General features: G+C 50.5%; 2 protein-coding genes across 8 annotated transcripts; one reads left to right on the forward strand and one right to left on the reverse strand.

Moving 5' to 3' along the window:
• Positions 1-278: 278 nt before the first annotated feature.
• On the reverse strand, positions 279-113,979 carry Lhpp (phospholysine phosphohistidine inorganic pyrophosphate phosphatase). Of its 7 annotated transcripts, none has more exons than XM_020157862.2 (7): positions 113,815-113,978; positions 95,236-95,423; positions 91,268-91,421; positions 84,893-84,956; positions 83,997-84,089; positions 68,661-68,752; positions 279-1,070 (listed from the first exon to the last, which is right to left on the reverse strand). In XM_020157862.2, exons 1-7 carry the CDS (start codon positions 113,937-113,939, stop codon positions 974-976), a joined length of 813 nt encoding a protein of 270 aa, XP_020013451.1. In that variant the 5' UTR covers positions 113,940-113,978; the 3' UTR covers positions 279-973. The 7 variants fall into 7 exon arrangements, with proteins under 7 accessions (XP_020013451.1, XP_073934223.1, XP_073934222.1 ...); XM_074078118.1 differs by lacking the exon at positions 279-1,070 and adding an exon at positions 15,786-15,807; XM_020157863.2 differs by lacking the exon at positions 279-1,070 and adding an exon at positions 42,628-67,582 and having other exon boundaries at positions 113,815-113,979.
• Positions 113,980-122,748: 8,769 nt separating this feature from the next.
• On the forward strand, positions 122,749-128,222 carry Nkx1-2 (NK1 homeobox 2). The gene is made up of 2 exons (XM_020157861.2): positions 122,749-123,523; positions 125,110-128,222. Exons 1-2 carry the CDS (start codon positions 123,310-123,312, stop codon positions 125,817-125,819), a joined length of 924 nt encoding a protein of 307 aa, XP_020013450.1. The 5' UTR covers positions 122,749-123,309; the 3' UTR covers positions 125,820-128,222.
• The last annotated feature ends 14,845 nt before the right edge of the window (positions 128,223-143,067 follow it).

Here is a 143,067-nt window from a genome sequence, read left to right on the forward strand (position 1 = left end):
CTCTTTTCTTTATAAACATAGCCTGCCACTTGTATTTTGTGGTAGTGATGAATTATTTGTCCTGGTCTGTCTGCTCTGAAGTAAGGTCCAGGGCAGCTCATTGCCTACTCTCGGCCTTAGTTTCCTCATCTGTTAGAAAGCTCAGAGCAGGTGCCCACTCTGCTGTTAGTAGCCCTACCTCATGGCAGGGCTAGAGACAGTGCCTGAGACCCTGTTCAGGGCTTCCACTCCCACCCACACCATAGGGCCCTCCAGGTAGTCAAAGCCAGAGTCAAGGCTGCTGTTCTAGGCAAAGTTTATTGGGTCATTTGTTTCTCCCGCATACACTGGGCATGCACTCAAGTCTCTCTGGTTCTGACTCCAGAGTTCCTTCTGTGCCTGCCACCTCGATTGCAGAGGTAAACTCCTGCTGTATAGGTAGGGCAGTCTTCAAAGGGCGCCTGGTAGCTGTACCGGTTTGTGTCTGCAACAGGATTGGCGGGGCTAGGAAAAGCGGTGGGCCGGCACTGTTTTGGGGTGGGAGAGTCAAGTGCTAATCAGCCACTCTGATGATGGGCAGGGTGGGGTGTCTGAGTGGAGGGTGGGGTTGCCGGGCAGTCCTAGGGAAGCTGGCTCAGCTTGGGCTGCAGGAGATGTGCACAGCAGGACCCTGGGTTTTCTCCAGGCTCCTCCCTTCAATGCAAAGGTTAAGTTAAGGGCGGTATGCCCTGCATCCCGTTAGGTGAGCACATGGTGAGGGAGTGAATTCAGGAATTACAGGGGTCCCTTCCAGCACATGCCCAGGGGTTTGTTCTTGAGGCCAAGGGAACAAACCTCTTGCTCAGGAGGGGGGAGGGGCTGAGGAACGGGTGGACTCTGGCCCAGGGGCAAGGCAGCCCAGAACTGCAGAAGGCCCACAGAAGGTGGGGCTGCCAGGGCCTGGTGGGGGGAGGAGGGCAGCAGTAGGAGGAGGCTGGGTCTTCGCTGAAGGCGGTCACTTGTCCGCGTGCTGCAGCAGCAGGTCCACAGCCTCTGCGAGGTTGTCCACGTACCCATCAGCCTTCACTTCGGGATGGTGCTCGTCACTGGGCCTAGAAAGCAGGGCTGCAGGTTGGTCTAACTTTTTACAGAAGAGAGGTTTATTCTGTTTTGGAGGCTGAAAGTCCAAGGTCGGGTCATTGTTTCGGCTTCCATCGATGGATGGCATCATGGTAAAAGCGTGGAACGCGGTTCAGGAGTAGGGTCAGGCTTGCATCACAGCTCACTGACAGAACTCAGGGCCCTCCCACTAGGTCCCACCACCTCTCAAATCACCACACTGGGGTCCAGGCCTCCAACAACAAATTCTGAGGGGACATACCACATTCAAACCTCAGCAGTCAGAGACCCCAGCTTCACTGAAGCCACACTCAGGTGACTACAAGGAAGCTGCTTTCCAGCATCCATCCATTCCCTCTCCCTGGTCAGGCAGACTGGCCTGTGGCCACTGCTGTCCCCTCCTCCTCACCCCCGACTCAGACAGACACCTGCCTCCATCTGGACATCTCCCCAAACCTGCCTCCCTGTGGGAGGTGCCTGCTCAGCCCTGTGGTGGGTGATCACTGGCCTTAGCTTCAGCAGACGTGTCACTCTACTGAGCTCTGGGGGACTTCCCTCATAGCCCCGTCTGGCCTAGTGCTAGTGGGAGAAACTCAGCACATGTGTGCTGTGGAGACACCTGGAGTGTGGGTACCCTGAGCGCCTGCCTGCTCAAACACTGGGGACCAGTGTGCCGTGAGAGCCACAGGCCATGTGGTCACTCCTTTGAGGCCACTCTTGCCTGAATGGGGAGGCACCTATATTCCTGGGGAGGCTGCTCCCCAGCTAGCTCCGAAGACTTCACCATTCAGTAGACACAGGCTGCAGCCTGGCTGGATGCTGAGATGGTGCAGAAACCTGCAGGGCCTGTCGGGAGCTTGGTGGCTGAGGGCTGTGGGATGAATCCTGAAGTCAGGAAGGGGCTCCAGGTAGATGCGTGGGTGGGAGACGGGAGTCTTGCCAAAGAAGGGGTCAGGGTGGGCTTTTCCTGCCTGTCATTTGAGAACATGGGATCCCATCCCAAAGACCATGGGGCAGCCCTGGCAGGGCTGTGCGCTAGTAGGGTCCTGGCCACTGAAAGGCCCCTCCCCACTGCTCCTGGGCTCAGCCATGGCCTCACACCCAGAGGTCAGGTGGAGCTTGGCAGAAGGGGTGGCTCCTCTGCAAACCTCCCACTGCCGCGGGGTGTGCTATTGGGATCACCCCGGCCAACCAACACCACTGTACCTCAGCCACACAGCACCTCCGAAATTTCCACCCTGGCTTGGAGGCAAGTGGTTTGACATCCAAAAGCCATGCTGTTCCTTTCCAAGGGCTTGGTTTCTGCACAGGGCTTTACCCTAGAGTGACTGTCACGGCAAGGGCACTTTGTTTTAAAGGGTTTTAGCCCAGGGGCCTGGAGGCCACCCCTGGCAGGGCCCCCATGGACTGGGTGGGAACCAGAGGGGTAGGAGGCCACATGGATACCGCTTGTGACTGAGGAGGGTGCAACCTTGGGCTCTGCCCAGGTCTCATGAGACTGAGCCCTGTCCATGCACCCCCTCCAGGACCCTCACTGGCTTGGTCCCTACCACTTCACTCCTTCGGTCAGTCCCCAGCACAGCATAGCATTCAATTGGAAAACATCCGATTTCCCATGCATTCTCTAGGGAAAAGGCGATTTCTCCCATCTTACAGGTGAGAAAAGTCTCAGAGCAGCTCTGAGACTTGCTCAACGTGCACACACAACAAAAATATTTCTACATGTTCACCAACAGACTTGTGCCAGGATGCTCTGAGCAGCTTTAGTGCTAACAGAAAACAGTAAATGCACAAGGCATTCCTCAGTGGGAGTGGGAAAAGGAAATTTGCATGTTAGAATCCTATACCTCATTTCATCCAGGATGCGTCACCAGCCGCAAAGGACCATTCTCAGACACTGTGACAAGCCACAGAAGCTGGGCTGGAGCAATGCACACTGGTGACTCTGTAAGGGTGCCAGAACGTTCTAGATTCTGACCTGAGTGGGAAGCCAGAAGTGGGCACATGCATAAGAAGGCACATCTGATGCTCGTAACACAAGGAATCTCCCCCCACCGGTTGCTGTGTGGCCTGGGGGCTGGCAAATTGATGGTGCTGGAGCTTCTTTTTATATTTTTAAAGGGCTGTGAAAAGAAAATGCCACAAAGACTCAATGTAGTCTCCAAACCTAAAATAATTACCATTTGGCCCCTTCCTGCAGGAGAGCTTGGACTCATGGTCCTGACATCTCCACCATCCTGAATCTGGGAACACCTCCTCTTGGGAGTGGGCTCTTTGTCCTGGGGTCAGGCTGCACCTCCTGGGGGTGGGCTCCACCTCTGGGGCAGGCTGCTCCACTTCTTGGCGGAAGGCTTCTCCCTGCTTCAGCCCTCCAAGCTGCTGGGGAAAGAGAAGTGGGCAGTTCCCTCCCTGTGCTGCTGCTCAGTGGGTGCTGTGGTCATGGCTGGCCTCAGGCTGTGCAGAGACAGCTGTGCCCTGGGGCAGATGCTGCAGATGCTCCTCTTACTAGAGTCCCTGTCAGGGCAGGACAGGCGTCCAGCATTCATGGAGGAAGGGATTGTCTTCTGGGCAACTCCTCCTCCAAGATGGTGCTTGCAAGGCAGCCTGGTGGGAGGGGAGGGGCCTTCTGGAAAAGGCAGACAGAGAAGATGACATCAACAGCTACTGGGTCAGTAAGGTGCCCCTGGAAGCCACCTCTCTGCTCAATTTCCTCATTAGTGCCAGCTTCCCTGCTGGCCGTGTGGCCATGGCAAACCCCTTAAGCCTCTGTGCTGGGGTGTCCCCAGCTCTAAACTAAGGTAGTCACAGTGGGCACACAGCTCCCAGGAAGAGCAGATGAGCTGGCACCCTACGCTAGAAGGACTGGCTGGCCAGTGTGGCTGTTGTTACCTCGCCTCAGCAGTTGCCTGGGGAGTGTACTGCAGGCCAGGCTGGGGCTGGCCAGGGAGGTGGAGCAGTGGTCAGGCCCTAGCCCTTCCCTGGGCACTCAGGTCTGTGTGACATACGAGGTAGAAAAAGATGGTGGAGTGGGGAGTGGGGGCTGCCTGACCCCACAATAGGCATTGAATAGGAGAGGTAGGAAGGCTTGAAGCAGGCCCCAGGGGGATGTCCCAATGGCCTGGAGCCCAGCAGGCCTTGCAACAGGGATGGTGTGCCAAGAGTGCTTGCAGGAAGAGGCTACAGGTGCTCCACTGCTGTGCTCCAGCCTCTTGCTGCCTTAAGCATGCTGGGTGTCACTCTTCCCTGCCCCAGCCCTGCTCTTGCCTCTGCTTGGCCTTGGTGCATAAGGTTACATCCTGCATGGCCCTCAATGTGCCCTTTTGGGTTCCCTTTGCTGTCCCAGGGGGCCAGAGGGCAGCTCTGAAGCTCTGCTGATATGTGTGGGGTGCTGCAACCCCCAACTCATGAAGGAGTTGTCAGGGTGTGATAACCCCTGCTCCCCTGCCCGTTCTCCTCTGGTTCCCTCTTCCCTCCCCATAACAGGAAGGCCAGTGCACTTGCTCAAAGAAGAACAAAAATTGTCCCAGCAAACACAGTCCCCCTAATTGATCACCCAAGTCCCCCAGGGTTCCCCTCCTTGGACACCTTCACCAAGTGCTCACAGGCCAGGCTTCCTGTCCAGTCAAATGCAGTCAACCCTGTGAGGGAGACACAATTTCCTCAAACACGATGCTGTATCGAGACTCCCACCAGTTCCAGTCTGTGCCCGGCACTGAGTGAACGGCACCCATGACTTGTTACATCTAATTACTTATTTAAATTCAAGAACCGGCTAACAGAACACTGCATTAGCAGCAGGTCCCTGTTTGTCCATACACAGCAGCAGCTTTCAGGAAGCCAGGTGGGTGGCAGGGGACTTGCTCCAGGCTACCTGTCCTGAAGCAGCTCTACCCTGTCCAGGAGAGGACCCAGGTCAGTGGTGCACTGGGCCTAAAAGATGTCACTTTACAAAAAGCTGGATTAAGAAGCTCAGCAAAGGTGCCTCGTGGCAGTGAGGACAGAGAAGTGAAGCAAGAAGGACTAAGAGACCTCCCTGCCGTGAACCGGCCCTGCCAGGACAGAGCAGGACACATATGACCTAGCAGGCTGTGGGCAGGGGAAGGGCAGAAGATAGCACAGCTGGCTTGGAGGAGAGACACAATGACACACTCAGGATGGGGGTGGGGTTGGGGAACAGAGTGAAAACAGAGGACTACAGACAGCCTGAAGGGCTGAGTCTTTGGTATGTTCAGGCCATGGGGCCCCTGGCCACCCCGTAGCCCTGCTGTGACTTGGGGTGCCCCTCTCTCTGGACGCTGTGGGCCCAGTGAGGCTTGGCAGGAGTTCTCTGTGGGGGTCACCACACTGTCCCCGCCTGCCCCCATGCACTGTGTGACCGGGCAGGTCTCTCCACCTGCCTAACCCTTGGCTTATTCATCTCTGGGGGGTCGGGGGGTGACCACTCTACATGCCTGAAGACGAGTCTGGTGTTTGGCCTGTGCCTGGTGGACCATCGAGCCTATGCCAGTGTCTACTTCGTCTTTCTCCCCTCTGCCCTTGAGGGGGCTCATGGTCCAGTTCCACATAAAACCAGTGCTGGAAGGAAAGCAAAGGACCAGGGGTCTGAGGGCACTGATGGTTGACCAGGGGTCGGGGAAGCTTCCAGAAGAAGGGCCACGGAGTCCAGAGTCTGGCTCACATTATCCTATGGAAGGAGTAGGATGCCTTGCTCAAGTGGCCTGAAGCTGTGGCCCTAAGGTTGTGGCCAAAGTGGGGCAGAGGCGGGGTTACCAGGCACCCTGCCAGATGGTCAGCCGGTTCCCTACTCCTCTGGGTCCAACCTCCTGCAGGCAGCGAGGGCACATCCTTCCCCACATGCAGCTGCAGGACCAGGTTGGCCTGGAGTCAGCATGGCTGCCATCCTGCCCTGCCAGCTGACTGCCCCTCACGGGGGGTGTGGAGGAATCTTCTGCTCAGGTCTGTCCCCTTCTACTTGCCCCTGCCCCTCCACTGGATCCTCCCTCTAGTCCAACCCCCTCCCCTCACTTTCTACAGCCAGAGAAATTCTCCCAAAATGCTCACCTTCTCCAGCCTCTCCCACATACAAACTGCTGTGGCTCCCTACTGCTCATGTCATAGCCCAGCTCCTCACAGAGCACACAAGTCTATCCTGCCTCCATCTGCCAGTCACCCAGCATTTGGCATTCCCAACTCTCCCGGCTATTGTCCATGCTCCCCAGAAACCTGATCTACCTGAAAACTCCCATCTGCCCCTGGCAAATGGGAGACCCCATTCACTTGTTCTCATCTCTGATGCTCTGCTCCATCCCATGGAGTGAACTGCTCTGAGTATGCAGAATTTTTCCCCATGCCAGAGCAGGCACCCAGGAAGTGTCCATCCAATGAATGAACAAAGACCCTCTGCAAGACAGGGGGGCCGCCTGTCATTAGCTATTCCTCCCCCTCATGCCCTGGGAACCAAATTCAGGCAGGGACAAGGCAGTTCTGTGAGTGTTGCCTGGACATCTTCACAGGGATGGTCTTTGTACTAGCGGAGGGAAAATGGTGCAGACACCCTTGCAAAAGAGCACAGCAAGAGCTTCCTCCCATCTTCTCCAGGGTACACGAGGGCCTCCCCAGACACTGATGGAGGACTGGCCTCTCCTGGAGGAGCTCCTGTGGGTTGTGCTAGCTGGTCTCCTCCTGCCACCCTGTCACTCCCCACAGGCAGGACAGGACAGAGATTCCCATCAAAAAGGAACATGCATCCTCATCCAGTGTTTTGGATGGGCTGGCTGTCCCCAAGAAGCTTAGAGGCCAGGTCCTGGGGCTGCCCAAGGACAATGAGCTCAATGAACTGGGAACTGGCTTTGGGAGGTGACGCCATCTCTAGGCTGTGCTGATGGAGCTGGAGGAGATGGACAGAGGGCAGCAATTTGTGAGGTTGAGGTGGCGAGGCTGGGTAAAGGGCATCTTTGCATCTGAGCCTGGGTAGTCTGAGACCCTGGGGGCCTGAGCACCAGAACTCAGCTTTTGCAAACGCCAGGAAGCTGTGGCTGGGAACCTGCCCCCTCCTGACAACAAATCCAAGCTGTTCTGAGGGCCAACTGGAGACACCCAAAACTAGGCATGTGCCCTGGGGCTTCCTGCCCACCTGTGGTCCAGAACATACACTGTCAAAACAGTAGGGCAGGTGGGAGACCCCAGATGTCACATGTCCAATCAGCGACCCCCTATCTTGAGCTGGGCTGCTGGCAGGTGCCAAGAGTAAGTGACCTCATGGGGAGAGGGGATGGACACAGATCTCACGTGACTGTTCCCATCCCTCAGTCCCCCGGGCCAAGTAGGGACCTGTGTTCTAGAAGTGGGCAGGGGAAGGGTATGCCCAGACTTGGGTGGACACCCTCAGGTGCCTCTGGGCAAGTGCCATATCCTGCTGCTTTCAAAGGTACGTAGGTGGGAGCCCCTGCCCACGCAGCCCAAGCTGAGAGCCACACCGAGGGACTGCTGTGTCCTGGTAGCAAGTCACCTGGAAACAGCAGCCCCAGTGCTCAAGCCAGGTCCTGCCTCGGTATCTTAGTTGGAGACCTGTTGGTCGTGGGCTTCAGCCTCAATTGCCTGTTCTCACTTAGGGATCCCTCAGCTCTAGAACTGTATCCCCAATCCCATCCTTGCTGTGGCAGGAGGGTGGGGCCATGGGGAGGGTAGATAAAGTTTGCTTGGACTTCTTCAATGGCTTGGAGGGACCTCAGGATTGGTACCTGTCGGGCACCAGAGCCATGTCCTCAGCTCAGGGCTTGGGGGAGCACAGCTAGTGGCCTGTAGGCCTGACCTCTCTTTCCAGCCAGCTCACACACAGGCCTTTGTGGCTACTTTAAAACTGCTTGGGAGGAAAAATAGCTAAAACCCCTCAGGTCTAAAAGAGTCCTCACAAGGTTCCCTGTGCAACCCTGGCTCCCTAGCCTGGAAAGGGAATGGGGACACAGTTCTGTGGCTGAGACCATTCTTGAAGTCAGAGCTTCAACCAGGGCAAGTGGCCACCTCAAAATTCCCTTTCCTGATAGCCCAGCAGGGCAGAAGCATGGCAGGGGTCAAGCCAGTGCCTACCAGTTGGGCTCCTGGTAATAGAGGCAAGGGGAGAGCTCCTCCCCAAGAGCCCCTGTGGAGTCTCAGTGCTGTGTGCCTGGGGGGAACCTGACTACCTGCACCTGCCCTCCTCCCACTCAGAATGGGCCAGGCATCACAGGGAGGAGGCACGCAGGTGCCCAGTGGGTGTGGCCCACAGGCAGCACTGTGTCAAAGTTAGCCAGGCTCGGATCTCACAACACTATCCTACTCTGGCTCAGTGCCTTCCAGCTGGCCACCTTCCCTGCCCTCCCGCCTGTTCAGCAGGCTTGTTAAGCAGTCAGCAGGGTAAGAATGGGGTCCTGAGCCCCTAGCTGAGACACACTCTTCCCTGAATGTGGGCTGCAGGCGTTGGGGGTGGGGCAGGCAGCCCCTTGGCTCCCGAAGGTCCTCTGGTGGTCTGAGCAGCGTCCACACTTGGAGAACAGGGCTCAGGGCAGGGCTGGGCAAATTGAACTTCCTTTAGGTGGGTAGTGCCTCAGGCCCGGGACCCCTCCTCCAGCAAGGAGGGACCAGGAGTCTCCCAGCAGGACGTACTTGCAGAGCCCGCCCCAGGGGTTCTGAGCCCTGGTTGGGTAAACTGAGGCAGGGAAGACCTTGCCCAAGGTCTCACACATCCCCAGGGGACACAGATGCAAAGACATCAGGCCTGCCTGCTGCCCCAACTCAGAGCTGCCCACCAGCCAGCAAGGCAGGCACTGGGTGAGGCAAAGCCTGTCAGCCAGTGACAAATGAGCAACACCCTGTACCACAGGTCATAGTGACCACGCATCTTGGGGAGCATCTCTGTGAGCTCTGCACAGTGCCCCATGCAGTGCAGCCATGACCGTCCTCTGTGAAGACAAGGCACAGAAGGGAGCAGCCCAAGGTCGCAGCTGGCAACGGCAAAGCTGGGAACTGCCTCACTTTCATGCTAAGCTAGATCTGGGCTCCTTTAGTGATTCTGCTCTGGGCACACTGGCAACGTCTACACCTGGGAGTCGCTGGTGGGCTCAGTGACCTCTGGCCTGACCAAGAGGTTGGTAGCAGCTCCTTTCCCATCCCACCACTCCAGGACAGAGACAGGGAACTGAGAAGCATTTGCCAGCTTGGACCATGCACTGAGGGGAGCACAGTGCACATGGAAAGTGACAAGGAAAATGAGAGAAAGGCATGGGTCCCAAGAGCTGCACCTGGCTTCCCCCACAGCTGGGTATTCCAGGAAGGGCTATTGAGATACCTCAACATCTTATCTGCAGCCTGGGGTCACCCTGCCTGGCCTCAGCAAGGGCAGGGTTCCCAGGTCTGGGCCAGAGGTAGAGGGACTTTGCAGTAGACACTGTTCCCACTGTCTGGGGCCACCCTGTCCCCAAGGAGGAAATAGGCCAATTAACGACTTGGTTCAGTCAGGTGTTACCTTGTCAACGGCAACCACCCCCAGGATGCCAGCTGCTTCCTGTAGGTTCTCACTGCCTGTGGACACAGCACAGCAGGAGTGTGGGGGACACACCGACACTGGGAGATGATGCAGCCACCCTCGAATGGGCAGGTGTGCTGAAGGTCTCTGGAGAGCCCTCCAGCTGGCAAACAAGGCCCTTGAATTCTCTGACCCCAGCCGGAGCGTGGCAGGGTCCCTGCCCAGCCCCCTCAGCTCTTTACCCAACTCACACGCACAGTGAGGCCTCTGGGAGTGTCCCGTCTGCCCACTTAGAGCTTTTAAAAAGTAGAAGCAGGAATCTGCTTCTTTGAAAAAAATTTAAGACCCAGTAATAATGGCTTGGCATCCCACAGGCAATGATGGGCTGATAACATGAGGCCTGCTCCCTGCAACAGGGCAAGCAGCTCCAGTTTGCCACACTCCCTGCCCTTCTCTATTGTTTTCCTATTCTTACACCAGACATGTTTCACTCCAGCCCATTTCCCACCTGCCCTCATAGGTACCTGAATTTGCAGCCCTTCCATAGAGCTTTGGCTGTTTGGTATTCATTCCTCAAGAAACAGAGGTCGCCTTTCTCTCCCCAGCCCTGGCTATCCTTGGGTGCCCATTCTGTGCTCCATGGCACCTGTGTTGGCCTCATCAGAGCACCCACCACTCTACCCCAACTGGGTGGCATCTGAGTCAGGGCTTCTGTGCCACATCCCCCTAATTCCCTCCCCTCCCCACCCCCCCAGGTTCCAGCACAAGTGTTCTGAATTCCTCAACTTCCTCAGAGGACTGGCCTTGACCTCCGTGTAGCCTTGGGCAAACAGAAGTTCAGAAACTTGTTCTCTGTCTATAACATGGTGCTGTGCAGAGCCCCTCCCAGTGCTGCAGCAGAAAGTCAAGGAGATGGCAGGAGGTGGCCAGCCTGGGTGCACAAGCCCAGTGGAGGGACCAGATGGCTGTGGTGGGAGCTTGATGCAAGGTGATGGAGATGTGGCAGGCTCTGGATTAGGTGGAAGAACAAAAGACTGGCTGGCCAGGCCCTGCTGCTGCTCTGGCCAGAGGGAGGGAGAGAGGCACCAGCCCACTCTCTGAGCCATATCCCCATTGAGGATGGCGGGCAGGGCCTAAGGCCCAGACATCTTGGACAGAATTTTCCCCAAGGGGCTCTCAACAGAACCTAGAGGCTGCACACACAGCCAGACCGCCAGGAACAGGATGTGACACACCTGTACCACAGGCTTGCTGAGCAAGCCTGGGTGGCTGAAAAAGCCTGTGTGGCTGTGCCAGGGGACAAGTGACAAGAGACTGGACTCCCCGGAGAGGAAGGAGCAGCCACTGGCAATGCTGATCCTGTTTGTGTCCCCAAGATGCCTGCCTGCCCACTTCCCCAAGCCTACAGCATATACTGTTCATATTATTTGTGACAGCAATGGCCCTACATCCCCACTCTGGGACCTGGCATGAGAACTTAGTCCTAGTGCTCCTTTGTTTTCACAGCAGACAAGGAAGGACATGCTACCACCCTATCTTACAGCTGACAGAGGTCAGAGAGGGAAAGTGGCCAGCCCAGGGTCACAGAGCCAGTGCTGAGAGGTCTATCTGCCTTTCCACCTGGGCTCAGATGCACTTGAAGCCTTGTCCACACCCCCGCAGGAGCCAGGGCCTGGGCTAGCAGCTGGTGGGCAGGGGTCACCTAAAAGGCATGCTTTGGCAGAGGGGGCCTGTGGGAGCTAGACATCTGGCCTCGAGCAGGTGCACCTCTGACAGCTGTTCATAATGTTTTGATAAAAACATGGTGAGCACCTGCTGTGTGTTTGGTTAAAACGAACTTTCCAGACCTTGCAGTGTGCACGCTATCAGCTAAATCCCCCGAGAGGTCGGCATAGGCCTCCACCCAGGGCACAGGGCAGGGTCCACTTCAGGCCTCCCCAGAGAAGCCACCCACTCCCTCTCTTTCCCAGGCTGGATGTCATGGGGCAGGAGGCTCCAGCTGATGGGGACTGACACCCAAGCTCTCAGTTCTCGTGAGGTGCCCAGGACAGTGAGGCCTTGGGGCACAGGCTCCTTCCTGGTGCTCAGCAGCCCTTGCTGTCCTGTGGGTGGCTGGAGTCACTGAGTCCCACTATTAGAAGGACTAGTGCCATCTCCACTGCCCCTGGCAGAGCTGGGTAATGGGCCGGGATCCTGCTGGCAGGTGGCCATAGGTGCTGCCCAGGGCTGGCTACCCTGGGAGGTGGCGCCAGTACTCCTCTAAACAAGAAACTGAAGCTCAACGGCAGGTAAGGAACTTTTCCCGAGCTCCAATTGGCAGAGAGGTGCTGGTACCAGAACCTCCATCCTGGTCTGTCTGCTGGGGACGGTCTCCCAACGTGAGCCCCCCCCTCCGCCGCTCCACAGTGCCCTCTGCTGGCGAGCAAGGCTTGCCTCCCTGGCGTTGTGCCAGGCCCATGGGGTGGCACTCTCAGTCCTGCAAAGTGCAGCCTGCGCTCTGCAGAGTTTCGTGGGACTTCTGCCTCCTTGGCACGTGCTCCCCTGGGGAAGGGCTAAGCAGGCTCTTCAACAAAGGGGGAGCTCCAAAGAGCCAGTACCCGAGGAGGGGCCACCAGTGAGATGAGGATTAAAGTGGCCCCACGGCGCACGCACCTGAGTGGCCAGGGTGGAAGAGGCTGGTGGCACTGAGGATTGGCAAGGATGCAGAGCACTGGGAACTCACACCACAGGCACTCAAGAAACTCCTTGGTGACAGCATCTCCCACAGGCAGGCCATGGACACAGGGGTCCCAGCAGTGCCGCCTGTGGCACCTCCATGACCAAGAGAAATGAGGCTGACATCCCCCACGAGACCTGAGACTGGAAACAACCGAGCGTCCACCAACGGTACAATGGACAGACTGTGGTTCAGTCATTCGATGAGACACCACCTGTCAATGACAGGACAGGCTCCAGCCACACAGAGCAATGTAAGGGACAGCACACGTGTACAGCCCAACACACCCCCCGTGGCTTCTCACTCGTGGCACTTGGGGAGGATGTCATACCACATGTCCCAAAGAGGAGGGTGAATTCATGGGGTGAATCCTGGTGCGACACCAATGCCAGAAACAACCAGAGGGAAAGAGAAATGTGCCTCCAACCTGACAAGGTCTTTAGGGTACAACCTCTCAAGTTCCAATGAGGAGATCGAGGCCCAGGGAGGACAGATGGTATGTGAGGCCACCAGAGGAGGTCATCCCTGAGAGTGGCTCAGAGCTCGGCCCCCAGGCAGATGGCCTCCTGTGCTGCCAACAGGCAGCAGGGCCTGAGCAGAAATGGGACTCTCAGCGCCTTCCCCGACTCTCTCTTGCCTGTATTTACATAAGGTGCCGGTTGGGGCAATGAGCAGCTTCCTCTGTACAGATGGAGAAACTGAGGCAACCCCAGAGGGAGCCAGTGACAAGTCAGCATCCTCCCCCTGTATTTACTTAGCACCTTCCCCCTCTGGGTTCCCTGAAAATCTGTTCAAGCCACCTCATTAATCCCAGGCCAGACGAGTCACCTCGTAAATCGTCAGTGCAGCTCAGTGAGGGGCCATTCATCCCAGCCTGGGGACGCCAGCTTGCCCGGGGCGGGTGCCCTACACTGGACCGATTGTGCCCACAGGGACCCCTTCCAAGCTGCCCTGTTCCTGGCAGCTGCCACACCCTGGACGGTTCCTAGACGGAATCTTGTTTTCTCCTTGGGGCCAGGGAGTGATTTACTCAACACCTCTTTGACTCTGGCAGGTCCTGGTCTGTCCACTGTGGCTGGGAAACCATAAACTGCCCCCAAACCAGCTGCCTGGATGTTGCTCTAGCAGCCCCACTGCCCTCTGCCTGCTGTGGGGGATGATAGTAGTCAGGGCCTATGACCTTCAGGAGGGAGCCAGAGAGAGAGGTAAACTGAGGCCACAAGAGCATACCTAGCAGTTGGCAGCAACTGAGGCTCAGGATTTTCTGGGCCCAGGCTTTTCCCAAGTTTGGGGAGCACCCCAGTGACTCACTCTCACTTTCTCCTTATCATTCTTCTCCCAGGCATTTGGGTCTCATCAGGAAAGTTCAAACTCCAGCCATGGGCTCAGTGGGTGGAGATTTGAGTAAGCAGGTGTCTGGGTGACCGAGGAGCACAACCTCCCTCTTCTGAGAGGGCTGACGGTCACTGTGGAGGAGGCCTGGACATATCTGCTGTGCCTTTCCTTCCTGGGCAAGTGACACAGTGGCCATCCCTCACTGGGCCCTTGGTGTGCCTAAGGCTTTGTACTGTGGGTTAACATCCTGGAGGGCTTGTCTCCTTCCTTGTTCCCCCTCACTTGAGGTTTGATTTTCTAACTAATTTTATTTGCTTATTTCCCCATAGAAACTGGAGCGTTAGCTTGTCCAGGGTACAAGGTAGAGAGAAGGAGGGTGGGGAGGTATCCTAAGTTGTCCCTAAACAAAGTTCTTCAGCAGCAAAGTCTAATTTCCTCCTGGAACCCCTGGGAAATGTCAGCTCCCTGTTTAGAGGCCCAAGAGCACAAAGCTTTGCTTAAACTTGGCTGCTAGTGGACTCGCGTGGGGAACCCAGATCAAAACTCATGCCAGTATCAGCGTGGAATGCAGCTAAAGCAGGACTAAGAGGGAAATGCATAGCACTGAATGTTCACTAGAAAAAGGAAAGGTCTCAAATCAGTCATTGATGCTCCCACCTTCAGAAGCTAGGAGAACAGAATGATCCCAGAGCAAGAAGAGGAAGGGAATCAGAAAGGCGCTGATTGCTGTGTGGTCTTGAGAAAATCTCTTCCCCTCTCTGGACTTCAACACCCACACTGACTTTATCTTAGACCTGATGCCTCCTCCTGTGCTCCTTGGAGACTGGGGCTTTCTGAAGAACCTAGAGGCAGCCAGGATGGGATGGGAAACCAGGGGTAGAAGTCATGCTGCCTAGTCCTCGGGGGTCCTGACCCCTGGGTCTTTCCACAGGGGGTGGTATGGACTCCCCAAGTTCCTGAGTAGGATCCCCCACCACTGTAGCCCAGCTCTACTCTATCTTCAGGGGTATCTCCCACCCCCGTGCTGGGCTGGGTTTTGTCTTTTCTCCTGGTTCTCCCCTTTCTTCTCAAGACACACCTGCTGGTCCCACCAGCACCATGTACACCAACACTCAGACGCTCCCTCGGACCCCACTGCTCCTGTAACTTACTGGGGCCCTTCACACCCCCACCGCACCCTCCCCGCAGTTCATCCTCTGCAAACTCAGTCACCTGCTTGGAAAGACTGCTGTGGACCCCTGTGACAGAGGCCAGGGGACAGGAATTCCTCATGCTTGAGGCTGGTGGAAACTCCACAAAAGAAGATGATCTCAGGCCTCATGATGGGCAAGACCTTTTCTCTCTGAGACAGGGAGCCTATTGACCGCCACAGAGGCTGGTGACTATTTCCTAATGGCCAGTCTCTGCCCTTCTGCTGTGGGGCACAGCCAGTGCTGGGAACCCACTCTGCCCTCACTGCGTGTACTGTGTGATCTACTCTTTCCTTATGGACCAGGAAGCAGGCTCAGGAAGGGGCCCTAAGCTCCGTTGGGTACAGAGCTGTCAGTACAGTGCTAGGCCTCTGGCTGTGGTCCTGTTCCTGCAGGGAACTATGGAGCCCAGAGGCCTCTGTGGACCTGGAACACAGTAGGGTTAGGGGATCTCTGGGTAGACAGGACAGATGCTTTCCTGACCTCCTGGAGCTCTTGCCTAGAAGTCTAGTCCCAGCATGGGGCCAGGTGCTGCAGTGGTGGGGGCCATGGGATGGGTTTCTTGGTGCAGCCTGGAGGTGCTAACTATTACCAGTGCCAGAATTAGACCTTGACTCACAATTCTGGGTCAAGCAAAGGGCTCTGCTGGGAGAAAGGCTCCTTGACTGTGCGCTTCCTTCCCTCACCTCCAGGATATGGAAGGCCAAGTCTAGAGGTGACATGGCACCAACCATGGGGACAGGTGGGCATAGAAATACACAGAGGGGTTAGTCATTGAGCCAGGCTTTTAGAACTTCTCTAGCATAAAGAGCAACGTGGGCAAGAGACATCCAGCTCAGCACAGCGTGTGCAGAAAGTTCCAGTGTGTCCCTGTGGACACATGTGGGGACCACTCCCTGACAGCCAGGTTGCTTCCCTTCACTGCCTCGGCCACAGCCACCGCTCCTGGTCCCCAAAGTGCTCTGCACTCTCCAACTTCATTTCATGTGCTGGTGGAAGGAAGGAGAGAGAGACAGAGAAGAGAAGAGTAGGAGAGAGAAGGAGAGAGAGAGGGAAGAGGCAGAGAGCAAGAAGAGAGAGAGAGAGAGAGAGAGAGAGAGAGAGAGAGAGAGAGAGAGAGAGAGAATGTCGTGTGAATGAATGAACGAGCTATTCACATTATTCTTTGGAAAGAATGATGGATTAAAAACCTGCAAAGCCAGTCAATCATACATCTGTTTTTCTGACGATGGTGGGGTGGGGTGGAGAGAACTTTCCTGAAAGGACTTGGCCTTGAAGCATGAAGTCAAACAAGTGGACTTGGCAGGCGGACAGCTCCTGAGCGCAGCCTGCAGAACGCAGGCCTGGAGGCACTTCAGGCTGAGGAATAATGGACACATTGACAGGCTGCTGGGGGGGTGGCTCCTGCACGCAGGGAACCTTCCAGGCAGAAGGGCTGTGGTACCGGAGATCCCATGGGCCCCAGCCCAGAGCCCAACCACAGCTCTCTCCACAGATGCAGGGAGACCACAGGCCAGTCCCATGACGGACAGGAAAAGATCCTGCTCTCAGCTGTTCACACAGCAAGGAAGTACCAAGAACAGGAACTCAAGAGGCCAACCCCCAGCCGGCAATTAAAGCTGAGGTGGGCTCCCTCCAGCACCTTGATCTTCCCACCGAGCTTGGCCTGTGATCTTACACAAATGCGTGCGGCAGCTTCACCCCTCTTCTCCTGTGGACCCTGCTGTGGGCTGGGATTGTCAAGTGTGTCTAGCTAACGCTATCAACACCATGTCATCTTGTTATAGTCAAGGTGATTTTGCCTTCCGAGGTGGCTTCACTTGGGAATAGTTGACATAGTCTGATTCCACGGTAGACAGCTCTGTGCCCGGAACAGATAAGAAATTAGGACCTCTGATGTATGCTGTGGGGAGACGAGGTTCCATCCATCAGGCAGTGAACACTGCTGCCACCAGGCAGGTGCCATCTTTAAGCTCTGAGTTACTGAATGCAGAAGGGCCTGACTTATGCATGGAGTGTCTGTCCCCAGTGCTGTTTGTAAACCTCACAGTGGCAGGAACAAGGTTTGGCAAGGCTCCGGGCAAGGCTGGCCAACGCATTGGTCCCTGAGTGTGATGGCGACAGACCTGCTTTCTCTCACATGGTTTGAAAGGGCACCGTGAGCTCACTGCACAGTCCTTGTCAGCTGCACCACTGGGGGAAAAGCTGATTCACAGATGCTCCACCGCACTTATGAATAACGGGACTTTGCTGGCAACCCAGCTGGTCAAGAAAATGACGCCTGGCTTTCCCTGGCCTTTGCTCTTCCTTCCTTGGCTCCCAGGATAGGCTTGTTCCTCTGTGGAAGGCAGCCTGGGGAAGCTGTGTCCTCTGTGAGCTGCTGCCACTGCAGGTACTGAGGCGCTAAGATATATCCACAGTAGCAAGGACAATGTAGAAACTGGTCTTTTTTGTCAAAGCGTAGATGACTTCTCTAGAGCGCAATGCTTATTGTTTTGGGGTTCTCATGGACAATACCAATGTGCTAAGGGGAGCCACTCTTGGGTTCTTTGAGCCCAGGCTGGAGGAGTGACAGCCACATGGGCACTTTCTGGTGCCAGCTCTGATGCTGTCTGGTCTAGGGCTGTTCTGCTGGTGGCTTGCAGACATCCAGTCCTCAGGCTGGGTGGGACCAGAGTCCAGAGATGCCTGGCCTGGGGTAAATCTCCTGACTCTACAACCTTGTGAGTTCCCTGGGCTGTTCTCCAGATACCTGGCTTCCCCTCCAGAGGGAAGTGGATGGGACCTCAGACATTGCCCTCAGACTTAGTGCTGAGATCATGTCCCAGACAGATCTGCGGCTGCATTTCTCATAGGATCAGGACTTCTCTGCACTTTCTTCCTCTTCCTTTCTCTGCCACGCACCCAGGAATCCCTTTCTTCATCCACTGCAAACTCTGTCCCTTCTCTGAGTTACATGCCCACCTCCAACCCAGGGCCACACCAGGATGAAACTAGCTAATGTCTACATTCTTTTTGTTTGTTTTTGTGGAACTGGAGTTCAAACTCAGGGCTTCGCACTTGCAAATCAGGCACTCTACTGTTTGAACTAAACCTCCAGTCGTTTTTTTAAAAAGCAGTACTGGGATTTGAACTCAGGGTCTTGCACTTGCTAGGCAGGTACTCTACAACTTAAGCCATGCCTCCAGCCCTTTTTGCACTGGTTTATTTTGGTTGTTTTTGACATAGAGTCTTGTTTTATGCCTGGGCCGGCCTGGACTGAGATCATTCTACTTGTGCTTCCCGGGTAGCTAGGATGACAGGTGCATGCCACTAATGTCCAGCCATTGGTTGAGATGGGGGCGTCTCACAAACTTTTTGCCCAGGCTGGCTTTGAACTCTGATCCTCCCAATCTCCACCTCCAGAGTAGACAGGATTATAGGCTTGAGTCACAATGTCTGGCCTAATGTCTACATTCTTGAAACCAGTTTCACCCCCAGAAAGATCCATGAGACCACAGTTCCTTATTAGAGTGTACATTTAGAGGGTGGCACACAGTGGTATGCTGGAGCTGGCTGGCACCACTTGGCAAGAGCCAACTGCAATTCTCTTCCCCAACTCCACGTTCAGTGGCAGAGTGACAGAACACCATAGCTCAAAACCAGCCATGTTGGGAACATTTACACCACAGAAAGCGGCAAGTGCTACAGATTAGGATCCCACCCACCAAGAACACTTGAACTCGATAATCCCCAAATTTGCTTAGTGGTCATCAACAATTCCACGTGACAGTGATATATAGCTTCATATATAAATACGCCTATATTCGCAGATGCATAGCAAGGCAATGTCCAAGATAAAAATAACAAAACTTAATTATTATTAATTTGGGGAAGGTGTGCTTAAATGAGCAAGCCTTTAATTGGTAAGATTTTTGAGTTATTAAAATGAATGCTAGCAAGGCAGAGGGCCACAGGAGCGCTGTGGCCCCTTTCCTGCCTATGGGCCTCTGCACGCCAGTTCCTTCCCCACAGGGAAGGCTTCTCTGTCTACTGGGGAGTCTGCCTCTCCTCCGAGACTCAACTCAAATCTTATCCCTGTGAAGGCTCCCGGGGTCCTCACAGGCACTGTGGCACCCTCCCTTTACCAGGAAAACTCCATCCTTGGCATGGCACTATGCATCTAGGCCAGCCAGATCACTCTGGGCTCTCTTCCCTACAAATCTGGGATACCCTTCAAGATGGGGTCCATCTCACTCATATTGGTAACTGACTGCCATCCACACTAACTTTGGGGCAGGGGATGTTTACCCCAACCTCTGCCTCTCTGCCAGGAAGGAGGAACAACACTAGAGGATCATTCAGGTTTCTCTGTCCACTGCCACCCTGGCGGGGAGGGATGGACTCGCCTCATTGATCTTCCTTCTCCTCTCCCCCATCTGTCACCTAGACAGAAAGGGAACAGAGCAGATCCCATCTACAACTCTGGAATAGCTGTGGGACAGGAGAAGAGGGCAGGCCCTTCAGGGCTCACTTGCTGTACTACGTGGGACCTACAGCACCTTGGCCTTGCCTGAGAAAAGTTCACTCAAAAAAACAGAAACCAAATTCTTTTTTTCAACAGCATCAAAAGTAATAAAATACTCAGTAATAAATTTAACAACAGAAATGCAAAGCTTATACTCTGTGAGGACACAGCAAGAGGCGCCATCTTGGAAACACAGAGGGCAGCTTCAGCAGATACTGAGGTCCCTGCTCATACTTGCTCTTGGTCTTCCCAGCCTCCAGAACTGTGAGAAAATAACTTTCTGTTCTTTGTGGACTATTCAGTCCCAGGTATTTTATTGTAGCATCACAAACAGACTAACACACTCCCCAACTTGAACTAAGCTTCAATAAAAACCCTATGAGAATCTCAGCTGACTTCTTCACAGAAATTGACAAGTGGAGTGTAAACTTCATACGAAATTGCAAAGGACCCAAACCAGACAAAACAATTTAGGAAAAGAACAAAGTAGGAGATTCATACTTGCCAATTTCAAAACTTACCAGAAAGCAATAGTATTCATGAAAGCATAGTACTGACCCATAGATCAATGGAGCAGAACCAAGAGTCTAGAAATAAAATCATGTGTGGGGTTGGGATGTAGCTCAGTGGTAGAGCGTCTGCCTAGTGTGCGTGAGGTCCAGGGTTCAATCCCCAGCACCAAAAAAGAAAAGACAAAAAATAATAATAAAACCATGTGTGTAAGCTCAGCTTATTTTGACAAGGAGGCGACCACTATTTAAAGGGGAAAGTGCAGGGACACTGGCTAGCCACAAGCAATAAGATAAGGCCATACATTAACTCACACCATTTGCAAAACTGAATGAAAACTGGATTAAAAGCGGGTGTTTGCAGCTCACACCTGTAATCCTAGCTACTCAGGAGGCAGAGATCAGGAGGATCATGGTTTGAAGCCAGACCCGGCAAAAAGTTCCTGAGACCCTATCTCAAAAAACCCTTCACAAAAAAAGGGCTGGTGGAGTGGCTTAGGTGTAGGCCCTAAGTTCAAACTCCAGTACTGAAAATAAATGGATTAAAGATCTAATTATACAAAATTCTTAGGAGAAAACACAGGAGTAAATCCTTATGGCCTCAGGTAGTCAAAGTTTGCTTAGATATGACACCAAAGTATGAACACAGAAGAAAAAATAAAACTTTTGTGCTTCAAAATACATCAACAAGAAAATGAAAAGACAACCCTGAGAATGAGAGAAAAACATTGTAATCATTTATCTGATGCAAGTCTTATATCTAGAATATATAAGGAATGCTTACAACGCACCTAATTTAAAAGTGGGCAAGAGATCTGAATAGATATTTAGTCAAGGAAGATAGAAAAATGCCCATTAGCACAAGAAAAAGCTGCTTGGTCCATTTGTCACCAGTGAACCGCAAACCAAAACCCAAGTGAGATCCCTCAGCTGGCTAGAAGAAAAAGATGGACAATAGTAAGTGTTGGTGAGGGCATGCAGGAATCAGAACCTACATACACTGCTGGTAGGAATGTAAAATGGTTATAGCTACTTTGGAAAACAGTCTATCGGTTCCTGTGGATACCACATGACCCAGCAATTCCTCTCCTTAGGTATATATTCAAGAGCAATAAAAACATACAAACAAAACATCCTTATAAAAACTGGTACATGAATGCTTACAGTAGCATTCATTATTTATAAGCACCAAAAGGTAGAAACAACCCAAATGTCTATTAACAAAAAACATCTGTGGTACATTCACAAATTGAGTATCACTCCATCACAAAAAGCAGTGAAGTGCTGACACATGCTACGATGTTGGATCTTGGAAATATGCTAGTGAAAGAAGCCAGACACCAAAGACCACAGATTATATGGCTCCATTCACATAAAATGCCCAGAAGAAGAAAATCTGTAGATGGGAGGGAAGTCAGGATACTGGTTACATAGGTCTAGGGAGACGAGGCAATAGGTAAAGCAAGGTTTCTCTTTGAGATGATGAAATTGGTCTAGAACTGACTGATGGAAATGGTGTGTGACTACAATAAAAACATTGACTTATACACACTCAATGGATAAGTGACATGGCACGTGAATTATATCTCAACAGAGCCTTAAAAAAAATTTTAACAGGAACTGATAAAAGTAACCACGGAAACCTGACATGACAAAAGCAACAGTGTAAGTCAATGACGAAAGGTGGACCATTAAAAATAGTGTTACAGCCAATAGGAAAAGGGGAACAGGTACTAGAGAAAAGGTTAGATCAAAAAGAATTAACCTAGAAGGTAACATCCACGCACAGGAAATCAATGTGAGTCAATGCCCTGTATAGCTATCCTTATCTCAACCAGCAAAACCCCTTGTTCCTTCCTATTATTGCTTATACTCTCTCTACAACAAAATTAGAGATAAGGGCAAAATAGTTTCTGCTGGGTATTGGGGGGGGAGAGAGAGGGGGCGGAGAGGGTGATAAGGGAGGGGGTGGGGGCAGGGGGGAGAAATGAACCAAGCCTTGTATGCACATATGAATAATAAAAGAAAAAGGAAAAAAATAAAAATAAAAATAAAAATAGTGTTACAACAAATGGCTTTCCATATAGAAAATAAAATTAAGTCCCTACCTCACATCCCATACACAAGTCAAATTCAACACAACTTAGAACCTGGATGTGCAAAGCAGAAATTTAAAACTTCTGAAGGAGAATGTAGAAGAATGTCTTCTAATTATAACCAAGAGAGGAAAGATTTCATGGACAAGCTAGAAAACTCACAAACCATAACAAAGGATTAATAAATATGATTATATTTTAATTTAAAATTTTGGTTCACAAAGATACCACAAAGTAGAAAGACAACCACAGGCTGGGGAAGATCTCACACCAACTGTAACTGACAGAAGAGTAGGAACGCAATGCAGAGAGTGGTTACAAATCAGCAGCCAGGTGACAAGCATTCCATGGTCAAGAGTACAAAAAGGAGGCTTAGATGGTCACCAACCATTTGAAGAAGTGCTCAACCACACTAACAATACAGAAAATGCAGATTATATTCAAATGAGATTTTGCCACACACCCTTCGGATTAGGAAGTTTAAAAAGGCTTGCAACACCAAGAATTGGCAGAGTGGGAAGATGGGATTCCTTCCCACTGCTGAGGACTAAGAATGGGCACAACCTCTTTGGCAGGTCAGCTGGACCTATCTAGTTAGTAAAAAGTACAAAGCCCATTTGCTGGAGCTGGCACTGCTGCTTCTGCATCTGGGTCTGCAAACTTCCCTAATACCAATAGGAACCACTCAAGAACCTATTGGAAGAAAATTTAAAAATTCCTGTGTGGCTTCTAGAATCAGACCTGGGGATCTGTACACTGAATGAACTCTCCAGAGGGGCATTATACCCTGGCAATTTGGGGGAAATCATTCTAATGAAAACCTAGCCTATTTACACATGTCCAACTCTCTTCACTGCAGTGTGACTTACACTCGTGAAAAAAATTGGAAACCACCCACACATCAATCAGCAGGAGACTGGAATATAAATCATAGGACAGCACACTTTGAAAGACTACAGTGCGACCTTGGCCTCCTTCCTGGCCATGCTGAAATGTTGGTTTCCAGACGTACCAGGCCTCTACATGAATAGGTGCCATGGATGGCTCGTCCCTGATGGCGCCATGGTGAGTGATCGCAACAGAGGGAAATTGGCTGGTGTTCAGGGCTGTGATTCTGTTCTACCTTCCCAGAAGTCGACTGTGTGAAAAGGTGGGAGTGACTCGGATTTGCCAGTGCCGAGGTGGTGGCAGAGGTTCCCTGTTACAGAGGACACCCAAAATGCTGGTTCCACAGCAGGCCCCTGGAGGGAAGGGCAGGACAGCACACCTGGTCTCAGTCAGTTACGATGCTATTTTACTGCAAGTGCTACAAAGGTCTGCCTTCAAGAGACTCCAACACGGAGAGCCAGTGACAGTGACTGCGACACCAGGGGGCTGGAGGAGAGGGGTGGGTTCCTTGGGCTTATTAGGCTAAAGTGGTCCAGCACTGCCCAGACTTGATTACCCAAAGCAGCCCCTGTCTGCTAGGATCTCCCTCAGTCCCCAGCCAAGGTCTCCAGCATGCTGACGGTGACCATCCCTAAAACTAAAGTGGTACCCAGTGATGCCAGGAGCTTCCCAAGCTCAGAATGAAAGCGTGGCGCCATCAGTGATAGTCTTTACCCCTTCCCCCATGCCAGATGCTGGGTGCTGCTCTGACCCTGCCAGCGTGAGCATCTCTTGGGCAGAGGCTGTGCCTGAGTCTCTACCAGTCTGTACTTCCAGAGCACCTGACACACAAATAACTGACTCACAGATCCTGTAGGGCCGATCCAGGTGTCCTTCCTGACCACCCTCCTCCCCCACCCTTGCCATCCACAGCACTGCTGGCCCCCTGAGCCCTTCCCACCAGAGCCTGTCTGACCATCTATGTCCTGCAGGTCCTCCTTGGCAGAAGCCCTACCCTCTGTTCACACGGTGCCCAGCAGAGTGCCCGGCACTGGGAGTACTCAGGGGCCCCTGCTGAATGAGTGAGTGCCTGAATGAAAGTGAGAGCGGTGCCCACACCCTGGGCAATGATCACCTGTCAGGTGGGACACACAGAGCAGCCCTGGGGGGTTAACTGGGTGCAAGTGCATGGCAGCCCCTGTGTACTTTTCTTTACTCTGCTCCACATGCAAATGCCTTTGGAATCAGGGTGGGTAGCAGGGATGGTCTGGAAGGCTTCCTGGAGGTGATGGCATCTGGGTGGAACCTGGGAGGGCAGTGAAACCTGAGCTCCTGGCTGTGGGAGGAAGAGCAATCAAGGCGGAGTCTGGGCTCCTGTCTCTGGGTTCTGAAATGGACCCACTCCAGAGGGGCCTCTGGGCATCTACCAGGCAGCACAGGCCCTGAGGAGGGGTCTTTCAGCCCCTGGGAAGAGTAGCTGAGCAGAGGCCAAGTGGCCTAGTATTGGAGTCAGGTGCCATTGTTCTCCCTCACCAGCAGGTCCCAGTGGCTTGCGTGCGTCTGGCTATGACCAAGGTGGTCTGGCCCCATCTCAGGGAGTTCAGAGCCTGGGGCTAATTGTCATACTAACTTGTAACTGGGGGACGATAGTTCTGGGAGGAGGGAGGGAGGGACGCTGCTCTGAGCAAATTCTTAACTGAGGTGACAGAGAGGCAGACGTGTGTATGTGTGCACACGTGTGTGCATTCATGTTCGTGTGTGTGTACAGATACATGGTAGGGATGGGAACATGGCACTGTCTCACATCAGAGAATGGGAATATTTGAGGTAAGGAAGGCAAGGCCAGGCCAGTCACCTGGCTCATCTGTGGAGGGGACCAACCTGGCCTGGCCGCCTGGCTCAGGGCCTCAGACACCCCAGGGGCCCTGAAAGCCAGAGGCAGGTTCTCTGGAGAGTGTCAAGTGACATTTTATGAAGCTAATTAAGTTTTTCTCTGGATCAATAAAATCTCAGGGTGGGCTCATTCCAGGGAATGTCTTGCTGTAAAGAAAAGGTTAGCTGGGGGACGAGGTCGGTGGGTGGGCTGGGGGTGAGAGGTGCTCCCCACACCCAGGAAGCTGGTGTTGTTCAGGGAATGCAATCTTTGGCTGCCTGGAGCTTGGCAGAGCCAAACAGGGGACCTGCCAGCCCACCTGGCTCCTCTCCTGCAGAGCTCAGGCCCCTCTGTCCCCTGCTCCCCCAGTCCTATACTGGGGAGGGTAAGGACTCCTCCTGCCCAGGACTGAGAGGTTAAGCTAGTCAACAGATGCCCAAGTCAGCACTCGCTCACTCTACTTTTTATTCAGTGTCCTTCCAAAGAATGTGAAGTCTAGGACTGCCCCTGTTTTATCTCCTCTACAGGAGGGCAGGACAATGTACTTGTGACAGGATCACAATTAGCCAAGTCCCTTTGGACACTGGCACCTGGAGACTTGGCTGTGTCTAGTGCTCAGCAGCCCACCTGGGTGCAAGCCGATGGGGCAGAGGTGGAGCGAGGGGAAAATGTGGGCAGGGAAGGAGAGGCAGTACAGCGCTCCCCACGAACACCAGCAGTGGGCCATGCTGATGTCGCACCCTGGAACAGCTCCCACAACACCCCCACCTGTCCCTGTCCCCTGCTCAGACAGGAAGGAGTTTTGTGTGTGCCTGTGCAGTGGGACATCAGAGGCTATGGAGGGGGTCTAGGGGCAGGATCTGGGGGACCTAGGGGCAGGCTATGGAGGAGTCAGGCCCTACCCCTGTCCCCCAAGCTGCCCTGCTTCCCTTCAGTGCCTCACACCTTGCACTAGCGTTTTCTGTTCTCCTGAGTTCTTAATGTATTTTTCTGTCAGTGTACTTCTGGGGAAGTTAGGTTTTTACTCTTGTCCTGCCAGGTGTTCTTTTTTTTCCCCCTCTGTATGTAGGCACTCCATTAGGCAGTAAAATCTCCATGTGAAGTCACCCTCAGCAGCCAATAATCACAACCCTGGGTGTTCAGAGACTAAGAAAACCAGGTCTGAATGAACTGGACAAGGTGGAAATGACCAGTCCAGCCGGAACCCATGTTTTTTCTCAGCACATACCTCTGTTTCATGAACCACTGCTCATCCAGCAGAATCCCAGGGGTGTGACACTTGGTATGTGTTGGGGGCAGCAGGTGGCTGGAGTGCTCAGTGTGGCAAAGCCAGCAACACTGCCAGTCCTAGCCTGTCATTACCCGCCTTACTAGCCCTACTCACTCACACGGTCAGCGAATTTCACTCATTGATCCACATGCATGATGCCTTCAGGGGCCAGGGAGAGAAGGAATGGGGCCTGATGAGTCTGAGACAACAGCAATAGGTGGAGCAGGTGACGTGGGCTGCAGTGGGTCTGGGGGCGATGGGGCAGGGACAGGGCTACAAGAGTAGACAGAGGAGGCCAGGAGTGAGGCAATGACACACACTGAGCCTACTGAACAAGATCACCTCTTCTCTGAGCCCTGGCCAGAGGTAGAGGCCCAAGAGTTTGCAGGAAGCCCCTGCCCCAGACTCACATGGCAGTCGTGAGGTGAGGCCAGGAAGTGGTCAGGGAAACTTTCTAGAAAGTCAGGGGCTGAAGCAATCTGGAAGGGAGACAAAGTAGGGGCCCACAGAGAGGAGTGGTGTGCTGGACCAAACTGCCCTCAGGCTCCCTGATCCAATGTGACTGCGTTTGAGGACACACTTCTCAGTTGTGTCTGAAGTTGTGCACTGACGCTTGATTTGGGGTGAGGTGCAGTGTGGTGCCCTAAAGCGTGGCATCGGGAGTATACTATGTCTTGTTACAGGTGGCTAAGATGTGTTCACTGGGACTTGCACTGGAAATTTCCTGTTTTTCTCTTTGTAGTTGCTAGACATTTGTAGGAGGGGGTGGGGGACAGACACTTTGAGGTTTTGAGATGAAAATGTCCCACCAGAGATAACCAGGATGGGTGAGCCTCAAATGCTGAACTCAGGGGACGGGGCGCAGGAGGCAGAAGACCACACCCAGGAGAGGCTCTGGGGAGAGGAGGAGGACATCAGGCCTAGGCCAAGCAGCCAAGGAGCCTGAGACAAGTGAGGCCAGGGGGAACAGGGCCCCACGGGGAGGACAAGGGGGAGCCAAGAATGACTGCAAGCTGAAAGGCATTAGAAGACAGACCTTGAGGTTCAAGATGCCAGCCCCCCACTAGCTCTATGCTCTGCCCACAAGTCCAGCCTGCTCCATGGCTCCTGCTAGTCCCCACATGTCCCCTCATTCCCTGCAGATGCTGCCTTCTTGAGGGCTATCTCATGGGAAGGGACAGCTCTCCTCCCAGGGTGCTGATATCCTCAGGACTTTGCTTGTGGGTCCCTCGCACACAGACCACCTCATGGAAATGAGGCTCTAGGTCTGAGCCCACACTTCACCTGGGGCGGGGGGTCCCTGCTGCTGGCATTCCCACTCCCAGTCCTAGCAGGCCTGCCCCCTGGGTGCTGCTGCTTGTCTGCTGGGCTGCATGCTGAGAGCCATATGTCAAACACGACTTCCTGCTCTGTGTGGCAACAAATATTTTGTCAGGCGGGTCTCATCTGCTTGTCTTTCGGGTTTCACACATGTGCACGCAGACAGCACACACTGTCGGGCAGGAGACGTAACTTGTACAGGCACTGGGAACCAGGCCAGACCGGGCACGGCTGCACACGTGGGTCCCACTGTGCTGGGCACGGAGTCCTGAGGCTGGCAAGTTCACCAGGGACGATGCAGGGCAGCCAGGGCTCCCAGGATCTGTGCACCCAGAGGCTGAGAGAGTGACTCCCTCTCAAACGCATATGGGCCTGTCCAAATCTCAGGTAAGTGCAGCCAGGTGCGGATGTGAAACTGCGGGGCCAGGAGTGGCAGGGGGAAGTCACTGCCCTTGGCAACTGAGCTGGGCTTCCTCATCTACACAATAGCCAACTGGACAGTGACCTCAAGACCAAGGAGTTAGGACCTCACCCTGGTGATTATGCTCTGAAGCCAAGGGAAGGGGGTAAAGGGGATAGGGGACAACAGGACCCTGGTCCACTCTGTGCGAGGACAATGGGCCACTCCCTTTCTAAGGAACAGTAAGGCACAGGACATCAGGACTTAAGCTGCATGTCCCTAGTGGTCCTGCAATCCCATTTCAGGGAATTAAGTTTCAACAAAGGATCCAAGGACATAAAAATACATTTGTGGTGAACTCCACAAGGCAAAGGATGGTGTCTTGCTAACAGTTTATGAACCAATGTGGGTTCCCTGGTTGTATCAAATGAACTACAGAACTACGACATGAGTGGGAAACTGAGTAAAGAGGCATTGAATCATGGGCCATCTCAGTAACTTTTCTATAAATATGAAATTATTCCAAAATAAAAAGCTTAGCCGGGCATGGTGGTACACACCTGTAAACCCAGCATTTGGGAAGAGAACTGAAGATGGAGAGTTCAAGACTACGCAGCAGGACCCTTTCTCAAAAAATAAAATTAAATTAAAAAATAAATACTGGATGGGTGCCAGTGGCTCACACCTGTAACTCAACACTTAGGAGGCTGAGATAAGGAGAACCGAGGCTCAAGGCCAGCCTGGGCAAATCATTCCTGAGACCCCATCTCTAAAATAACCAGAGTAAAATGGACTGGAGGTGTGGCTCAAAGGGTGGAGCAACTGCTTTGCAAGTGCTGAGTTCAAACCTCAATCCCAACAAATAAATAAATAAATAAACACTGTAATCCCAGCTAGTTGGAAGCTGAAGATGGGAGAGTTGTGGTTTAAGTCTTGGTTCTGAGACCCACCTCAATCCTCCTGCTTGCTGCTCCACCTGCACCCACTCTGCCCAGCACTCCATACCCGCACCTTCTTGCCTTCTTACAGCAATGCAGTTCGCTTAGGTATCACCTTCACTGTCCATCCCTGGCGGCACAAGTGGCCCTCAAGCTGGGGCCTTTCTGGTCACTAAAGCCTTGCAGGTGCCCAGCACAGACCCGGCACAGAGTGGCTGCCCAGTGACTGCTCTTTAGAACTCCACAGGAAACCACAAGAACGTGGCAAGACATCCATAAGCTCACCAATGAGCGGGACTGCGTGCCATGGAGGGACTAACCTTTCCACAAAGGCTCCTCTGAAGAGCGCAGTTTCTGGATGATATGCCCTGGATGCACCATCCCAACGGTGCCATAAGCCTGCATCAGGGTAAGAAGGAAACGGCAGATGGCTCCAAAGCAACACGCGTGGACAACCCATGCCTCCATACTGCCAATGTGGTGCTGAACAAAAGAAGTGAGTCCCAGAAGGGGACCTACTGCCCGGCTCCACTCACATAAAACGAAGGACAGACAAAACTGCTGCCTGGGGTGGGAAGTGGAGAAGTTACACCCAGGATGGGAGGGGGCATATGGGGACTGGAAAAGTCCTGCTTCTTCATCTGGGGCTGGTGTTACTTTGTGAAAATATACCAAACTAGAGCCAGGTGTGGTGGCACATACCTGTAATACCAGCACTGGGGAAGTTGATGCAGGAGGATCACAAGTTCAAGGCCAGCCTGAACTACACAGCTAGACCCTGCTTCAAAAAAAAAAAAAAAAAAATCAAAGCAAGCAAAAAGAAAGAAGAGAGAGAAAGAAAACATGCCAAACTATACCCTTATGTCATGTGCACTTCTCTGTAGGCATGCTGTTTTCCAATAAACTTAATTAAGGAATAACAAAAAATATATAAAACTCTATACAGCTATTAAGCACATGCATTTAAGCAGGTGTTCGTGGATAAGTGTGTGTGCACATTTGCACACGTGTGTACCTATGTGTCATGTCTGCCTGTGCATTGTGCAGGCACGTGGGTATGCAGGTGCACATGTGTGTCTAAGCGTCAGTAAGAACTCAGTTTAACAGGAGAAGATCACAAGCCACAGCCAATAATGAAAGTGACCACCTGAGGCCAACTGTTCCTTGTCAACAGTGCAGTCCCTTGTCAAGTAAGTGTTGCTTTGTGGCCAACTGGGGATGTTAGGGCCTTAAAACAGCCCACAAGGACATTTTCATTAATAATACTGGTTACTGTTTATTAAGCCTTACTCTGTGCCAGGCATCAGGCCAAGAACTTTACTTGTGGTTTCTGTTCTCTCACTTATTTCTGAGTATGAGTGGAGGTGACCAAGGCTGGGAGAGGGCAGTGAAGGCTCAGCTGGGATTTGCTAGGCTTGGGCCTCTGGTTAGCCCACGAGCTGCAAGCACTCACTGGTTTGTGTCCTCTCTCTCATTTAACATTTACCATGACCTGTTCTGCCTAGGCCTGTGGGCCCAGAGCTGACCAAGGAAGGACCTGGCCTCCATAAAGCTTGTATTCCACTGCACAGATGAGTCCAAACACAGCCACAACAGACACTGGGACAAAAGGCTGGGACATCCAGAAAGTGGTGTGTAGGGGTTTGCATGTCTAGACCAAGGGTGTGAACTCCAACTCTGAGCTTCCAGAGCCTCAGGGAATTCCGTTCACCTCACCTTCCTGCTCTCTCTGGGACCCTGCTGCCTGCCCACCCACTAGACCAGAACCTGGGCCAGGGTCCTGGCATCCAGAGTGCGTCCTCTGGAGGACTACTGAGTAGGCGCAGGCTCTGCTGCCTGTTGGGGCTCTGCTGATACCAGGATGTGACCTGGAAGACCAGCATTCCTAGAAATGGGACACTGACCTTGGAGCCAGGGCCCTGCTCATGGGTTCTGCAGTGGAGAGAGCTAGTGTGTTCAAGATGAACCCCAAGCATGCCTCTGGCATCACTGCTCACCCAGCTGCTCAGCCTCCTTCACCTAGGCAAACAGCTCAGCTGCCCACCGTCCACCAACACCTCATGGTGAGCATGCCAAGTTTCTGCTGGGATTCTGTCACCCATGCACAAGAGACCCCCAAAGGCAGATGCATACCTGCAGAGAGTGGGGGACCCTGATTTGTTGCTCCGGCCAATTTTCATGGTGTAAATGCTATGGCTGAACAGATCTGAGAAGAGATAAGCACAACTGACTCCTGTGAACTGCTCCAAGCCGGCCCCAGGCCTACGGGACTCACCCTCATGCTGCTGCGGACAAAGAGCCAAGAGACAGTGCTGGGCACAATAGGGAAAGTGGGCAGGTGCTGCAGGGATGCCTTCTGGCCTCCCAGCTTGGAGGCCCCCAAGGGCAAGAAAGTGGTATGTCCCCAGGGACACACGGGACAGCCCCTACTGCACATGATCTCCCCAGGGGCCCAGCGATGCTAACCATAGTGGGATGGTGCCAAGAATCAGGGGAGTATACAACAAATACCCAGCATCCAGGATTTGACCCCAAAGAGTAAGTGGAGAAGGTGTGGCCAGGAGGCCAGACCAGGCTGGGTGTCATTGGGCTCAGGCACACCTGTCCCTGGACCTCTCCTGCTAAGATGCCAGAGTGTGGCATGGCAACTGCCCACAACAAACACTGCACAGCAGCCAACTGTGGCTCTGCAGGCCACCCAGGGGCAGGGCAGCCCTGGGCACACGACTGAGGACCACTGAGGACAGCAGGGGGTTCTCTCAGCTTTGGTGCCATGGTTTTCTCTGACTTCTGAAGGTGGGAAGTCCCTTTTTCCTAAGCTCCTTCAGGGCTACCCTCCCCACATAATCGGATCCAGGGACTGGAGTTGTCAGCCACATTTCTCTGCTCTATTTTCTAACTTCCTTAGCTGCCAGTGACCTTGAGCAAGGCCAAAATGCCCCCCCCACCCCCACAGGTCTCTGCACATTGGGACAATGGGAGCAGCACTTTCCTTAGCTGAACCGGGCATGCCAACAAGAGTACTAGAAAGGACCTTGAAGTTCTTGAAGGACAGTGGTCACCCAGGAGGCTCAGCGTGGGGCTGTTTCCTCCTTACCTACTGAGTACTGCACCTCTTTTATTCCTTCTTCTTTTCCTATTTTTTTTTTTTCCTGAGACAGGGTCAAGCTACGAAGCCCACGCTGACCTGGAGCTTCCTGTGTAGACCAGGCTGGCCTTGAACTCATGATCTTCCTGACTCAGCCTTACAAGTGTTAGGATTACATATGTGTGCCACCATACCCCCAAACACTGTGTCCTTTCTAACACTGCTCCTGGAGGACATGGGGTCAGATTGATACTCTGGCTGGATGGCTATTAATTTAAAAATAGTGTCCTTTCTAGAAATAGATGCAAAATCTGGAAACAGCTCCACTGGCACCCCGTCCCCAAACTAAACCATAACCCTAAATATAAAGTGCAGTGGAGACGTGCCAGTAACTGCATTCCTGGGGAGGAGATAAAGAGCAGCACGCAAGCTGGCGACAAACCCTGGCCACAACCGAGAGGCACTTCCAAAGTGGGAATGTCCCCTCCACCTGCTCTTTGCTTGCTGCAGGTGGTGGTGGGAAGGGGACAGTCACCTTGACAGCCTCAGGTGGGCCTAATGTCTGGCCAGAGTCACATTTGCAAACAGGAGCACAGAGTATGTGCTAAGAATGTGTGGAGTATGACAGACCATGTGTGGGCAAGGACACTGCCACTGGGCAGACAGAGGCTCTTGTGACAGCAAGGTCTATTGCCCAGCGGGAGAACAGGCCGGAACAGCGTGTGTCAGGGGAGTGGGGACAGAGCCCAGAAGCATGGCAGTCTCATGAGCTCTCTCCCACCCTAGCAGGTCAGACCCTGGAGCTACAGCAGTTGCCAAATGGCTTCCCAGGCCCTTGAGTACCTGTGAGTCCCCGAGAACAGCCAGTGGAGCAGCACCCTGCTCAGCACTTAGAAGTCACTCAGTTTCCTCCAGGGGTGGAAAACTTGCAAAACTACCGAACACTGAAACAGTAGAAATAAGGCTCTCTGTCACTACCAGGAGCCCTCACGTGGTTTCCTTTTTTAGTATCTAGCCTTTTCCATCTTAAAAAAATAACTTATCTACACCACATGGTGGCACTGAGACGAGAAGAAAACTTGCAGACTGACACGCGGGTGCAAACGAGCAAAGGGACAGACGATCAGTACAATGGTCATCATTTGATATAAGCAGGGATGGTATGCTTTTCTGGTCTGCGTGCAAAGTACAGTCCAAGTCAGCGCCGGGGTCCCTGGTACCTGGGTGACAGTCTGGCTCTCTACTTATCTTCATTGCCAGTCGGAATGGAGTGTGTTGCTCTTGGTAGCCATACACGCTTCCCTTCTGCCCCAACACCCTCCTTAACTATAATTTGTGTCACTTTGAAGTCAGGTACATGGGATCAGACAGCGCACAGCCTTTTGGGATATGCTTTTTTCCACTGGCTGTCCACCCAAGCCATGCGGGTGAGGAGTGTCCCCTGCCACAGAGCCCACTTCAACTCTTCTCCTGCTGAAGAACATTGGGGTGGCTCCCAGTTTGGGAATAGTTTAAATTAAGCTGCTATGAACATTCGAGAACAGGTTTAGTGTGTCTAGTGTGCACGGCAAGCTTCCTCTGTTCCATGACAAATGCCCAGGAGCGCCACTGCTCGCTAAAACATTTTTATAGTGGCTGCTGTAAACTTTCTGTCCTAACGTCTCTGCCATCGCAGCGTGGGCGTCTACCAATGATCTTTTCTCATTTGATTTCAGATTTTCTTGGTTCTTGGTATGACAAGTGGCTTTGTATTGAAATGTGGACATTTGGGGTATGTGGTATGAGACACCTTGGCTGGGAGCAGGAAACTCTTACTATTGTTTGCCATGTGGCTTTGCTGACACTGTGTGTATGGGTGGTGGCCTCACTGCCTCTGGAGGGGTGAAATCCTGAGTGCTCTGACTCTGCCTGGCCAGTGGGGAGGGGTCAGGGTGCCATGCTACCACTGGCTAGAGGCACAGGCTTTCCATGTTGTCCCCTCTTAAGGCTCTGGTGAGGGGCCCTCATCCACTGCCTATACCTGGTCATTATAGCCTGGAAGTCTAGGTGCTCCTCTCAGCAACTACAGCCATGGGTGGGAGGGGGAGAGGGGTCACAGAGTTTTCTATGGTATTTGCTGGAACATGGCAGTTGTCTAAAAGTTTTCTCTTTTGCTGGTCCACCCTTTCCATGTCCCTTGGCCAGAGAATAGGTTTCTGTGGATGCTTTTTGGGGCCTGTTCTCACAGGTATTTCTGAGTTGCTGGATTTTTCAGCTCCAAGTCCAGGGTGTATGAAGCCAAAAGGAAACCCAGGCAACTCCCCACTGTACCTCAGGTTCCGAGGTTCTTAGCCAGTCTGCCTTCATCTTTCTTCCTCTCAAAGTCATCTCCTGTTCATAAGTAAAATCCAGGGTTTTTGGTGGGATTTTAGCAGGAGGAATAGGGAAATGGTATCTACTTCATCTTGTTCAAGTGCAAGAGTTTCATGACTGGTTTCCTCCTTTTGCAAACAGGGTGGGCCTTGGATGAGGACCTGTCCAGCTCCCCCCAAGTGTTTACTTTGCAAAAGACCCTGGAGAGCCCTTGGGGAACAGCTCAGGAAGGCACAGAGCTCTAGGTGCTCTGCCACCAGGTCAGCACAGGCCCCCACACACTTTCCCTCTATGGCCCCTGGTGTCTGTGGGCTGGACAGTTGATGTCACTGATCACCCAAGAGCCAAAACTTCTAAAGTCCAGGATGAGACTCTGGAATCCAGACTCAGCTTCACACAGCACCGTCCTGCTGGAAGCCAGCCCTAAGAGTGTTCTCTGCAAGGAGAAAGTCTAGCACCCATCAGAAAGCTGGCTCTAAGTGGAGGCTGACCCACCTTTGTAGGCTGGGAGGAGAGGAGGCTGGGGTTCCTCCGGTGAGGCCACTTCAGATTTCCTGCTCCCCAGTCCCAGCTGAACTTAGCAACCTATTTTTTTTCCCTGAAGCCACAAGTGAAAACACAGATGGGTCTATTTCAAAGCTAGCAAGTAAATGCTATAAAACCATATGTAAAATACAATCTCAATTATGTTTGGGGGAAAAAAGGGAGTCTGGAAGGAAATAGGCCAGAATGTTAACTGATGCTGTTGTTATATTATGGAAGGATTCTTTTTTAAGCTGCTTCTTTCTGGTTGTTTATAATTTCCAGTTTTTCCATGCGAACATATTACATTTATAAAATTAAAAACAAAATCTGAAACAAAAAGACAATCCTTTCCTCATAAGAGAACAAGGCAGTGACCACTGAGGGCCTAAGCAGGATATTTGCCTAACATGGACTTGGGCTCAAGACACAAGCTGTTATTAGACAGGGTTCTGGGGCGCTGGTAGTGCTGGGAGTGCAGAAATCTAGACCCTGGGGCCTGGGAGTGAAAACTGCACCTCTTCTTTCAGCTCTGGAGAGCTACATCTTGTCCAGCTTTGGTGGCACTCAGGAGGCAACACCAGTGCAAGCTGTGACTTTGCATCTCTGGCCTAAGATGTACCTGACCTTGTGTAACCCACTCTCTACAGGCTATATAGAGCTGGTGGCAAGTGCCCCAGACAGGTGCCCTTGGGCCTGCAGTAGATGGTCAATGCCACCAAGGGGACCAAAGGGAGAGTAAACCCAGCACTTCCAAGATGTGGTCCTCCAAGGCCACAGCTCTCTCCAGACTTGCTGAGGACATCCTCTAGAACCCACTCATGATCCTATGTGACATAATTCCAGCCTGGGGCAGTTCAGGGCCCAAGTGCGGCATCTGCTCCTGCAGACATTGACTCCTCCACTGGTCTCCCTTGGTTATAACTTGGCGGAAGGGTGTGGGCCCTGGGGAAGCAGGCCAGGCCTCTGCTTAGGAGTATGGGACCCACAGCTAAGTAAGTGCAGAAACATGATGCTTTGGGGAGGCAGCTGTCCCTGGAGCCTACCCAGATCGTCCAGCACAGTCAGTGCCACTCAAGCACCCAAGCAGCAGAGACTGACCCTTCCAATATCTAGCACAAGCTCAGTGAGCACTCCAAAGTCCAGACTCGGCTTGTTGTGGTACTGTCCTGTTGGAAGCCAGCCCTTGGAGTGTTCTCTGCCACCCCTCTTGCTCTTCAGGTCCCCCCTCTTCTCTGTCAGCTGGGAGTGTGGACATTGTGCTCTCTGTGCCTCCCATAGCCAGACCCTTGTGCTCAGAAACGTCTGTGGGGAATACACGGGGGCCAGCTGGGAGGAGGAGGCAGATCTGGTTACTGGGCTGTCCAGGCCCAGGAACTGGCCTAGTCTTTATTTATAACTTCTTTTACTTCCAGTGTTAAGGCTGCGCAGGTCCAACCAGAAAGGTCAAGAGAAAAATGAGTACTTTGACATTCTGTCCAAACATCCTCCCAGAATGACTTGGCAGGGAGCTGGTTTGCTGAGGGGATACGATTGTCTGTGGTTGCAAAGCCCCCCTCGGATTGGCCTCACTTTGCTAGGTGAGACATTTGTGTCCTGCCAGATGGGCTGAGGATGCCCCACAGCCACAGGGGATGTCCACTCAGAGAAGACAGGAGGCTCTTCCAGCTGTTCCTGCCTGGGACTGGATCCAGAAGAGCCCTGTGACGCTCTGCCTTCTGAAAGGCCATGGAGAGCACTCCTGGGAATGGCTGGGCCACCCCTTGGTCCTGTGTGAAGTCCCGGGGTGGCCAGTGAAGCAGAGCACCTGAAGCACAAGAACACAGTCACGTGCTGCTGCTGAGAGTCATCAGGGTGCCTCTTTCCCAGAAGCACCAGGAAGACAGGATGGGGGGACAGGAAAAAAGCAGGTAAGGGAAGACAGGCTCCACGTGACCACCCACAGTGTCAGGACACACTGATACAGAGGGTCAAGGTCGGCAACTTGACCCACCCTTGCCTAGCCTCCCCATGGGCTCCTGTGTCCAGCCCATCACAGCTGTGGAACCCCCCGCCCCCAGCTTTCCTCCTTCCTGCCATAGACCCTCAGCACAACAAGGCCCTACCAGCCTCCTTTTCACTCCTGATTTACCCAGTGGGGGTTGGCAGTTGTTATTAAAGCCTTTTTTCCTCGGTTTCCTTTTATTTCCGACCTTTCCTGGCATCAGGAATTGGGCTACACCCAGCACCAGCAGCACTGGAAAAGCAGCCTCTCTCACAGCTTCTTGCAAGTTTCCACTAGAACATTTAGGATTTTCTTCTGATTTGCTCCCAAGCAACTGGATGTGAGAGGGCAGCCGGCCATCACACTGGCCATGCTCTAAGGGGCGCTTGCTGTGTGTCAGGTGCAGGACTATCTGTGTCACACAAACCCAAACCCCATCGAAATGCACAATAGTACCTCATTTTACAGCCCATAAAGGGAAGGTTTCCCATGGCTGGAGAATGTCCCAGACAGACTGGCACAAAGTGGTCTAGTAGAGACTCGAACCTTGGTCAGAGTCAGATGGGCTTACTGCTTTGAGTAGCCAGTTTCCTGGACTGGGATCCTCACATGCCCCGCCCACCAGTTTGCATGCCTGAAATTAATTTGCCAACGTCTTCTGCCATGGTATCTGATTGGCTATGAGAACAAAAGAGGTGTCTTCTGCAGAAAATAAATGAGCCACAGAGTCTGTGCTGCATCTTTGATGAAATGCAGATTTCTCATGAAAAGAAAAGCCTCAGTTTAAAAAACACACAATATCAGGGTATGAATATGCAATTTACAGAAGGAAAAAAAAGGTGGGGAAAAAACCTTTAGTCTCATTAGCAAGATTCCATTTTTTCCCTACTAATGAAGGTGGTTTTTTTTTTTTTAAATGACAGTGCCACTCTCTGATATTATTTGTTGAAGATGTAAAGAAACAGGATTGTTCACTGTGCAGATGGGAGTGAGGCGGGCAGCTTGGTGTTGGGGGGTGAGGAGGAGGGAAAGTACCAAAAACCTTAGAATTTCACATATCCTTTGACCCAGCAATTCTAAATGACAAATAAATAAGTACAAGCCATGCTTCAAGAGTGTTTACGGTGGCCCTTTGTCCAGTAAGTAAGAGTTGAGAACAACTAGACTATTGGATGGCAACGACCAAGGGCTATTTACGGTGCATTCACACTGTGCAGCCAGACACAGCCATGACGATGACTGCCGGGAGAAGGTGCAATGACAAGACATGATGCAGTGGAGGGGTGCCCTCCACCAGTCACTGCACAGAGCCATTTCAAAACAGCACAAGCCCCTAACCTCACTTTTGGGTAGAATACAGAGCCTATGATGAGCGTATCTACTCAGGAGTCCGGGGTAGACACCAGAATTCCCTCAAGATGAGGGGCTGGCCCGTGTTTTGCTTCCTCAGTTTCCCTAGATTTTCATCAGTGAACATGATCAGAAGTTTGGGAGCCAAGTTGCTTAGACTTGAATACTGCCCCTGCCACCTCGGAGCTGTGACTTTAGGGAGATTGCAGGGACAAAGAGCCAGTGCCTGTGTGTACCAAATAAATGCTGGGTGTGGGGTCAGGTGGCTAACATTCGATCTGGATTTCCTAAGTCACAGGGGTGTGATCTCAGCCAGAGACCTCATCATCCATGAGGGGGGTGACGATGCACCCACATTGGACACTCAGTGGGTAGGTCCAATGAGGTGACTTATGGAAACTGCTCAGGGCAAACCTGAACTCAGAACAAGTGCTCAGTAATGTCAGTGGTTTTATTATGAATAAGAGAACTGCAGGTTCCTATAATGCATTTTTTAAAGTGGAGTTGAGGGTCTTGATAGAGAGTCCCTTTCTTTAAAGCGACCAGAAAAAGAGAATCAAATATGTGAAATGAAGAAATTCAGGCCCTGGATCCAAGCAGTGCAGGGCTGTGGTCCCGGAGAACAGGGATCCCAATGAGGCCAGCCCTGCCGCTGCCCTGTGCAGGGAAATCGGACCTGTGCCACACTGGCCTCTGTTGGGAGACCCTGCTCTTCCCAGGTGGGAGGGACAAGGGCAATCAGATGGAGGTGGGGGTGGCACAAACACTGATACACAGGACTCAGCAGGGCTCTGGGCAAGGGGTACAGCAAGGCCTTGTGAGGCCTCCCCATGGTGCCCTCCCACCTTTGCTGGGCCCTCTGTGTTGCACCCGTGCATGGCTGGCCCCTCCTGCAAACTCCAAGGCCCCCCGGGCAGGGTTTCCACAGTGCAGTCCTCATTTTCCTTGGAGAGCACAGCTTCCCGCAGCATTCTGCAGTCCCCTCCCTCTGGTCCTGCTAAGAGTTCTCCCACCTTGTCCTGGCTAACTGTGGCCCAGGTCTGCCTGTTCTCCACTATGAGGTGAAATTTTGGCACATCACCCCTCACTCAGCCCACTGGCCCAGAGTGACTCAACCCAGAGTCAATGAATCATGTCTGCACAGGATTAGCCCAGAGTCCTATACACAGTAGGTACTCAATAAACAACAGTAGTTGTTAGGATTTGTCATTCCCCATCTCTGTCATGTGGCTCCACAGAGGAATCCCCTATCCATGATTGCTCCGTCCTTCCATTAAGGAACCTGGTCCTTTCAGACAGGGTACTGGAAGTTTCTGCCAGAGGTGTGAAGTCCTTGGTAAAGACCCAGAGATACAGAGATGGGGAAAGTGCAGCAATCATGACGAGGAGACAGAGCTCTCTCAATGAGCCCACCAGGTAACTCTGACAGCCAGGGGCACCCCCGACACCGAGATGCTGGCCCCAACTTCAGCTCATCTGGCCCTGCTCCCCTTTCAGCTCCTCTAGGACCCTGCCAGTGGCTACATGACGAGAGTAGAGGTGTATTACTTGAGTGCTCACTGTGTACCAGGCCCTGTGCTAAGCATTTCATGCATATACTTTATTGCCAAATCCCCGTTGCATGAACTGAACCTTAGAGAGGATTAAAAAACTGCCCCCTGGGCAAGCTGTAGCAGCTCTAAGTGGCAGAGGTTGGATCTGTGTCCAGGCAGCCGAGGCTAAGGACTGCTCGGTACCCCTCCCACACAGGCCTGAGGTCTCACTCCTACCACGCTGGACCTCCTCACACAGGTGTGCATGGGGCTGCTACGGGAGCGCCTGACCCTCAGGGAGCGCACTACATGACCACAGGAGGCCCTGGCCCTCCTGGAGCAGGAAAAGGACAGATCCCAAACAGAGTGGCTGTGGGAACCCTCACAATGTCAGGCTGTGGTCTACAGGGGCTTCTCTCCTCCTCTAGAAGGTTCTGGGATCAGCATGGGACCTTGGTGCAGCTCGCAAAGATAGCAATAGTACCTGGAGCTCTGTGACACATAGGAACAGGAGTGATCCTGGCCCTACTTCACAGCTGTCCCAATTTTCCTTAGGGTCCTCTCCCCACCCCCTTCTGCCCCAGGCAGTGAGTTGGGCTCTGGGCAATAAGCCAGGCATGTGCAGAGTGTGGCAGGAGAGCCTGGGTCCATCCTCTGCACCTTCCCAGGTTGGGGAAAGTGCCATGTGCCCCCCGTGAGAACAGAACTTCAGCTTTTGCCCCAGTTCAGCATGAGGATTTCTCCTTCTTTGTCCAAGAGGCTCCTTTCTCAGACAAATCTATGGGATCCATGAGCCACAAGGATCCAGTTTCCTGTGGTTACCACTCTTCAGCTGGGTGTCCAGCTCAGTGCTCCTGGAGTCGGGGGTAACAGCAGGCACTGACCCCCCCTCCCCATGGAGGGACCCAGAAGGCTCCCGATGTGCAGAATAAAGGAGCAATGAGCTGTGCTCGTTATCAGTGCAGAAGGCCAGCTTAAGCGATAGCAAGTAATTGCAAGGGTTTTGTAAATGTTAATTATGGTTGCCTTAATTAGCTTCAAACCCATTGATCTATGTATTATATTAGGTTTATAAGTGTAATTACCTCAACAGGCATATGGGTTACAATTATGCTCCAATTAAACCCCAAAACCATAGCATATAAATTAGCGAAGGGATAGTCCTGGTTCTTCAGGGTCAGTCTTCCTTTGAAATGCTGGCTCCTGGTCCGTGAGGAGCCGTGGGGAATTTGGAGGAAGGGAGGAAAGGGACATGCGGATGTCTCTGGAAGTCCAAACCAGCTGGTCACCTCTTGGGCCCTGGACTCTAACCTCTGCCCCATGAGCCTTCCACAGTCTGCCATCAGCAAACTTCACCACCCCAGCCTCCCCAGACGCCAGCTTCCCCCTCACAAAACTACAACTTTGCTGCTATTGTATCTAAAAGACTGAGGTGAAAAAGCCTAAATATCCATGTGGACAAACAGCAAGACTGGAGTGTGACAAGGACCTTCCTGCAGCTCCTGTGGGCTATCCTCTCACACTGCCTGCTGCAGAAAGGGCTCCTATCGCCCTCCTCCTCCCACCTTTCCCTCCTCAGTCACTGGGTCTTCTGGGCCAAGGCCAGCAGGGTGGGGAGGTGAGGCTCAGGTGATAGGGTGTAGGATGCAATCCTGAGTAAGGACCCACAGTGGGGGAGTCAGAGCTATAAGAGCCCAAACAGGGACCCAGGTAGGATCCCTGGCACAAAGGGAGGTGCCTGTGCCTGGTGGGCAGGAGTGCTGAGGCTCAAAGTCCTTGCAGGCTGGCCTGGCCTCCAGGGAAGAAAAACACAGCCAGAAGGGGAGTTGTCACAGACGTGAGGAACCCAGTCTGTGGGCAGCCCCTCTCACCTGGCCTCACCGCTAGGGCACAGGCAGGGTATCAGAGGCTTTGTGGCCAGGCTGTCCACTTTGTCCTCTGTGAGCCAGCTTCCTGGTGGCCGTGCTCGGGAGGAGCTCTCGGAGGAGGTACTGAGACTCCCAGGACCTAGCATGGCCTGTTTACCTGCCACAGACACCTTTCTCCTCTCCCCTGCCCCATGGGTCTGACCTCTTGGGCCTCTCCTCACTGCCCTCCCATCATCCTGGTCCACCCCTGCTGTCAGAGAGGTGCTGAATGAGCATCACAAGCCTGGTGTTCTGGGACCCCTGCCCTTCATGCAACCACCCCATCCCACCCCCGCCAGTGGATTAATGATAGCCACACACCCCCAGGTCAGGAGAGGAGGCCGCCTTTGCCTGGCAGGCTGTGAGATTCAGAATTAGTGACTGTGGAGTGTCCCAGTCTCCTTGAGGGACAAGGACTCCTGGGCTGTCCTCACTGAAGGGGCGGCTCTGGGCACAGCTCTTAATCCTGCAGGCAGGGCCACCCCAGCAGCCAGTCTCAACTGTGCCTGCCATCATTTCTAAACTGCATCCAGCTCTCCTCCACACAGCAGGTGGGGTGACCTCAGGTCCCCGCAGGGCCTTCTCCCCTCCCCAGCACAGGCCCAGGGAGGCCAGGAGCGGGAACCATCCAAGAGACAGACAGGACAGGGGCTTGGTCCCTTCTCATGCTCAAACCTCCACGATGGGGGAAGACGAGCTGTGGACTTTTCTAGAACTTGTCTCTCTTCCACAAAGATGCATGTTGATAGAATTGACAGAATCACTAAGAGAATCTCAAGTCAAAACATTTCGGGGAGAAATGAGGAGCTGTTTTAAAACATGCAAATAAGTTGAAGGCATGCCCTGTTTGTTTGCAATGGGGGTTAAAAAAAAAAACAACCAAATACCAAAGCAGTCCCTTCACAGGACCTGGGGGAGCCGAGAGGACCAGTGCACCAAGCACAGCTTGAGCATGTGAGTGGGCGACTTTGCCAGAACTTGGTAGTGACTAGGGGGTGCGAGAAGTGAGACAGCAAGGTGCAGAGAGGCAGAAAAACCCACTTTAAAACCAAACAGATCCTTCCCTTGTGGGTGGGGTGCGGGTTTGCAGGAAGGGAGGCACAGATGGTCAACACAAATTATTCTGGGATGGGAGTGGGGTAAGAGAAGGAGGACGAGGTTTGGAAAAGATGAAAAGGCCGTAGTAAAATTGAAGCCTATCTGTGGTGCAACCTTAACCGAGAATGTAGAATTACAAAATCCTAACTCTGCTATATTGTGTCTAAAACCAATATGAAGAGACCTAAATGTGCACATGGACAAACAGCAAGTGTGGGGCTTCCAGGGCTGGCAATACTGAAGGTAAGGCTGGAGCAGGCAGGGCACAAACGCAAGCTGCCCAAGAGCGCAGCTCCACCCTGCAGCAGCCCAAACCTGCAGGGCCACTGGACGGGAAGCTGCACTTTAGATTCCTCTGGGTGTCAGGGAGGATGGACTGGGGGCAGGATGGAACCCAGGGACCAGCCAGGAACTGTTGTCAATGCCCATGTGGCTGAGTTCTGGGCCTCACTCAGTGTCTAAGGAGGCAACGGCAGGATGGAGGCTGGAGCAGTGACTCCACCAAAGGTGACAGAGAGGGGTGACAGAGGAAGGGCTGTGGCAGAGGGGACTAGGGGTGTCTAGTGGCAGGAGCCCTGGGTTGGACAGTCAGAGAAGTGGAAACTCCCAGGGTTGCCAGGAGCCTGGGGAAGGCTCTGGTTTGGAAGAGTCACCCTGGACTCCAACTTGCCAAGGACACCTGAGGTGTTTGGGAGAAGAGCGGCTGGTAGCTTTGGTTCCTGGGCAGCCCAGCCTATCTCTCAGCATGGCAACTTCCCTTCCTGTGACATGAGCAGAAACATTGGCTCCACTGGGTTCTTTGCACGTGGGTAATGTCCCCAGCCGTCAGTCCTGCGTGTGCCAAGAACTCAGGAAACAGATGCAATGGGGGTCACTGCTGTCAAGATGGACCTATAGGAGCCCTGAGGCCACGAGCATGACTGCCTGGCATGAACCCTGCTGTGCTTCTGCCAATGGGCTCTGCACCAGCTTCTCAACTGCCCTGTGCCCAGGTCCCTTGTCTATAATGGGGACAGTAAGTTTTAAATGAGTGATATGTAAAAAATGCCAGCACAGTGCCCAGCCCAGCAGAAGTGCCTGCTCTGTGCCAAATGCCAACACCACCATCACCATCGTCAACATGGCCGCAAAGCCCGAAGCCTAGATGAGGGCCCACAGGGGAACCCAAGGCCAGGGTTTCTGGGGGCCTGGCGGGAGCTGAGGCTGGGTTAGCAGAGCTGGTCACACAGTGGAGCAAATATGTCTGGTGTTGGGAGGCAGCAGGCAGCCACAGAAGGGTCCAGGGAAGGGAAGGGCACAGGGCGAGTGTCTGGAAGGCTGGCCTGGCTGCTGTTTGAAGGCAAGGTGACTGAGGGTGTCATGGAAGCAGAAAGGCCATCTGCCCGGCTTCTATAACCCCAATTTTGCTTGAGGAAGGGATGGGCCCATTCCTAGCCAGTTGTGACCATTCCACGGTCTGGCTGGAAGCCCTGGTCACTGGGCATGATCATGTGACACAGTTCTAGAACTGGAACTTTGGTAGGGAAGGGGGAGATTTACTTACATGCATTTAAAAGGGACATGTGTGGGAGGAGAACTCACTGGCACTGCCTCGAATGTGATCATGATACCCATGGTATGGCAGCCATCTTGTGATCATGAGGTGACAAATGAGAGCATGAAAGGCTAACACGCTAAACAAGGAAGAAGCTAATATAGCGCTGGTTTCTGGTCTTCAATGGCACGAGTGCGTCCAAGTCACCAAAACATATTCAGATGAACATTCACTTTATTAAAACTAAAGTTCACATGACATAAAATTCACCATTTTGACCATTTCAAAATACGTAATTCAGTGGCTTTTACTACACTCATAAGGCTGTGCAACTATCACTGCTTCCTAATTTCAGAAGATTTTTATCACCTCCAAAACCCCAGATCCATAGCTAGTCACTCCCACCCCTGGCAACAGTGAGTTCCTTCCTGTCTGCATGTGTTTGCTTACTCTGGACGTTTCATGTAGATGAAAGTACACACAACACAGCACAACAACACTACACATGTGCCCTTTGTGCCTGGCTTATTTCACTTGGACACCGATTCCAAGGTTCACCCACTGTATCAGGTCTCAGTGCCCATTCCTTTCTGTGGCTGAGTAATATTCCATTGTGTGGACAGACCATGCTGTCTTGTTCAGTCATCTGCAGATGGACACCTGGGCTGTTTCCACTTTGAGGACTTTGTAAACAATGCTGCTAGAACATTCCCGTACATGTTTTGGTCTGAATACGTGTATGTTCAGTTCTTTCAGACCTAATTTTGAGTTCGTTAAACCTAACATTACATTCTGTTTCTTCACACACCCCTCCCTCCCCCACAGGTTGTCAAACTTTGGACCTCAAAACCGCTGCTGGGTCAGGAGACAGAAAAGGTGGCTCCTGCTGGAATGCACGATCAAGCCGGGTCTCAGGAGCTCGGGATTTTCTCAGGGAAACAAGAACCATCTGAATGGTCGAAACCTGGGTACACCCTTCCTGCCTGGACAAGAGGGGCCGTGGGGACTTGGCCGGCAGTCGAGAGGAATGCAGCAGGCACCTGGCTTGGAGGCACTCAGTGCGCAGAGTGGCTGGACGTGGTGAGCACAGAGATGGAAAGGATTTGAGGCAACTTTGGACTCCTCCCAGTAAATTCTCAGCCACAGTGCAATGACATCACTTGCCGTCCTTTTATTGAGCTAAAAACATGCCTTGGTGGGTATTTCTCAGAGCTTGGCAGGGGCCACACACAGGCCTTTGATAAATGTGTGGGTGACCCCACCACATGAAATGACATGTCCCATGCTAGCACAGCTCTGTCACAGCGGACACTAAATAACCCTCCCACCTTGTCTCCCAGGGCCAGGTGTGGTCACAGGTGAGGGCAGTGCCAGGCCCTGTGGTCTACCCCACACTGACAGAGGCTCTGCTCGCAAAGCCCCTGAGCCCCTGCTCCACCCTCATGAACCAAGGACTCTGTGCACTTGGGTAGTGAGTGACCTTCCCACAGATTGCAGTGGGCTGGGGACAACAAGTCCCAATTCCCCCATTGCAGCCCTGAGGCAGGGCTTGGCACCATGCCTTTCACCTGGTCCTAGAGCTCTATCAGCCGAGGACACTGCTCTCTACACTGGACCCAAAGACACGAAGACTGCTCCTCTTTCTCCCCCAGGAACTGCACTGCCTCACCTGTGGCAGAAAGATCACACCAACTTTTATAGCCCCAAGGACACCTGTGCTTTGTATGGATTTTCACAAAGGTAAGAAAATCGAAAACCACAGGAGAAATGTTAAAACCCATACACTCGAAAGTACACACTCACATGTACACTCACTCATGCCCCCATGCCCCCCCAAGGCCTTTCACACGATGGCAGTTCTGGCCCCCGCCAGCCACTTGGGGCAGACCAGCCACTAACACCTCAATAAATTGCCTGGATAGTCCTGATGCTACTGAGATGGAGCTCCCCTACCGCTGCCCTCCACAAAGACCCGCCACTTCCTGTCTGGAGATGCAGCCTCAACCCTCTGTGGTGATGAGCTTCACAGGGGTCACCCAGGGCACAGTTGCAGGGCCCACAGTCCACCTGCACTGCTGCTGAGTTATGCCACATGGTGACCAGGTAGTGAGCTGTGGAGAAGAGAAGCAGGCCTCACCTGGAGCCTGGGAAGGTCCCTAAACTCCCCAGAGAGCTTCAAGGTAAAGGATGGACCTGCAGTGACCTCATCAGATGAGTTACAGCAGCCTTTGCAGCCTGACAGGGTCACAGACTGGGTCTCATTCAGTCCTGGGATGTCCTGGGAAGCAGACACAGGCAAACACCTGGTCCTCCAGATGAGGAAAGGGTGTCTGAGAAGTGGCGGACACAGTCAAGTCATAGCATTCAAACCTGGCTTTTGTCTGCCTTAGGGGAGCTGCCCTCCCCTGGGCATAGGAGTGTCCTCATGGCCAAGGGCCACAGGGCTGAGGCTGCACACCCTTTTCCTGCTGAGGGCCCCGAGCGAAGGCCTAATGTGGATGCATGTCACACCCCATGGGCCAGCATACTCCACTGAGATCACCTCCCATGTGATCTCAGGCCGCAGGCCTCCTGGGGTACCAGCTCATGACACCTGCCATCTGGGAAGTCCCAGGAAGTGGGCATTCTCCCCACTTCAAAGAGAACACCATGGCCCAGCCATGCAGTAAGCCACGAGCAAGGCTTGTGCAGAGCTCTGCCCACACTCCTGGCCAAACCCCATCCAACCTTGTGGGAACAGAATAGAGAACAGGAGTATGTATTCTGCAGGGAGGAGCTGTGAGCCATGGGTACACTCGACGCGGGTGGGGAACAAGGTGGCTGCACTAGCAGGAGCACAGCGGCCAGCCTGATGTCAGCAACCCGAAGACGGCTAGGGAGGAGTGGGCTCTGAAGGCGAGGCTGGGGTTTGAATGTGTTCCCCCCCCAATGAATGAATGAATGAGTGTGGCCCCAGTGCTAGTATTAAGAGGCAGGGCCTTTAGGAGGCAATGAAGCCATGATGAGACCCCCCACTGTGATGACCTCAAGGCTGTTCTTTGGCTAGCTTGTTCTTTCACTTTCGCCCATCACCCAGGTGAAGACACAGCAAGAAGGCCCTCAGCAGATGCCAGCACCTCGATCATGGACTTTCCAGCCTCCAGAACCATGAGAAACAAATGTCTGCTCTCTGTAAATTACCCAGATGCAGGCGTTCTGTTACCACAGCACACATGGGCCCAAACAGGTGGGGCAGAGGGGTTGCTTCTTTCAGAAAGGACAAGATCGGCAGCTTCTGCAGACTGTGAACTGGAACAGGCTCAGAGGCCCAGCTCGGAAGTTTCCTGGCCTCTGCCATGGTCAGGGCTAAAGTACAAATAAATGAGCCACTGGCTTGGCCCACTGACTCCTGGTCCACAGAGAACTCAACAGCAGCCTCTCACGCAGCTTTTATTGAAGGACAAGGCCTGAGCTGTGCACACAGTTCTGGGGGGTTCCCCAGAGACCAGTTGCTGCCTGGAGCTGAGAGCTGCCCCTGGTCTCCTGCTCACCCTTGGCCCTGCCCCACCATGCCAGCCTCAGGAAGTCACCAACCATTGACACTTTTGGACACTGCCCTCCAACTCAGGCACTCACTGAGATGATGAATCCTTGGTTATTCACGCAATACGTCTAATGGGGAGGTCGTCAGAACTGGATGGGACCCCACTTCAACTCTTGTCTCCCATGTACAAGTCTGAGGCTTACTGAAGGGCAGGCCTGGAAAAATCACAGCTGGACGATCACACCCCAGTTTCCTACCCCTTTGCCCTTCCTGCACAGCTGTCTCCCTTCTTGAAGCAACCACCTTAAGGTCCAGATGAGAAAAAGGCTCCACACCCATGGGAAGAAGATGGAGGGAGTTCTGCGTGACAGCTGCTTCCTGCTGCCTCCAGGAGTCAGCACATTCTGTGAGTCCTGCTGGTTGAGAGTGCAGCTAACCCTGGCACTGGACATGGGGCCCAGCACTAAGCCACACTGTGGTGATGAAGAGGCTGCCCCTCAGGGCTGGGGTGGGCAATGGGCACTTTTCTGGCCCCTGCCCTGACATGGGGTTTCCTGGGCCCCCAGCCTCAAGGGCATGCGGCCAGGGCCCCAGTGGGAAAACAAAGACCACGCTCCTCCTTCTTCCCCTCTTGCCTTTGCCCTGACTTTTGTCCTCTAGCCAACTCTCCAGTGAGACTCTACCTTCCATGCCAGCTCTGTACCCTGGGGACATAGCCCCCATGCCATCCAGCCCAGAAGCAGAAGTCACCTGTTTATGTATCAGCTCTCTTCCTGGGACTGGGAACTTCTGCAGAGTGGAGACTCAGTGTCCCTCAGACTGGTGCCCACCAGATGCCAGCCCAGCAAAAGCCCCTTTAAAAGTCTGATCATGAGAAAAAAGAGCATGTATGGTTTGCTTCCACTTATGGGAATGTGTCTCTGTTATTAGCTGTTAGGCAGTGGGCATCTGAGGGGATCGAAGGATAACTGTGCTCTGCTTACACAGGTGGGTTTACTAGGTTACCAAGCCACACATGGTTGGTAAGTGTTAAGACTCTTAAAAACAGGAAGCATCCCAACCACAGAAAACTAAACTTTTCTGACCTGGGCACCCTGGTCTGAAGCCCTAGCCCAGAGGTTAATGGCAGGCTGGGGTACATGGGTGCACCATGTACCCCATATCATCTGGGCAATGGTGCAACCAAGGGGGTTGCCCATGGACGGTGCTGGCCACGGGCCACTGCACAAGGAGTGTGCTCGGAAAAGGTTAAGTCCAGGGCCGGCTGTGCTTCCACTCAGGGCCGGTGGGGGACAGACTCATGCACAGAGCTCTCTCCAGATGAATGTTCGTATTGGGGAGCACAGTCCACCATTCCTGGCTAGAGAAGGGGTTTCTGTCCCATCCCAGGAGACACAGGTGGGGAGGCCCTGCATTACTTTGCACCGGGTGGGAGGACTCTGGTGGGTGAGGCTCATGCCAGGCTCAGGCCTTCTGTCTCTCAGGTCAGCCCTGGGAGAATGCCCAGCCCACCCTCCTCTCTGCTGGGCTGTTAGATTCCCAGGCAGGCTGGGACCCAGGGGGTCTCAAGCGTCACCCCACTGTTGTTAGAGGGCTTGACTGGGAGGCCAGGGCGCTGTGGCTCTGGGAAGGCACAATCACATCCCTAGAACAGGAACGTAGCTGAATGTGACTTTTTATGATTTTAGCTCCAAAACCATAGTTTATAAATGGTTGTATTTAATGTGTTCTTTTTAAAGAAAGAAATGGACAGAACAAAATGCTAACAGTAGTCCCCTCAGGGAGGTGGGTCTGTAGACTATTTAATTTATGCTTTTCTGTATTTTCTAGAGGGCATACATTTCTTAGAAATAGAAAAAGTTACATTAACTTTGAAAAGAAAAACCTGCAGGCACTATGGGACATGTGAAACTGGGGGAGGGGAGAGAATTAATGGAATCTTGAAGGCAGAAATGGCTTTTCTTGAGGCTGCTATGCTGAGCCCAGACAGGCCCCACAGAACCCTGTGTGGAAGTGCAGAACAGAGCCAGCCTAGCATCACTGGTGGTGGCATTCCCAACGGCAGAAGCCCTGGCAAGCCTGATGCTCCTTCTCAAGTAGGGTGCTGAGCCTGGGGAAGGACTCCCTGCTCCGAGGCTCCAAAATCTTAGCCCTCGTGGGGCTCCCTGATCTCCTTCCTGGGTGCCACAGCTGCCACAGCCACTAGAATGACAAATCTGGGATGGAGCAAACCTGGTGTAGGGTGATGAGGTCTTGGGCCGCCTGAGCTGGAGGACAGGCAGCAATGCCCAGTTTGGTCAGGACTTCCTGTCCCTCTAGGGCATGCATCCTGTCCACCCCACATGAGGACCACACAGGAAGCAGCAGCCATGTGGCTTAGGGCCTTGACCCCAGGAAAGCAGAGTGTGTTTGGGGGGACCGAGACTTGTTCCAGGTTGGCACAGGGATCTTCTCTCTCCTCACCCCCCTGGATAAGGCCCTGTCCTGACATCTATACCTCTCACGTATCTTGACAGGTGACCCACTGTGTCCCACACACTGAGATGGCGCTGGGTGGCACTGTGGAAGGCCCAGGCGGCCCTTGCTCCCAGGATACACGCAGTGCACTGGGGACAACAGACGTTCATCACAGTGTCCCTGCATCATAGTTGTGAAAAGAGTCATGAGGCAGGAGAGCTGGAGGGCAACTCTGTCGTGTAGGCCACCTTGGTCCTGAGTCGGGGACACAGCTGGACCCCAACAGAGAACGGAGATGGGTGTGCCCACAGAAGCCCCCAAGGATGGGAGGGGAGGATGATGGGGACGGGGCAGGGGTGAGCAAGGAAGTCATAGAGTATGCAGGGCAGCAGGTGCCCCAGGCTCGGGCACAGGCCTTTTTGTTTGGCTGCAAATAGAGGGAGACTTTTTCCTTCCTCTTCATGAACCCTAAAGGAATGGTGAGCTCCAGGCACTGTATCTCTGGAATCTGGTGGATACCTGGGTCTGAGCTCCTGTCGCTCCCATTCCTGGGACGTCTGGAGGGCTGGACCTGCAGGCAGGACTCAGGAAGACCTGCCTATTGGTGTTGGTGACCATATCCCAGGTTCGAGGTGGGGCCTGCTGGAGAAGGTACTCATTGCCCTGGAGATCTTAGGACCTACCCGCTCTGGGTGTCAGTCCTAGTAGGCACTAGAGAGGCTAAGCAGCAAGAGTGATGGATGCAAGAGACGAGCCTGGACCCCCAGCAAAAAATCCACGGTAACTACAAAGTCAAGGGCAAGTGGAGGGAGTGCTGCAGAGTGCTGGGCGCGCAAGGCTGAGTGTCAACACAGGTGCACCAGTGCCTGTGGAAGGGGCTGCTCTCAAGATCTATGCTCTGTGTAGCAACTGCCCTCAGTACACCAGGAGAACCACCTCAGGGAGGCCAACGAAGGAGGGACTCCAGACTATAGTAGAAAGGGTCCCAACTTGTGTGGCTCTCCTGGGGTCTGGGCTATCCCCTGGTGAGAGGAGCAGGGCAAGGCCATACGCCTAAACTGCAGGCCCCTGCAGGGTCTAAGCCCCCCGCCCCCACCTCTGGAGACTTGACAGCACAAGGCACATCCACCCACCCATCCAGACACGGAACACACAGCCACAGAATACAGCTATGCTGCAGGGTCAGCCAGGCCAGGAAGCCCAGGAAATAAAGCTTTTCTGTTAACCACAGTTACCATACCAACAGGAACATCAATAAAAACGGCAAAAGTCACTTAATACTTACAGAGCACTTACCACATGTTAGCAAACGAATGCTTTCTATAGGACGTGCCATTCCAGCCCTGGGTGGCAGGAATGTGCCCATTTTAAAGGTAAGGAAACTGAAGCCTGAGTTGACTTAGTTAGGGCATGAACCCAGGCAAGCAGCTCCATGGTCTCCCCTAAGCCTTATGACCCACATCCTGGAGAATTTGGGGTAGAGGAGTAATTTTGGTTTCATGATGGCAGATGAGCCATGGGAAAAACTTGGGGGCCCTCTGGTACACCTCAGGGAACCCCCATTTCCTCATATCACCCAGTTCCCCCAGAAAGAGGCCCTGAATAGCCTCTGTATGTGAAGTCCATCTTCCCTTGTTGTAGCAACCTTAGTCTCTGATCCCATGAGGAGGCACTAAAAATAAGTCAATCACGTCAACATTTTGAAAAGTGTATACAGTGCCTTGAGGCCTCACAGAGGCTGCCAAACCCCATGGGGAGTGCTGCCTTCCTCTGCCATGTCCCAGCCATGAGTGGGTGCAGTAGGAGCCGAGCTGGTTAGCAAGCCAATCAGCTGGGCCAGAACTATGTGGGCCTCCCTCCTGAGTAAAATGGGCAGAGGGAAGCATCAAGATTATCACTAGGGCCTTCTGTTCCTCCAGGGCTCACAGAGCAGGTGGGTCTATCCTGACACCCACTGGGGAGGGAGCCACCATCTCCCTTCACCAGCACAGTGCAGCTGAGGCTCAAAGCCTGATGGCTGGAAGAGTGCAGGCCAGAAGCCCTGTGACATTGAGTCTCTTCTCTCACACAAGACATCCCAACAAGGCGAGAAGGCCCCAGAAAGGCCTAAGGGCTCCAGAAGAGATGCCAACACAGAGGGTGCCCAGTGACCTTCTGCACCCTGCATGGAGAGCCAGAGGGTGCCAGCTCTGAGCAAGGCAACCAGAACGGCAGCGTCTCAAAACCAGAGGCCTGCTGGAGACTTCTGTGGAGGCCCTCTCGTCCATCATTTGAGCCCTGCCTATGGTCTGTTTTTCCAGTGACCGTACCCTGAGCCCGCCTGTGGGCTGAGTGGCTGCACAAATGTCCAGGGCACAAATCCACATTTGTAATTGGTGAGCTGATTGAACCTAGGGCCTCATGTGTGCTAGGCAAGGGCTCTGCCACTGAGCAGTACCCCAAGTCTCCCAGCAGGTTTTAGGCTATACCCTAATTTACACCCAGTAGAAGCCAAACTCTTGGCTAATGTCATCTGGCCACTTGGCTTCTGGCCTCAGTTTCCTTCCCGGTGAAGTGGGGACAGTGTGGTTATGAGGGATGAGAATGCTGTAGCAGGAGACTTCCGGCTGGCTGTCCTCTCCCAGCCCGAGGACTCCCAGAACCAGCTGCTCTGTAGATGGTATCCCTCGAGGGGGCAGTGGAAAGGTGTCACGAAGCTTGGGCTCATGGCGTTTGCTGAAGGGCAAGGAGGCTCCACTATCACCACTAGCTTTCTGTGAGGCTGGCCTCCCAGCTCCCCTGTTGCCCAACTCACTCCAGGCCCGGCATGCCTGCTGCCCATCCTCTGAGCCCTAGTTTTTGCTGCCATCAGGAGCCTCTGGCCTAGGGGCCAGCCTGAAGGGCAGGGGCAAACAGGGAAACTGAGTCTGGGTGATCTGAGTAGAGGGTGCAAGTGACAGTCACTTGGACTCCGGGCCTGTCAGGTTGTTACTATCTCTAATGCTCAAACTCTTTATTTAAAACCCAGAAGAACTGTTTTGCACAAAGAAGAAAAGGTGCTTATATGACTCCCAGCACTTTTGTTGTAAGTACCAGATTCTTCTAAAAAGATGGCTATTTTATTACTAGAAAGGCCCGGAAGCCTGAGCCACCTGGCAATCTGCAGAAGAGCCACAGTTCAGGTGCCAGTCCCTAACAGGGCTCTGACCACGCCCACCTCCAACCTTAGCAGACAAGTGACCGACCGTCCACAGCTACAGCAGGATGGACCGAGGCCACTGCTCAACCAATCGTCTCATCACCCAGACTTCCTGGACCGGGACTCTGGCAGAGGGTTTCTTTTAAATAGCTACGGTTCCCAAAGGTATTCTGCCAACTGGAGGCCCACCTGACTTCCTGTCTTCAGGGGTCTCTTCCAAAGTAGACTCCCACTCCCTCTAACCTTGCAGCCGCCAGCCCTGCCTGCCCCTCAGCCTCCCCAGCCCTCTGGCTCACAGACCCCGCAGGAGGTTTCTACTTTGGTTCTGAGATACACAGCAGAGACAGCATGGTGTCCCTGGAGCCTGAAGCCTCAGCCTGCCCACAGCTGCCCACCTCCTGCCCATAGCCTGCAGGGCCTGGGGGCTCTCTCAGGCTGCAGGAGCTGGGACACAGGCCCAGCCCAGGCATGCACGTGCTTCCGTCTGGTCCCAGCAAGATCTGTCTGGGTTGGCCTCGGAGGGGCTGAGCTTATTTTAAACTGTTTCGTGTGGAAACACTGAAACTTCCTTTTTGCTTGAAGGTTCCAAGTAGCTTAACCCCTTCTCCCAGCTGGCTAACTCCTGCCAGAACGAAACAAGGAACGCCTTCTGCACACTGCCCAGATCCTGCCAGATCCAGAAACTGCATCTCTCTGGGCAGAACACTCTGGAATAAGCCAAAGGACAGGCCCCAGCCCACTCGACTGTGAGGTGGGGCCACAGCAGCTTGGCTGGCAGCAGGAAGGGCCTGGAGGCTCGGGCCAATGCCAGCCCCTTACCCACAGGCCTGTTGGCCTCTGCCTCCCCATCTGTAACTGGGCAGATCAGCACTCCCTAAATCTCGGGAGTGTTTCTGAGCAGGGGAACCTTCCACCCTGGCCCAGTGCAGTCTTCCTAGAAACCCAGAAGAGGCAAAAGAGCTGCTGTTGATGAATTCGGGGTAGAGGACCAGAAGTCCCGCCATAATTCCAAGGACAGAGTAGAACTGGGGTGCGGAGGTCCACAGACTGAGGACCCCTGACCCAGACACTCGTCGCCTTACAATTCTGGGACACTTGGCAGGCAGGGACAGCTCCAGCCCAGCAGAACTCTGGGCTGCACACTGAGTACTTTCTCCTGGATCGGGACCACGGTAGTTTAGGAATCAGGAGGGAAGTGATCAGTGCTCATGGTGGACTCACCTCACCTGGAGCCTCACTGCATCCTACAGGTGGACTTACTGGGCCTCCCACCCAGCTGCCTGACACCTCTGACAGGTCAGCACTACTCCCTTCATGCCTTGGGCTCCCTGTACAATTTGGATACAGGAGAAAATTGGCAGAGGCTGAAGATTCAGCCCTGGAGGAAAGTCTCTGCATCGATTCAGAAACGTGGCAGGCCCCCTGTAGGCTCTTGCATGGGAGTCTAGGGGGAACTTCTTCTGCAGCAAAGGGCTCCCGGCTCTCACCCCAGCCCCCGCATCCAACTCCATTGTTAGGGACTGTGAGGTGTCCAGGAGTTGAGCCTGGGGTTCTCGTCTCCAGAGGTCACACCTTGCCACACAGCAGCATCAGCCCAGATGAATACCTGGTCACCAGCAGCAAATGCCTTTTCCTGGACACCTTGACACACCCTTTGACAGGTAATCACTCACTCTGCCACACCTTTACCAGCAAGGTGACCCTGGCTGAATTAGTTCCTTCCAGGAAAACAGGAGACTTTCTCTGCCTACACTGGGTAAGCTGGTCTGGAAAGCTGAGAGGTTTCCCCCAGCAGGGAAGGCACTGTCAGTCAGGCTGACCAAAGCCCAAGGAGCTCCACGTGCAGGGTCAGGGTCAGAGACCAGCTACATACAGGGGGAGTGAGCAAATAAGACAGTGGAAAAAGAATAACCGGAGCCAGGTTCTCCCTGGTGGGGAGGGCAGGTGCGGGCTGCAGTCGGGTGCTGGGGAAGTCCCACAGAGGACTGTGTTATGCAAGCAAGTCTTTCCCACCTGTCACTGGGAGGGTCTGAGAATAGTGACACCCAGAGTCAACAGAGCTGGGCTTTGATTCTGAAGCACACTTTTTCACTGAAAGAACCAGGGCTCCCTAGAGAAATGGTTCCAGGACTGAGGCAAAGACAGGACAAAGAGCCTGAAGTATCTTTTTGCATCAGAAAGCAAGGAAAGGTGCAAAGAATGGTGAGGATGTATCAAAAGGAAAGGGGGCCAACTCAGAGGGGGGCCAGCGGCTGCACTGGGGACAATTGAAGTGGCAAAAAAAAAAAAATGACAGCAACAGATTATAACCCCATGAATTACACAGGAATCCATGTAATCATGGATCCCACACTGGTATAAATACACAAATGGGGGAAGAAAATACTCTTCCTTAACCAGGCACAGCGGCTGACGCCTGCAATCCCAGCTACTCAGGAGGCTGAGATTAGAGGATCTTGGTTCAAAGCCAGCCTGGCCAAATAGTTCTTGAGACCCTATCTCAAAAAAACCCATCACAAAAATAGAGCTAGAGGAGTGGCTCAACGTGTAGGCCCTGAGTTCAAATCCCAGTACTGCAAAAAACAAAACAAAACAAAATACTCCTCCTTAAGGGTGAATGCCAATAATAATGTCAGGGGGGAGAGAAGGAATTCTTTAATAACCATCACAGAAATGATCAACTTGAACAAGAAATGTCAATGGACACTGAGACTAGTCAATGAAAGTGGGATGAGGAAGAGGGTATTACAGAATCTCCCTATGAAAATGTATTAATCGAAAGATGTAGCAAGCGTAACTTGATGGGGGTCACAATTCAACCGAGCGGCTAATGCTGACCTCACTGAGCACAGTGACACCTGGCAGGACTCTCTGAGAACACTGCACCACTCCTGTGCGGTGCTGCCCCCACAGGTGTGGTGTCATGAGGAAACATGGTGTCTTCAAAGCTGCCAGTTGGAGAGAGCTGGGGTGAGGCCAGGCAGAGGCACAGGACAGAGGAGGTAGGAGGCCACTGTGGGGCTGCATGGTCCTGCACTGTGTCCTCTCTCCAGAGTTCTGGGGTTAAGCGGAAAAGCCTGAGCGAGGTCTGTCTTTGGGACAGGGTTTGTGGACTATTTCTCCGTTTGGGAAATCTTAAATCTTCTTGAAAACAAGAAGGCCGTGGGAACTCTAGAGAGTACCAGACAATCCTCCTGGAGCTAAGTATATTTTGGGCACAACAGAAATGGGTTTGCGGTAGACGCCAGTGTTGCATATGGCCTCGAGATGTCATCTTGCCCCTCGGCTCCCACATGGAGCTGGAGGAGGCCCTGAGGGCCCCGCTGGTTGGGAGAACTCTGGGATCCCATCAACAGGGCTTTAGGCCAGCTGAGGAAGGGGTGGGACAAAGGCAGTGGGCACGGTTTGAACAAATGCTTAGAAGAAATGGTGGGGCAGGGCCAAGAAGGGACCCTGGGGTGAGGGCTGTCCTGGTACAGGGATCCACCGCCCTCACTCACCTCCCAGACCATAGTCCTCAGACTTCTCCCGAGGAGGTGCCAGCTAGAGAAGAAAAGAAGGGTTGGTGAGGTGAGACTGCCAGCGGCCACTACACCTGCTTGAGTTGGACGTCCAGCCTTGCCGGGAGACTCACAAAGCTACTAGCTTGCCCAGGGTGTGGGAGACCTACCAGGCAGCCCAGGAGGAAGAGTTGAGTGTGCATGGGAGTGAGTGTGCAGATGGAGGCAGGCCCTTACGGGAGGGCTGGCTGAACATGTGTGAGTGTGCCCCAGGGGCCTGCCTGTGAGTGCCCTTGTGTGCCCATGTGTGTCCTTTTCAGGGCTCAGGCAGCCAGCCATCTCCCTGAACCTGGTGCACAGCGCCCTCCAGTGGCGTGAGCAGGAGGCAGCATGAGGAAGAGGAAAACGAAACATGACCCTAGAGATTCAGAAAGTCTCTAGCGGGAAAGGGATAATGGGGACCTGTGGAGGGGGATCGGGCAGAAGGCGGATGACTCTTGGATGCTGACCCCTGCCCAGCACCCTCCCTGGCATCACAGGTTTCCTCTGACAGCTTGGCTGGGCAGGTAGGTAGGCTTGCACTGGCCTCGCAGGGACTTGTCCACGCAGCGTGGGCCCTTCAGCCAGGTGAGCCTGAATCTGCCTCCCGAGACCACCTCTCTCCAGCTGGGGCCCACTCAGGCCTGCACTGCCAAGGACCCTCCACTCAGATGGGCACACTGAGGCTGCTGTCTGCAAGTCCAAAGGTCTTGTGGCCTGTTGCTAAATTCCCACTGGGGCAGCTGGGATCTTGTCCTCTCATGGGCCAGGGGTGTGTGCGTAAGCTAGTGTGTGAGACCTGCGTGTGGGATGAAATGGGGCCACTTCCCCACCCAGCTCTGGGGACAGAGTGCAGCTGACCACCCCCATTCTTCCTTTCATAGGCCCAGGAGAAACACTGAGTCCCCAGCACAGAGATGAGAGCCACCCTGACCTTCTGGAGTGACCCCCACAGAGGTGCAAGGGCTCCTCTATTTGTCTACAGGGACCAGAATGAGCCAGTGACACCAGGGCAGGGGCCCCTGCCACATTGGCCATTAGGTTACAGCTAGCCAAGCTGTGGCTGAGTGGAAGTTTCCACTACAGGGAGGCCAATGTTCTGCTCTTGTGTGTGAGAGGGAGGCTCCAGAAGGGCACTGGTATCAAGCCACACCTGGGTGCTCTGGTGGGCTTGGGCTGGGTAGTATGCCTAGTCTTCTGGTTGGTTTTCCTTCTTGAAAAAGAAGCTCCAGACCCACACACCCAGGGGCAAGCCAAATATACCATGAAACTGTGCTGTTCTTACAGTAGCATCATAACACAGTGGGAAGGGCTCAGAGGACATGGGACAGAGTCACAGTCACCCAGACACTTAGAACCTCCCCTCAGGTTTCTCTGTGTGCACATAAACCACCACTAATGTCTCCAACCGTGCTCCTAACCACTGTGTGTCAGCTTCTATGCTGACAGTCCAGGACCCAGAGAGGTAGGTGGCAGAGTGGTGGGGTCAGAGGCCCGATGACAGGCCCAGCCAGAACTGCCCAGCATCAACGTCCCTGCCTCTGTAGGTTTCAACGACCGCGTCCACAAATTGGAGGTGGCACACTGATGTCACAGTGACTCAACATCACCTTTGAGACTCCACTTCCCCACCTATCATTAGGAAACAGGACCAGCCTCCCAGGGATGTCATAGGGACTAGAGGGACAGAAACAGCCAGGCAGCCAGCTGGTGCCTGCTCAACTGAGCCTTTATTTAGCTCCAGCCTCTGGTGGGGAGGACCCCTTTGTCTTCCCCAGTTAGGAGGAGCCTCTGGGGTCATCTCTAGGGGTGGGGACTCACTTTTCCCCAGGCAGCCTGTTCTATTTGGGGATAGCTCTGACACATCTCATGGGCACCATTTCCTCAGAGGTTAAGTGAGGTTCCTTCCAGCACTTTCCAGACATGGAGCAAATGAGCCAAGTAGAAGAGGAAAGCCGTCACGGGGTCCCCATCTGTCTCTCAAAACTATAGCATGGGATGGTGCCTTGTGCACCCCAGCATCCACGTGTGTAAAGACACAGAACCCTGGGAGCATCCCCAGTGGGCATACATCAGGAAGAACCCCCCCTGGCTAACTGACAGGGAAGGCCTCTGAAACTGAATCAATTTTAAGGTACCCACAATGCACCTTGCTACATTGCTAACAAATATACTAAATTATTAGCCTACTTTACAGAAAAGGCCTGAACCGGGACCAGCTTCAGGTAAAGGCAGATCTAGGTGTTCAAATGACATAACTGGGAGTCTTTTTCTTTCTCTCTGTATCTCTAGGCTCTGCTTTCCTGCTGGTCAGCTTCACCCCAGGCACTTTCTCCTGGGGTGACAGAGGTGGTTGTTGGTAGTTCTCAACTTATATTTCACTGGTCACTTTCCTAGGTATTCTGGAAAATCCTGGGCCAACTCCCTGGCCCAGCTTGGACCAGATGCCCATTGCTGTGCCCAGGAGCCTCTGTGCTCTAGACTGGCCAAGTCTGAGCCCCGGGTCTGCAGCCAATGGTCAGCTGGGAGGGAAGGAAAGATAGTCCTTGAGGACACAGGGGCCACACCCAGAGAAGCGAGTAGAAACAAAGCCATCCACCCCATCCTGTTATAAGCTATGGCTTTCTACTGCACCAGCTGAGTTTCGCATCCTTCTCCCACCACTCAAGAAAAGCTTTAAAGCTGGGTGCTGGTGGGTCATGCCTGTAATCCCTAGCTCCTTGGGAGGATGAGATCCCATACCACCCGATACCAAAACAGTCCCAGTACCACCAAGGAGAATGTATGAGCTGAGTAGGAGGCCACACATGGAGGGTCTGAGACCCCTGTCCCCTGGAGATCTGATCTGGCCTTCCACTAGCTACCCCCATCACTTGTTGGTCAGGACATTAGCTCTGCTGCCCATGGAGCATGGCCAGGTCAGGGACAGTGAGGAAGACTGACTCTGCCCAGGAAAGTCCCAGTGTGGTGGACAGTCTGAGCCCTAGCTGGAGGGGTTTCCCTTCTAGGCTCTGAGAAGCAGCATTCTCAGGACACCTAGGAAGGCTATGCAGCCCAGAGAGAAGGTGAGCAAGGCCATGAAGGGTCCTTACACTCTCAACAAGTGAGGAAGGCCACTACTTAAGCCCGTGGTACAGAGACAGGTGAGGACTGATGAGAGGTGAGGTGGAAGGCCGCGGGGCCTGGGGAGGGACTTGAACTTTGTTCTCTGGAGGGACTCTGCTGCTGGGCCCATCTGCCTTGCTCAGGCCTTCTCCTCCCTAGAAAGAACACCCAAGGGTGGTTACATTGGCTATGCTCACACTCTCTTTCCTGCCCCCAACAGGCCCTGGCCATAGGAGCTGCTCAGTAAATGTTTGTGATGGGGACAGGAGAGCTTAAAGAAGATCGGCTTGGGCTTCCTCCTGTTGACAGAGGGCACTGCTGTGGTTTGAATGCTTCCGCCATGGTAACAGTAGAAAGAGGTCACAAGGCTCCGCCCTCGGAAATGGACCAAAGCCAGTACTGTGGGAATGGGGGCCTGACCACAAGGAGATGGGTGTGCATCCCAGAGGCTCTGCATCCCAGAGGCTCTGCCACTTGCTAACTGTGTAAACTTGGATGAGGTTTTTACCTTCTTTGGGCCTCAGGGTGTTTGCTCAGCTCCCCCCAGCTGTGTGGTCTGTGACAACGCACAGCCACATGGCTTCCAGAATGTGGTGGGAGCCTTCCCTCTGCCTTTGGCATCCACCCATCCCCCCGAGTCCACTCCCTACTGTCACACCCCATCTTATCTTCCCTAGGGTGCTAGACAACAGCAGCTGCAAGGACAGCCTTGGAGATGCGTCCTGTCCCTAGCCCTGGGGCTTGCGCCAACAGCCATGACACGGCAGCAAGTGGCAGGTTCACCCATGGGCAGCAAGAGAGGACGTGAGTGAGAGCCCAGGCCGCAGGGGACTCTCCCTGCAGGCACGCTCCGACCAGTTCAGGGTGGCTCTCACTGAGCCCAACTGGCCAAGATTCATGTTGGGGCAGAGAATGTTGGGAACAGGTGGCCAGCCTGGCACAGGATGGGGGCCAGTTGTGACAATGTCCTAGTGCAGTGTCTCCATACTCAATGGTATGCTGCAGCCTGACCAGAGCCGCCCTGGCCTGCCCGCCCTTCAACAGGCAGGGCTTTGTCCAGCCAGCTTCAGCCACAGACACGACCTCGACGTGACTTCCAGGCTTCTGCCGGTTACCTCTCCCAACAGACCCTTGGGTGGGATCAAACGACCCACTCCAGGGCCTGCCTTGAGTCAGGAGCCCCAAAGCCAGGCCCTGGCTAAGCCTAGCTCGTTTGTATGCTTGAGCACAGAGACCTGTGTATGTGAAGGGGACAAAGTGGGGAGATGCAGGAACCTGAGCAGGCCTGTGAGCCCCCATATCACTCTTGTTTGGTGAGGCAGACCCTGCTCAGAGCTCCTGCTAGTGGGGTGGGGGGTGCTGGGAGAGTGTTCAGGGTACTTTGGTCAGGCAGAGCTGGGTTAGAATCCTGATTCTGACTCTGATGGGAGGTGTGGCCTGGGCAAGTTATTCCACCTCTCCGAGGTGCCACAGCCATGTCTGTAAGTGGGGACAGGACGGGCAGCAACCTCCTCAGGCTGTGTGGTCTACAGTAGCTGAGGTCACAGGTGACAGTAACTGTACAGGCCACAGGACCCTTACAAGTGGGACGCCCCCTGTAAGGCATCCCCTCCTTGCCAGCTTGTTGTTGAATATTCCCCTCCGAGGTGTCTGGAGGGTAAGAAGAGTAAATGGCACACTCTTGAATGTTTGTTGAGTGACTCCTAGACTGTCCCATCAGGGCCAATATGATCAAAGGGCCCTGCTGACCCTTCCACAGGCCCCATCTCACCACTCCAGAGCCTCCAGTTCCTGGGTTGGGAGGCTCCCTTTGTGGTCTTCCCTTCTGGGCTGACCCCTAGCCCTCTCCACAGCCACCTCCTGGACTCCCCCTGAGACCCCTGGTCAGTCAGAGTCCAGTAGCCCGAAGCCCCCCAGGTATCTTCATAGGGCACAGAATACAACCCTATGGTTCACAAATATGGAAACTTTCCCTTCTTGATCTGGACAAAAAGCAGCCTTGGCTAGAGACCAAGCTTGACAATGAGGTCAGGTACCAGAAAGTACCACTGTCTTAATTCTGTCTCCCACCCCACCAGTCAATCAGAGAGCATGTAGCTGACTTTGCCTCACCCAGACAAGGCTGGGCTTCTGCCCTGTGCCACCTTCACATGTTGCACCCATGGGTCCCACTAACCAGTCACATCCTATCCACCCAAGGCTCTCCCCAAGGCCTTTGTCCCTCTCTTTCTCTCACAAGGAAAGGGTCTGGGAGGCCTGAACTGCCAGGTGTTGACAAAACTCAAGACTCCTTAGGATCACGAGATGGGAAGAGCAGGGTCCCCTGCCGGAACAGCTAAGTGACTAGGACACAGAGTGACAGGGACCCACCCACTGCGGTAGGTGTGTTATCTTGTCGAGTGAACATCTATAACCCCCACCCCCAGTGACCCAGGGGTGCCTTCTATGAGGTCTGTCCTAGAAGGTCCCACGTGTCCAGGACACTGACCTGAAGGATCCTGGCAGCCTATGCAGAATAGCCTAGCTGGAACCCTCTCAAATGTCCTCTCTGAGGGATGGGCAGAGGTGTGGTCACACCATCGAGAGCACCAAGATGGTCACTACAAGCAGATGGTCCTTGTGATGCAATATAGACCTGAGTCCACACAGGCCAGCCCAGCTCCACTGCTGAGTGACACCAGCAGTGGGAGGTCACAAAGCATCCCAGAAATGACTGGGACCAAGGAGGGGCTGTGATCACGAGGACTGGGAGCTGGCCAGGGACAGGGTCTTCTGGGGACTGGCAGTGTCCTGGTTTTTGACCGGGGGTGGGGTGGGGTGTCTGTTTTATTATTTATTAAACTATGTACTTAGATTTTATTCACATCACAATTTTAATGGCAAATTTTATTTTATATAGTTTTGCCAAAATAAAACCTTTTTTAAGTTTAAGGGAAGTAGATTAGTGACTGCTGAGGGCTGGGAGCAGGGAGGCTTTGGAGATGATGTGGTGCAAGGGTCCAGGGTTACCACTGGGTGATGAAAGGTTACAAAATGGATGGTGGTGACAGCTGCACCACCTTAGATAAGTGAAAAACCACAGAACTGTACAGTCTGTGAATCATTTCTCAACAAAGCTTTACAGAAAGAGACAAAAAGAAAAGACAGGCTTGAATCTGGGTGTGTCCCTCTCACTGGGCAAGCAGAGTGTCCTCCCTGAACCTGGAAGTGCTCACCCACACTCCTGCAGCCAGGATCTCTATCCCCAGCAGGACTGAGCTTGGAGTTACTACAGGTTTGTTCCCGCTGCCACTGCCATGCTGGCAGCCAAGCTTGGAGCTGAGAGATGTGGGGGTGAGCCCCTGGCCCAGCACGACTCCTCCTCCGTATACCTGCACAGGTGGCAGCTAGTCCTGGCTGCACTCGTTGCAGCCCCAGTAGAAGCCACTGGGCACCTGGGTCAGGATCACTCTCCAGCAGCCCCGGCTCAGGTCTATACAGGAGGACAGAAGGGCCTGTTGAGCCCTGCAGGGACACAGGGCCAGGGATGGACAGACACTGATTCCTGGGCCTTCTGACCTGGCTGTCCCCACACCTGGAGAGCTCTAGGTAGCTGCTCACTGTTACAGAAGGGAGAGCTGAAAAATTAGCACCCAGGTTCACTTACTTCCTGCAAATTCCAAGTGGCACTAAAGAAACACTTGACATCTGCTGTTTTAAACCAGAGCCTCTTCCTAAGGAAAACAGTAAAGATGGTTGCTGCGGCCGCACAGACCCTGTCAAGGGTGAAGTTTCGGCAGCAGCTGTCCTGCAGTGCAGCAGCCCAGCTTGGGGCAATCTCGCTCCTGCCTACTCTGGCTCTGTCCTGGTATCAGATGCCCCACTGCAATTAGGCAGCCTGTGCAGGCAGCTGGAATCGGAGCAGTGCTCTGCCTGGTGGAGAGCCTCCCCAGCTCCCAGGCCCCCTGAGTTCAGGTGCAAAGGGTGCAGCTGAATCTGGGGCAGAAGGACCCTGTAGGACTCCCGCATCCTGGTCAGCACACTTTCCCTCTGGAGTCAGAGGACAGAGAACATTCCAGGCTCATTAAAGCATCTTCCTGCCTTGAGTACACGGCAAGGAAAGAGCCGATGTGAACACTGCGTGGGTGGATTATGCACACCAACTGTGGGAGGGTGGGGGGAGCACGCGGTGAAAGCTTTGATTTGTGCTGGGCTGGTGGTGTGGCTCAAGTAATAGAGTGCTTGCTTTGCAAGCCCAAAGCTCTGAGTTCAAACCCCAGTCCCATCAAAAAAAGAAAAAGAAACAGATGCTGGCAGTGGGGTGCAGTGTAGACTGGGGATTAAAATGACAGGACAGCATGAGGGGTGACATTGCCCATTTCTGGCAGGTCCACTGAAGAAGGGGATGGGTAGGGATATAAAGGGGGAAGAAGTCTGGCACACTGGGCACAGAGAGCATGGAACAGGCAGTCCATCCCTTCCTTGTACTTGCCTGGGAAGATGAGGCCTAGCCCTGGGAAGGAGGAAGGGAAGGACAACAGGGCCCTGGGAGTGGCGGGCGGTGGTCCTCCCAGACAAGTCCCAACTGTTCAAACTGGAGCCGCCTGGCCCTGAGACAAGGCTGGGCCAAGCAGCTACTGTGGCTTTTGTGGCAGATCTGACCACAGGGTGGGGTGTTCCCAGTGAGGAAAGAGTGGCCAAGCACCCACCCGGGGGAGGGGCAGTTCCTCTGAACCCTTGCCAGTTGGCCTTGGGCAGGGCTCATCTGGCTCACCTGAAAGGGCAGCCAGCTCCCATGGGTCTGTGGAACTCGCTGGGGCCACAGGGATTTGCACCAGCGAGTCTGGAGGAGCAGCCATCTGGCTACCTGGCCTCAGGCACCAGGTCTGCCAGCATGTCCTGTGTGCCAGACATGCTAGGGACAGGGCAGGTGGGGAGAACACCCAGCCCTTACCTGCCAGCCAGGTAGAGCCACACCTTGGCTGGGCTGGACTTCCAAACAGAGCAGGCATGAAGATAGCTTTGTGTTTCTCTGTCCATGGCTCCAGGGCAGCCCTGCTGGGTGGGGTGAGATGTGCACACCATCTGCCTGGGAGCCTCTCCCAGCTCCAAAGGGGATATAACCATAGCCAGGTGACAGTCTCCCTGTGGGGCAGGCCCTGTGAAACTTGCTCTCCAAGCTTGGGCCACTCTGTGCTTCTCCCAGATCAGGGGCTTCACTCCTCTTTGGGCCACGTTGTGATAAAAGCAGGAAGCAGAGAGGGGCATGAACACGTTGACGGTGATAGGAAGACTTCACAGTCACCACGTATACCTAGACCACACTATCCCCACTGGCACCTTGGTCCCTCAGACCACTAACAAGCTGCTTCAGAAACAAAATTGTACACACACGTGCAAAACTACTGGTGCGGAAACCCCAGCCTGGCCCAGCTCAGCAGATTAGAGCTCGCCTCTATGTTCTGTTCCAGTTCCACACTACGTGTAAGTGTGGGTCACCACACAGCTCTCTGCCACTTGTGCCCATGACAAGACCACCCTCCCCCTAACTGTTCCAAGTGGTCACCAACAGAGGACAGGGCCAGGGAGGCCTTCCTATGCTCAGTGGCCCATTCAGTGCCCTTTGGCTACTGTGAGGCCACTCAGGGCCACTCAGAGGAAAGGCCCAGCACAGGGGTAAGAACCTAGGTCACAGACAGGACACATTCCCTGCCACAGGTGGTAGGAGAGAGGGAGGCTCACATCTGCTGTAGACAGGGGCCATGCTGACTTCCATACCTAGTGCTGCTCATCCAGAGGGGAGGAAGCTGGGGGGACAATCCTGGGAAGGACAAGCTGGGTGCTCACCAGGAGGCTGGACAGTAGCATTTCCGCAGAGGGAAGGGGCTCTGTCCCAGGCTGGCCACATATCACAAGGTGATGCACAATGCTGTGCTGCCTCTGGATTCACAGCACCAACACAGCACCCAGCACAGCAAGGCTCCACCACGGACATGGATCACCAGGCCTTCAGCCACCAGCCTGGGCAGCACCAGACCCGAGTATCAGGGTGCGTCTGTGCACCGAGAGTGCCATCTGCAGGAAGAGGGGGGTAGTGCAGGGATGCCCCCCATGCCAGTGCAGAGGCAAGCTCCCATTTCCTAGTAGCCATAGCAACAGAAAGTACAATAAACAGTGAAATTAACACAAAATACCAGCTTTTCAACCTGCAGGCAACATAGAAAATGACCACTGAGCTGGGTGACGATCTGCTGCCCCACTCAGTCTCTGAAACCAGCCCGCAGCTCACCCTTCCAGCATGTTCCAATTTGGACCAGCTTCATGTCAAGCACTCCCTGCCACCTGCAGCTCATGGCTACCACATGTGACAGCATGGCTCTAAAGAGCTCTCCCATCCCTTTACCACACGTGTGTTCACATGTATGCTAAGTCCCTGGGAGACTCAGGCCTCACCTTGCAGAGCTAAGGCAGGCTCTTGTCCCTCCATCCTGCAGGCTGACAAAGGCAGAGCTGCAACCTTACAAGCAAATCCAGACAGGCCAAGCCCCGTCCTCTCCAACCTGGGCAAGGTGACAGTATGGGAGTCACACCAGCAGCTTCACAGTCATCATTGGCCACTACTGAAGGCCTGCTAAAGCCAGGCACTAAACGAAGTATTTACACACAGCATGTCAAAGTCGTGTTTTACGGTCAGGCCATAAAACAGTGTTCAAGAAAAAAGCAAGCTGCAAAATAAAACAATCCCATTTTGGTAAAACCCAAAATATCAGCAGTGGGTTTGTCTATACAAAGACGGCAGACTGGAAGCAATTATGCAAACTGTGGATGGAATTTCTCTCTAAGAGCAAATGCCATCAGGTGAGCATCACTTACAGCTTTTTGTTGGTTTGCTGGTTTTGTGCTTGGGGGGTCAAACCCAGGGCCTCCTGCATGTTAAACAAGTGCTCCACCACTGAGCTCCACCCCCAATCCCCCTCACACTTTTTCTCTCAATGACTGGACTCTGAAAAAGGCCAACCCTTGGTGGCACAGGGTGGGCACAGCCTTCCACATACCCACCTCTCCACTTGTGGGCCTCCCTACTGTATGGGGGACCTTCCTCAGAGACTCGGCAGCCTGGAGGTATGCCTGAGCCTGGAGTTAAGACCAGAGTATTCTCAGTACACAGGGACACCTGGCTTAGGGTGGCCAAACTGAGGACACATTTAATCAAGAAAGGCAATGTGCTTCCTCTCCCCTTCACATAACAAACCAGAAGCAGCCCTGGGCATAAAATCTTACAGTTCTCAGCTTTACCGTCTGCTAAGCCCCACCTCTGTGTTTTCAAAGAGATGGACACTGAGCAGTGCCATGCAACAGAGCAACAGATGCCACACACCAACTAAAGGGCCCCAAGACCCACTGCTCAGTGATGAGACCCTAGCCTGGGAGTAGCAACCCAAGCTCTGCAACTTTGGGGGACCTGGGGGCCTGCTGTGGTCTCAATGAGTCTCCCCAAATCCAGGTCTTAGAAACTTAATCTTCAGTGCAGCAGTGTTGGAAGGCGGGCCTTTGAGGAGACTCATGGCATCGCTGGGAGATGTAGCAAAAGTGCGTCCAAGATGACCTTGGAACCGGGCACTAAACCTGCACCTTAATCTTGGGACTTTCCGGTCTTCAGAACTGCGAGAGTATCTGCTCCTCTGTGTAAATGTTCCAGCACAGGTTTTCTGTTATCACAGCTCACATGGACTAAGACAGGCCCAGGGAGGCCTCTTCAGGAGAATGTCTTTGCTGATTCTGAGCGGGTCTTCTTTGCTCCATTAGGCCAGACATAAGCAGAGGAGCCAGGAGACCCTTTTTTTGAGGAAAGAAAGAAGGTCCATACTTCAGGTATGTTGGGCCTTCTGGGGGATCTAACCTGGGAGGATCTCAGAAGGAATTGAGCTTCCTGATCCTGTGGCCCCAAGGGCACTGTGACATCCTCGCTCGATTCATGTTCAGGTATGGCCCCAAACTCACAGGTCCCTTGGGTCCCTGCACCCCAGAGAGACCTCAGGGTGAGAGCCAGGGCTCTAACGGATTCTGATCTTGCCTAAGCTGATGGTTCAGGACAAACGTACCTGACCTCCCCTCCCCTCAACCCTCATCCCCCTGGGTAAGCATGTGTTAGCCAAGTCTCTCCAGCACCCACAACTCTGCACTCCCCCGAATGGCCACAATCGAATCCATCTAGAATAAGCAAGACAATGCTCTGATGTCTAAGACACTGTCATTGGCCAAGCAAGTCAGAGCCTGGTCGCCAGAGGGCAGCTCCACGTGCCCACAAGTGCCCAATACCCAGCAAGTGTCTGCAGAGACCAGCTCAGAACCAGGTAGACTTCCAACCCAGCAATAGAACACACAGCTTCTTCAGATGAGGCCGTCCCAAAACATCCCTATCGGTTGGATCTAGTTTTTCTGTCTCTCATGGACTGGAGAAGGCAGAGGCAAAAGAAGAAGGAGGGTGGCCAGAGAGGCTGAGACCATCCAACTGTAACTTCTGCCACAGCACAGGCTTTGAGCACACTGCCAGGAGTGTGGATAAATTCAGCCTGACTCCCTGGCAGACAGCACCTGAGCCAGACAGAGCCTTCATCTATTTCCCTCTGCACTTCATGCTATTCACATCTCTTTCAAAACCCAGAGCCTGCCTCAAAAGTCCCTCTGCCTAACCACTGAACAGCAAGCAATGGAAGACAGTGGTTTGTGCTTACAAGGTCAGCCACACCTGTTCTTAGGATTAAAGAAAAGGCAGCGAGGGTCCTCATACAGGTCCTCATCCTTTTTAGAAAGAAAAGCCTTTTTGTTTGAGAAAACGGAACAAAACAGAAACAGGGTCCACCCAGAAATCCGTGGAGAAGGGCGAGAGAGTGCAGTGGCCGCAGGCACTGACCTGAACTTTCCAGTCCGCACCTGCAGGGCTCTCAGTCCGCACCGCTGGGCACCACCGACGTCGCCCACAATATCGTCCCCAATCATGATGGCCTGTCACGGCAATGACATATGCTCAGAAGTGATGTCAAGAGAATTTTATTCCTGTGCTCCTTAATCTTTTTTGACATAATAAACTGCATGATTTGATGTTTAATACCACCATCGTACAAATTAAACAAGATAGTATTGTCATCTAATTGATTAAAAGTCAACCCACCTTGAATATATCTCCTGCTGCCCCCATGGGCTATGGCTCGAGGAAGTACATATTTGTACAATTTGAAATCAATCAGCAGATGTGAAAGTGATTTGGTGCCCAAGGATGTGTGGGGTTGCTGGCGCTTGGCCTCTACGTGAGCATAGGTTGCATTTTACTTGATGTTAAAGACTCTGTGATCAGGTGAACCAACCCTTGGCCTTTCGTTCTTTGAAAAGCTAAATTCCTGGCAAATCTTTGTAGTCTAGTTTTAAAGGTTTTGCTCTCAATATCAAAGATATTATCTGTCAGAACCAAAATATAACAAAATGTGCACACACACACACACACACAACACGCACACACACAACATGCATGCACACACACACACACACACACACACACACACAAGGGAAAGGCTCCCAGCCTGGATACCATTTCAAAAGGAGCTTCTGAAGCCCAGTGCTGATGGCTCATGCCTGTAATCCTAGCTACTTGGGAGGCTCAGATCTTGAGCAGGCAAGAAGTTTGCAAGACCCCATCTCGACCAATAGCCGGGCAAGGTTGTGCGCACCTGTCATCCCAAGCTACAAGGGAAGCTGACATCAGGAGCATGGCAATTCCAGACCAGCCTGGGCAAAAAAGGTTGCAAGATCCCATCACAACAGAAAAAGCTGACCACGGGGCATGCACCTGACATCCCAGTGACAGAGAGAAGCATAAAATAGGAGGATTGTGGTCCACACCTGTCTGGACAAATAGGGTGACCCTACACCAAAAATAACCAAAGCAAAAAGGGCTGGGCATGGCTCAAGTGGCACAGCTCCTGCTCAGCAGGTAAAGGCCCTGAGTTCAAACCCTAGTACTGCCAAAAAAATAAAAAATAAAAAAGAGAGAGAGGTGGGGCCTTGTGGGAGGCCAGGGGGCCCTCACCAGACCCAGAACATATGGGGTCACCCAATCTTTGGCTTTCAGTCTCCAAAACTGTGAGCTAATTAAATTTCTTTTTATAAATACCCAGTCAGGTATTCTGTTACAGAATATGAAACAAACTAAGACAACCACCATCTTGGTTTTTTTTTTGGGGCGGGGGTTGATTTGGTTTGGTTTTTGGGACAAGGTCTCCCTATGTAGCCCAGGTTGGCCTCAAATGTACAATCTTCCTGCCTCGACCTCCTAAGTGCTGGGAGTACAGGTGTGCACCACCGCACTGGGCCTTATAACCATCATTTTATAAGCCTTGCTTATAGGCCAGGAAGAGCACCTTCACTAGAAACTGAATTTGCTGATACCCTGACTTCAGGTTTCTAGCCCCTAGAACTGTGAGGAAGCAAATTTCTGTTGCTTAAGCTACATATCTAAGCTGACTGATTCAGAGGGAAACCCAGGTAGACCCCAGTAGACCCCAGAACGGAGGAGACAGAGCTAAGATTCTGGGGAGACCAAAGAAGCATGAGTCCATCCCACAGAGCGTCAGACAGGAGAGGCTGCACAGGGGACCGTGGAGGTTCGCAAGGCCCCTCCAACATCAGGAGGCTACTTCAGCACCCACGAGTGAGGAAGCTCCCCAGGGCCTGGGAAAGAGCCACATGATAAAAAAAATAAAAATAAAAATAAAAAATCAGAGAAAATGGGGCCTGGACCTCACACAGGCTTGAGCCTGTTCTCAAAGCCAGGCTGGAAACTCACAGGGTATCTCAGAGCGCCCTGCTGTGGGGCTGAGGAACAAGAGGTCCCAGACCTAACCTTGTTCTGCTGTCGCCTCCAAAATCATACAAGCAAGATATTTGGAAGGGTCAAGTGGTTTCCAAGTAATATAAAGCTCAAAAATATTTATGGGCATATAAAAACATCCAAAGTCCCAAAATGTAAACTTCACAATGTCTGGCATCCAAAGAGAAAACAGCAACAACAACAAAAAATCAGACAGGGAAGAAGGACAATGTCACACAAAATGAGGACAGAAGTCCATCTCCCAGAACTGGCCTGATCGACACAGATGTGAGCATGAAAGCGGTTCTTGCAATTGTATCACGCATGCGCTAAAAGTTCAGAGAAAATGGAAAATAAAAGAAATGTGCAAGTCAAGCTATTATAGATGAAAACTGCAAGGGCAGAGCTCAAAATGTACTAGGTGAGACCAAGGCCAAATTAGATCTTCAAGCTTACTAATCTTAAAGTCACAGCCATGACAACTACCCAGAATGAAATACAGAGAGAAAAAATAATTTTTTTAAAAAAAAGAGTATCTTTGAGCTCTGGCACAACTTCAAGGGGCCTGAAGAACATGTTACCTGGACAGGAGAGAGTGGACAGGAGACAGGAGGAGGCAAACACACTTGAAGAAATAATGGCAGAAATGTTTCCAAACTCAGCAAAAATTAAAAATCCACAGGTCCAAGATTCCGGCGAACATCAAGATGAAGAAGCATGACGGGTGTCATGGGGTCACGTGACAGCCAAACTGCACAAAACCGATGACAAGGAGGGAGCGAGAAAAGACATGTCCACAGAAACAAAGATGAGCTATCAGGTTTGTTGGAAGTGATACAAGTGCGGAGGCTGTACAGCATCGTCTGTAAAGTACTGGAAGAAAATCCCACCCACCCAGAATTCCTCACCCAGCAAAAATGTCTTTCAAAAGCAAAGGTGAAGTAAAGATACTTATCGGTGGTACTGGGGTTTGAACTCAGGGCCTCATGCTTGCTAGGCAGGCATTCTGCCACTTGAGCCATGCCCCCAGCCCTTTTTTGTGTTGGGTATTTTCAAGATAGGGTCTTGAGAACTATTTGCCCAGGCTGGCTTCAAACCGCAATCCTCCTGATCTCTGTCTCTTGAGTAGCTGTGATTACAGGCGTGAGCCACTGGTGCCCACCCAGATGAAGATACTTCAGACACCCAAAACTGAAGAACTCATCTCCAGTACATCCACCCTACAAGGACTGGAAAGGGAAGTCCTTCAGCAAAAGGAAATGATGCCAAATGGAAACATGGATCTACAGAAAGGAACAGGGAGCACCAGCAATGGCATCCCAGGGTGCATGCTGGCCTTTCTGCTGCTTTACCCCATTCTACTGCTAAACCCACCAGTCTTTCCAGACCCAGGTGACACCACCTGTCCTGCCCCACAGGCTGGGCTGCATGGTCCTCCCAAAGCCCCTGGTGACTGTCCCTAGTGATCCTGCACTATAATCAACTCCACATTTCCCTCCTCTGAAGACTTGGTAGCCCTGTGAGAGCAGGGACTCTGGGTTGATGACTGGAACTTTGATGGCTATCCACAAATGTGCACTGGGTGACTTGTCTTGATCAAGGTATGGCTATCACTGTGTGGAAACACTGTGGGTCACGCCAACAGGACTCCTCATCAGTCACCACTGAAGAGCTGGGGCTAGAACAGTCATGTGAGTGATGCTCAGACAGTTATTTGTGGGTCTCCTTTTGCCCTACTAATATAATTTAAATTGATCCTTACCGTTCTAGATAAATACAAGTATTTTTAGAAAAGAAAAGCAAAGTAAGCTCTCTCATCCCCCCACCACAAGAATCTGAGTAAAAGCTCCAACACAGTTTTAGAAGACTCCTCCTCTGAGGTCTGCTAGTGCCTCAGACATCCAACATCACAGCTCTGCTCTCAAGGTCAACCAGGAATGTCCTTGGTCAGGGGCCAGGCAGCTGGACTCCCATAACAGGGTGAGTCTCCTGGTGCTGACAGAGGCAGTTCTTGCACCAGCGCCTCAAGGTTAACTGATGAACCCACAAACCACAACAACCAAGGACACAGTGATGACCCTGATGCATTCACAGCCTGTGGATCATGGGCCCATCCATTTGGGCTCTACCTGTGAGGACGGAGCCCACATGGAATTTTCTCTCCATGTGGGGAGAAGAGGACAACAAAACAGGAGGTAAGACAGACAGACAGAGCTCCAGTCTCAGACCAGCCAGGGAGGCCAAACTGGAATCCCAGCTCTGCTGTGTGCTAGCTATGTGACCCTGGGCAAGCCTCCAGTTCAATCTGTAAGATGGGTATAACTGGTGAGGTGCCTAAGCAAAATCATGTAAGTTAAGCATCTGCCACAGTGCCTGGATAGAATAAGCTATCTAAACATGCTAAAAGGGAAAAAGCAGTGTTAGGAAATGTTTACTGAGGAAACTCCTATTCCAGCCATGATGGAGACAGTCCACACGCTTCATCACAGGTACTTTTTGGTCCAGGTACTTGACACCTTGGTATTGAACCTTGTGTGAGCCAGGCAATGGGGACACAGTGCTGGTCAGAGTTGAGTGGTGAAGACAGATGATAATCTGGACTTGAGACAAAGCACAGGAGGCTGTGAGTCCTGACCTAGCCAGGAAGACTTCCTGGAATAGGTGAGATTTTTAGTTTGGGCCAGAAGGGCAAGAGGGGTCAACCAGGTTGTGGGGTGCAGGGGGACCATTCCCAAGGGGACACCCTGTGTGCTAACTACCCACTACCCACCCACCCACCAGTCACCAGGGCAGGCATAGGCTGAAGCCTGAAGCCTTTGTCCTGAGGAGCTCGCTGTGGAAAATGATAAAGACAGGTGCCACCCCAGGTCTGGGGAGGCAGTTTAGTTAAACACACAGCTTTCCTAACAATCAGCCTGGGTTCCTCACATAGACATATTCAAGCAGAGCCTGAGGGGCCCCTTTCAGAGAAGCCACAGGCAACAGTGGCACCGGGAGAAAGCAGGGAGATGACCGATGACCACCAATGCTACCAGCTGTCAGCAGCCACGGCCCCCTGCCTGACCCACCAGACATGTGCAGCAGGGTGGTGGCCGCCCTGTACTTCCTACTGCTCTCTGGTTTCCTCTGTGCTTTTCTCCACTTGCTCCCATGTTTCCCACCCTGTGCTGAGCATGCTGGGACAGGGTACTTGATTTGAGGTAGAATAAGGCCATAAATGCCTTGATGGAATCACGTGACAATTCTGGGTCTTCCATTTCCAGCAAGGATCCAGTGTTCCTCTTAAAATACATTTACTAAGTAAAAAAAAAAAAAAGAAATGCATCAACTTTAAAAAAATTAAGTAAATAACAGTGCTAGTGCCAGACGTGGTAGAAACGCAAGTGTTTTCTAGAATGACTGGTGTTGGGAAAAACAGTGCCAAGCATACACGAGTGGGAAGTTTTGTGTCTGTGTTTGGAAATCACATCACCTGGGAAGAACCAGCTAGTGGCACCTGCGGTTTGCCAGCATGGGGACCCACTGCTCACAGACAGGTGACGCAAAGCTGCAGAACTGCCCAGCAACTTGGCCGACATGGCGCCAGGTGCTCATGTTAGACTCTACTTCGCCATGTGCACAGAGCTGCCTGAAACCGTTAGGTCAGCCTGAGAGCAGCACAGCATCCAATTCAGGGCCATTTTGCTTTGGCCAGAGGTTCTGGGACCCTCGTGCTGCTCGGTTCCTTAGAGACACAGGTCTTGCAACTTCTGTGTGTGCACACACACAGCTACGCAGCAGAAATCCTTCTTTCTCGGAGGGGAGACTCTCAGGAAGCCGATGCTCACTGTGATTAAAAAAAAAAACCCAGAAAAACAATGCCTACGTCACAGCCAAGCCCCAGGCGGCTATGTGTGAGGGTGGCAGAGAGCTGGGGGCTGGGATGCCGGACGCCAGTGGGGTGTGCAGCTGCCCGGAGCAATGATGCCTGTCTGCGCCAGCTTGTGGCCTCTGCATACCAAACCATGCTCGGGACCCTGGGGAATTCACAGATTTACTATCGGTGAAGGGCAATAATCACGCCAGGAGGAGCAATTATTGCCAAATCATTTAGGATTTAAAAAATCATTGACAAGAAGATGGAGGTCAAGAGGTGTGCTGTCAGGGGAAATAAAAACTCTACCTGTCAGGCCTGGATCTCTCTTCCTTTCTGAATGTGACTGTGATATGGCAGAGGGGAGACAGAGGCGCAGAGTCAAAAGGTTGACTTCATAGAACCTGGAAATCCAGATAGTGGTGGGAGGCACCACTGTCTGAGGCAGGTTGTCTGGTTTGGGTTCAAAGGCAGATTCACTGATCCTCCTTGAATACTGCTTGCCTGCTGGGTCTCCCCTGCCATCTTAGGTGCCAGGAGAAGAATATGTTCTAACAGGTGCGATGCTTTGGGGGATGGACTTCCAGGGCCAATGAACTTCCCAAGAATGTCCACGTTTTCTGAACTGCTGGGCTATCCGAGGACTCTGCTTGGCAGTGTTTCTCCCCAGCACAGAGTAGGAAACAGCAAGCTGGGTGGGGTGGAAGGGCAGGCTCAATCTCTGTCTTGCAGTTCCAGTAAGCACACACCCCATATGGAGAGGTTCTAAAGTGATAAGAGACCATCAGCCTCTAGGCTCCCTAAGAAACCTGGCAGTGGTGCTTGCTGAGACATTTCCACCATGGTCTGGTACATCCACAAAGAATAATACCAGTGCACCAAAACCCAAGGAGTACTATTTTTTCAAAAAAGCAAGGAACAATGGTGCTGCTGAGGATGTGGGAAAAATAAGCATCCTTACACACCCCTGGTCCAACCCTCTGAAACAGAAATAAACACATGAATCATGGCCCTACAACCAACCCCTAGCACATCTGGTGAATCATTGGAAAGGTGGAAAAGGAAGTACATTTAAAGGTGTATGTTCAAGAGGGAATTTAGAAGCAATCTAACGCCAACTCCAGGGGAATGACGAAGAACTTTATGTTAGTTCATTTGGTAGAATACTGTGCAGTCACAATAATTACTTTGTACAAGTGCTTCAATGACCACAAAGGAACTTGTTCCCCACAGAATATTAGGGGAAAATCCAGTTTCAACATAGCAGATACAGAATTGTCCCAATTTTGTGTGAAAATGTACATTTAGGTAAAAAATACTAGAAAGGTAAAGCATGATCTATCTTATTCTAGGCTAGTGAAATGATGAACTTTTCCTGATGTTTTGGACTTTTTCTGTCTCCTTTAGTAAGTATGACTTACACCAGTCATACAAAAATACTTGTGTTTTAGCTGGGGATGGTGGTACATGCCTATAATCCCAACTATTTGGGAGGCAGAGAATAAAGAGTTTGATGCCCATCCCTGCAAAAAGCTAGCGAGACCCTGTCTCAAAAACAAAGGGCTGGAGGCATAGCTCAAGTGGTAGAGCACTTGTCTAGCAAGTGAGAGGTCCTGGGTTCAATTCCCAGGCCCACAAATAAAACAAGAAACTAAAATCTACGTAAAAGGCTCTAGGGAACGAGAAAGCTCAGCATGAGGTTAACAGACATCTTATCCCTGAGACATAGCACAAAGATCCTCAGAGCCGGGGGTCCTGACACTCCCCTGGGCTCCAGCCCTGCTGCTGTGGCACTAGGTGCTCGGTGTCCACCACACTCTATCTAGTCCGGGCCCTCGTTCTTGTGGCACTAGGAAGACACATGTGCCCAGCAGGTGGCCTGGTCCCAGTCAGGAGCTGAGCAAGTCGTCCTCCAGCTAACACCCAGAGAAAATGCACACATCTGGGGGCAGGGTCCATGCCAGAGTGCGGAGCTTTCGATGGGTACACCTGAGGGGGCAGCCACAGGAGAAAGGAGGGACCCCAAATGGCTTCCACATGGATGCTCACTCCCCACCAGGGGCATAAACTGTCCCCAAAACCCTGCAGCTAGGACCGATGCCTGAGAATCAGGAACAAAGTGGTAGAGCATGGTCCATTTCCCATGCCCAGCCCTCTGTGGACAAACCTTCCAACTCTACCCTCATTTCGTTTTTCAAACAAGAGACAGGGTCTTACTGGCGTTGAACTCACGGTCCTCCTGCCTCAGCCTCCCGAGTGCTGAGTGTTCTCAATACTTTGCATTTGGCCAACATCTATTTTAATATTTTTCAAAACAGAAAATGGCATTGACACTGTATTAAATATGCCTTTCAAACTTCATTTATGGGACCTAAGGAACCCTGACATGCTCTGACCCTCCCTGGGAATTGGGAAACAGCAGACGGAGCTAGCGGGGACTGGAAGGCAACGGTCCTGGCTGGTTTCACTCCCCAGCAGCAGTGACCTTGGATGTGCGGCTAGACTTTTCTGTGACTATTCCCTTAATGCCCTGCTTCTTCCTGGGGCATGTATGGAATGCCCGGAGATATTTTTGGCAGGGACTTGTACTGTGCCAAGTGGGCAGAGGCTAGAGCTAAGCACCTGCAATGCACAGGACTGTCCCCACCAGAGTCACCAGGCCCCAGAATATCAGCAGGCCAAGGCTGAGAAATCCTGTCTCAACCTCCAGGCAAGAATGCAAGGACCATTCCCTGCATTCATTAAGGACTCCAATAAATAAAGGGGGCAGATGACAGTACCTGGATGTCCCTAACACACAAGGTACCAAGCATCCTCCAGGTCCTTCCTCCCCTAGCCTCGGGATCCTGACCTGTGAAATGGGCCCCTCCACCTTCTGATTCTTTGGTTTAAACAACCATGACTTCCATTAAGTCTACAGTTTGCAGCCAACAGAATTTGGGACTATGAAAGAAAGCCCAGACCATCCCACCTCGGGCTTTAGGGGGATCAGGCACTTCTAGAAGTCATCTTCAAGGTACGTCACTTTTTGCCTGAATACCAGATCCTGAAAAGGGTCAGGTCACTTCTAGGAGGTTTGGCTTCCCTCTGTTGGTCATTCCAGCACTCTGTTATTCCCAGGTTCCTGAGGAAAGGATAGAATGGAAACTGGATTTGGGAGCCACAGCCACACGAGTGCAATTTGCCAAAAACATCGCAGCACAAAATGAGCCAGGCTTGGGAAGCAGTGGTCACCACGGGGATGGCAGTGATGACGTTACTGATCAGGGCAGCTTGAAGAATTCAAGGTTCACCCCAACCTGGCGCTCAGACAGCTGAACAGCTCTCGAGAGCATATTTCATTAAAAAATCAGGAATCAGCAAGAGAATTATTACCTGCGCATATTATCACGCGCTTCATCTGAAATGAACTGTTTTGTTACTTTTTTTCTTTTTGAAATGCCTTTGCTTTAAAATGTCTACATATCCTGAGGCTCAAATGACTTCATCAAGAATTTCAGCAACACAGTGAGCTGGCCACGTTAAGGACACATGGTTGCTGGGTGCGGGTGGCTCCTGCCTACAACCCTAGCTACTTGGGAGACTGAGAGCAGGAGGAAGAAAGTTCTAGGCCAGCCTGGGCAAACAGTTTATAAGACCCACATCTCCAAGACAGCCAGAGCAAAATGGACTGGAGGTGTGGCTCAAGCGGTGGAGTGCCTGCTTTGAAAGCACAGAGCCCTGAGTTCAAACCCCAGTCCCACCAAACAAACAAAAACACAGACAGTTGTCAAAGGTGGGAATGACAACATTCCTCCAGTTGTCACCGAAGGAATGACAATGTGGGTTATAAGTAAGGTATGGCTTTCACACACATGCCCAGAGCTAGCAGAGAAAACCATTCTCCAGCTGCTCAGGGCCAGAGATGCTCACGATGGACCAGCCAGATCCCAGATCCCACAGCCCCAGCATCCGCAACCCGGAGCAGCCAGACCCCAAGAGAGACTCAGCTCTTCTCCAGAGTGTGCAGAAGGCAGGTCTCAGCCAGCCTGCTGACCATGCTAGCTTGTGAAAATGGCAGAAACAGGAGTGCGGGAAGCACCCCGGATGGAGCCACGCGAACACCACCACCAACACTTGTTCACTTCCTTCTGGTTGGTTGTTCGAGGTGGTGGCAGGTTTTGTTATTTGTCACTACTGAGTAATTTTAAATACTGGGGCTGTTTTCGGTTTTGGTGGAGGGTTGGTGCCAGGGGTTGAACCAAGGGCTCTCCTGCTGAGCTGCAGCCTTAGCCCCTAAAAATCGTTTTTTAAACTCGGATGTTAACACTAAATTTTCCCCGCTCTATAATAAATTAGCTTAGAAATGTAGTCTCTCTTAAATTTATCCTATCAGTGGAATATAACTGTCTACACAGACGCTTACATTTCAAAAATGGAAAGGTAAAACATGATATGTATAAAAATGGCTCCCAGGGAGAAATGGGTGGGAACAGAACAGAAAGAAGAAAGAGGACATACGTTAAACTGCCTTGAATATTACTCGATCTGTGGATTTCATTTTGGAAGCACAAAAATATTTTTCGGAACTATGAAACTCACTTAAATGTTGCAAAACCACTTCCATAAAGGTTTAAAGTGAAGTGAGTTCAACAGGACCCAGTTGGGGGAATACCATCCAGAAAGGAAGTATGCTCACAGCTTTAAAAAACACAGTACTTTGGAGCGGGGGGCGTGGCTCAAGTGGCAGAGCATCTGGCTAGCATGCCCGGGACTCTGGGTTCAATTCCCACCAACTGCACAAAAATAAAAAGAACGGAAAAAACCAAACACAATGTTTTGGCTATCAATCTCTAGAAAGAATATGCTGTGAGGGGGAAAATAACTGTGAAAACAACAAACCCAAAACCAAAAACCGTACCAGACACTGGCACAAGCAATCCCAAAATCCTACGCAGTCATTGGGGGCCCCGTTGCCAAGATGGCCACAGAGGACACTCAGAGCACTGCATGGACTGGTGGCGAGGATAGGTGGTGTCCGGCTTCGTTCACATCACACACTTCTGCCATTCAAGGTTCATGTGTGTATTACTGGCTAAAGCACACAAGTGGTTATGCTGGTATTCGTGAGAACCTGGAGTTTTGGTCAGGAAATGGGAAATACAGATAGAAGATGAAAGGTGTTAAGTGCCAACCCACAGGCCCAAATCCCAGCCGGTAGTTCCGCTATGAACCCACAATGTGTTTCCTGTGTAAAGACACATATTTTTCTGAGCCTTGTTGATTAAAAAGGCTTAAAAATGATGAAATCAGGGCTGGTGGAGCAGCTCAAGTGGTAGAACACCTTCCTAGCAATTGTGAGGCCCTGAGTTCAAACCCCAGTACCACCAAATAAATAAACAAAAATGAGACCAGCCTGGCAGCAATAAGAAATGCTCATATTCATATTTGGGTTTTTAACTATGATTTTTCCACAGTGAGTAAGCACAGCTCCTTACAAAGCTGGTTGATCCAAGTCCAGAGCAGGAAATGCCCAAGGCAGGCCTGGAACATTCTGTCCTAACGGGCAGTGAGGAACCTCTCAGAGGCCACTGCAGTCAGGTCAGAAAGTCATGGACTCCAACTCAAGGAGGCTTCCACTGGCCAAAAATGAAACCACTGGAACATCAACAAGACAGTAACTGCAACAGACTGAAATGTGTCAGGTATGTTTGAATCTGCTGGTCGATAATTTGTCACTTGGGAAGATGCTAGGGGACCAACTCAGTACTGTGAGAACTAGCACACGAGGGAAGGAAATGGGTATTTACCTGGCCCTCAAGGTGACAAGTAACTGATACAGAATTCTGAACAAAAGCATGGAGAAGAATCAAAGGAGGATGACGGATTGACGCCCTGTCCTGGCCCGTGATGGATGAATGGCGTTAGGACCTGCCATCCACAGCTGCTAACAGCATATCAACACACAACCACCCACCCTGGCTCTGAGGAATGGTACTGTACCACCTAGAAAGGAGGCTGCCACAAAAACCCAACCTGATCTGGTCAAGTTTCTGACTCTCCCAAATGCAGAAGGTGAGAGAGCAGGAAGCAGGTTACAGGACACCATTGCACCGCCGCTCACAAAAGCCACCCTGTGGGAAACTATAGAACAAACAGTTTCTTCTTCAGAAAGTTGCAAGAGAGAGGGAGGAAGGGATGGATGGATTAAAAGACACAGCCAGTGTGGCGGCTCACACCTGTAGTTCCAGCTACTCCTGAAGTGGACATCGGCAAGATGGTGGTACAAGGCCAGCCTCCATCTCAACCAATAAAACCTGGGTGTGGTGGCAGTGCCTATCATCCCAGCTACAAGGGAAGCATAAGTAGGAAGACTGCCAACTAGGCTGGCCTGGACATAATGTGAGATCCTATTTGAAAATAGCAAAAGGGGCTGGGAGCTGGACACTAGAGTGCCTCCCAAGCAAGCACAATGCCCTGAGCTGAATTCCAAAAGAAAAGAGAGGCACTGAAGACTCATACTTACCAGTTAAGAACGCAATGCCTTCACTTGCATCTGTTGATAACTGAATTTAGACAATGGTATTGTCTATGGGCTGATTTTTAAAGAATCCTCGTCCTTTAGAGACACACAGAGATATTCACAGATGAAAAGACACAACTTCTAGGCTTTGATTCGAAATTACCTGGGGGGAGTGGGTGGGGTAAGATTTAAACAAGCAGCTGTTCCACTTGAAGAGGTTCCCGACAACCATACATGGGACAATTTGAGCAACAACATACAAGTATTAGGGTGGCTTGTAACTCATGTGATAAGGGAATACCCCGAGTCAGGGCTGGAATAAACAAACAAGTGGCAGAGAAGGGGCGGCTCCCTTACCATAAACCCAGTTAAGGACAGAACGAAGGACGGAAATACTGGCAGCCACCAGAGCTGTGATGTTCCAGGTAAGAATTACTGACAGATGCTGAAGTCAGGAGGGAGAAAGGATCAGAAAGAGGGCTGAAGCACTTTCCTCAAGATATTTCTTAAAGGGGACAAGAAGTAGGCTGAGAACCGTTCCAGAGTAAAGGACACCAGGATGACAGCTAAATGTGATGAGTTCCCCCAGAAAAGCCATCAGTGGGGTCAGGTGACATCTGAATGAGGTCTCTGAGTCAATAACTTGTCTGGCATCATGGCAGTGTCCTGGTTGTGCCACCGTTCTGTGATTAGGGTGCATGTGTCACCACCATTTGGAAGCTGGGTAAAGGGGACAAAGGAATTCACTGTATCTTTTTTTCTTTGCAGTACTAGGGTTTGAACTCATGGCTTCCTACTTGCTAGGCAGGCACTCTACCACTTGAGCCACTCACCAGCCCTCACTGTATCATTTCTGCAACTTTTTACAGGTATGAAATTACTTCAAAATGAAAAATTAAGAACAATTTCAAAGTGATTATTAGTTGATAATTACTGAAGCCCCACAACGTGCACCTTGAGGCTCCCAGGTTGCCCTCTGTGCTCGTGGAGCTATTTGAAATGTTCCGTGATGGATGTTAAAAAGACAGGTTTAGGAAGCTAAAGGATACAGCCTCGCTTGGACAGGACTCCAGCACGTTCCAGAGTGTTCCTGTAGAACACCAAGACAGCCGGGAAGCTTAAGCATAGATTGGCATTAGATAACTTGAATCAGGAATTAAGGTTGATTTTTCAAGGTAGTTTTTTACGTGTATTACGGTAATATACACATGTAACGTTTACAATACCCACTTTCACATGTTCAACTTGCCAACATCAACTGCGTCCATGATATCGTGTGGCCATCACCACCATCCAGTTTCAGAATTCTTTCGTCACTCCAAAAGGAGACCCATGCCGAGAAGCACTCCCCACCCTCCATCCTCCAGTCCCTGGTAACCTCTGATCTGCTCTTTGTCCCTAGAATTTGCCCATCCTAGACACTTCCTAGAAATGGAAGCAGATATTACATGTCCTTTCGTGTCTGGCTTCCTTCATGTAGCACGTTTTCCAAGCTCATCTGTGCTGCCACATCTATCAGTATTCCTATTTCTTTTTATGGCTGAATAATATTCCATTATATGGAAAGAGCATCTTTTGTTTATCCATTCATCTAGCGATGGGCAGGTGTTTGAGTTGTTTCCACCTTCTGATTATGAATGAATATAGCTACCGTGAATATTCATGCACAAGATTTTTTGGGGGGCGGTTATTGTTTTGTTTGTTGTGGTCCTGGGAATGGAGCCCAGGGCCTCATGCATGCTAGACAAACACTACCACTGAGCTACACTCCCATCCTACAAGTTTTTGTGCAAACACCTGTTTCAATTCTGGATACACACGTAGGAATGGAATTGCTGGGTCAGACAATAAGTTTCATTTTGAAGAACCACCAAATGTTTTTTTGCAGCAGCGGCCCCTCCGATACTCCTACTAGCAATACACCAGGGTTTGAATTTCTTCACATCCTTGCTAACACTTGCTACTTTCTGTTTCTTTCTTTGCTTTTTTTAACGGCCATCTTAGACAATATGAAGTACTGTCCCATTGGGGTTTTGGTTTGCAGTTCTCTGATGGAGCCATGGTGCGGACATCTTTTTAAAAATGTGTTTTTTGGCCATCTAGGGATCTCAATTACTTTGTGCTTACATTAAAAAAATGTGCCATGTTTTGAAAGGCATATTACAATATGAAAGGATACAATAAGGTCTGAGATTTACTTTGAAATATGACAGTAGGATCTTATATGGTGGCACACTCCTGTAATACCAGTGCTTCAGAGGCTGAGGTAGGAGAATCATGAGTTTGAGACCAGCCTGGGCTACACAGTGAGAACCCCATCTCAAAAAAATAAAAAAATAATAAAATAAAAGTAAGTTTTTAAAGAGAAAGAATTGGGTAAAAGAAAGGAATGTGTGTATCTCCTGGACAAATACCTGAATGAATGTAAGAGACACCCATACACTCGTGTTTGTAGCAGCACTGTTCACAATAGCCAAGTTATGGAATCAGCCCAGGTGCCCAGCAACAGAGGAACAGATAAATGTGGTATGTGCGCCCAATAGAGCTTTATTCGGCCACAGGAAGAATGAAATCATGTCATTTGCAGGAAAATGGATGGAAATGGAGATCATCCTGTTAAGTGAAATAAGCCAGACTCAGAAGGACAAGTGTCCCCTGTTTTCTCTCATGCAGAATCTAGATCTTAAAAAGACCTGAAAGTAAAAGGAGGACTACTTGAGAAGAGAAATGAGAAGAGAAAGAGTACAGGGGGAGGGAACAAGAGAGAGTAATGGAAAGGGGTGAATAAGACCCAAGTACATTTTGTGTGTGTGTGTGTGTGTGTGTGTGTGTGTGTATTATGAAAATGTCAATGAAACCCATTACTTTTTGCAATTTATAAAGGATAATCAGAAAAGAGAAAAAAGGAGCAAGGAATGTGTGTGGACAATGACCAGTTGACGACACAGCAGGTTATTGTCTCATTCTTTCTGCTTTTGCATGTTTGAAATTTCTCATGATATCATAAAAAAAGAAGTCCTGCTGTTCCTACCTGGTGGGCTTCCACCCCCATCGCTTGCAGGGCAGAGTTGAAAAACTCTGGAGATGGTTTCCCTACCACCTCAGCTTCAACACCGCAGGCATACTGGGAAAGACAGGACAGGCACAGGTTAGAGATCAGTAACAGGTGTGTGGCCAGCCATGGGAAGATTGTCCCGATGTGTCCCAGGGGCCAGGGGTCTTGATAAGGCAAGTAGTGGGCCTGAGAAATATCGCATAGGCAAGAGTGTCACAACTCAACAACTATTGCCTGGGACACTCAGGGCACCTGTCGCCAGTCCTGCCATCCACTCAAAGGCCACCCAGAGTTCACAGAGCCACGAGACCTCCTGAGGGCTGGGTGACCAGGGCTCTTGTTTGCCTGCTCAGAGGCAATTCTCTTGCCCCTCCCCCACCTTCACCCTGCCCACCTCCAGCTCTATCACAGGCCCTCCCAGGAGAGGTAGGGCTCCTCCTGCCCTTCTGCTCATCCTCCATTTGAGGATGGGATGTGACCTGAGGCTGACTTGGGGTAGGACCCCCTAGGAGAGACAGCTGATGGGACAGGGTCAGAATGGACTCTGGGGCCTGGCCACAGATGGCTTTGTAAGCTGGAGGGGAGGGGCTGGGAAGGAGGCCAGTAAGGATACAGCAAGCCTGAGGTGCTGCTGATGACCTGGGTCACAGAAGCCTGGAGTCAGACGAGGGTGGGCAGCAGGGAGCAAGATGGGAGAACAGGCAGGGTGGGGGAGAAGGGCAGCATGACAACAAGGTGCCCCTCACAGGAGGGCCTCCTCTGAAACATGAGGGGCCCCTTATATATTAGGGACGCCCTGTCCTCCAGAAAGACCTGGAACATCTCCAGGGCACAGCCCTGAAGAGCGCTTGGGACAGAACCTGGACAGCTACCTCGAGGGCCTTCATGTAGGGTCCAACGTCCAGCATCAGGCCAGAGGTCTCCTTATAGTAGCGTCTGCAAGAGAGCAGAAGGGATGAGATGAGCAGAGTCCTGGCTGCAGGACAACAAAGACACCATGCCCAGAGTCACCAATGGACGTTGCACAGCAAGGCCCAGGGGCCGATGCCACGGGTCATTCCGTCATAGTGGCCCTCTGCCACTAGCCTTGCAGGGATCTCAATGCAATGATTAACCAGGGACCCCAGGGACAGATGGACCCAGGTGCTCGCACAGAGAGGGACAAGTGGCCTGTGTTCTGGAGAGGGACAGCAGGCCCACACAGCATGGCAGCATGGAGTGAGCCCCTAGTTGTTAATAATTAACCCCTAGCCGATGCCTGAAGAAAGCTCCATTAGTTCCACCGCACTGCCACATTTCCCGCAGCCGAGGTCAACGAGCGCCAGGCTTCTTGGATGTCAAGAAGCATTCTCAGATGCTTCCTTGAGAAGACAAGGACTTCTTTCTGCCTCGTGGGGGCCCGATGACATGGGCACGGCTTGCAGGAGCAGTCCTCAACCCTCTGCCAGCCTGCTCAGTTCTTCATCAGACCAGAGCTGCAAAGCCATGCTCGGTAGATAGAGAGCCTGGGCCGAGAGGTGGGTTCCCCCATGCTGCTCTGAGGACAGGACTCCCTGAAACCCCAGGGTGACAAGGAGGTCAGGGTTTAGAGTTATTTAAGTGTCCTGCCAGCCAACAGGACACTTCTTCTTCCATGTCCTCCAGAGTTAGAGGTATTAATTAAGCATGTGTGTAGAGACTAGAGAAGAGTGAGATGGGCAGATTTCCATGTCTAGATTCACTCCTGGCCTCAGTTTCCTCATCTGTAAAATGGGCAAAACAAATGACCCATCTCATAGATTGTGGTGAAGTTTGAACAAAATAACACGTGCAAAGTTCCTGCCATGAAGCCTGGTACACAGACATTACTCAAAAGGTGATCGAGAACACGAATGTAAATGGCCACTTACCCAGGCTGCATACAGGCACTAGGACAGGACCCTGGAGAGGAGAAACCTGGCAGACCTGTTCTGAATTTGAGAACAGAGCTCCTTGGAACTGCCCCGGTGCTGGGCTTTCTCCAGGTCTGCCACCCCTGGGCCCCTTGGATCCCTTTCTGCCCTGCCTAAGGCTGGAGGGCTGGAGGGGCCAGAACTGACCACTGCTACTCAGCCAGGGGCACAGACAAAGCAACCACTTGCCCCTCTGCATCTCCACCGATCCCCCTGGCAGCTTCCTGGCTGGAAATAGGCTGGGCTACTCCAGCCAAACCCTAGGCCTTGCCAGGCGCTAGCTCCTGCCTCTCACGCCTGCCAGTCAGGTGGCTTTGGAGTCTGGAGTGCATTTTGCTGAGTGCATGGGCATCTCCTGTCTGACAGGACTCAAGTCTCCCAGTGAACCCAGGCCTCTCCACCATCGCCGAAGGCCCTATTTCCCGGGGGCCACTGTTGGCTTCCATACTCAATCCCCACAGACAGCACTGGACAGGTATAAGTGTTCTTTTGCAGGACTTGGGGACACTCCCAGACTGAGGCCTGCCCCCAGGAACTGCCAGTGCAGTGGGGATGCAGACAGGCCCACAGATGAATCAAAAAGACAGACTTGGGTGATGCTAAGGAAGGCTGTGCCCTGCGCAGGCCCCTTGAACAGGAGACGGACAGGCAGGGGACCAGGAAACAGAGAAGTGCCCATAGACGACATTAAAGCTCAGCTCTGATGGGGAGGTCACCTTGCTAAGAAAAAGGGGAAGTAGTGTCCAGGCCCAAGAAGTATCTTGGAATCTTCCAGAGTGGTCTGCTGAGGCCACAAGTGGGCCATGCCACCCTGGACAAGGGCCTTCAACAGGCCCTAAAGGCCATAACCCTCATCCCTTCACCCTCTCACCTCCACAGGAGGGCAAGCAAGATTGGCTGTGGTGGCCACAGGAAGGCACAGCAGGGACCAGGCAGGTCCCCCCTAAGGAAGTGACATGAAAAGTAGGTAGGTGAGGACCAAAGGGAAGACATACTGCAACCCAGTATTGGAGATGCTCACCCAGAAGCAAGAGGAAACCTCTAAAACAAAACCACCCATTGTAACAGGGGCAGCTGTTTGGAGCTGAGGATTCTGGGGGCTTCAGGGTCCTGACCTGGATCTCTTAGCTGTCCTGGGGCTGGCTGGAGGCTCAGGAGACAGGCTGGACTGGTGCAGCCCCTCTCATTTGGAAAGCCCTCAAGGAGACCATGGGCTACAGCTCTGCTGGCCTTGGATTTCCAAGGCTTCCTTGAAAGGGAAAGACACCTGGACTTTCTTGGATTAAGATTTACCCTAGAAAACTGCACAAGACTTAAAATAACCTCACCCCCGCCCTTTTTATGTTCATCTTTAGACTCCAAAGACAACACGGCCTCCCAGAAATAAAAGATCAGAACCTTGAATGTTTCTTTTTTTCACTGAATCTGGCTGCTTTTAGAGAGTCCAGAATTTTTCTGTGTTTCTTATTCATTCAGGAGAACACAAAGTCATCTTGAAGTCAACCATTGGTGAAAAACATTGTTGAGATGCACAGAAGGTAGAGGTCTTGAATACATTTCCATATGGTAGAGACAGGATGTATTTCTCCTTCATTTCTGCAGAATGCAGCCATCAGCAGCCCCGGTAGGCCCTGAGTGTTCCAGCCATCAGGCAGACACCGGGGCAGGCCAGAGGAGCAGTCAGATCAGATTTTATGCTTCATTCTCCTGCCGTTTCCGATCCTCCAGCCCAGTTCCCTACAAAATGACCACTTGACCTTTCCCAGAAGAGCCATTAACCTTCCATAGTCTGTCGCGTAAACAGCTTAATTTTCTGATGGCGGCATGACAGAAGAAATTACAGAGCCAATTCCCACTCTCAGTCCAAACAGATGTCAAATGTAAATCACTCCATTTCCAGGAGGGGGACACCCTGCCCCTGCGCTAACCACTCCTGCCTACCTACACCCTCACCAGCGGCCACCCCAGCACATAGGAACCATGACAACAGCTCTACCTGGGCCCCTGGGCTGACCAGAGAAACTGTGACCCCATCCAAAAGTTGTTGGGTCCTTTTTCTTGTTTTTATAAACACCCCACCCACATCCCAAGTCAGACACCCACCAGCTGGAGGCCCTGCTGAGCTTACATTGCTGGGCCCTCTGCACCTGATCGCATTTTTCTTCCTCATTAGCACACCTATTTCGACTATCACTCATAACCTGGAAGAGTTAACTTTGAACAGGTATGAGAACACTGAAAATAAAAACACTTTAACATAAATGAGTCCTAACAGGGCTTCGTACTTACTCTATCTCCACTGTGGGGTTGCTAACTAAAACACCCAAGGGCCAGGTCAGTGGGTTAAGCGGCCAGGTGCTCTGATATGTTTCAGAGCAATGACCAAAATCACAGGACGGTGTAAGGGAACCGGGATGGTTAATTTTATGTTAACCTAGCTGGGTCACAGTGATCAGATACGTGGTCAAACATGATTCTGGAAGTCCCTGGGAGAGGGAGTTTTGGATGAGATTACCATTTACACCAGTGGAGTCTGAGTCAAACATCACCCTTTATACTTCAAGTGGGCCATATCTAGTCAGATGAAGGACTTAGCAGACTAAACTCCCATGAACAAGAAGGAATTCCTCCAATGATGGTCCTCCTGCAGCTCTGCCTGAGCCTCCAGCCTGCTGCCCTACTCTGTGGGTTTTAGACTTCCCAAGCCTCCACAGCCAGTCTCTCTAAGACATATCCTATAGACGCCTGTTTCTCTGACTAATATAAGACCCATTTCATTTACATAATAAACACAGCAGGAATTTTCAGTTTCTAAAAATACATAAATATGCAGCTTCTCTTTTTTTTCTTTGTGTGTGTGTGTGGGGAAGGGAACCCAGGTCTTATTATGTAGCTAGGCTGACACCAAACTTGCACTCCTCCTGCCTCAGCCACCTGAGTGCTGAGATTACAGGTGTACACCACCAAGTCCAGCTCTCTTTTCTTTCTTGAAACATCTTTCATTATCTATTTTTGGTAGAAACATAGCATAAAGAAATATTTCTGTACTATAAGAAAAACAACAAACGGCACATGACAGATGAAAACTGACTTTGAAGCTTGGAAACAGGAAAATAGGGAGTGGTAGAGTCTGTGGGGAACTGTAACTAAAGGAAGAAATAGCTCTGTTCAGGCCGTTATACATTCGGGAATGTGGGGTTTGATGCTGTCAGGTTCTCTAAGTCTTCAAAAGAAATCTGGGTATTTTATATAAAATCTCCCAACTTGTAAATATAGGTTCAAAAAAAAAAAATTCAGGTCTCGTGTAGACCAAATCTCTGCTCTAGAATACAGCCTAGAGGTGACAAGCACAGGCCGTAGGACCAGGCCAGGTAGCATCCTGGTCCTGCCAGTACTCACCTGGGGACCACTGGTTACCTCAGCTCCCTGTGCCTCCATTTGCCACCTACAGCTCCCAGGGTCACGGTGAGAACTGAACGAAACAGAGCACATCAGCTGTCTAGCAATGGCCAGACCAAATGTCCCACCCTTGTCTGCTCAGGTCACTGCCACTGCTCAGCAGGCAGGCACCATGAGGGCTCCATCACCAGCAGCACCAAGGCTGGGACACCTCCTTGGAGAAGGTTCAAGAGGCTTGCGTGGCCTGAGAAGCTGGGCTGGGCTAAGAGGAGTTCCTATAACCTCAAGGACCTGGTACTCCATGGCTCCAGTGCTGCTTCTGCTGACAGCAGGACAAACTACAGCTTCTGGAAAGCTACTGGGCAACAGGTAAGAAATACTTGCCCTGTCACTGTCTCTGAGGACATCATCTGACACAACAGATGCTCACCACAGCCTCAGAAAATCAGAGACAATCTCACGTCCACCAACAGGAATGACAGAGACATCCAGTCATCTTGTGCAAGTCGTTTGTAAAGTATTGTTTAGTGAACAATAAAAACAGGTGACAAAACAAGGTCGAGGCCAAGCAAGGTGGCTCACATCTGTAATACCAGCTACTCTGGAGGTGGAGATTGGGAGGATGGCGGTTCAAGGCCAGCCTGACAAAAAATTAGTGAGGCCCCATCCAAACAAAAACACTGGGAGTGTTGGTGCACACCTTTGACCCCGGCTATGCAGAAGGTAAGGTAGGAGAATCGAGGTCTGAAGCCAGGAGGCTCGAGTTGTGGAGAACCTGCATAGCAAATCTGAGGCCCTGAGTTCAAATCCCAGTACCAACAAGAAAAAAAAAAAAAAGGAAACCAAGGTCAAGTTTGACACCAATGCTATAGGGATCTATAAGGATTCACTTGCAAGGACATACATCACATGTTAACATTGTTTTCTGCGGGCAAAGGAACTAAAAATAACTTTTGTTTTCTTCTTTTGCTTATCTACATTTTCTAATTTTTCTTCAGTGAACTTGTGCTACCTTGGTGGTAAGACAAGATGTTAAAGAAAACAGCCAATGTTGTTTCTTTAAAGAAAGGGACGGTGCAATGCTTTGTATCTTAAATGTCCCTCTAAGGCCCCTGTGTTGAAGGCTTGGTCTCCAGCCAATGCCACTGTCAGAGGTCGTAGAACCTTCAGGAGGCAGAGCCTTGTGAAAGGAAGTTAGGCCATTGGGACAGATCCTTGAGGGGGATTTTGGGACCTGCACTTGCTTGCCCACCCTCTGTTTCTCAGCTGCCATGAGATGAACAGGTTTCCTTAGACATATGCTTCCACCATGATGTACTGTGCTGCCACAGGCCAAAAGCAAGGGGCTAAGCAACGATGGACTGAACCCTCTGAAACCATGAGCCCCAATAAACCTTTGAGTGATTTACAGCTGACTGCTGTGGATTGTGAGGCATGAACTCGAGGCTCAGACAAAGGGCTGGTGACAAAAATCACAACTCTGCAGAGGCCAGAGATGCTCAGTGTCCAGACCACAGCATCAAGGCCCTCAAACCCATTTTTCACTACAGGGGTGTCCCTTGGGACCATTCTTAAACGTCTTGTGCTGTATCCTACGCCAATGCATCTTTTCCTTTACTCTAGACTTGGGGCTGTCAGCACTTGGCCTCGAGGATCTCCATGGGGCCTCTCCCTGTGCTGATGTCCCCGGCACCATTCCCAGCCTCTCCTAGTCCAGGATTCACATGAAGCTTGACTGATGAGCTCCTGAGGTCTCCGAAGAAATTACTAAAGGAAAGGAAGGAAGATACGAAGAGAAAGTGCAAAGGAGAGAGGAAGAAGGCCACCCTGTGCTCACCCCTTACCCCTGTCTCATCCTTCTCTCTGTGACTCTGTGTCAGAGAACCGCAACCATGGTCCAATGCAGCCCAGACTCACCCTTTCCCCAGTGATATGAGCACAGGGTTTTCCAGGTCCATAAGCAGCTGAAAGGCTTTATTCATGTTCTGATAAGAAAAGCCCTCACCAGCATCTGCAATCACGACACAGTTCGGGTTGGACATGTCAACGTGATCAAATTCTGAGCGGACTCCTACAGAGAGAGAAAGAGACAGAAAGCACTCCATCAACCAGGAATGACATGGCCTACTCCCAGCTTTTTTTCTTTTTTATTAAATTAATTTTGACAGCTGTCATTCCTTTCTCACAGCTACCACAGGAGGTGGACAAAGAAGGGGTTATTCTCATTTGACAGATGAAGAAGACTGGCTGCCCACAGAGAGTTTATTACAAAAAGGATGGACCCACTCTGGGGCCCCCAACCCAAACTCTGCATTAGCCCCAGGGGCTCCCTCAGTTCAGTACCACAGGCAGGAAACACATAGCTTTGCACAGAGGATGGGAAACAGCCTGGAGGACACAGATTCCTGGGGTTGGTGGAAACGAGGCTGCTTGCAACCCTGGGGTTGGTACTGCTGCTCCCAGGAGGTGAGAGCCATCAACCCACCTGAGAAGGACCAGAATTCCACCCACCAGGCTGCTCACCAGCCCCTCAGGAAGGTCTCTTCTCTCTCCTTTTGGTCCTCCCCCATTTTCAGTTAACGTAGGGAAGGTTGCAAGGATAGAATCATTGGCTTTATATCTTCAGTTCCTAGAAGAAACATGCTCTCAACTCTCTTGATATCAGATGTTGACCTTCTAGGTTAAAAAAAAAAAAAGGAAGTAGCCACAATGAGACCACTTCCTACACATCAGATGTTGACACCAAGTGCTGGAAAGGCTGCTCTGTGTCCTCCTGGGAAAGGGCTGGGAGGTTCTTATAAGACTCGACACACACCTCTCCTATGGCCTGGCAATTCTGCTCCTAGGTATTGACTCAGAAGAATGATACAGGAGTGTTCTCTACAGATTTATTATCATAGCTTAAAACTGGAGAACACTTAGGTACCCACCAACTGTGAGTGGATAATCTCACTGGTATGTTCACTCAGTGGATCCACCCTGCCACGGGAGGACACCGCTGATACGACCCAATGAATCTCAAAAATCTCACACCGGTGAAAGAAGCCTTATGCAAAAGACCGCTGTGGAAGAAAGGGCTAAATCAGAGGCAGGGCTTGCTCACTCCAGAGAAAGGCCTGTCTTCAGGACCCCACCTCCACCAGCTCAGGGGGAGAGCCCTATGAGGCCCTGCAATGTCCTGTCTGATGATAGGGGTCTGTACACCTGAGGCCCTGGGCCACACTGGGTCAGTTTGATGTCTGGAGGTTGGAAATGGGGTAGCTACTGACTGTGGTTACATGACTGACTTAACAAAACCTTGGACACTGAGGCTCAGGGGGCTTCCCTGTTACCAACGTTTGTGCTGTCACACATCATTTCTGGTAAGAGTTAAGCACGTCCCAGGCACTTCCACCATGAATGGACAACTGGAATCTTGCACCTGGTTTCTCATGGACTTTGTCCCGTGTGTCTCCTTCCTTTGCTGAGTTTAGTGTTTTTTCACTGTAACTAACCATAACTCTGCTGGGTCTTCTAGGAAATCACTAAGCTAGGGACTGGTCTTAGGGGCCCCTGGCACAATTAAACACTGTATAATTCCATTCATATGGAATAGAATCATTATAGAATAGGTACACCTATTTATAATGGAAAGTGTCAAATAATGGGGAGGGAGAGCAGACTGACTGGAAAGGTGCAGAAGCCTTCAGGTGATGGTAGCATAGGCATTGGTGGGGTTGGGTTACACAGGTACGCACACTTGTCAAACTCAGCAAAAGTAAACCTGAGGTTGAGCTCTTCATAGTATGTGAATTTTATATTAACAACAAAAAAAAACTGACATGTTAAAGCATTTAGGCGACGTATGCCTGTGATTTACTTTGAAATGAACTCAAAAAGTAACATGGATAGATAGATGGCTGGAAGATGGATGGAGGGACAGATAGACATACACAGATGAAAATGCCACAAAATGTCAATGATGACATCTATGAGTTCGGTATAAAAAAAAATCCCAAGTAAAATTCCTTTTTTTTTGACAGTACTTGGGTTTGAACACAGAGCTTTGCACTTGCTGGGCAGGTGCTTGACCTCTTGAGTCAACTTCCAGCCATCCAAGTCAAATTCTTTGGAGTTTCTATGTGTTTGAAATTTTTCATAATAAAATGTTAGGGAGGGATCCATCAACAATAAAATTTGAAAAAAATTCAGTGTGAAAACACAGGTATGTACAAACATATGAAAAGAGCATAGGAGACCACCAAAAACAATTAAAGTGGGGGAGGGGAGGTTAAGAAAGAGTAATATAGAAGGAGTGAAAGTGATCAAAATACATTATATTATGTACTTAAATATCACAGTGAAACCTCTTTATACAAATGTATGTTAATAAAAATATTAAAATAAGTTTTAAAATAAAATATTAAAAAGAAGAGAGATAAAAGGAGATGTGTACATGGCAAAATTCTAGGTTGAACTCAGGGCCCACACCTTGAGCCATTCCACCAGACTTTTCTGTGATGGGGTTTTTTGAGACAGGATCTTGGGAACTATTTGCCTGGGCTGACTTCAAACCCTGATCTTCCTGATTTTTGCCTCCTGAGTATCTAGGATTACAGGCAGCTACTCAAGCAGGATTTATATATATATTTGTTTACAGGGGGGATTCACTGAGACAGTTCCATATATGTTTACAATGCGTCTTAGGATCATCCTGCTATTATTTTCTCTCATCCCTCTCCCCCCCAAAAGAAATTAGTTTTAGATATATTTCTCCTCATCCTTTTCATTTTAATAAAATAATGACAACAAACAAAAACAAGCAAAAAGGTCCCACAGGTATGTTTGCTGAAGGCAGACACAGGACAACTGGAGGAGGGGCATCTGTCTTCACATCCTTGAAGGCTCTGCTAGCTGCCCATTTGGTTCCTTGACTGACACCACCTTCAAAGGTCATGCTCTATTTCCCTCTCCTTCCTAGCTCCTCTAATCCACTGCCCATTTCTGGGGTCCAGGGGGACAGAATTCCTCTCTAAAGACACTGGCGGGGATCACAGATTACAGAGAAAGGACCGTGAGAAATAAGATTTTGAAAGGCTGGGCATGTTGCACTTAACTGGTGCCAGGGCTAGGAATTCTACCCTTGGGCCTTCCAGGGAGTGCCCTCCTCCTTTGACAGCCCCTCTGCTGTCCTGGGAAGGAGCAGAGCAATCTGCCTCTGCCCAGTGGTTTGAAAAAACAAAAACATCAAGTACAGAGGAAGGAAGTGAGCTCTGTGGAAGGACAGAGAAGTGTCCTGAATGTTGAAGATGGCTAATGTCTCTGGTTTAAATATTCAGAAGGTGGCAGGTAATACTGCTCCTTCAGCTTTACTCCCAAACTCTCCCCCGTGAGGCTCAAGGAGCTCCGCCTTGCAATTGGTCTAAAATCTGGATTTGAACCCCTTCAGCCATATGCAAGTTGCACCAAAGAGTGGGGCAGAACTCACAGATGTAGTTCAAGGCTATGGTGCCAGACACAGGAAAGCTACAGTCCTCCATCTAACATTTCATATTCATTCCTTCTCTGTCTTGGAGCTAGAATTTTGTCATCTGGGCAACACTCTGACCCCTTGGTCCAGCCTAGATCAAGGCACACCATGTCAGGCTTTCCTCCCACGATCATCTGGAGCCAGCCTCTAACAACCTGTTGAGGCTATGGGATGGATGAAGCACTCCCAGCCCCAGCAGGAAGCCCCACAAGGTCTTTACCCCACAGACCCACAAGTATTGTGGCAGAAGCCATGTATTACATCTGTGTCCTTCTGATGGTTTGGCCCTGGTGAGAATGGAATCCCTTTCCCTAGCCCATACCCTGGAAAGAGGACACCTTCACCCCTTATGAGGTGCCAGGCTTGGCAGGCCTACCATCATGGATGAGCAGGTATGGCCGCAGTCCTCGCTCCTTCAGGATTTGGCAGGTGGCTGGAGCTGGGGCGGTCACTTCCCCCTCAGAGATGTCAAAGCCCAGGCGTCTAAGCACTGCCACCAGCTCTCCCCGGGACTTCTGTGACTCGTTGGTGCAGAATTGCACCTTCAGTTGGGACCGCTTCAACCTGGGGTGGGAAACACAGAGAGGGTGTGGTCAGCACATCGAGTGTGACCTCCAGAAAGGGGCCAAGAAAAGGACATTTCTCCAAGGGTAACTAGTTAAATCGCAAGGCAGGACAGATCACTGTGGGTCCCTGAAGTAGTCCTGACAGATTCCATGTGTATTTAGGCTGGGGATTTCATAGCTCAAGCACCTTCTTAGGATATGGCAGACCATATCCCACAGCCTCCTGTCCCTCTCCTCGGTGGGACACCTGAGACTCCCCCGCACTGCCACCTGACCTCTGCCTGTGTAGCTTCCTCTTCCTGAACCACTCCATACCTTCTGCCTGGACACATCATCTCTCCACTGTGCCAATTTCCCCCACCCTGAGACCCACTTAGCACCTTTGCTCCACCACTCGATCCCGCTTGGCCTGGCTAGAGGTTACCTTAGAACACCCACAGCTATTTCTGTTTGTCTTTCCACAATACTGGCATTTCCACTTTGCATTACAGCTCTTAGGTCCATGCCTTTGAGCCATAGCTCCCCAAAAGAACATAGGCAAAGGACTGAACTGAGGTTTGTCTTCTCACTACTGTCAATGAATACGGTTTGCCACAGAGGTCATCAGGGACACTGCTGGTTCCAGGATGGCCACGCTCTGCAAACCCTGAGGGTTGATGACTGCCAGCAGCACCCCCATCCCTTCCTTAGGGCGTCACCAGGACCTGCCACATCCCAGTGGCACTAGGGTAAGTAGATTTGAAGCCACAAAGCAGAGACCGAAAGATGCTGCCAATCAAATGACATTCAATCTTAATACACACAATTACTGAGCACATGGCGAGGCACTGCACACTGGGCAAGGGTGTGGAGCTGCAGCTGTGAGCACAGGCAGGGACCTTCCCCGGGCCACTGCTGGGGGTGGGGTGGGAGGCAGGCATTTAACAAGGCCCAAGACGGAAAGCAGTCTGTGACTGAGAAGAGAGCTGCTGTGAATAAACAGCGAAGAGACAGAGGGTGGCCGGCTGGGGCAGAAAGGTCAGGGAGAAGGTTGGGGAGGCCTTCCTGAGGAAGCAGCCTGGTTGTGCAAAGAAGTACCTGCTGGCTATGCAGAGTGAGGCAGCCAGTACCCAGCCCATCTGTGCAGAAAAAGGAGGCTCACAGCCCAGTGCCCACCAGCAAGGGGCCAGCATGCAGGAGGAGGCAGCCCAGGTGGGCAGTACAAGCTGGGGAGTGGGGGTAGTGACAGGTGGGATCCACTGGCTCTCTAGCCTGGATCACCACATAACTCTGGACAAATACGGACCTGACAAGGCAGCAGTCATATCTAGCACGTGCATGGAGCCAGAGTGGAGTCACAGGAAAGACCCCAGGTTGTGCGTTGGAAGGCTGGGGAGGCACTTTTTATTTTTATTTATTTATTTTTTTTACTTCTTAAAACTTAACCTTCCAAAATTTTTTTATTTATTTATTTTTTTTATTTTTATTTTTTTTATTTTTCTTTTATTATTCATATGTGCATACAAGGCTTGGTTCATTTCTCCCCCCTGCCCCCACCCCCTCCCTTACCACCCACTCCACCCCCTCCCGCTCCCCCCCCTCAATACCCAGCAGAAACTATTTTGCCCTTATCTCTAATTTTGTTGTAGAGAGAGTATAAGTAATAATAGGAAGGAACAAGGGGTTTTGCTGGTTGAGATAAGGATAGCTATACAAGGAGTTGACTCACATTGATTTCCTGTGCGTGGGTGTTACCTTCTAGGTTAATTCTTTTTGATCTAACCTTTTCTCTAGTTCCTGGTCCCCTTTTCCTATTGGCCTCAGTTGCTTTAAGGTATCTGCTTTAGTTTCTCTGCATTAAGGGCAACAAATGCTAGCTAGTTTTTTAGGTGTCTTACCTATCCTCACCCCTCCCTTGTGTGCTCTCGCTTTTATCATGTGCTCAAAGTCCAATCCCCTTGTTGTGTTTGCCCTTGATCTAATGTCCACATATGAGGGAGAACATACGATTTTTGGTCTTTTGGGCCAGGCTAACCTCACTCAGAATGATGTTCTCCAATTCCATCCATTTACCAGCGAATGATAACATTTCGTTCTTCTTCATGGCTGCATAAAATTCCATTGTGTATAGATACCACATTTTCTTAATCCATTCGTCAGTGCTGGGGCATCTTGGCTGTTTCCATAACTTGGCTTTTGTGAATAGTGCCGCAATAAACATGGATGTGCAGGTGCCTCTGGAGTCACAGTCTTTTGGGTATATCCCCAAGAGTGGTATTGCTGGATCAAATGGTAGATCGATGTCCAGCTTTTTAAGTAGCCTCCAAATTTTTTTCCAGAGTGGTTGTACTAGTCTACATTCCCACCAACAGTGTAAGAGGGTTCCTTTTTCCCCGCATCCTCGCCAACACCTGTTGGTGGTGGTGTTGCTGATGATGGCTATTCTAACAGGGGTGAGGTGGAATCTTAGCGTGGTTTTAATTTGCATTTCCTTTATTGCTAGAGATGGTGAGCATTTTTTCATGTGTTTTCTGGCCATTTGAATTTCTTCTTTTGAGAAAGTTCTGTTTAGTTCACATGCCCATTTCTTTATTGGTTCATTAGTTTTGGGAGAATTTAGTTTTTTAAGTTCCCTGTATATTCTGGTTATCAGTCCTTTGTCTGATGTATAATTGGCAAATATTTTCTCCCACTCTGTGGGTGTTCTCTTCAGTTTAGAGACCATTTCTTTTGATGAACAGAAGCTTTTTAGTTTTATGAAGTCCCATTTATCTATGCTATCTCTTAGTTGCTGTGCTGCTGGGGTTTCATTGAGAAAGTTCTTCCCTATACCTACTAACTCCAGAGTATTTCCTACTCTTTCCTGTATCAACTTTAGAGTTTGGGGTCTGATATTAAGATCCTTGATCCATTTTGAGTTAATCTTGGTATAGGGTGATATACATGGATCTAGTTTCAGTTTTTTGCACACTGCTAACCAGTTTTCCCAGCAGTTTTTGTTGAAGAGGCTGCTATTTCTCCATCGTATATTTTTAGCTCCTTTGTCAAAGATAAGTTGCTCATAGTTGTGTGGCTTCATATCTGGATCCTCTATTCTGTTCCACTGGTCTTCATGTCTGTTTTTGGGGGAGGCACTTTTTAAAAACCTAGCAAAGTTAACCAACTCTGCTGATGGCCACCCAGCCCTGCTCGCAGACACGTCCCGAACCACACCCTTTGCACTGCTCTCCAAAGACACAGGAAGACATCTTGGCCCTCACACATCCTTCCAAGCTGGATATTTTCCATAATCTAAGCAGTACATTAATACAGTATTAAATGCATAATTAATAATTTATTAATAAACATACATATGAAGGAGGAATGTGCACAAACTTTTGTTTTTTGTTTTGTTTTTCAGTACTGGGGATTGAACCCGTGGCCTTGTGTATGCTAGACAAACAAACTTCTGTTTTATATATGTGGCCCCAATCAACGTAATCCCAAGGTGATAAACACCATTAGACCCAGTTACTCAGAACTGTGGCTTGAAATTAACCTTCCTATGATGGCCAGTGAGACCCACCAAAAAACTCAACTCAACCCAATGAGGACATCAATGTACCCACTTCATGGCTGAGGAAACTGAGTCCTGGAAAGGTCTGGGACATTCTCTCCTCCTTCTGAGACTGAGACTCTGGGGATGTAGGTGGTTCTCTACCTTTCCCCACGAGGGTCAGAACAGGAGCTCTGCAGAGGGAAGAAAGCTTACGTTCTAGCGTCGGGTCTAAAAGACTCCTGAAAGATCCAGGCTCACAGAGTCTTGCTGGCCGAGTAAGAGAAGGGAAGAGCAACTCACCACAGTGCAGGTGTGGGCCCCGCCCTATGGGACATGGAACTGGAAGGTGGGGCTGGAGTGGAGGACAGCTGAGAAGGCAGGGATGAGCCACACACTCGCCCACTACCGGAGTGTAGGGGGACTCCACATACAACCCTCAATGGTGACAGCAAGTGGGAAAGGTGGCAGGTCCAGTCTGGTATTGCTTCCTCACCATCCTGTGTTGATGTTAGTCTCATCCATCTCCATCCATCTCCTTTTCCTTCTCTCTCAGTATTGCTAAAGTCCGGTTTATATAGTTGCTTATTGTCCTTCTCCCTGACCCATGTGTCCCACGTGTTCAAGAACCAGGTCTGTTCAGTTCTCCATGGCATCCTGAACACTTGGTGCACACAAGCCCTCTATAAACATTTGCTGAATGAGTGACTGATGGAAAAGTCTAAGTGACCTCACCTGCTTCTTCTCTTATACTGTCCCTAACTGGGCAGCCCCTCTTACATCCCCCACAGAATCAGACAGGCTTAGTGAGCCTCTGGACCATTCCAGTCCTGGAGCTGCCAGGAGCTATTTAGGAAGAAAACTGAAGATATGCTCACAGCACAGTGAACCCTGCCTTCCTCCAGCCCAGGTGATTCATTCCTTACTTATGATTTGTCTTTCCTAATCAGAGGTTTATGAATGATCAATTACACTTAGTGGTTAATTGCCCTTCATAAAGCTAGCTTTTTTATTTTTAAATTAGGCGGTTAATATATTGTAACTAATAACGTCACCTTGTGCAGCACCGATAGATCTTCACTGATTGGCACCAGGAACGTGTGATTCGCACCCAAGTTAATGGAGCAGTTGAGTGAAGAAGTGCAGAGGTCCCCGGGGACTAATTATTGCTAATGAGTGATAATGTGACCTTCTCAGAACAGTGAGCAATTGGTGTGACAGTGAGATGGCAGAGCCTCACATCTGTCACTCCAAACACACCTTCAGATGTGGGCAGAAGTAAACCACACACCTCACTTGCAGACTCTCGCGCCCGTCTCCTCTGAGACACCAACCTAACTGTCTGAAATACACGCTTCCCGAATCAAAGTGCTGCTATGGATCCTGCTCCTGAACAACGTGGCAGGAAACGGGTAAAGACCTTCCTTAGGCTTGTCCTTTCCTGCCACTGACTGGGTCCTCTTTTGATGTGTCCCCATGGGTCTTCTCTGACCACCAGGGACCAGCCCCAGGAGGTCTCTTCGTTATTTTAAGTTACTGAAAATAATAACAATAGTCACCATTATTACTAAAATAGTAAGACACAGGTACAACATTACCTGGAGTCTTGCCTTTGTGGTAGCGCTGACTCCGCTCTACTCCACTCTAAGTCCACAGCCTGACACATCCTCATAGTCCTCATACTGGAAGGGCACAAGGGTTTTTGTCCCTCACAACCCTCCCTCTCCTATCCAGGGTAGGGTCCTGCTCACAGGTGGCCTCACTAAGTACCAGCCACCGAGTGAACAAGCCTGTGAGAACCATCATCTCCACTGGAGAGACAAGAAAACCACGGCTCGGGGGCAGAGGCCTGACCTAGGTCACGGCCTGTGAGCATAAAGTCCTTAGTCCTTCACCATTTGTGGAGGCACATGCAGGCCTTGCACAGTGGGTAAAAAGCCCAGGACCCTCAAATGGACCACCATGCCCTGGAAAGGGCTCCACAGACCTAGGTCTGCCCTAGGGATCCTAAGCTGAGAGGGAGTGCATGGGCTGTGCCTCGGCACAGGAGATCCAAAGTATGAGATGGGGGGCAGGGGACCAAGGTGAGGCTCCGAAAAGCCCACGCTATGAACTGAAGTTGAACCCTAATCCCCAAGGTGACTGTTTGCAGACAGTGTCTATGAGGAGGAAATTAAGGTTAAACTAAACTAGGAAGACATATGGGGCCCTCATATGCTAGGCTGATATCCTTATAGGAAGACAGTGGGGTGTATATGCTCCTTCTCTTCCCTCCCTCCCCCTCTGTCTCTCCATGCACACACACAAGAGATTATGTGAACACACAGCAAGATGGCACATGTCTACAAGCCAGGCAGCGGCTCTCACCAGACACTAACCACACTGACATCCTCATCTTGGACATCCAGACGAGGCTGTAGTGTCCTGTTACGGCAGCCTGAGCTGACTGAGACAGAGGAGGAAGAAAATCCTCTTCTCTCAGATTTGACCTTGGGAAGCCTAGAACACAGAATTCCAGATCGTCAGGATAGCCCAAGCCAACATGGCCTCCAAAGAGCTGCAGAAGAGGTCCTACAGAAAGGACTGCAGCACAGACCCGCTCCAGATGGGTTGTGCTACCCTCACTCCCCACCGCCCAGGCCCCTTGGGGTAAAGAGGTCTCCTGCAGGGCCCTGGCAGGAGGGTCTGGTTACTGGGATGTGGGCTGGTTGTGCACCAATTCTCTCAGGGCTCCCCCAACCCCTCTGCTCCTGTGACACCTGCTCTTGGGGCCCTGGACCTGGTGAATGCTGAGGAAGGCACAGCCCTTGTGGAGGGGCAGAAGAAAGGATGTCATGGTGACACACAGCCTAGCTGGGTGAGAGTGGGCTCTGCCTGGGGCAAGTTCAGGCTTTCCAGGGAAGGGACACATGGGCCAGGCCTCCAAAGAAAGTAGGATTTGGCTCCAGAGGTGCCAAAGGTGGCATCCAGAGGTAGATGAATGCAAGGACTGGAGTGATGAGAAGACCTCAGGGTCAGACAAACGTGACAAATGCCAGGGCTAGGGATGGGAGGAGACCCCATGGGAGGGGCCTAGGCCGTTCTTTCCCTGGCAGCCTCCTGGTCTTGCCCAACCTCCCTTCCAAGGGGAACCCTTGGCTCTCTTCCACTTCCCAGCCCTTTGTAAGCTGGAGAGGACAGGCTGTTGAGCTGTCCCAAGGTCATTCAGGATGTCCAATAATTGTCCTAACACTTTACCTGCCGTGGAACAGTAATGAGAGGGTTTTCATTATTTTCGGGTGAGCGCTCTTGGCAGATGCTGACAGCTAGCAGATGTGTAAAGTCCGAGGTGATTTGTAAGGGACCTGCTCATCTGATGCACGGTAATTGCACCAGGCGACGTTGTCACTCAGAGGTGCGTCCTGGCCTGCCGAGATGAGGTAAAGGTCAGTTCAAAGATCCAGTTCAGCCAGAAGAAGTGGGACTCCTGGGAAGGGTCAACATGCTGAGGCCACAGCTACAGGTTCAGAGGGGCCATCAGAGTGGCAATATGGGGCTGCTGTGGGAGGGCAGCACCAGGCCAGGGGACCAGAAGCCCAAAAGAGGTGGGTCCAAGGCACAGAGATAAAGAACTACTGAACAGGGTCCCTACGCTCAGGGGCAGTGCCATCAGCAAGCTCAGAGGCACATTTCACAGGCCAGATGTGTTGCCTGGCCCGTGAAGCACAAATTTGGGAAATAGCAGCTCAGGGCTCACTGCGACCCTTCCAAGACCAGCAGGGAGTGACTGGCATTTTTCCTGCATGCAGGTCACCTGGATGCCCTCTAGAATTCTGCTCAAAACGTATCTGGCATGGTACCCAGGACCCAGCAAGGTGGATGCTTTACAGGGTGAAGCATCTAACTGATCCAAATTCCAGATATGATGGGCCTCCTTGGTCCTGGAGAAGTCCACACCTGGAGGAAAAGGGACAGAGGGTATTTTTCCTCACCTGACTTCCATCTTCCTTAACCACCTGCCTCTAAGCAGGAGCCACAACTCAAACCTCACCTGGTGTGGGTTGGAAAGTCCCACTTACTACTGAAACTACTGAAATGGGAACCAGGCAGAGATGCAAGCTCTATGCCTGTTTCTTCAGAGAGGAGGAAGGACATTAACAGCACCTCAGGGTCATTATTTCGAAATGTAGTTGGCAGCTGGGGGCACTGAGACGTTTGTAATAACGGGCTTCCTCTGAGCTCTTGGGTTGCTTCCCTTTTAGACGGCAATGGAGATTGAAAACACATGCTTGGAGAATTGCAATCTGCAAAGTGCTTATTTTCTCTAAGAACCCAATTTTTTAAAACAGAAGGTTAAATGGAGTTCTGTGAGTGAGCAAGCTTTTTTTTTTTTTTCAGTAGAAAAATACAGTGAGTCACATCTTCCACAGACCATGCTGATTGGGGGGGGTGCCATGTGGGCTCCCCACAGTCCCCAGCACAGGGTCAGGAGCTGCCTATGACAGGAACAGACACAGAGGCTTTGCTTGAGCAAATGGGGGCTGGATTCCAAACTGAGGTCCTGTCCGTGCCCCTGGTGGCAGGTGCCCATAGCCAGGCCTTTGGGATCCTTGAGTGCCAGCCCTGAAATAGGGCAACAGAGGCTCCTGGTCTTTCAGCTATCCAGGGGTGCATCACAGAGACAGTCAAGGCTGGCACAGAGGAGATACTGAGAGCCCCTCGCTCTCAGTGTCACTCCAAGACCCAGAACAGTAAAAGGTACAAGTCATGGCCTTGACATGAGCTCAGCCTCCTCCTCCTTCCCACTTGGCAGAAGGCCAGCTTTTGCTCCACCCACACCCTCCCCATGCTCCAGCAGACACTGTTGGACAGCACACATCCTTGTGTGGTCAAAGTCCAAAGTCTGGGCAGAGAGAACATGAGGGACACAGTGGCTGGACTCTGGCAGGGCCTCTCAGTCCAGGCCAGCAGGCCAGTGTCCTCAGTGGGATGGTAATGAGGTCAAGCAGACTCTGAAAGCTTCCCAGCCAGGACCCTTACAAGCCCTGAGTTGTCCTTTCCCCGTACACATGCCCCACCTCACCTACCTCTGTTCTCTCTGAGCTCAGCCTGAGTCCAGAGACATCTGTTTCACAGCAACTGGTAAACACAATGTAGAGTCAAGCAATCTGGAGAATGTAGACCCTGCAAGCCGGAGGAGGCCATGGATGGTCTGACCTAAGTTGCTCATTTCAGAAGGGGAGACTGAGGCCCAGAAGTACATGAGGGAGTATGCCTCAAGCATGTTGGGAGCACTCATGAGCACACTTCCTGCTCTCCAGCCCTGCAAATTCAGCTGCAGCCAGTCATCCCTGAGCACCAGTGACCCTGAGCAGGTCAGGCTGTCCAAGCCAGGCATCCCAAGGGCAAGGTGGGAACTGGCCTTGAGAAGCAGACTCACCTCCTCCTGCATGACCTGAGGCTTGTCACCTAACCCTCTCCGACCCCAGGGTCCTCATCTATATGAAGAGGCACTCAGTACCTACTGGACAGGGCTGCCAGGAAGACTATTTTAAAAAGACACATATGGTGAGCACCTGACACGTTTCAAATGTTAAGCAACAGACAATGATGTCCATCATGGTGACAGTGACAACCACATCTCTGACAAACCTGATGCAGGTACTGGGCATCTCGGCCCTCCAGACAGATTCTGTCTGAAAGGAAGCTAGCAGCTGCATGAAACAGGGACAAGATGAAGATCCCAGAGTGCATAAGGACACCGAGAGATCAGCCAGCGAGGGGAGGGAGTGTGAGGTGGCCTGGCCTGGCGGGTGTTCCCAGAGAACAGGACAGAGGGAGCCCCAACAAGATACCCCCAGTAACTGGTGACTGGGTGTTCCCATACCTTCACAATGACCAACCCCCCACTTCCCCAGGACAATCTAAAAGGTAGGTTTATGTTCCCACTTGCAGAAGGAACAAAGTTTAGGAGAGACAGAGAACCAAGATGACAGTCCTTTCCTGCTGGCCTCTTGTAAGACCCCACTGGACAGAACTGAGTGCTGAGTGCTTTTGTTTTGAATGGGTAGGGAGTTCTACAAATGAAAGACAGTGCTGTGTGTGTGTGTGTGTGTGTGTGTGTGGTCCTGGGGCTTGGACTCAGGGCCTACACCTTGAGCCACTCCACCAGTCCTTTTTTTGTGATGGGTTTTTTCGAGATAGCGTCTCGCAAACTATTTCATAGGGCTGGCTTTGAACCACCACCTTCCTGGTCTCTGCCTCCTGAAGGGCTAGGATTACAGGAATAAGCCACAGGCACCCGGATTTTTTTTTTTTTTTTGCCAAAGCAAACCCTCCTCAACACTTTCTGGCCCTTGACAATAAAATGTTCCTTAGCTCCTACATATGGAATAAGTAAAATGCTGGTTCAAGAGAAAATACCTCACTTAATTCTCATGCCCTGTGATGCAGGTATTACAGGCAGGTATGTTGAAGCACAGAAAGGCTAAGGAACTCTGCCAACACTACGTGCTAACCATGGGGCAGAGCTGGGATTAAAACTCAGGCTCTCACCCCCTACAATGACACCTACCACTTTTTACGTGACAGGATAAAGCTCTGTGACAGATAAGAGGTGGCACCTGCCCTGGTGAAGGCACCAGCTCCCGATCATTCTTAAGTGTCTGAGCATGCTCCCTGCCTCTCCAAACCTTGGGCTCCTCCTCTACAAGACCGACAGCATGCCCTCAGGGGTGGCGGAAATCACCCCACACCACACTGGGCAGGGCTGGGCACTGCTTTGCCAACACGGCCTCTCTGTACATCCTTAGGGCCTGTGGGCAGGGTCATGACTCCATTTGTGAGCTTCAGAGTGAGTTCTGCCATGCTCAGTGTAAACTGATAACTGTTAGAATGCCCGCTGGGATCAGAAACCAGGAAACAGAGCTTACTCTTGAGGGCAAAACCATGGCTATCACCCACACATGTCGATCTGATGACCCTCAGTTTCCCTCTACACAGTTCAACTTTGTGATTCTATTAGGACTCTAGCCCAGGGATATGGGGGTTGTTGTGTTTGCTTTTTTTGGTAGGACTGGGGCTTGAACTCAGGGCTTTGCACTCCACTGCTTGAGCCACACCTCCAGGCCATTTTGCTCTGGTTATTTTGGAGATGGGAGTCTTGAAAACTATTTGCCTGGACTGGCCTCAAACTATGATCCTCCCAATCACAGCCTCCCAAGTAGCTAGGATTACAGGTGTGAGTCACTGACACCCAGATTCCTTTATTTTTTCTTAACAAAAATGACACAATAGATGGGCGTGGAGGGGCATGCCTGTAAGTCCTACCCCTAGGGAGTCTGAGGCAGGAGGATCCCTTGAGGCCAGAAGTTCAAGCAACATAGTGAAATCCCCACCTCAAAAATTAACAGAATTTTAAAAATTTGCATTTTACACACATTACCCTATAGCACTGTCACTTAGTATATGCAATATCCATGTCATACAAACGAATGCCACCACCAAAGAGAGCTAACTCATTTTTTTTCACAGCTACACAGATTCTGCAGTCTGGACAAGCCACAGCTTATTCCCTTGGCCCTGGGACACACGCGGGTTGCTCCCAGCACACCTATGAATATACACACAGAAACGATGGTGTACAGTCCACTCCCAGACTCCAACCCTGTTGTTCTTCCAAACCCTTTCATGCTTTTCATTGGCTGACTTCATAGTAACCACCATAGATCTGGACATAGAAACCTACATTACTGAAACACTGCTTTTTTTTTTTCCTTTTGTGGGACTGGGGTTTGAAGTCAGGGCTTCATGTTTGCAAAGCAAGCACTCTTGAGCCACACCTCCAGTCCATTTTGCTCTGTTTTTTTAATGGGGTCTCAAGAACTATTTGCCTGAGGTTGGCCTTGAACTGTGCCCCAATCATCCAGATCTCAGCCTCCCAAGTAGCTAGGATTACAGGCATGAGCTACTGGTACCCGGCTGGTTGTTTTTAATTCTGAGGTCCTTCCCCAAATTTCAGTGGGGTAAGGGGGAGATAAATGCTCTAAGCCTCTGACTCAAGGTATGCACCCAGTCTGCAGCCCTCAGGGACCTTACCTTCAGCAGGGAAGGCGGGGTGGGGGCAGGGCAGGGTGCGAGGCCCTTCCCCTGGAGCTGTGTCCCAAGTCCTCTGTGTTTTCGTGGAACACGGAGGAAAGGGGCTGGAACCACCTGCCGGGTCACTCCAGGGCAGTGACTGGGCTGGGGCTGACGAACTTTTCTCTGTATTCCTGCACTGGTGGGAATGTTTCCAAGGAAGCCACCTATCTTATGAAACTTTGAGTGTTGACATTACAAAACAGAAAACGCACGGCCAGAGTGAGGAGCACACTGTGCTGGCCATGCCCTCCCCCATCTCTGAAGACAGCGCTGTTCACCTGACAGGAAGGGCACCACAGGTGAGGGCACAGTAACGCAAACAGCCTTGTCCAAGGTCCAGGCTGAACCAAGGAAAGCTCCTATTGGCGTGAGCAAATTCAAACATGGGTCCCAGCAGGGTCCTCTATCCGCATGAGCACAGAGAAGGCAGCACAGGAGGAACGTGGTCTGGCCATGGCCTGCATTATTACTGCTACTCCCTCGCCCATGTCCTTAATGCCAGGTGTTGCCGGGGCAGCAGAGCACTGAGGAGGTCCTAGGGGCTGAGGACCTTCAGACAAAGATCCCCTGGTCCTACTCCCTCACCACTCTAAAACCTGCTGGGAGGCACCTGCGTTTCACAGGGTCCCCCAAGGCTTCTGGCCACTAGGGATTGAGAGGCGCCACCTGGATGGCCAGGCTGTGAGCCTGGCTCTGGACACGAGGGCTGGGGATGAGGGGGTCCTGAGTGGGAATTGCTTTATGAGGCTGCCCTGGGCTAATGCCAAGCCTGCTTCCTTCCGCTGGCTCCAAAAGGGCCAGTCAGGCCTGGGATGGGCCAGCAGATGTGCTTTAGTGGCCCAAGACAGGATGCAGTAAATGTCCACCCACCTTTCACATGCAGATGCCTCTGGGCCATCATGAGGAAGGGCCAGCCTGGCGTGCCTTTGTACTGCAGCTCCCCGCTGGGTCTGGCCAAACTCTGAATGGCTCCCCTCAGGAAGCCCAATTCGTCCATGAATGGGCTAATAAAGGCCAGTTAGGGGGACCCTGGCTGCTTACAGATGTCCACACTGCCCACAAGTTCTACAGCTGGGCCCCATCCAGCAGCACCAGGAAAGAGAGGGCAGTGCTCAGCCAAGAGAAGACTGGGCCTCCTGCTCCTTCATTGGGAAGCTTTTGTCCCCAGCCCCTGCATCTCCAGATTCCTCATGGGATCTGTGAGGTGGAGCTCCAGCACCCCATCTCTTTCCCACCTAAGCCACTGGCCTCTCAGGGCATGTGTTGTTCACTGTTGGTCTCTGCACACTGGCACATCAGCTCCACCAGGCCACTGATTTCTATCCACTTGTTTCACTGCCAGTAATCCCCAGAGCCTAGAATGGCATTTTCAGTACAGTGGAGGTGTTCCATGTGTGTTTGTTGTGTGTGTGAGTGAAAGAATGAATGCATCTTTAATAAGGACTCAACCCCTTTTTCTACTTCTGCCAGGGCCTGAATCTGAGCCTCAGCCCTCACCTGGGGAAGGGCAGCACACCTACCTCAGGGGCTAGTGAAGAGGTAAGGTGGGTGGCCAAGCATGTGCCTGGCACAGGACAGGTCCTCTGGTGACCTCTACTACTGGGGGCAATCTAGTTTTCAAAAGCTGAGCTTATGCTTTCTATGCACTTCCTGTTCCCCAATAAACGGGAACCTTTCAGAAAATATGAAGACACGTGTCACCACAGAAATCCTGGAAGAAGAGTGGCTCTTCACCCTTGGGCTCACAGAGTGAAGACTCTGCCTGGGAGCCACAGGGCTGGAGAGCTGCCATGAAGACACATGCTCCCCACTCCCCGCCCAGACCCCAGGCCACATCCCTCCCCCATCACACTTGTCCCTCTGCAGCAGTGGTCTCACCCCAGGAACTTCCTGTGAGCCTCTGAAGGACTTCAAAGGGAACTGTGCATTTCAAGGAGGTTCAGAGGGAAGGTGGAGGGCAGTGCTCCTGGAGCTGCCAAGGCCACGTTTGCCAGCTGGATGCCCAGCACTGTGCTCCTTGGCAGGCTGGGACCATCTAGATGTGAAAGATTCTGGGAAAGCCCAGGGTTGGCTCTACCCCTAAGAGGGGCAATCCCCACAGAAACTCCAAAAGCAGGCATATTTTACTGGAGGGGAAAGTCTCACAGTCCCAGACCTCTGCATGCCAAGCTTTAAGCACCTGTCACTTGACTCGTGGGGCTGCTCCTGCCCTAAGCAGAAGGCTTAGCCCTATGGAGCCCAGGCCTGCTGAGAGTCTTGTCCAAGAAGCTGACAGAAGAGCTAACGAGAAAAAACAGATGTCTGCCAAAAGCCAGTAGGCGCCTCAGTATGGGGGGATGGACTCTGGGGGTGTTGGCTGCTGGGGGATGAGGGGGGCAAAATCATCAAGAAGCCTGTGTGGCTGGGAGCCTGTGGAAGGGCCCCCAAAGGTCACTTAAGAAGGGCCTGGTGGACCAGGTAGTGGTCTGGGGACTTGCTCCTGCGGCACGGGAACCAGGAGGTTTCAGAGAGACCAGGTGGTCAGTTCTCTGGCCACCAACAACACAATGAGAAGACTCATTGGCACCAGAAAGAGTCCCTTAGGCTTTCAGGAAGGGAGCTCTTCTCTATCAGCTATAACTGACTTGGTGTCTTTGGGATTGCTAGCATACGTTGTTAGATTTTAACACTCCAGCTGTACCAGAGACACCCCAGCTACGTAAGTCTGCAAATGCTAAAGCAAACGTAAACGACTTGACCTGGGGATCAGGCAGCAGAAGCCAGTACAGGATGCAGAGTTAATGGAACTTTTTCAATGCCCACTACACCCAAGAATTTCTGCATGCGTTTCTGGTTGGTCCTGAGTCAGGCTGAAAGCATTAGCTAGGAGTCTGCCTTAGAGGGCAGCCCTTGCCCTGTTTCTGCCCCCTTCTACCTCAAAGGGTTCTAAGCATGGGTCTGTGCTGTAGTCAGGAGCCCGCCCCTAGGTCAGGCATTCTGCCTGATTCGGGGGTTCTCTGTGTCATCTCAGCTCAGGGATGGGTGAGCCCTCACCCTCTCGGAGGTCCAGGCACTTCTGCTGGTAAAGAGGGGTAGCAGTCCCCCACTTCAAACTGCAGGGGGTTCTACACCAGACACAGGGCCCAGGAAAGCACTAACACCTGCCAGGTAGTGAGTGCCGAGGGCAGCCACCTTGCTGTTGCTGGGAGACAGCTGGAGCCCTCACCTGCTTGAGAGGTGTGTTCTCCAGAGCCCAGCTGGTGCCTGGAAAGCAAAGGCTTGGCAGGTGGCACCTGCCTTCACTTAAGGCCCTGGAGAAACCTCTATGCTCAGAGCAGAATGGAGTGGGGGAACTGAAGCTCCATCCACATCTTGACTTTACTTTCCTTTAAAGGCAAAATGACCCTGTTAGAATGCAAGGACTGACAACCCAAGTGTTGATAAGGACATGGGGCAACTGGGACTTTTGTTTGTGGCTGACCTGAGATGCAAACCACACAACCACTTTGGAGGGCTACTGGGCAGCATCCACCAAAGCTAAACACACGCCTGGCTGGTGACCCCGCCATTCCACTCCCAAGTCTGCAGGTTCCACAGGTGCACACCCAGCAGAAACACATCCATGTGCTCATCAGAAGACATGTTCTAGAATGCTTGCAAACAGTACTACTCATCATAGCCCAAACTGGAAAAATACACGCCGTCAACAGGAGAAGGGATAAAGTATGGTCATCACTCAGTGGAACACTACCCAGTAAGGAGAACGAACAATCTATAACCACAGGTGGGAAATAAGAGCAAATCTCTCAAACGTATAATAACACCGAGTGAGAGAAATGAGACACAAAAGGGAACACAGCATATGATTTCATTTATGTACAGGTAATACAACAAACAATCTATGACACTAGAGACCAGGACGGCAGGTGCCCTGGGGGAAGGGAGTATAGATAGAGCTTCTGAAGTGCTGTTTAAAGACGGAGTTCAGCTGGTGGAATCCATTGAGTGTTATACCCACAATATGAGCACTTTCTATATGTGTAATTTGCTTTAATAAAAAGTTGCTTTTAAGTGGCCCTGATTTTAAAAGAATTAAAAGCATGTACAAGAGGAGTTTCCATTAATAACAAAGAAAATTATACCCCATCATGGGGTCTACGTGTGCAAAGCATTTGACAACCATCATGAGCCATCAAGGCACCTGCTCCATGCACCCCTTCCTGCCCCCTTTCCACCCTGCCAGGTGCTCAATCAGCCCTGAAGCACCCTTTATTTCATGTTCTCCCTGGCTCGACAACATTCAATATGTAAGCAGGTCCCATTGATCCTACTTCCAAAGCACCTGTTTAATTTGCACCCTTCCCCCATCTCCAATGCTCCCCCAACCCGTCGCCAGGCCAAACTCAGTCAGTTCTTCCTGGGCCACTGCAAGTCTCTGAGCTGGTCTCCCTGGCTCATTTCTCACTCCCTGCTTGCTTCCTTCCCATGGCCACTCCAGTCTCTACACTGCAGCAAAGAGCCACTTACAGTGATAATCTGGTATTTTAAATGGGAAATCCATTCACATGGTTCAAAGATTCTAAAAATATTGATACAAAAAGTTATATAATGAGGAGTCCTTCTTCCACCCTCCCCTCCCACCACCCAGTTCTCCCCACTTGTCCCCAGGTCTTCACGCAGGCTCCAATGTAGCTAGAATGTGGCTTTCCAGGGTCTTTATGCAGACACAGCAATGGAAGGATGTGCTTAGTTTTGCCTTTTTCACCTGAATGTGCGCGCTGTCTTTGTTAGAAATACGTCTACAAGGAGGGGTGCTCACCATCCTGTGTGGTATTCCACTGTAGACAGAGGGATGATAATGCTCCCTTACTAAAGGATATTTGAGCCATTTCCAGTCTTTTGCTATTTCAAAAGGCACGGCCACGAAGACCTTGTACTTTAGTCATTTCTCATGTATGAGGCAGAACAAATTCCCAGAAGTGGAACTTCGACAGAGCCAGCTATGTCTTCCACAGGAATGGACAGTAGGGTGTGTTTCAACAAATTCATACCAAGAGAACTCAAGCTTTTGGATTTTTGCCAGTTTTGTCAAGCTGATGAATCCTAGAATAGTTTTAATTTACATTACTCTTTACTTACCCAGGCTGAGCATCTTTCATATGCTCACTGGTCACCTGTGTCTTCTTTCTTGTGAATTGTTTATGGTCCTTGTCCTTGTTTTCGTTGGCCTAATGATTCTTTGCTGTTGATTTCTGGGTTTTGAGGCATAGATGTAAAGGCCTCTCACACCAAGGTTTTAAAGGAAATCTCCCTGTTTTCCTTGCATTTATGTGTTTTCACTTCTCACATTTAAATTTCTTTCAAACATAAATTGAGTCATGGGACATACCAGCCTAAAATCTTCACTAACTCCCTATACTACTCATGATACAGCCTGACACCATCCTTAAGTCCCTGCCTGCTAGAGTCACTTTCACACACACACACACACACACACATGGACTCTAGAGCATGGGGAGCTCCTGTTCCTTTTTCCCAGAAGGCATGTCATCCCCTCTTTGCACAGAGGGCTCCTTCAACCCTTGGTTCAGTGCAAAGAGAACTTCGCAGGTGCCCTTAGCCCCCTCTCTAGTACAGGCAGCTCTCACCCCTGTCATACTCCTAATGTGTCTTCCTTATGCCCATCTGTGGACTTGGTTTACTCACTTGTCTGCAGAATACGGTCCATCTCCCCTCCAGACATAACCCCCGTGAGGCCCTGACTGCTTCAGTTACAGCTCTGGTGTCCTGCTCCCCCACATGAGACCCCTTCACCCCAAAACACAGCCCACTACCTTCTACTCCATTCCCACAGGTGCCTCCACAGGTGTCTCGCTGTGACAGAGCCAGTCTACAGTTTTTTTCTACAGGGTGATGGAGAATAATGTGGAGGTCAGGAGGCACTTAGAATAGGCATCTGAAACCCCAAGGGACAACCCCGGGGTCACAGGCATCTGTGAGATCTGGGCTGCCCTTCACAGCCACTCCTGGAGACCAGACCTCCCTTTTCTGAGTTTCCATTCCTCCTTTGCTATGTAGCAGTCTGGGTCCTTGTTATTTCAGCAGCACCTCCCCCTACTCCACCGTAGGGTCTCTGGGAAGGACCAAGGAACTCACTTAACTGCCAACTGCAGGTCAGGCCACAAAGCCAGGGCACCCCAGCCAGTGACTCTGGGAGGCCAAGGGGTGGGCAAAGAGTACTGCTCGTCAACATTACGCCAAGGGCAATTACAAAGCCCAGCCCCAGAGGTGCCAAGGGTAGTCCTGGCAGTGTTCTGCACTGACAAGGGTTGGTGGTCCAGATGCCCTACGCTTCCTCCAGTCTAAGCCTATGTGGTCCAATACACTTATATGGCGAGCCACATATGAAACTTAAAGTGTTCTAGTAAAACTCGAAAGGAACAAGTGGAATTCACTCAACATGTTTTATTTAACTTAATGTATAAAAATACCATCTCAAGATAAATTATTAATAAGCTGCTTTACATCTGCCAAGTCTTGGAAACCCGATGTGCGCTGTATTTCACATTTGCAACACATCTCAAAGCCGACTAGCCACAGGTCAAGCCCAGCAGAGGTGCAGCTCTCGTCCAGGTCCTCGGGGTCCTCGGGGAGCCAGCGCGCGAGGAGAGGCGGGGCCAATGTGGTAGCCCCGCCCACTCCGGCTCCGCCCCCGAAGCTTGCCGGCGGCACCCACTGAGCTGAAAACCCGACACCCTCGCGTCTGCGGCCCACTCACCTCGCCACTGCCTCCACCGAGCCCGCGATCGGCGTGCCTCCGCCCGCCCCGCTGTCGTACAGCACCCCAGAGATGTCAAGCAGAACACCGCGCACGCCGGCCAGCCGCTCGCTCCACGCGGCCATTACGCTCGCGGTGCGCCAGACCCAGCGTCCCAATCGGCGATGAGCCCGGGGCCGCGCCCGCAGTGCAAAACCTCCTGGGAAGTGTAGTCCGGAGGGGGGGGGGGCGGGCCGGGCTGGGCCGGGCGCAAACCCGGAAGGACCTCGAGGTGGCCTGCCCCACCCCCCAAACCCCAAAGCCTCGCCTCCCTACTCCAGGCCACGCGTTACACCCTGGTTGTATTCCTATGACGATGCATTGGAATGGGACTGGGAAGAAAATGGGGATGTTGGACAATGTTAGGCCTATGAGATTTTTGGATGAATTATACAATCACATTTAATGTTATATTTTTCATACATTTAAAATGTTTTATCATGCCAATTTTCATACATGTACATAATGTACTTCAGTCATATTCAGCCACCATTACCCTCTTTTGTCCCTCTCACTCCTGTTGTAAAATTATTTTTACAATAAATAATGGTATAAAAAGGGAGGAGTTTCATTTACAACTCCTCTGAAATGAATAAAATGAAACGAGAAAATTTGACTTCTGGTATGATTTAGTTGTGAGGTTTCTTTTTTGTCTTCGAGGTACTGGGCATTGAACTCTTGAACTCAGGACCTCCTGCTTGCTAGGCAAGCTCTACCACTTGAGCCACACCACCAGTCCTAGCTTTGAAGTTTCAAGAGAGAGCAATCATGTTACACCCCAATTCATTTCAGTCTCTGGGTTCACAGAAAGGGTGAAGAATTTATCAGAATGTTAGAACTTTAACCCAGTTCAGTGAATTATGCTTGTTCCTTTGATAAGCTTACTGGGGGAGCTGATTTCAGCTGTATCTAGAGAAATGTAAAATGTAGGTTGTACCCTGAGAGGATTTACTCTGCAAGGAAGAGTATTACACTGTACCTAGACAGTGGGAACCATTTCAGCTAGAGGGGCTTGTTTACAGGGCAGGAAGGAGCCTACAGATTTTGGGGGGTGGGGGCTGAAGAACCAGGCCAGGAGCCATGCATCTAGGAGAAATGCCTAAGTGCACTGTCCCTTAGCTTGACTTTTAAAATTCAGGGACAGGGACATAATAGGTTGTACTATTACAACCCTTAGCACAGCTGCAGCAAAAGAAAAAACACTTCCAACACTGTCCCCTTCAGAAGATTCTTCCTATAATACCACCTCACTCTTGCTATCTCTGGCTTGAACCTAGTCCAGCTTGCAAGAGATTTGGGGAAATACAGTTTTGATCTTTTAGACTCTAGTACAGGAATAAGCCAGTCTAAGAAATCTACCAGGAACACCATGAAACATGTATCCTGCACTCTGTGCAGTGGACTCTAGGGGTACGTAATGGTTTAGGGTGTGATGTCTGCCAGAATGGTCAAGAGTGGGCAAAGAACAAAATGTACACCTGAAAGCTGATCCAAGGTATGCCAAGTGCCATTGAAAGACATACTCCATGGTCTCTATGGGCCATGGAGTGCAGCAGTGGCTTCCAAGAAGATGGGCAGCCTGAAACGGGCCTTGAAAAGATGGCTGGGCTCTAGCTAGCATTTGTTGCCCTTAATGCAGAGAAACTAAAGCAGATACCTTAAAGCAACTGAGGCCAATAGGAAAAGGGGACCAGGAACTAGAGAAAAGGTTAGATTAAAAAGAATTAACCTAGAAGGTAACACCCACGCACAGGAAATCAATGTGAGTCAATGCCCTGTATAGCTATCCTTATCTCAACCAGCAAAACCCCTTGTTCCTTCCTATTATTGCTTATACTCTCTCTACAACAAAATTAGAGATAAGGGCAAAATAGTTTCTGCTGGGTATTGAGGGGGCGAGCGGGAGGGGGTGGAGTGGGTGGTAAGGGAGGGGGTGGGGGCAGGGGGGAGAAATAAACCAAGCCTTGTATGCACATATGAATAATAAAAGAAAAATGAAAAAAAAAAAAAAAAAAGAAAAGATGGCTGGGCTCTAGCTTCATGTCTAGGAGGAGGAGGAGAAAGGGTGCTTCTGCCAGTGGTGTGAGCCTGCAAGTCATCTTTTCTCTATAGCACTGTGGTAGACAGAATAATATCCCTTGGGTATGTCCACATCCAAATCCCCAGAATCTATACATACATTATCTCACATGGCAAAAAAGGGACTTTGCAGATGTAATTTTTATGCCTAAAATCTCGTGAGGAGATTATCCTGACTGATCCATGTGGGCCCAATGTAGCAATATAAGTCCTTATATTGAGAGAAAGAGGGAGGCAGGAGAGTATAGGCAGAGGAGATGAGATGTGCCAACAGAAGCAGAGGAGAGAGAGATTTGGAATTGGCTCATGAGCCAAGAAAAGTAGTCACTAGAAGCCAGAAAGGGCAAAGAAATGGATTCTCCCCAGAACCTCTAGAAGGAAAGATTTTATAACTTCGGACTTCCAGAAGTGTGTAAGATAATACAATCTGTCATCTTATGCCACCAAAATTGAGGTATTTGGGATAGCAGGTCTGTTATGAACCCTTGTCTGTAGCACATTTCTCAATCCTATCTTTATCTTCAGTCTGCACCATCTCTTAAGGTATAAGTTTCCAGCTAATTTTAATCAAACTGTGGAGCTTTGGGGTTTATGTTATTGGGCCACCATTTATTCTTTTCACTCTTCGACATACTAAACACCAGGGTGTTAATTTGTACAAAGACAAATGCTCTGTGGCCTTTAAGACAGTCTAAGGACCAGGTAGTCAGTGTCGCATACGATGTAATAAAGGCTATGAATAGCAGGGTTCTTTGACTCTGGCTAATATAATTCTAGTAAAATTTGAGAGGAAAGCAAAGAGAGTTAGGAAGAACAAAGGCAATTTTTAAAAATCAAAGGAAATGTTGAACAACTTTATCTTGAAAAGTATGGGAACCATCAGCTCCAGGAGTGGGAAATAACAGATAATTTCCTTTGGGCCCCACTGCCAGGATGAAGCAGCCCCCAACCTGTGTTGCTGTGATTCAAATTCCAAACCTTACTGGTTCTATAGGCTCCTAGTTTGTGGCTGGGGGAGGCTAGGAGTCCTGTTTGGCAGTCCTATCACCACCACAAAGAGGGTCCAGGGTGGGTCAGAGCAAAAGCAAAGTACTGCTGTCACCAGAGAAGGAGGGATGAGGCTCAGGTCAGGCAAAACCAACAGAGCTGGGGGTGTGGCTCAAGTGGTAGAGCACTTGTCTAGCATGCAGGAGACCTTGGGCTCAATTTTGAGAGAGAGAGAGAGAAAGAGAGAGTGAATGAAATTCACCAAGGGCCATGATAGAAGCATAGTGAGAGGAAGGATCCAATCCAGCATGGGTTAAGTCAAGAAAGCCTTGCAAAAGGAGTAACACTTGAACAGAGGAGAGCTGAAAACAGAGGAGTTTTTCAGGTAGGTGTGGGCTGAAGATAGCATTGCAAGGTGGCATATGCACACAGGTGTGAGTGAGTTTCATCCAAGTCACTTCTAGTTGCAAGCCCCGGTCACTGGGGAGGCTCACATGGAGTGAAGAGAACTATCAGTAGGAATGCTCCCAGGGAGCCTGAAAGAAGAGGGACAGACGGGCTCAGAAAGTCTACTCTGACACCTGCTGTCTTCTACTCCTCCCACTCCTGCTTGGTTTCTATTCTTCATAACTTCTGTGCTCATGTGGCCCCTTGGTGACCACCCCATCTCCATTTTCCCTGACCATTGAGCTCAAGCATCCACCAGTGGCAGGGAACATGCCCTGGGGCCCTAATCCAGCTGACTGAGTGATGCATCTAGCTGGCCCAGTTCACTTGGTTGAGCTGACTACACTAGTCTGGTCATTAGGCTGACCAGAAATAGGCCACCACATGGGTAAGGTGCCCTCTCACACATACCTGGCCCACTGCCTTTGAGAAGGCAGGATGCCTAGGCAGGGGACCAACACATGGCTCACATGGAGCATGGCTTGTCCAGAACCAGGGCTGCATAGGCAGTAGGGTCAGATCTTGAAGAAATCTGCATTGCATACCAAGGCATTTAGTGTACATCCTATGGAAACACCACAGACACGCCATACACAGGGAATTGGGCATGCTCACCCAGCATGTGCACAGCAAAGGTCTAAACTCAAGATCTGCAGACCTGTTTCTGAAAGCATATTTTCCAACATTTTGAACTGGTTACCAGCATCTGAAACTTTGCAGATGTCACATAAGAGCCCAGACTTTTGGTTTCTTCTGGCCAATATGAAGATCTGGAAGGACTGATAGGCTTTCGTACAAGGTTATGTCTACCGTGTGGTATAACAGCTTCCTGGTAGGGTCATTGCCCAGTTGGTTTCTGTCCTTTGGTCACAGTCTGGCCCGCTGAAGGCTGAGGTCTGCACACCCAAGTTAGGCAAACAGACTGTAGGGGCTGCAAGGCTGCAGGCAGAGAGGACAAGGAGATGAAGGCATGAAATCTGGGTGCAGATTCAGGGGTCAGAGGGCTTTGACCTCTACCTTGCAGGAAACCAGGCAAGATGGACATATCATACTGGCTGTTATTTCAACCCGAAGCTGGTGATTTGCAGGCTTGCAAAGTTCTTTCTGCTCCCTTGTTTTTATTCTGCAAACACCTCCCTGTGCTACAGCACACTGGCAGAAAGGACCCAGGCTATGACTGTGTCCTTGCCCTTCTTGTTCCTATGCTTCACAATTCTTCCTATGTCCTCGACTTGTCTTGTTTTTCCATCCCCTCCCCACCTCCTGCCCGTTCTCTACCTCTCTACATGCCCAGTGCAATTTGGCTTGCCTGGCAATTCCCGTTGCTCAGGCTTCTCCTGGGAATAACTTTAAATGTTGAAAAATGCCAAAAGTTAAGAGTTTCCAAAACTGGATGCCAGAAACCTGTACCACGGTCTACTTTCTGGCAGTGCTCAGACTCAGTTTCTCAGAAGTTCTGTTACATATCCTAGCTATGTGTATAACCTTAAGGAAAAACTGTTCAGTAAATGGCTGCAATTAGATTACATCCTGGAGCAGGAATTCCATTTCTCCAGAAAGAACCTTACCAAAAGAGGCTTCTGAAATCTCACCGCCTGAGTTTAAATCTCAGCTCCACCATTTTCTAGCTCTGGGGCGTAGTGTGTTATTTAACCTCTCTAGTATGTGCTCTCTCCACTATAAATTGGGGATAACAGGATCTGCTTTGAGGGTTCATGAAATAAGATGTTCACAAAGATTAGTCCATGCCTGGCCTAGTGCAAGTGCTCAAGAAAGAGAAGCTATTAGACTCTGAATTCTAATAATTATTATTGGGATCAGTTAGCAGGTGTCCTGCTCACAGTACAACCCTTTTTGCTTTATTACCCTTTTTGATACTTCCTTTATATTTTGAAGATCAAGTTGACTTTTTAATCTTAGCCTTGGGGAGGAGGTGGCAGGAGGAGAGGGAGAGTTGGAGACTGGCACTGACCTGGACTATATAGAACTTGTCTCAAAAACAAATAAGTTGATTTTTTTAACCTATAGATTTCCAAGAAGGGTATATGTATATATGTGTACGTGTGAGTGAGTGTGTGTGTGTATTTTTGCTGTACTGGGATTTGAACTCAGGGCCTACACCTTAAGCCACTCCACCAGCCCTTTTCTGTGATGGATTTTTTCGAGATGGAATCTCGAGAAATATTTGCCCAGGCTGGCTTCAAACCATGATCCTCCTGACCTCTGCCTCCTGAGTAGCTAGGATTATAAGCATGAATCACTGGCACCCAGCATATTTTTAAAAAATTGTGTTTGCAGTTTGGAGACAAGTAGAAAGGCTAGAGTTTGAATTCGGCTTTCACAAATCAAAGTCTCCCAGGTGGGTTTTTTAAATACATGCTCTGCTTGGCAGCCAGAATTCAGCCCTAGTGGGAAACGGTAGATGCTAGCCTTTCACTGTAAAAAAATTGCTCTAGCGATAAGGGTCTAGAGTCAAGTCAACAAACCAAGATTTCACTAGCATTAGTTTCCTTTTAAAATCCAGTGCCTTCCCTTCCCATTTTCTAGACCGATTTGAGTTGAAGAAGCACATCTTGGGAAAACTGGCTGAGTTTCTGACAAGGAGATGCCCACAAGGCTGTCCCCACAGCCTCTATCACCAAGCTGTGCCTTATGAAGCTGTCTCTTTGGCATGTATTTGTCTGTCCTACACTGTGGGCCAGATCAAATGGAAGGGTTTTACCTAGGGAGTTCCAGTTGTATCTTATTCCAGGAACATAAGATTTTATCTAAGTTGCTTGAACGTGGCTTATAACATTTGCTTCCGCCCTCTGCATAGACCACACATTCTGCCCATTGTTAGCACTATTCACAGCGCAGGCAGCGACTCCTTCACTGTGCTGGAATTATAGGCCACTTTTGTGCAATAGCTCAGGGAGCTTGGCACCATTGATTTGCATCAGTGCCTCCGGAATAGCCTTTACCTTCTCCTTAAAGATACTATCTAAACTGTGAAATTCATTAAATAGCCCCAGAAATGGATCAGGTTATTTAACACAACATTCCTAATGGCGCAATATCTCAGCTGTCCGCACGGATAGCGAACATTGTCTTGGCTAGTGTTATCAGCCCAGGACACCCGCTATGAATATTGATCCTGAGCTCGTTACAGCCATCACTTGCCATCAGGACAGGTCAGGGTTAGAACCCACCTAGCATCAAAGCAATTTAAAGACAGCATTCAGCCAGAATGTTAATGTCTACACTGAAAGAAAGAAAGAAAGAAAAAAAAAAAAACAAATCAACTCCATGCATGAAGGAAGGTGGGTGGCTGCAGATACATGTATTAAAGGAGTACCTAGGGTATAAATAAATACATGTGTAAAGATGTCAAGGAGCCTCGCTGCCTTCTTGTCCATACAAAGCAGAGTCAGGAAAAAAAAATTCCCTTAAGCTTTCTGCCTCCACATTCCCCTAAGCTGAAGGGTATATCCTGTTCTCTGGGGGTCTCTAAGTTGGGTAAGATTGTTGCCAGTACTCTGTTTGTAGGAGACACAGCAGTTGTCTCCATGTGTTCTCGACTGTCTCTCCAATTTGTTGTTTCTCCCCTTTTTGGCTCCTTTCCTGTAATTAACATTTGTACACTTCAAAGGAAAGGTGATTCATATCAAAGGAAAAACTGTTCATATAACTTAAACAAAAGATTCTGAGGCAATTCATAAGGTGCTATGAGATGATCCCAGTTTGGGCTGTTCCCGACTGTCCTGGAGGGGCCTTCCTTGTCCCTCTGATTTGGGGTACAGGTGCCCTCTGGAATACTAACCCTCCAACCTGTGAAATGATCTCAATATGTCTTCCAGGGAAAAGAGTAGTAAGAGAGATGTGCAAAGCCATATACACAGTATTTCCATTCTGGAGCGAACTTACAGAAATCTATTTCTGGCTACACTGAAGAACCTAGATTACATATATATATGCTGATTACATGTATATATTTAACTTATGCATATATTACATATATATGCACACGTGTGTATATACACACACCAGAGTAAAAATGTACGGGGTACTAGGATGGGGAAGGGTGTGGAAGAAAAAGGAAGATTTTTGAAAAATCAAATGAGAACTAGGTAAGGAAGAGTTGTCCAAACAGAAAACAACTTCCCTGTCTGTATTCAGGAAGGTTCTATGACTCGCAGCCTGGCACCTGTGTGCTGCCTTTTAGGTTCAGGATCGTCTTTTTCTCAGGGTTTACATGGTGTGCTTGGCGGGAGGTGGTCCAGTGGGCCTGGGCAGGGCCACTTCCTTTCCAGAGCTTGAAAAGCACAAGCCGTCTTCACTTTAGGACTGGAACTGGCTTGAATTTCGGCAGGGCTTTAAAGTCCCCAGGGAATGTGGTGGCTACCTCTGGGAGGGGCGCAAAGGTTTGAATGAGAAAAGCTACAAGGAGCCGGCCTCTAAGGCCGCCTCTTCAGTAACAGATGGGATCAGCAGCCCCCGGCCCTTTAATGAGGAGCGTTCCCCTCCTCTTCCTACTTCTTACCTGCTCAGACAATATTAATTGCCAAGTCATTGTTTAGAAACCGCATGTGGCAGGGAAGAAAGGAGTGGCAGAGTTCGAGGCAGCTCTGGGCGGAGGAGCTAGGGGAAGCCTCAGAATCTGCCGCTGAAATGAATGATTTGTGCTCACAAACTGCGAGTGACAAAAGAAAGAATGTCAGCACGGGCGTGGCAGGCGCAAGCTTCCCAAGCGCTGTGCTAGCTGCCATCCCGGGACACTTGGGGGCGTGGGGAGGGGTGGGCGCAGATGGGGGCTATTTTAATCTTCTTTCTTCTCTGACCTTAAATTTAAATCGCGGGCAACTTTTAACCTTTTCCTTCTTGGGGCTGGGAGAGGATGGAGGTCAGAAACCTGGAGACCCTATTTCTGATGCAAATGGATCCAATCTGTGACTATCAAGAAGGCCTGGTGAACATGGAGGGTTGTGCCCTGGATGGCAACAAACTAGGGCAGCCACTCTCAGCCATCTCACCTAGCCCTGAGCCCGCACTCCACCTGGCAGGGGCACTGTCACCTCTCCTAAAACCCTCTCTGCTTTCTGGTCCTGCAGGGCTCCTGGGAGGAAGAGAAAGACCCCGATTTAGTGCAGGATTTTCCTCCTCCATTACCGAAACAGCAGGATGTAATGGAAAAAGCACTGGTCTAGCCCAGACTCTGTCGCCAACTAATAGTGACACTGGGCAGACCACTTGTTCCTCTTTGAACCTCAATTTCCTCATCTTTAAAACAGGTATGGTGGACTGTGCTAGGTCACGCCCACCTCACGGGGACGCTTGGGAAATCAAAAGGGATCGGGAAGGCCCAAGGGCTTTGTAAACTGTAAACCGTGAGAACGCATTTAAATTCGAGGTACGTAAATGGATCTAAAGCTGTCACAGTGCTTCACAGGTACAGACGCACTGAGCATTGCCTCGAATCAATGGCATCCCCAAGTCAAAGTCAGGTGCCCGGGAGAAAGGGAGCAAACTCAAGTCAGAGCGGTATATGCGTAGCCGGTATCCGCGGGATGGAAACCTCCTTTGCGCACTTTCTGAGTCCACGTAGGTTGGGCGGAGGCTCGTGGAACCCGCTGCGCTGTCCCCAAGGACAGGGAGCGCGCACTAGCGCGTGGAGCACCGGCTACCCCAGACCAGCTGCCCCCACCCGGCACAGCATAGTCCTGAGGCTGTAGCAAGTGCGTCCTGCCACTGACGGGGGGTCTAAGCCTAGCAAGTGCCAATCGGCGCGCAGCCCCCCTGTGGCTCTCTTCCCGCCCCGCCTCCTCCCCCCTCCTTGGCTTCTCTTGGCCAGGCAAACCCAGTTCACTGGCTAGAGAGCTGCGGCCGAGCCACAGCCAAAGGTAAACTCGAGCGCTGCCATTCCGGACCCCACGCCTCCGGCCTCCCGGCCCGCAGGCGGCGGGCATGCTGGCATGGCAGGACGGCGGAGCCAAGGCGGCTCCCTCCCACCACAAGATCTCCTTTTCGGTCCTGGACATCCTGGATCCGCAGAAATTCACTCGCGCTGCGCTCCCGGCTGTGCGTCTCGCTGCTCGGGATGCCAGGAAAAGTTTGGCGGAGGTTGAACCTGGGAACGACGCCAGCCCTGGAGACCCGATTCAGGAGCAGAAGAGCTCTGGTAAGAATGCGAGACGTCCCCAGCCCAGGTGATACCCAGTGTGTTATCGGGGAACAGCCGGGGCCTGGTGAATGGCCCTTGGCCATGTCTTCCCTAAGAGTGAAGGCGCACAGGAGCAGATGTGTGAAGCCCGCTCCTTGGAATAGGGTTGAGGCAGGGAAGAGGCTCTGAGCTTCCAGGACTGGGATTTGCCACAGAGAAGCCTAATCCCTGCACACCAGCCAAGTGGTTGAGCGCCACAGCCCTGACTCGCTCGGAGTGGAATCTACCACCCTGAGCCCACTTTTTCAGGCGCACACACGCAGCTGGCATTAAAAGGCTTTGCCACGTGCAAGAAACTGGGCGGTGAGCTGGGATAAAGGTAATGAAAACTTGAAACTTCGAAGCATATAGCATCAATATCACCCCCATTTTATAGATGGGGGAGCTGAAGCAAAGGCTGTGCCTGGGGTGAGTAAACTGGTCAGGTGCCCATTTCCAACCACTTGGAGACACCTGCAAATCTCGGCCACCCACGCGCTCACTCCCTGAGACTCCGAAATGGACTGGGACTAAGGGAGGAGCTGGGATAATGGTATACTTTGAGAGCTTTTTTTCTCTAAACCCTTTTTGGCATACCCCAAACTCTAGTGGACACCTGAGGGAGTGTCCAAGACAGTTTGTTGCTGGAAAGGGGGACGAAAGATATCAGGGAGAGCGGCCTCAGGGTGGGACGTGGGCATGGGATTCCCTGGAGGGACACCGAGGACCGCGAGCTGAGGTATCGGGATAGGCTGGATGCCCTGCAGTTCCCTGCTCCTCCCCAAGTTTGGCAGTGATTGTCTGGGGCCCTGGGCGCCTCTGGCGGCCGAGCTTGGGCCCGGGTCGCGGGTCTGGTAATTGTTTGATGGTCTCTCCGAGGGGCCGCGCTCCCCTCCCCCCAGCCCCGTGATCGATATTCTATTACTGGCTCCTGCATATCTCCTGCCCGCAGCTTGCAGGTACCGACATCAAACCCCCTTCCTCTGTCTGATCCTAATATTGTTCGATTAAAACTTACCTTTAATAGATGACATCTATCGATCCGGCCCCGCACAAATCTGAAACTCTATTAACACGGCAGGAGAGAGAAGATGGGAAAGGGGGAATTTCACTTTAAAGTGTGTGTGTGTGGGAGGGGGAGTAGTTGAGAGCTTAATAACTTCTTTTTTTAATTGCTAGGAGTCCCACACCAAGACAGGTTTCTGGGGACTGGGGAGGCACAGCACTAAACACACTTGACATCTCTATGTGTTAATGCACAATGACCCTTACCCCCAAAGGTTGCCTAATAAGGGCACCATTCTTTCTTGATGCGGGGTGCCATTCATTCAACATGTACTATGGACGCCTACTTGGTGACAGATTTGTGAAGGGCAAGAGGATACCGTACCCCCTAGATGTGCTTGAGCCGGTGGTCGGTAGGGGCTGGGGAGCACTAATTGGGGAGGAGAGAACTTTGGGTTTGGTGGGGTAGGCAGCTGCGTGCTCTGGAGAGGGCGAGGAGGAGGATCGGGGATAGACTGGGTGGCTATGGACTTTTGGTCACCGCCCTCTTCTTCTTTTAGATGCTGCAGGCCGAAACGCTGGCTCAGCGTCCCCTCTGGAGGGCTCTGAGGCGGAAGAGGAGGAGGAGGACGCGGAGGATGCGGGACGGGAGCGGGTTGAGCGCTTGCAGGCGGGACCCGCGCGCTCCCCCGAGGCCGGGGCGGCGGTCGCAGCTGGGGAGAGCAGCGCGGCTGGCGAGAGCGGCCTCACCGGCTCCTCCGGCTCGCCCGACTCCCCGCGGCCCCGGCGCCGGCGCGCCGAACCCAGCTGCGCCAAACCGCGGCGCGCGCGCACCGCCTTCACTTACGAGCAGCTGGTGGCCTTGGAGAACAAGTTCAGGGCCACGCGCTACCTGTCAGTGTGCGAGCGCCTGAATCTAGCACTGTCGCTCAGCCTCACCGAGACGCAGGTCAAAATCTGGTTCCAGAATCGCAGGACCAAGTGGAAGAAGCAGAACCCAGGCGCCGATGGCGCGGCGCAGGCGGGGGGCGGCGCACCCCAGCCTGGGACGCCCGGAGCGACATCGGGGACCTGCGGCGGCTCGGGGAGCAGCCCCGGCCCCCCGGGCTCCAGTGCTCTGCCCTTCCAGACTTTTCCCTCCTACTCCGCCACCAACGTGCTGTTCCCCGCCACTGCGTCCTTCCCGCTAACGGCCGCCTCCACCGCGAGCCCCTTCGCGCCATTCCTCGGGCCCTCCTACCTAACCCCTTTCTACGCCCCGCACCTATGAACCCCGAGCCCCCGGGACTCTGGATTCGACTGGACTCACTAGTGATTGGCGTCGTCGTGTGCTCCCCCTTTTCAGAGGGGCGCCGACGCACACCGGCTGCCCCCTCCTGGCCCACGGATGTCTGCGCGTCCCTTTCCTTCCACCTGCAAGGCTACACCGCCAGAGGGCGGGGAGAAGCCGCTTGCGCTCCCCTCCTTGTGGCTCAGAGCTCCTGGGTCCATGCTGGCTGCAAAGGGGTCAAGGAAGTGTCTCGAGACGGAGGCTGTCTTAAAATCTTCCAGTTTCTGGACTTTGCTTTTTCACTTTCGGTCAGGTTTAATTCAGTTTAAGGGTTTTTTTTTTTTTTTCCTTAAGGGTCAGGGTCCTGGATGGACGTTCTAGGATGGAGACAAGATGCTTTGTTGCACCTGGGATGGAATCTTCGAAGATTCCAGCTCATTCTGAGGGGAGTGGAGTGGGGATCTTTCTCTTCTCCTGTTTCCCTCTTGATGCTTGATTATTGGTTTACACTGCATGGCTCCTCCCAAATCCTGAACAAAGTTGGAGGAGCTGGGCCCTTGATGCGACTGTGAAATAGACTATTTTTTACATGCATAACTCAGCATCTCTAGGTCTTCATTTTAAGATTCGGACTATTCCTAACAGATGGTTCAGGTTATTCTTAAGAGAGTGGGTACCTTATTTTTCTGAGCAGATCAAAAGTTTCTATCAGGAAGGGTTGCTCAGCGTTGCGGCTAGATTTATTTGCTGAAGACAGTGCGTTGCACTGCAGGTTTTGAGAGCAGCTTGGACAAACGCAGTAGTGACCCTAAGTGCATAAAAATGGTGATGAAGGAAAGTGATGGTCCAGCAAATATGATGAGGTCTATGAACGAGGCAGCCTATTTTGATGTGCAGTATTTGATACAAACCTCAGTCCTGGCTAATTATCAATGAGATTCCTGAATTCCCAAAGTGAACCAAATTGGGGCACAGCTAGCTTTCTCCAGCATATCAAGTCCGGCACTGAACTATTTTTTAAAAGCACAAACAACATTTTTAGGTCATATAAGAATTCCAAACTGATTCTCTCTGGTGGTGAACAAGTGAAAGGTTTTAAGAGACTGGGGAAGAAGTACTAAGTGTAAACAAGGCCAAAACCTTGTTGGTAATGGGAGCAACTGATGGACTTTAACACATGCTTCTAACTCCCACTTCTACTGTCTCCCTTTGAAACTTGGTTCTTCTGTAAAATTCCCTTGCTAGTTTTTGGTTTGGAATTTACTCTTCCATTAGCTTTCTGAGGAATATACTTACAGCCACATCTTAGATACTGACATGTCCCAATTCTAAGCCACAGTTCCCCAATTCATTCTCATTTTATTTACTTCTATATGAACACTCATGCTATTTCTTGATAGCTTATACTATTATAATTCAATTTAATGATCAGTGTTTTCAAAGTAAAAGCACACTGTTTGGTATTATGAACACATTATATTACTATAATTTTGAAATGTTTAGTTTTATTCTTGTCAGGAACGATAGAAAATATCTCCCCACCCCAACTTAACTGAAGACTCTAAGATTTGAGAGGATGTATTATTTAATTATGTATTATTTGCTAATTAGACTTCTCCTTCTATTCTGAAGAATATCTCCAAACAACACCTTTTAACTTCCTAAATGGCAGGTGGTGCCAGATGAGATAAAAAATGCAGTTATTGTAGTAGAGAATATAATTTTATTCATTTTACAGATTGGTAAATATTTCTCCAGTAACTATTTGCTGGGTTCTCAAAAGTAACATTCTATGTGTACAAACAAGCAACTCAAGTACTCGAAGGTGAGATTTGTAACCAAAAGGTTAAATTTTGTTTTCTCTCTTTTTTTTTGGGAGGCAGTATTGGGGTTTGAATTCAGAGCTTCACTATGCTTGTTTGGCAAGTATTCTGCCACTTGAGCCTCAGCTCCAAGCCCTCTCTTGCTTTAGTTATATTTTGGATAGGGTCTCACATTTTTGCCTGGAGCCAGCCTGAGGCCATGATCTTTCTATCTATGCCTCCTGCGTAGATGGGATTACAGGTGTGATCCACCACAGCTGGCCCAAAGAGGTTAAATTTCTGTAATAAGTGGGAAACATTTCATTCCAGTCCTCTCAGGTATGGGAATCACAGACTTCAGTTGAAGAGAGGTAATAGGGAGGGAGGTGGGAGGCTTATCTGTGTTCTCATGGTGCTGTAATTCCTGACCCTTCCTCCTACAAACTGTCACAGAGTAATGCTCAAAGTGTGTGGCTTTGGATTTCTACTGCTTTAAGAGGCCCAGTGGCTTTCCAACCAAATCCTTACACTCATCTTTTTGCTGTGTTGGCTTAATAAATTCTTTTTGCTGTGTTGGCTTAATAAATTCTTTTTGCAATGATTTCTTGTTTGATTATCCCCTGCTCTCTATTAGCAAAGCTTTTAAATAATTGTATCATTATCTGAGGATGTACATGTGTATCCCCCTTCTCCACCCTAATACTACTTCCTTAAGCTGTCCTGTCAGATCCAGACTAGATAGATCTACATAGAGAAGCCATGTGCAGGCAGTTTATACAGATACACACTGAAGGCCATTTTCCTAGCAAAAGCGAAACATCTTCATGGAATTTAATTAGTACCTACTAATTAAGCCAACATCTACCTATCGAATTTCTAGGACATTATTGTCCTCTTAACCTTACTTTTTTTTTTTTTTTTTTTGGTGGGACTAGGGTTTAAACTCAGAACTTAGCACTTGCAAAGCGGGTGTTCTACTGCCTGACCCACACCTCCAGTTCATTTTGCTCTGGTTATTTTGGACATGGGGTCTTAAGAACTATTTGCCCAGGCTGGCCTCCAACCACAATCCTCCTGATTTTAGCCTCAGGTAGCTAGGATTATAGGCATAAGCCACAGGCGCCTGGCTTATAAATTGTTAATACCCCCCCCCCAAAAGATCCTGGTGGGTCTCAGCATGAGTACTGTTGTTAAAAGTAACAATTTTCCATCCCCACTTGAAGCCATGTAACCTGGAGCCACATTTTGGGGAGTGAGTGGAGAGCATTTCTAACATTGCCAGAATCCCAATTCATTTTATGGACATGGATTAATTTAGTGTGCTTAGCTGCTTATAAACAATTCTTCAGAACTGGTTTGACTAGCATTTAACATTAGGAGTGGGGTAATGTTACAAGAACTGGTGATGCTCCAGAGAGGGGGTCTCCAAAGCGCTAGGCCTCTTCCTGGCCCTTGGGGACTGAGTCCATGATATTGTCCCAAAAAAAGAATTTTAGGACACATAGAGGTAGAGACCAAGAAAGTGGTAAAGCAAAGCAAAGGAAAGATAGAAACAGAGTACAAAGTCCAGACATGGGTTTGGGCACATCTGATAAAAGGTGTAAAGAATGCTCTAACATCAGGGGTAAAAAAGTGGGTTGGGGATTAGCTTGAATTTACCTTAGAAAAAGTGTTCCACTTTGTCCAGACATTTGGTATATTTACTCATTCTTGCTATTATACCATTTTTATCATTGGGCTCAAAGATTTCAAGGTTGACCCACTTACTAAATTAGGGTCATTATGACATAGATGTCTGAGCATCCTCTTAAAGGATGGGTCCTGCCAGGTGCTCCCTTCAAGACAGGTGCCCATATTTGTGATAAGTATTTTCCTTCATAAACACTTTTTGTGCCTAGAGAAATCACTTTCCCAGGCGTTTTCCTGGGACAAGTGTCTTTCTGTAAGATACTGGCGCTCACTTCCCAGAGCACACTACTTTTTTGGGCAAGTGGGCAAGGTCAGAGGGGGAGAGCTGCTTTTTCCCTCTTGTTTTCCCTTTTTACTAAATGTTGCAGCTTGTTGAGGGAGTGTAATGTAAGACTTCAAGTGGAGAAAATACTGCCTGTGAGCTTTAATCAAGTCATTTATTAATATAGTTCCTGGCTACTGTTTCCCATGCCTCAATTTTCCTGATTTGTCCTGCCTCAGTAATATAAGAAATTCTTCAATAAATGTCAAATACACAATTTAATCATGTAGTTTGTTACACAGATTCAGGGAAACAAGCAGAAATAGAAAACACTTTAGAGCTGGGGGAAAACCTGAAAGTGACAAAGGGGGAAAATCCTGGTGACACTGTTGGGCCACATCCACCCCTTCCTGGTTCTCTTGGACTATGTGGTTCACAAGGGCCCCTGTTAAAGTGAGAGAGCATAGTGCTCAAATCATAGCTCCTGGCTCCATAAGGTCTATTCAGTGTTTAAAACCACGTCCATCCCTCAGTGATATGTGACCATAGCAAGTTACTAATGTCTTTGTGCCTCTGTTTCCTCACCATAACACCTACCTAAGAGGGTGATGGAGAGGACATGAGAAGTTAATTGGAAGGTACTTAGCTTAGTGCCTGGTATAGTGATGATGGCTATCATTCATCCAAGCTGGAAAAGATGTTCAAAATACTGTACCTAGCCAACCACCTTGTTTAAGAAGAATTTCGTGTATTTGCAGAATAATAAACATTCAGAAAACTGAGCATAGCCGGGAATGGTGATACCTTCATGTTGTCATGCTCACTGTTTTGGCCTGCAGTGCCAGAGTGGGTTGGGGGAAAACTGAAAGAATGCATATGAGACAGGAGGCAATTGCATAGGTGGCTTTATTCAGAGCAACAACAGCACATTGCTGGAGGGAAGGAGAAATGGGAGCAACCTGCTATGCCTGTCTCCTAAAACCCCCAAAAAACAGTTACACAGCAGCCTGGGCTCATAAACACCTACACTGTTACATAAATGTACTTTGGCATCCACCCGGGGCAGGTGGCCCAAGGTTAAGTTTCCATGGTTACACCTTCAAGGTTACGTTCCTAAGACGGTGTTCCCAGAGCTGTGTCCCCCTCCCTCCAAAGTTGCACCTGCGTGACTGAGAACATGGTCTCTACACACTCCACCACCTCATGCAGATGTGTCCTTGCCTGGTATTCAGGCCCATAAGAAGACTCCTTGAATCCAGAAGCCATAACAACACTATCCACTGCCAGGTGGACCGTAGGTTACTCCACCATTCCTGTAAAGAGTTACCAGTAAGGGCATTTATTTGCATTAGTTTTCCTTGGTTCTGTGCCATCTATGGTATACAGCATCCCAGTTGGCAGGGGCCTATAGCAAAGTAGCCAGAATGGTCCCGCATACATGCAGATGGCCCAGGTACAATGCCCTACTCAATGTCCTGAAAGATAAGGATGTTCACACGCCCATAGATATCCAGGTAAGGCCCAATCAGCTGGTTTGGTGCCAGTATAAGAATGGTTATTCCACCAATGTCCAGGTGAAGGATAAATAATAGTATTACAGAATTCTCTGGGTAGCCAACCAGCTACCCACTTAGAGTCTCCTTTGGTTTGCTCTATACAGATGGGTGCCTGTTCTTGTAACTCCACATGTTCTGCTGATACTCACCCCTACCCATTCTGTACGGAGTAGCCAATAGGGGGTGGCACATTGCCATGATCCTGTCTTAACGAAGTCTTAATCAGCTGTCCTTATTTCCGTCCTGTACTGTTGGATTGGCACAGAGAGTTCCAGTTCTCCCGGGTAGCTGGGTGTATAGTCCACGGCAGTTCTCTAGCTGCATCCATTGGTAAGTCCTCACATGCCTTGCAGTTGGAGACGTGCATGTGTGCCCAGGACAGCAGAGCATTACTGGTCACCCTGGGAAAGATGATAACAAAGCAGAAGAAACTACTACTGGTAAGTCCTGTCCCTCAGGCAAAATACATGTTGCATGAGGTGTCCTGGTCAATACTGTGGCCAGTACAGGTGGACAACCCAGCCTCCGGTACCATGCTCATGTTCCAGGCATTCTCAGGAGGTGTTCAGATTGCACGGTGTGGGCAACATTGAACGAGGGCTCCAACAAACAACATAAGAACCGTTTAAAATAGCAGTACCCTGGCCGGAAAACACATGAAAAAATGCTCACCATCTCTAGCAATAAAGGAAATGCAAATTAAAACCACACTAAGATTCCATCTCACCCCGTTAGAATAGCCATCATCAGCAACACCACCAACAACAGGTGTTGGCAAGGATGCAGGGAAAAAGGAACCCTCTTACACTGTTGGTGGGAATGTAGACTAGTACAACCACAATGGAAAAAAATTTGGAGGCTACTTAAAAAGCTGGACATCGATCTACCATTTGATTCAGCAATACCACTCTTGGGGATATACCCAAAACACTGTGACACAGGTTACTCCAGAGGCACCTGCACATCCATGTTTATTGCGGCACTATTCACAATAGCCAAGTTATGGAAACAGCCAAGATGCCCCAGCACTGGATTAAGAAAATGTGGTATCTATACACAATGGAATTTTATGCAGCCATGAAGAAGAACGAAATGTTATCATTCGCTGGTAAATGGATGGAATTGGAGAACATCATTCTGAGTGAGGTTAGCCTGGCTCAAAAAACCAAAAATCGTATGTTCTCCCTCATATGTGGACATTAGATCAAGGGCAAACACAACAAGGGGATTGGACTATGAGCACATGATAAAAGCGAGAGCACACAAGGGAGGGGTGAGGATAGGTAAGACACCTAAGAAACTAGCTAGCATTTGTTGCCCTTAACGCAGAGAAACTAAAGCAGATACCTTAAAGCAACTGAGGCCAATAGGAAAAGGGGACCAGGAACTAGAGAAAAGGTTAGATCAAAAAGAATTAACCTAGAAGGTAACACCCACGCACAGGAAATCAATGTGAGTCAATGCCCTGTACAGCTATCCTTATCTCAATCAGCAAAAACCCTTGTTCCTTCCTATTATTGCTTATACTCTCTCTACAACAAAATTAGAGATAAGGGCAAAATAGTTTCTGCTGGGTATTGAGGGGGGGGGAGAGGGAGGGGGCGGAGTGGATGGTAAGGGAGGGGGTGGGGGCAGGGGGGAGAAATGAACCAAGCCTTGTATGCACATATGAATAATAAAAGAAAAATGAAAAATAAAATAAAATAATAAAATAGCAGTACCCGTCTGTGAAAATAGAGACAACAATGGGTCAGAGCCACAGAACCACAGGACTTTCAATTACCAATTGATATTCCTGTCCCAAAGCTGTAGGTCACATCCACGGTGAGGAAGGACCATGTATCACCCATGGCCAAGACCAGTCTTGTGTTTGCCCTTTTGAAATTGTAGTTGGAGCAGGCAGCATTAACAATCTTTGATCTACCTGCGGTGCTGGTAGAGAAGCATCTTTCCAGACCCCTTTTAAATGTACCTGGCCTGATGTCAGCAGCCTGCCCAGTGGAGAATGGCCATCTCTCCTGGGCTGCTCACTGAATGAGCATACAGCATTAGGTAGTCACTCAGCACAACTATTCCAAGAGGGGGATTAGGTGTGGTTATGCACAAATGGCGCTTTAACATCCCATTATATCGTTCAGTCATTTGAGCAACCTGTGGCCAATATGGCATGTGCAATTTCCATTGAATGCCTTTTTCCTGAGTCCATGTTTGCACCTCGTGTCCAGCAAAATCAGTGCCCCATCACTGTGTATTGTCGGGGGTGTGCCATAGGCTGACATAAGTTGTCTTAGGCCTCGTATAGTGTATGCTGGGAGGCATGCATAGCAGCAGATGCAAACAAGCAGCCACAGTTAAAATGTAACAATCACCTAGTGATCTTGGAAGAGACCCAATATTGCCTACCTGCCAATCCAGCAGGGTTTTCTGCCCTCTATCAATGTTCCCTAAGGAAACAATGTCACAGAGATACTCTGCAGCATAAATTGGAGCAGGCATTACATGCTTCCTGCGCTTCCACAATGATAGTAGTAACTCCTAATTGTGGTCCTATAGCTGCCATAACCTGTACCCCTACATGACCAAGTGTCTCATGGAGCCAGGTGACTCCCAAGGGATGAACTTTCCCAGTTCTGATTTTGGACAATGCATCTGCTTATGGTGTCCCCAGTCTCATAAGTCTTGCCACAACTGTATACCTCATAGGGTGCTTCATTTTACTTGCCAGTTCTGGCTTTTCCATTGTGGCAACCAAACAGTTAACCCCTTATATACGGCCTAACTGTCCATAGTAATATGTATAGGGGAGTGTTCCTCTTTTACAATATGCCATACATTTGTCCATAGCCTTGTTTATACCATAGTTTCTTGGGATCCACCTGGTATCCCATGGCTACCTGTAAGGTAGACCCTCCCACGCAACTGCCATCAGTATACCCAGTAGTGAGGAGTAGGAGCACCATCCCTTCTTGATATGTTCCATATCTGGAACATCAGTGTCACCACAAGTAAATTCTAAAGGATCTATAACAGCTGCCAGCTATTCTCCTGACAGACTGGACTGCAAATTGACACGTTGTTTCAAATAGGCAACCAACTTAGCCAATGTGAGAATTTGAGTTCCTCCTGTCCTGGGAAACTTCGCCTTATGCCTGTTTTGGGAAACTTAGAGCTCTTCTCATTCTGAGAGACTGAGTTACTCCCGTCCTGGGAGACTTTGACCAAAATCGTACCCATCCTGCTATGGGATACTTAGTCTAGACCCTAACTTCTTGCTTCCCCATTAAGGGTCTTATAGATATTGGAATAGCATATATTGCCTTTAGCTATTTATCAGTTAAAGTGTAGTGGAGTTCAGCTTCTTTTCACAATTGGGAACAAAAACCAATAGGTATTTGTGTGTCATCCTGTCTTTGCCAGAGACCCCAAGCATAACCTGTTGGCGCTACAGTAACACCCAGTTTAAATGGCGCCCTGTTTCTAGTAACAGTAAGGGCTTACACTTGGGCCATTAACTGTTTTTCCTTAATGAAGGCAGTCTGTTCCAAGTCAGTCTGATCCCATGTCATGCCCTTTCATGGTGGGGCATGTAGGGAGTTACAATTAAAGCCATGGGTGGCATAAATGCCCCCCAATATCCCAGCAGACCTAAGAAGGCTTGTAGCTGCACTTTCTCCTGTGGTATTGGGAACACCTGTCAATAATGGGGTCTTACTCAACCATACAACACCCAAGAATTTGGCAGAACAGCCAGGTTCTTGCTTTTTGGCTTTGTTGGCTGCCCAACCTCATCATGACTGGGCCAAATTCAGAGATACTACTGCTGCTTCCAGCTCTACAAGAGAATGAGAGGTTAATAAAATGTTCTTGATATAATGAGCCAAGTACACACCGGCATGCATCCAAGTAGACAAATCCATGGCAACCAAATTATGGCATAGTTGTGGACTATGCATATATGCAATGGACACCAAAAATGTCCATTGGCGACCTTGTCAGGTAAAGACAAATTGACCTTGACTTTCCAGCACCAAGTCTATAGAGAAGAAAGCATTAGCCAATCCACCAAAGTTAATTGGTCCAAAATGTCCTTAGCTGAAGGCACGTCCAGCATGTAAAGGCAGAGTAACTTTATTAAGCTCCTGATAGTCCACAGTCATGTGTCAAGTTCCATCCAGTTTCTGTTCTGGCCATATGGGAGAATTATAAGGGCTGTGTGCCGGGTGGATAATTTTGTCTTTTCCAGTTTCACCATAGTGCCTGTTATCTGTTCATGGCCTCCTGATAGCTTACGCTGTTTCCTATGCTCTGTCCATGCAGGTGCTGGCACAGACTTGAGGGTGGCATACCTGGCCCCACACCACCGTTTTACTACTCTACACATAGCTGAAATTCTCCCAAAGTAGTGTCTAATCACAATCTTTGGAGGATATCCACCCCTAGGATGTATTCTGGCATCAGGGATATGTACACCCTATGTGACTGAGGTGCCAGTCATCCAAGTCCCAATGTCATTTGTGCCTCCACAACATGGATGGGGTGTCTGTCATAACTGTCCACTACTGCTGTGGACCCTGGGAATTTTGTAGGGTTGCCGAATAACAAAGTCTGTTTGGCTCCTGTATGCCCCAGTGCAAGTACCTGCTGTGCATTGTGGGAGGACCAATGCATGCAGTTCCACATGAGGCGGTAGACCCTGTGGGTTCTCTGCTACCTGTGCATCCCGGCCATCCCATCAGGCCTTGTTTAACAGGTCTTGCAAGGTCAACACCTGGGTCTTCACCTTCCCATTTTGTTTGTCCCTCCTGGAGATTGGTGTACTTCTGTTCAGCAGAAAAATCCTTCCACAGGACAAACAGCATAGCTAGCTGTAGGTTGCCCGTCTATATCTGCAGGATTTATATCAGTTGCAATTAAATCAGTCCATATGGTGTGATGGGACACCTTTATTGGACCTGTCAGGGTCTGTTTTTTGTTAGTTCCAGACTTTTCCTTGCCTTCCTTTCCTGCTTTTCCACCAGCAAACTGCACATTGTATACTCCCTTGTTTTCCTGTTTTATCTCCATTTCACCCAAGCTAGCCATAGCCTGAGTGACATCATAAATGTTGTGGTCCCATAACACCTGCACCAGTTCAGATATGAAATCCATTTTCTGGGAGTAACTGGCATATTCCCCTCATTTGTCGTACATCGTGGGCAATGACCTTACTCAGCTCAACATGAAAGGAGTTCCCTCATTATCCCATAAACGCAGCATCCATACCACAATAGATTCCCCAGGCTTTTGCCAAAACTGCTTATCCATTTCTCTTAAGTCCTTGGAGTATAGTGTACATATGTCCAGCACTTCTGGAGTTCCCACTTGCTGGTTGTATTCATCCAATTGCCAGTCATGCTCTAATTGGTATTGAACAATAGGCTGGGCTCTCAGCATTACTGAGGTAAGAGGGGTGTAAGCCTTTCAAACCAGAGGCCACTGACCCATGGATTTTTTCCTCTAGCTTGGTTACCTTGGCTTCTAATGCAGTCTGTGATGTCCTCATACGTGTAACTGAGCTTACCGAGCCAGTTCCTCTGAATGCTGCAGCTGCATAGTTAGACACCAGGCAGGCTGATTTATGATGCTCCTCCGGGAGTGAATCCAACACACGGGAGACAGCCATCTCCAAGGCAGCTGGGTCCTCCATGGGAGCCCATTGCAATAACAAAGCTGCCACCAGATACCACAAATAAGTTGGGGGCCATAGCTCATGCCTTTTGTCCAAATCTGCTGGGGGATCAGATGGCTCCACTACCAGACTTACCGACAGATCCTGCATGGCTACACCAGTTTGTCATGCTCACTGTTTTGGCCAGCAGTGCCAGAGTGGGTCCAGTGGAAAATTGAAAGAATGCACGTGGGCAGGAAGTAATTGCATGTATAGATAGGTGCCTTCATTCCAAGCAACAACACAGCAGATGGCAGGAAGGAAGGAGAGATGGGGGCAGCCTGCTGTTCCTGTCTCCTAAATGCCAGCAGCCTGGAATCATAAACCCCTATACCGTTATGTAAGTGTACTTTGGCATCCAACCGGGGTCGGATGGCCCAAGGTTAACTTTCCATGGTTACACCTTCATGGTTACGTTCCTAAGACAGTGTTCCCAGAGCTGAGCCCCACTCCCTCCAAGGTTGCACCTGTGTGACTGAGAACATGGTCTCCACAATGTAATCCCAGCACTCAGGAGGCTGAGGCAGGAGAATAGTGAGTTCAAGGCCAGCATGGATTATATAGAGAGATCCTCCTGCCTCAAAAGAAAGAAAGAAAGAAAAGAAAAGAAAAGAAAAAGCTGAATATCAAAATATATCAGATGTGTATAACTTGGTGTATATTTCACCAATAGGACGCGCCGACCCACCTATATAACCAGAACCCAGATCAAGAAACAGCACAAGAATCCCAGCTCCTGTGCCCCTGGTAGTATGATCTTCTCCCAGGGTAGACACACTGCTGACTTGTAACTGCATAGATTAGTTGTGTCTCTTTTTTTCCTTTTTTAATTACAAAACTGGGATCATACAGTATGTTCTCTCTTTTCTGTCTGGCTGTTTTTGCTTAACCGTTGCTTCTGAATTTTCTCCATGTTGTTTTGTACAGTTGCAGAGTCTCATTCCTATTACCGTTGGTGTAATGAGTTGATGAGTAATTGTATATTGTCCAGTTTGGGGCTATTATGATGAAATAGACTTGTGTTTGTCCTTTGGTCAATGTGTCTTTATGTCCAGGATGGGATCACTGTATATACCTATGTCTAGCTTTAGTGGAAATCACCAGTTTCCCAGTGAGGTTTTCCCAGCGAGGTAGAGCATTCCAGGTGCTCCACCTTCTCCCAACACTTTGGATTGCCTGCCTTTCCCCGCCCCCCCAATATTTCTAGAAGGTAAGTAGAAGAGTCACGTTTGGTTTTAATTTTCATTTCCTGATGAGAAACAATGTGGACTTCACCACCCCCATCCCTGTGGGCCATTTGGGTATCTGTTTTGATGAAATGCATGGTCAAGTCTTTTACACACTGGCTAATCCACTCATTTACTGATAAAATAAGTCGAGTCTTCCAGAGGAAGTGACTTGCCCAAGGTCACACAGTGAGAAAAATGGCAGTGTCTGAACTGTGGGCCTAGTGACTCCAGGATGATTTAACTTAATGTCATCATACAGAATATTTGGCAAAAGTATTTTTAAATAATTTGAGAACTGTTTGGATATTTTTGTGGCTAAGGTAAAACGTGTCAGTGCTAGAGTGAAAGGCCATTTATTCTATGGCTTTTCCTTCTCCCTGTGTTGGTGCTGTGTTTAACTTGTTGAGGAATTGGTGAACTTGTTCATAGACCTGTATCATCTTACGTTTCCACCAGCAAATTATGTGAGTTAGGATGGCTCCATATGCTGGCAACACCTGCTGTTTTCTTTTTATCTATTGTTAAATTAAAACCACCCTATCTTGTGGTTTTGATTTGTAGTTCTCTAATCTATAATTTGCATCTTAAATGTGCTCCAAAGCACATTTGGAGCACAAATGTGTTAAAAGCTTGGTCCCAGCCTGTGATGATGCTGGGGGGTGGCAGAACCTTCGGCGGGGGGTGGGCTAGTGGGAGGGAGTTCAGGTAACTGGAGATGTGTCCTTAAATGGGATATTGGGACCACAGCCCCTTTCTCTCTCATTCTTTTTTTTGATGGTACTGGGGTTTGAACTCAGGGCCTCACATTTGTTTTTTTTTCTTTTTTCAATTTTTAAAATTTCTTTTATTCATACGTGCATACAATGTTTGGGTCATTTTTTCCCCCCTTCCCTCACCCCCTCCCTCTCCTCCATCCCCTCGCTACCGGGCAGAAACTATTTTGCCCTTATCTCTAATTTTGTTGAAGAGAGAGTATAAGCAATAATAGGAAGGACCAAGGGTTTTTGCTGGTTGAAATAAGGATAGCTATACAGGGAGTTGACTCACATTAATTTCCTGTGCGTGTGTGTTACCTTCTGGGTTAATTCTTTTTTGATCTAACCTTTTCTCTAGTTCCTGGTTCCCTCTCCTATTGGCCTCTGTCGCTTTAAAGTTTCTGCATTAGTTCCTTTGCATTAAGGACATCAAATGTGATCTTGGTTTTTTTTTTTTTTTTTTTGGGGGGTCTTACCTATCCTCACACCTTCCTTGTGTGCTCTCGCCTCATCATGTGATCAAAGTCCAATCCCCTTGTTGTGTTTGCCCTTGATCTAATGTCTGCATATGAAGGAGAACATAGGATTTTTGGTCTTCTGGGCCTGGCTAACCTCGCTCAGAATGATGTTCTCTAGTTCCATTCATTTACCTGCAAATGATAAGATTTCATTTTTCTTCATGGCTGAGTAGTAGTCCATTGTATATAAATACCACATTTTCTTAATCCATTCGTCAGTGGTGGGGCATCTTGGCTGTTTCTATAACTTGGCTGTTGTGAATAGTGCTGCAAAAACATTGGGTGTGCAGGTGCCTCTGGTGTAACCTGTGTCACAGTCTTTTGGGTATATCCCCAAGAGTGGTCTTGCTGGATCATATAGCAGATCTATGTTTAGATTTTTAAGAAGCCTCCAAATTTTTTTCCAGAGTGGTTGTACTAGTTTGCATTTCCACCAACAGTGTAAGAGGGTTCCTTTTTCCCCATATCCTCGCCATCACCTGTTGTTGTTGGTGTTTTTGATGATGGCTATTCTAACAGGGGTAAGGTAGAATCTTAGAGTGGTTTTGATTTTCATTTCTTTTTATCTAGAGATGGTGAGCATTTTTTCATGTAGGGCCTCACGTTTGTTAAGCAGGTGCTCTACCACTTGAGCCACTCCACCAACCCTCTTATTTTTTTTCTGTTTGTTTGTTTTCTGGCCACCATGAGGAAAACAGGCTCCCTCTGCCATGCACTTCTGCCATGATGCTCTGCCTTGCCACAGGCCCAAAGGCAATGGAACCAACTAACCGTGGACTGAAACCTCTGCAAATCTGAGCCATAGTAACCCTTTCCCCTCATTAAGCTGATTCTCTCAGGTATTTGTTATAGTGACAGAAAGTTGACTGCACAACTAATAACATATCTTTTCATGTGTTCATTTGTCTATCTTGGGAGAAATGTCCATTTAAGACCTCTGACCATTTTAAAAGTGTTTGTTGTTTGTTGCTGAGGCAAGTGCTCTATCTACTTCTGAACTGCATCCCCAGCCCCCGGTTTTTTTTTTTTTTGGTAACATATTGAGTTTGAACTCAGGGCCAGGCAGGAGCTCTACCACTTGAACTACTCCACCAGTCCAGCAGCCCTTGTTTTTTGAGACAGGGTCTCACTATGTAATTCAGATTGGTCTCAAACTCTTGATCCTCCTGAGTGCTGGAATTACAGGTGTGTACCACCAGACCTGGCCTATTGTTAAGTTTCAAGAGTTCATTATATATTCAAAATATTACATTCTTTCCCCATTTCTTTTGTACATTAAACATATAGTGCAAAACCCCCCTCCTCCCTTCTTTTGCACAAATATTTACTGGGAACCAACAGTGTGCCAGATGCTATCCAAGACTCTAGGAATGCAACGGAAAGACCCCAGCTCAGGATCAGGGAGAGATCAGGTGAGTGAAGGTCAGAGACAAGTGTGCAGTTAGTGTGTAGAAAATGTCATGTCTTTGTTGTCAGCTGTTTCTGTAAAAAAATCAGTGTCCCATGCACTGACGTCATTTGGAATTCAACTGGAAATAAATATGCTTCAAATTCCACCTTGGCCAGACTTGTCCTATGCAGAGGTTTGTGTTTAGAAAGATCTTGCCAGGCATTTTAAACCCTGAATGTGGCAAAATTACCGACAAAGAATTTCATATTACCAAAGTGAGTTCAAAGAGTTCCCTGTGATCTTGAGAGGAATCATTTTTGCTCCTTGTCATTAGCTTCCATCATGATTTTCTAAAATAAGTTCAAGTGGAATTTGAACTTGACTCTTCAGTGGTTTAGAGAAATCTCTGTCTTCATGGTAGCAAGATTTCATATGTTCATGGAGTATAAACCCGTGTAATTGGATCTACAGCTGACTGGAACTTCTCTTCCCACTCCAGAAGATGAAAATGCCATGCTGAAATAAGAACTCCATGACAGGACAGACAGAGGATGGATGTAGGTCTGTATTTCCAAGGCTGTAACAGAATCCCTCTTCGTTTGCTGTTTGTCAGGAACTGTGCTAGGTAAGCCCTGGGGGTACAATGGTGAGGAAAGACCTGGTCCCTCCCTCCAGTCCTTTCATGGATCAAGTTCAATGGCTTTTTTATTTTTTATTTTTTTAAGTACTGGTCTTGTGCTTGCTAGGCAGGTGCTCTACCATTTGGGCCACACCTCCAGCCCTTTCAGATAAGGTCTTCCATTTTTGTCCTGGCCAGCCTCAGACCACAGTTCTCCCACCTGTGGCTCCTATGTGTACCACCTCTCCCAGCTTATTGATTGGGGGGTGGTCTCACTAACTTTTTGCCCAGACTGGCCTGAAACCACAATCCTCTCAATCTCTTCCCCTCAGTAGCTGAGATTACAGGCACAAGCCAGAACATTCAGCCTACCGTTCAGCTTTTTTGATCTCACACCTTGAAGAATAAAAAATAGTGAGTTCAAGATGACTACTGGTGGCTCACAGCCATAATCACAGCTACTTGGGTGGCTGAGATCAGGAGGATTGTGGTTCAAGGGCAGCTCAAATAGTTCAGGAGACCCCTATCTCCAAAATAACTAGAGGAAAATGGGCTGGCAGTGTGGTTCAAGTGGTAGAGTGCCTGCTTTGCAAGTGCGAAGCCCTGAGTTCAAACCCCAGTCTCACCAAACAAACAAAGAGTGAGCCTGCAATCCCAATTTTTTTTTTTTTTGGCATATTGGGGTTTGTACTCAGGATCTCATGCTTACTAGGCAGGTGCTCTAACATTTGAGCCACTCCACCAGCCCTGTTTTTTGTGTTGGGTATTTTTGAGATAGCGTCTCACCAGCTATTTGCCAGACTGGCTTCAAACTGTGATCCTCCTGATCTCTTCCTCCTGAGTTACTAGGATTACAAGCATGAGCAACTGGTGCCTGACACCTTTCTTTTTTGAGACAGAGTCTCTCTATGCAGTTTGGGCTTGAATTCACTATGTAGCCCTTTTGTGGGGGGAGGAGTTGAACTCAGGACCTTGCACTTGCTAGGAAAGTGCTCTGCCTCTGAGCCACGTCCCCCAATCCTTTTTGCTTTAGTTATTTTTCAGATAGGGTATAAAGTTTTTTACACAACCAGCTTGTACTGTGACCCTCCTATCTATGCTTCCTATGTAGTTGGGATCATAGACAGGCACCAACATGCCCAGCTTTTTTGTTGAGATGGGGTTTCAGCTAACTTTTTGTTCAGGGCTGGTCTCCAACTGCCATCCTCCTGATCTCTGCCTGTCAAGTTGCTGGGATTATAAACATAAGTCATGGTGCCTAGCCTGAACATTTATTATTTACCAGTAATTTTTATTTATTTTATTTTGTTTGTTTGTTATTAATTTTCAATGTATTTTGCATAGCCATAACAAGTAATTTTTCTGTTTTTAGTCATCAACCACAGACTAAAATCAATAAAAATGAGCTACTTAGAAAAATGGTCATTGCAACAAGGCAAAGTGGCTCTAGGTGTTCTAACTACCATCACTCTGTGCACATCTCACTGAGCAGCTGGCCCGGGGTCACAGACCACATACTGAGTAGATGGCTTTGCTCTCCTCTCAGCCCTGGACTCAGATGTCATAGTCTGGGCATGTAGGGCAGTCCTTTGACTCAGCACTCCCGCTTTTAGGACTTTATCCTACAGCTATCCCTGCAGGCAGTGTCAGAAACAAGGTTATCTGTTATGACATTGCTTGTCATAGCAAGCAATCCAGGTGTTCAGCAATCTAGGACTATT

The sequence above is a fragment of the Castor canadensis genome, chromosome 7, assembly GCF_047511655.1.
Source record: "Castor canadensis chromosome 7, mCasCan1.hap1v2, whole genome shotgun sequence".
Classification (NCBI taxonomy): domain Eukaryota; kingdom Metazoa; phylum Chordata; class Mammalia; order Rodentia; family Castoridae; genus Castor; species Castor canadensis.

Coding starts and splice junctions, on each gene's coding strand:
- Nkx1-2 (XM_020157861.2), top strand. CDS start 123,310: ATGCTGGCATGGCAGGACGGCGGAGCCAAGGCGGCTCCCTCCCACCAC. Junction 123,524..125,109: donor TCAGGAGCAGAAGAGCTCTG/GTAAGAATGCGA, acceptor TTCTTCTTTTAG/ATGCTGCAGGCCGAAACGCT.
- Lhpp (XM_020157862.2), bottom strand. CDS start 113,939: ATGGCCGCGTGGAGCGAGCGGCTGGCCGGCGTGCGCGGTGTTCTGCTT. Junction 91,422..95,235: donor ATACCTGCTCATCCATGATG/GTAGGCCTGCCA, acceptor CTCTCTCTGTAG/GAGTCCGCTCAGAATTTGAT. Junction 68,753..83,996: donor TGGGGGTGGAAGCCCACCAG/GTAGGAACAGCA, acceptor TTGCCGTGACAG/GCCATCATGATTGGGGACGA.